Here is a 144,179-nt window from a genome sequence, read left to right on the forward strand (position 1 = left end):
TATTACTTGTTTGTGACTACGTGCACTTGCGTATATCCAATTTTAGTTCAACAATGACATGCTTGCACAATTCAAGAGCTATGTCCTCAAGAAAATTCTAAGAGAAGAAATCAAGACACATGCTCTTGGGTTCAACAAGGTAATCAAAATTTCCTTCAAGATTAGCCTTCCAGAAATCATAGAAAACCTCAAGAGCAACTGCCTCCAGGGTCTCCACCTCCTTCTCGAGCTCCTCCTCCCTAGTCTGCTTGTTCCTGACCTCCTTCTCGAGTTCTTCCTCCCTGGTCTATTTATTCTTGACATCCTCCTCCAGTTTGGAAAGAAGAGTCCAGAGACTCTCCCTCTCATCCTTGAGATTATTGACCTCCTTGGACAAAGAAACATTATCAGCCTCTAGTTGCTTGGTCGAAGGCATATCTTGCAGCTCTTTGGCCAGCTCCTCAATGTTGGTGTTAGCAGCAAGAAGCTTCTTGTTCACCTCCCCAAGCTCATTCCTCACTTCCCCGAGCTGGCTCCTCATGTCCTCAGATTTCTTTCTAGCCACATCCACCTCCCTCTGTAGTGTATTGGTGGTGGCAAGGTTCTTGGCAGCAGCTAATTTGGCTCAGGAATAGGCATAAGCCATCTTCACATTGACCTGTACGAAAAAATGTTAAAGTCTGAGCTATACATAAGAGAATGAGATAAAAAGATGAGATAATTACCCTAGTAGCTTCCTTCAAGACCCCTCCTAAGACAAGCTCCAAGGATAGCTCATTGTCCGTTCCAGACAGTTGGTCACTCACCTCAGGAAGTGATCGGTTCAGATAGTACTGGAATTTGTCTTTACCCTTCTTGGCCTCCGTGCTCAGTGCCACAGTTGTTGAAAGGGTCCTAGCTTGTTCAGACCTGTCTGAGCTCCCTCCTCCGGAACTCTTGGATTTTAAGACCTTCTGAACTGGAAGGTCCACAACAAGTTGCTCCTCGAAAAGGTCAATGACCTCATCAATTGGCTCCTTCTCCTTGGACGGAGTCTCACTACCTTTAGACTTCTTGGCCAGAGGGGATAGGCCCAAACTGTCTCCCACTCTCTTCTTTAAGGCCTGGAGCATCTTTTGAGACAATTCTGCACAGATAAAATAATGCAGTTAGAAGAAGATATAATATATGTGAAAAGCATAATACAAGAGAAGTAAATGCAAGCTAAAATACCCTGGACGCGAGCAGGGACGTTTTCTTGAACAATTACAGATGGGACATCATCATCTGAAGAGTCTTCTTGCTCCACCAGGACGAATTTTCCTTTTCCCTCTGTAGGGGTGGATGGCCGAGCAGGCCTACCAGGTTCCCTAATCCTAATAGCGTGTTCCACTGGTGTTCGCTTGGTTGGGGTGCTTTCTTCTTCTTCTTGCTCGGCTTCTCCTACTCTGAATATTCTTGAGCATACTACTCCTGCTCTGAATATTCTTAAGCATACTGCTCGGCCCCGTCACCTCCCTTCAACTTAGCCTCACGCTTGAGTTGAATGAGATCTTTCTCCTGCTTAACATCATCAGCCCAGTTCAGCTTGGCCTTCTTCTTCTTCTTCTCCTTCACAGGCTTTGGCACAAAATCCTCTGGTAAGAGCTTGTACTTCACAAAGTTGGCCTCAGTGGTCAAGAAAGTGATATTCTGAATAGCTTCTGGCAGTTGGAGAATTTTCTGTGCCCTCTCCCTGAGTCCCAATGTGAAAGGAAGACGGCAGTACAAGGGAATCTGCTGTAACCGAGTGTGGATGATATCCATGCCCTGCACGAAGTAGTACTCGTCCACATAATGCCCTATTTTGTTGACATTGGAGTCCACAGTACCCTTCAGCCATTTCTCGTCCAATTGGGAGAAGTAGAAGTACCCCAACATGCCCTGTTTGGGAGTTGACTTTAAGACGAAAAGCCAGTTGGTGTCGTGCGAAGACGGCTCACCCTATCCTTGGGAAGCATAGAGGATGAACAAGGTAGATAAGTATTTGATGCCCTTTAGTGTGAACTAGGTCGGGCAGAGATGTTAGTAGTCTGCAATCCTTTTTAAATACGGAAGCAAGGGCAGCATTGCATCCTGCTTGGTGTGAGCACCCGACCAGGCACAGTATCCCTGTCTTGGACTAGTTGCCCGGTGATTTGAAGAAGGGAAAAAGCACTCGACACCGCCCAGATATCCATCCTTCTCTAAACTCCTCAACTTGGCCTGGGTTACTATGGATGGAGGAGACACCCACCGAGCTCCTAAGGCACCTTGCCTCCTTTGAGGAACCGCCTCAGCCTAGTCTTTAGTGACGTAATCATCACCCTCCACAAGGACGTCACCGACCTTGGACACTGGTTCCCCTGCTTCATTGTATTGTAACCTCCGAAGCGTAATGGTCGAGCAACTCCCTCCTCCTCGGCTTCACCGGGACTATCAGGACGGACCTTGCCCTGATCCTCTATCTCTTGGACTTCCACGTCCCCCTCACTATCCTCTTCCTCAACAGCAGGCTGGGCCTGTTCAGCTCTCGACATCGTGGCAAGCCGAGCCACGTGAGGATCAGTTGCAGCAATTCTCTGCATAGTTTGTTTTGTGCGAGTCATCATCCTATCCCTGGACGATATTTGGTTGGTATGCGTAGCAACAGTTATGGCAGAAGTTGCAATAGGAATGCCAAAGGTATCGGTACTTGGACGGCCCACGAGGATGGGATCAACTACGTCTACCCAGAAAAAGTATGTCTAGCTGGACGGCAAGTATCGTCTCCACCCCTTTCTGAGTTCCGAAATGAAGCATCCGTAGCCTTCACCTGCAATTTGGTCGGGATAGAAATGATATTGCACCTCAGGTTCTGAGGAAGGTGTACCTTCACTGCTCACCTCCCAATAATCCTCTAAACTTGAATTAGAAAGTTCGTCGCTTGATGAGGACGGACTAGCGCAAAGACGAGGTTGGTCCTCGTACAGAAGTTGGAGAAGATCCTGGTCGATATGATGTTCTCCTCTCCAAAACTTACCAGGGTTCATCTACAAAAGATAAGACACAAGATGAGTATTTGGCTGAGATATCGAACAAAAAACAAACAAAGCATACCGACCAGGTCCAATTAAAAGATCAAAAAAGGAAAAATTTTGCGTGATTTAGGTTCATAACCTAGAATTTCAAAACCTTAGATTAAGGGTTAATCTTCACTAAACCCCGAATGGGCAAAGTAAGAACCGAATATCGTGAAATTAAAGTCAGAATATCACAACAACCAAGTTACATGGTCAATTACAATTGAAGTTTCACATTTCTAAACCTAGGTTCTCTACAGTTTTCCTAGAACAAGTTCAAGATTATTGAATTTTCTACAATGAAAACCCAGAAAATTAGAGATTCAAAAGTTAAAGAAGAAAAAGATGGGGAACTTACTCACTGTTTAAAGCTTTGAGGTTGCTTAGATGACGCTGATCGGCACTTTTTGGAAATTCCTCGAAGGATTTGAGAGAGAAAGGTGTTCTTGCTCTAAAATTACTAAACAAGAAAATGCTAAAAGTGGTTTATTAGGACTTTTTGCCCTATTTATAAGCAAATTAGTGAAGAGTTGTAATCATTTCGAATTTTAAATGCCTCAATTTTCCCCAAAAGTAAACGTTGGGAAATCAAGTAATCAAGGACCTAGACAAGGGCAACCATCAAAAGCATGAAAATTTCTGCAAAGGTTCGAGTTACGAATCAATTAGCATTTATTAGCCGGATATTGAAGAGACCTCTGGTCAAAATCACATCGGATCACCAACAGGCGCATCGAACACGTGCCACCCGTTCAGACACAAATTTAAACTAAGTGAAGTCTACGCGGGCCTTCAGAAGTCCCGTGTAGACTTGGGGGGCAAATGTTATCCCATTTTTTGCACCATGACGTGGCAATGCATACTGGTGACACGTGTCCGCTATTCTCTACACTTGGCTGGAGAAAGGTTCCAAACAAACTTTAGCCATACATCTGTACGGACAAAGTCTGCCTGACCGAGCAGAACAAGGGCAGATGATCCGAACAACAAATGAAGTCATTTCTCCGAGCTGTGCATCAGGACTTGACTATTCCAGAATTGATATCGTGAAGCTCAAGAACAATCCCTAAAATCATGGGATCGTATCAAAGGGATATGGCAAGCTTTCCGAATCCCTCATTTTATGTATTCTAAATATGTAATGTATGCTCTTACCAATTATAGATATTGTAAGCAAAAGAGAAACCTTTTCTCATGCATTTAGCCCTTTTTTATCACTGGAAAAGGGATCGAGAGAATTGCTTCAGAGAGATTTAAGAGAAAATACTCAGAGATTTCATTGTGAGAGCTTTGAGAGAAGAAACACTATATTCTTTGTTCTCAAGTCAATACAAACCAAGGAGAGTAGGCTATTACCGAACTAAAAGGGGCCGAACCTCTTTAAAATCTTGTATTCTTTATTGCTTATTGATTTTCGCTCTATCTTAATTACATTTCTTATCGTTTATTAGTTGACTCACCGTCGTTGGCTAAAAGCGAGGTCAACATCTTGATCCTCATTTATTGCGATTCTTCCTCTTTTTTCAAAACCCATATTGTCGTTACGATTTTTTTCTCTTCAAAATCAATATTGCAAAAAGAAAATTAGTTTTCTTCTTCTAACCCTATTGATAGCTGCAAAGGAAAGAATGCAGGTGAAAAACCAGAGTCGAGAGATTTCGTCATTTCTAGAAATTGGTAAGTTTTTTCACTTTCCTTTACCATTAATAATTTTCTCGAATTGAACTTAGCAATCCTTTATTTTATGGGTACCTTAGAAAAATTCTCACTTTCAGATAATAATTAAAACTTCATTTGTAGAATTCTTGAGAAATGTCAGCCAGATAACAAAGAAGAGAGCAATTACCAACTACAAATTCATTCCCTCTTCGCATAATCTTATGGTACATATATATAAGCAATTTTTCATGTTTGTGGTTTCATTTTGGTAGCTATGACAGAGAATCATTCAATCTATATCTTCTCATGCGACAATCTTCTTCTACTCTTTTTTCATTAAACTTTGATCTCTTTGGATGATGGGGTCTCCTTTTTCAAATCTGGTTTAAGTAAGAACGAAGATGGATACGATTTTGAAATCTTCTAATGGATACAATTGAGTTTTGTAAATAACTAATATGTCAATATAATATTAAGGAGGTAATGCAATGAGAGATTTTGAATATTTTGGCATTTTATATTTTCTTAGTCCAATATAGTGTGGATGTAATTTTAATTTATTTTTATGTTTGTTAAGTTGGCATTGTCAATTTGATGTGTGAGAAATGATGCATATGGGCATGTGCCAAATATGTTATGCAACCTATCTCTTCATAAATAATGGTAAAGCAAGCTCACCTTACCTCTAGAATGTGTTTACTTGTCTTACTATAAAGGGTAAATATTATTTTGGACCCTGTGTTTTGTAAAAGTTACCAATTGGACCATCTGTTTTGTTAAATGACAAAATAGACCCTGTATTTTTCAAAATAGTACAAATAGGACCCTGAACTTAATTTTTGATAATTTTTTTTTTAATATAACCAACTTGAAAATACAAACAGATATAAAAAATGTAAACAGTTTTGTCATAATACCTTTAGATCGGATAATTATTAAATTTTATTTTGACAAAAAAAAATAATTTAGGGTCCTATTTTTACCATTTTAGAAAATACAGGGTCCATTTTGTCATTTAACAAAACAGAGGGTCCAATCAATAACTTTTGCAAAACACAGGGTCCAAAATAGTATTTACCCTACTATAAATAATCGTAACCTATTTCTAATTTGATGCATATTATAATTGATTGCATTTACAGTTTTCGAATCTAATGGGTGACTCTTCTCCAACAAAAAGGTCTCCAACTTTTATAAACTTGTTCGTGAATTTTAGTTTTATTATGTTCATAAACAAGTACAAGTTTTGGCACTATCATGCTTTTCAATAGTATGATCAATGTGATTATACTTTAATTTTTTATTGTAAGGCCACTGTAATTATGATGGACAAAAAAGAATTCTTATGTATCTAGTTCAATACATTACCCTAGAAGCACTAATTAGGTACAAAGTTACAAAAAATTACATTAAATGTAATTATAGTTTTTCTTTTTCCTCTATCACCGCACTAGAGAAATGGAAGAGACATACACAACCTCTTTGTATTGATCTCAAGTCCAATTTTAATTTTATGTTTGGTACATCATTATTTAATTTATATTGTAGGTCTATATTTATAACATACACATTCTTTTTATTTCTTTAATATTTGCATGCTTCAATTTAACTTTACAAGACACGACGGTTTCAATTTCATTTACATATTTATGAGAGTAAGTCACATATTTGGCATTGCCATGACTACTCACAAGCTATAGCTTGATTTGGTTATAGTTTTTGAATCCACGTCTCACTGAGGAAGATATGAAATGGATTTTTAATGTCTTCCCAAATAAGCCATTAAATTCTTGTTTTGTTGTAGAGTATACCAATTTCTTAAGTTCAAATTTATTATTGTTACTATTTAAATTTTTTAACGTGGGATCAAATTTTTTGCATCAGTAAATTTGGTACACCTTACAATTTAAAGAATTATTTTCATGTCAAGTTTAGAATATGTTGTATTAATTTTTGTGAATCATGCTTATGCTACTATTACAAAATTAGATTTTAGAAACACTTAATTAGTAACACTTTAAAAAAGTCTTGCGATTTTGTTTATTTTAAGAATTAGAGACAGTTGTAGAAAAAACATTATTAAAGACTTGTTCCAAATAAATAAATAAATAAATATGTTACTAAATTGAACATAAGTCGACACTTTCTAATTAAGTGTTGTTGTATATTGAAAGATAGAATAATAGAAAATAACACTTTGTATCTTGTCTTAGTTTAAAAATAAATAAGTATAAAATTAAATTATATATATATTTTTGAGTATTGTTTCAACTATGTGCCTATGAAATTTTGAAACTTTAATTTAAAAGTATTAATAAGAATTTCATATTACACGTTCTCGACATAATAAACTTACTACTCATTTACTAACTTCTATCATTTAATTGTTCTATGAATATTATATTTTCCTTCTTGATAACTTAGTAAATTGTTTGCCTTGCATCTGTTTTTCTTTGAGATAATTACAACATTATTTAGTTGTTTTAATATATCTCCAAGTTTACCTAAGTAATTGTTAATATTGTAATTCTTATATATAATTTTTTAATAATCCTTCATTTAGTAAATTGTTTACCTTGCATATGTTTTTCTTTTATTTGATATTTTACTCTTTGTCTTGTGGTTGAAATGATTTTTTTGTATCCCCTTTCATATACGCACTGAATATTAATTATATACTATATATATGAACATCTTAATATTTTAAGTTTACGTTATTCTAATGCAGATTTTTTTTTTTGTAGTCAATCAGTACCACATCAACAAATATAGAGCTTTGATTAACTAAACAATTCAAGCTTTGAGGATAACATCAACTACTTCTCATTTTTCTCTAAGCTTTGTAATTATATATAGTTAGCTAAAATTGTAATTGTAAAAACTATGGTGGCGTTTGGTAACACTTTTTTAATCAGTTTTCTGTTTTTAAAAGTAGAAAAGTGAAAATATTTTTCCAAAACATGTTTTATAAAACTGTTTTTACTTTTCAATTTTATAATTAGAAATCAAAATTTTAAAAACAAAAAAAAATCACTTTCAATATTTTTTTAAACAGTTTGTTTTCTTAATCAATCTTTTGGATTACAACCAGACCCGAATCCAAATCCCCTCCTCACGACCTTGGCGTTGAACCCGGTTTCTGACCCGAATCAGAATCCAACCCCGAATCTTGACCCGACTTAAATAAAATCAAAAAATAAAAATGAAAATGAACTTTACAGAACACACTTTTGTTTTTTGTTTTTAAAATTGAAAAACAAAAGTGGTTAGAGAACGCATTTTTGTTTTTTAAAAATAAATTTTTTAAAAACAAAAATTTTACTTTCATTTTGTGATTAAAAAATTAAAAAGCAAAAGTGTTACCAAACGGCACTTATGTAATCACATTTTGTTGTACTTATTTTTGTACAATATATTTTGCAATATATATATATACTAGCAAAAAACTACGTGCGAGGCACGTATACTAAGTTTTATACTAAGTTTTTTCTATGTTATTTGAAAGTGAGATTATTATTGAATACTGAATGCAAATGCAATATATTAGTGTTTAAGAAAGCTTAATGATTTAAATATGTTCTTAAGTTAATCCAAAAATAAACTAAAAATTGATGTTCCAATACTTAAAGAAACATTACTTAAATGGGGGTAAGATAAAAAGAAAATTAAAAATCAATCTCTAAATTGTTGATAATTGAAGATAGCATTAGTCTAAAAATTGTAGATAAGAAAACTAATGATAGTCATTGGTGGATTTCAATCTTCATTTTCTTTGATAGAGACAATAGTGTAATTTTTGTATTTTGCACTTTTCATTCTAGCCAGGTCCGCATATATCTGGATTATCCATTTTTTATTTGATAAATTGAATATGGTAGTGTCGACAAATCGGCGGTGTTCATGCAAACAGTGATGTATTTTCATTTAAGATGATTAGACATGATGTGCATAATTTATTTTTTAAAAAATCAACTTATAAAAGGCATGTAAAAGTATTTTCTTTGTATTGTCATCAAGTTCAACATATGCTATAGCACTGTAAAATGCATAATAAGATTATTATTAGTATCTTTTTTTTTTTTTTAATTTTAACTTAATTTCAATAACATCATATGTTTTTTGTAATCTACCGTGGTGTAGGAAATCATTCCTGACCGCATGTTGGCTTGTCACATATAAAAAAAAAATAATAATATAGTATAGAGTAATTGCAGACATTAAATTTAAATAATAATAATAATTCAGAAAATCCATACTTACATGAGACGGTTAGATCAAAAAAGAAAAACTCTATATGATTAAATATAGTATAGAGTTTTATTTTTGACAATATTCATTATTTTTGAATATAACATTTGGACAATATTCATTATTCACAATGAATTGTTACAACTACTTTCTTTTTATATTTTCTTTTAATTTACAATCAATCAATGTTATTACTGTTTTTGAAATTTAATAGAAACAATAGAAACGAAATTGATAATAATAATATAGGATTAGAACGAAATATGAGAGAGATGCATGATGAAGATATATTCTTCTTAAAAGAAACAAATGAAGAAGCGATGAATATTAACATTAAAATTTCATATTTATCTTTATTCAAAAAAAAAAAAAATGATATTAAAGTGATGAATATTAACATTACTTGGAAGAATAAGCAGAGAGAAAAATATGGAGAAGAAAAGAAGTGGTGTAACGGCCAACAAAAAAAAATTAGAGGGCATATGATTCTGTTATATATATTGGAATGAAAAAAGAGAGAGAAGAGATGAGATATAAATAGGTTTTGGGTTGATGACATATATTATTATTCTCAGCTAGCTCTGATATAAATTAGAATAAGAATGTCCAAATTATAATAGGAAAAGGGATACATAGATATTTAATTTTTAAATTCTTGGCAAACTAAATAATAAATAAAAAAAAAGATAAAAAATAAAACAAAAGCTAAATAACAAAAAAAATAATAAATAAAAAAAAAGATAAAAAATAAAATAGCAGCTCTTGTCTGTTTTTTGAACTTAAGGTCACTACGTGCAACCATCCCTCGTGTACATGTTTGAATTAGCATTTTTGTGGCTACTCTCTGTCAATAGTGAACGACTACAGAAAGATCTCACTCAAACATAAGAATACTTGCTTTGCTAAATTTAATAAACAGAAAAATCTTATTGAAAAACAAATTGGTAAGTTGCTGACAAAGTTTTTAAAATAGGGATTTGATTCTTGGTGCAAAAATAGATAAAAAAAACATAAAACAATAACACAACACATCAAAGCCAAAATGGTGTGACTGAACGTATGACGAGGGCAATGACATTATTAAATAAAGTAAGATGCATATGATTATTAACTCTTGATTATAAAGACACCAAATTACACAAGTGTGAGAAAAAAAATAACTGCTAGTTTCTTTCTCAACTTCCATATGGAAAATAATAAAAAAAAGAGTTAATAGCTAAAACTATAATGAGATTGCGAAAGAATGTAATCATAATTCGTGAATATCATTCGATTCCTCCAAAGCAATCTCGTTCCTAAACAATATTTTTAGATATGGAAGAACTCTTGGGAGCACAGGTAAATCTCTAACCCAATCATTGAACTAAAAAGTTTCACAAAAATACAATCATAAAAGAACCCCAAAATAACAGCAGAACAATCAAAACAAGTTAAAATGAAGAACAGAGAACAAATCTCAGTTGCCCATTTAAGAAACCACCTAAGAATTTTGCCACATTAAACCAAGAATTGACTTAAGCTTTATTGATTGATTATTAATAACAGTGTTCACTGTATCAAAATTAATAAACCAGAAAAAAACAGTACAAAATATTCCCAACATTGTTAACAGAACAAAAATACAAACACAACAAACATAATAAATGCAAAGTTAAGATAAAAAAAGTTTAATAATCACAAAAACAGCTCTTAAAGAACTTTTAGTTTTTATATCTTCAATATTATCAATAAGAGTTTTTCTTTATACAATTATTAAGAACAATAAAAGAGAAAAGATTAAAATGAATTATAATTAATAGTCAAAATTAGCATTTAACTAAAATATTACACCACCAATTTGATACTCTCATCAAATTCCCACCACCACAGTGCAGAGAACAAAACCCTTTTGAAAATTCATCTCATTCACATTGCTATCTCTGCAAAAACAATAATCAATGTACCAAATTGTTAGCTTTAATGGCTAAGAGAAACTAATTATATATATATGTATGTGTATATGTATATATGATAAATATTGACTATTGAGATTGAGTTTGGGATCAAAATTTGGGGAAATACTCAAAAATCTCAAAATCCCAAGACAAATCATAGCCAAGCACTCTCTTTCTTTCTCTTTATCTGTGTGTGAGTGTGATTTTCCATCATATTGCTATCCAAAGTTTGACAAAGAATTTTCCATGCTATAAACTATGGAATATAATCAATCCAAATAAAAAACAGTACAGTAAAGTTAAGCTTCTAAGTCCTTGAACCGAACTTCTAACTTTGACTCTATTCTTACTTTCGCCTATTTATGCACCAATCTATTTGTTATCAGACACCAATCAACGCAAACCCTGTTCCCCGATGAACTAATAAACACCATATAGCCTACTTTTTTTCTTCTCCGCATCTCCCATTATAATTTAACAAAACTCAAACTTCAGATCCAAATACCAATGCAGCAGCATATGAGAAAGTATATTTCAAAAATAAACTCGATAAACGAAAAGGGTATGATCAACTTACATCTCGACTCTTCCTCATCCTCATCACACCACTTGTTCCAATCAACTTTCAGGTAAGGTGCTTGTTTTTCTTCTGTTTTCAATAATCTTTTCCACCAACCTTTTTGTTCTTTCCGGATTGAACATATTATGTTCCTTAATCCAGGTTTTGTCTTACAACCCTGCATCAGTATAATAATATGAACAATTATAACAGCAACAGAATCAAACAAATAACAGTGTCAACCATCAACAAAAATAAAGAAGCTCGGTTAATAGTCTCTAAAATTTATCTCAGAAACAGAACAAAAGGGTGTCCAAAACATAGTACAGTTCACAAATAAACTAAACACAAATCTCTGAATAAATAACTAACATAAGACATCTGCTATAAACTATTGAGACATTTTTACACAACCCAATTTGATTTGACTTTGGAAAACCTCATCCACCATGAATAGGGGTATAATCAACTCAACAACAATTAGTAAAATGGGGGACACTACTGTTGGGGGACCGGAGTTACCAGCGGAGCAGGAAACGAAGACGCCGTGTTGGGATGCCCCGAATGCCCCAACTGCGATCGAGTACAAATAGTACAGCAGCATGTCCATTGCCCCAACGGAAAGAGAAATTATATGGACACGATCGGAAATCGCTTGGTCCATGGCTGCTAAGATATCCGAATCGAAACATCCCAATTTTTCAACCATGTGGGCAGTGCTAAGATATACGTGATGAATTTTTCGAAAGATATGGGCAGTGCAAATTTTGATGGTATAAGGAAATATTTAATATCAGTTCAAATATTAATAGGATTTGTTTTATTATTATTTTATTATATATAAATAATATTTTATGATTTTATTAAATAAAAATAAAAATTCACTCATACATTTCTCATAAATGAAGAATTTTAGTTATATAGGCACACTTTATATAGAATAGATATATAGCAATCAATTGTTCATTTTATTACATTTGTTAGTTTAAATTTTGTTAATGCACTATAAAATTTAGGGAAAAAAACAGAAAAATACAAAAAAGGAAAAAAAATTACAAAAATACTATGGGCCGGCCCATTAAACATTTATACAGTCCACATACAAATATTTACAAAAATACCACATGCACTAAACCTTTAGCTGCACGGAGCGAACATTGAAGCTGACATACCTTGATCGTTTCAAAACCGCAAAACAACTAAAATGAAACCAAAACGAAGAAAATACAACCATTAATTCCGGCGAAATCAACTGGAAAAGAAGACCTGCAATGATCTAAATAGAAATTTACGAAAAAAAACCAGAAAAACTGGGAAGAAACTAAAATTACACAATTATTTTCGGTTTTATTCGATCAAAACAACTCCCCCTAATATCGAAATCCGGATTCATGAAATGTAGATCTGTAACAAATAGATCTAGAGCTCCCCCCGAATCCAAAACAAGGTATGATGTGAAATTTTTTTTAAAAAAAATCTCATGAATAATAGATCTACGTTATATATAGTTGCATTTTGGTTGATTATTGGTTTCCAATGTGGAATATATTTTAAAAAAAAACAGAATAAGAAGAGCAAATTTGAATTAAGGGACAACACGTTACGTATAAGTCTGTTTATTTTTTGTTTTGGTTGCATTATAGTTGCATTATCGTTCTAAGATAGTTTATATAATATGCAAGTAGCAAAACTATAATAAAACTACAAAATAACTGTAAACAAACTAAAATACAGAAAAAACTCTTTGAACATCAACATCCATGATAAATTAAATTGTTACCCATTGATGATATACAAATGGATAGGAAACAACTAGACAAAAACATATTTCCAAAAAAATAGATACAGAACGTGTTTACACTATTAAAAAACTGTGAAAAAACTAATACAAACTTAGAATAGATCAAATGAAAAAACTGAAATGAAAAAGAATAAAACATCTGGAAAAACATAAAACAGAAAAAAAAAAAAAAAAGACAACAAAATGAAACAGTTTTTAAGACTAAACAAACGAAAATGAAAAACCCATAAAAAGAACAAATAAATTAAACTAAAAAAATAGTAGCCCTAAAAAACCAAACGAAATGCTAAAATAAAAAACCTAGAATAGTAAAATCGAAAAACACAAGACACACAAATGGCAAATACAAACAAATTTTAAATAGGGGCGAAACCAAAAAGAAACTAAAATCAAACCTTATACTGAAGACCAACTCCATCTTGATCATTTTTTTTAGCATCATCTTGAGGAATTTTTTCATGGGCTGCCACCTTTGATTTCTTCTTTGGAAGAGCTCGCCCACGTTTCGACAATGGAGCAAAATTAGAGTCATCATCCTCAACAACATGTCGTTTACCCTTGTTTCTATTAGCTAAAGATTTCAACTCCATTTTAGAAATTTTTTTTTGAACAAGGGAAGGAGTTGATGAAGAATAAGTTACAACCATATTTATATATTAAGAGAAAAATAAAAAGAGAGAAAATGGTTGATGGGAGTTGAAAAAAAATTTGAAGAACAAAAAGAAGAGTGAAAATGGAGTTGTGATTGTGAAGAGGGAAGTGTTAGCTATGAAGGTTATTATTTTTTAAAAAAAAAAAACTGAAAAAGAAATAGAAAATAAAAGGAAAAAGAAGAGAAAAAAGAGAGAAATGATGTATAGAGTGATTGATGTAATGCATCAATCAATCAATCACGTGTCAAAAAAGGTTGAATTGTGTGTGCATGTGGTAAAATAGTAATAAAATATAAAAGATGTGTAAAAAAGTTGGTTTAGCCGTGTATAGGTATTAATGTAATAAATTTATCATTTTAGATTTTTAGTGTAAAAATTTCTAAAATTTATTTTGTTACATTTTTAGAATTAGAATATTATATATATATATATATAAAATACTGTCAAGATTTTATATATATAAAAAAATTCAAATAACATTCTTTTTTTCTCCATATTCACAGTATAAAAATATATATATAAATTATTTTATTAATGGTAACACTTATAATAAAAGTGTTACATAATATTTATTTATTTATTTTTTTTTTTATAAAAATTAAACATTACAATAGACAACATTTTGTTAGTGTTGCTTTAGCACCCTAAGTTTTGGCAAGAGTGTAGGAGGCAACACTTTTACTAGTGTTGTTTTTTAAGTTTTTTTAGTTAAAAAAAGTTACAAAATATATTTTTTCTAATAGTGTGCTGCTTATGATTATACTTCTTTATTAGCTAGTAAAAAGAATAATTCTTTTTATGTTATGGTGTATAGGTGGTTAGAGATGGTGAATAAAGTATGGAAAGAATCTACTATTTTAATTTCAAGAGAGATCCTTAGCATCAAATTGGAAGAATATGTCATCCGAGTTGATGTCTCATCATTCATGAAAATGACTCTTTAAAGATTGATTAATCTAGCCACTTTTATTGGAAAATCACTTCTCGAATCGACCAAGAATTTTAGAGATGAAATGTTCTTGGATATATTCAACTTGCAAACAAGATTATATAGAAGTAGTTATATTTCTATCATGTCTTATTGACACCAACCATTTATGAAGTAATGTTTATAATCTAACAACCTTTCAAAATTTATTAAAATTAATTTATTTTTTTAATCAAAGCGTCTTTCCTTTTGTTTTGTGGTTCCCGTTTCATTGCCATTAAAGACTACAATCAAAAATTTTATATTTAAAACTTTAGAGATAATAACTTTTTTTTATATTCATTTCAAACTTTATATTAATATTTTTTTAATATGCCATTTTATATCATATATCATATTAATTTACATATTAATATAAAAAAAATTAATACATTACTAAGCACACATTTTATCTATATATAAATAATTAAAAGTAACTAAAATAATTAAAAAAAATAAACAAACTGAGGTAATGATAATTTAATTATAAAATAAATAATAATTAAATTGTGAGGGAAACAACTAACAACACAAATAAATTAATAATGAAGTAATTGCATAAATTAAATTAAGGAAAAATAAATATTCATATTTCAAATTAAAATTTTGAAACGATGAAAATGCAACAAACATGGAGAGCAATAACAGTATCTATATCTTGTAAATGTAGTCATGCATATTCCGGTGTAGATCTAAAATGGTTCTTATAGAATTGAATATTAGTTTCAATGTCATGATGATCATGTTGTTTTGGTTCCTTGATGAAATTGGTTGTTGTCGACATCCATGATTGTACTCTTGTTTGATCTTCAACATGATGATCATCATCATGTTGTAGTGCTATTGTGTTACCCACCATCATTGATCTTGTACTTTGATCTTGATTTGGATTATAATTCCTAGTAATACCATTGATATTATTGCCTTCAAATTCAATATCTGCATACATTGATTCATATAAGATCAGCTATAAATTTATGAACTTAGTAATCAACTAGCTAATGTACATGTAATATGTAATTGTATATATATAAAATTATAAATAATATCAGATGTGATGATGTAGCAAATTAAAATGACCAACAAAGATGTGCCAAATATTTTATCTTGATTACTAATTATAAATTAATGAAATAACTCTAAATTTATATAATATACCTGGATTTGGGTGGTGTGGAAAGATGTCGGTAGGTTGGTTATTGAAATTAGGCATTATTTGATTCATTGATAAATTCCCTTCATGATGAGCCATTGATGATGCTTGGAATTGTTGTTGTTGTTCATATAATTGTTGTTGTTGCTGCTTATAGAGTACTCTTAACCTGTTCACTTCTGTTGTGTTCTTTTCAATTTCCACTGAAAAGTATAATAATATTAATATTAATAGAGTAAATACTATTATTATTAGATATATAATATTAAGAAAGTGATTATGTATTTTATAAATATGTATATATACTCTGTCCGAGTAAATCTTGATCTTTGTATACAGATATCTGGTGTGTCAACTTATTGTGCTCCAATTGCAAAAGTTGATACTCTTTGGCGTACGATTCAACTCGAGGATATAGCGATAATATTTGGCACTGCATTTATTAAAATTTTCTATTAACAATAATTAATTGTAATATAATCTCTTTATCTAATATATATATATAAAGTCAATTAGATAATATGTTGATCAGTGTATATGGATCAAGAATATCTTAGCTAGAAGAAATAAAAAATTATTAGTACAATTAAAAAAAAGTAAAAAAATTATATGTGACTATTTAATTAAGAATCATTAAGATCTAGATATATACTACTTTTAACAAAAGCTCTCAAATGCACCAACAATTGTTCTACAGACACATAAAGATTGTGTCCTCGAGCATCAACATATCCACAAATGTGTTTTCATTAAGTTTATATCCCACAAATCTTATAAAGAATTTTTAGGGACAAATTGTTTATGTTTAATGTCGGGATCACTTTTCATAAAATAAATAAAACTCACATAAAAAATCTAAAATTGTAAGATACACTGATATTCTTTTCAAAAGAAGAAAAAGACTAACCAATATTACATAACAACTATTTTTCTTTTGTAATTTTAAACTTTTATTGTTATATGTACTCAATATACTTAACTACGAGATAAGGGAATTCGATATCTGAGTTATATTATTTTGGGAATAGAGTATCTCTTGAAAATAATGATAAATATTGACAACACAGATGAGAGTTGGAACTGAATCATCTATGATTTAAGAATAATGTTTTGCTCTTTTGTCATGGAGATTTCAAGTCAATATACTTGATTCTACTAGATCTTAAGCTATTCTCAAACCTCAGGCCTTCAACCAAGTGAAGCCAATTCAGCCTTCTATTTTTGTGGGATGGAAGAAAGGGAAATACAAAGAGTTCTAGGTATCTTCGGCTACTTTAGAAGCTCTTTACCATTTAGGTATCTTGGAATTCGCATTGTAGCCTGTAGGCTTCTAAGCTCTGAAAGTGAGATACTGGTTGAGAAGATGACTAAAAGAATCAATGTATTGAGCTCCTAAAATCTCTCTTTTGCTGGACAAGTAATATTATTGATTAACTCTATCTTGATTTCTATTCACTTATACTGAGCTCAAATCATGTTGCTACCGAAAAAAAACATTGAAAAGAAATAATTCCATTTGTATTGCTTTCCTTTGGAAAGGGGTAGCAAACTATGTAGGTCCTAGTAATGTTTCTTGGGAAGAAATGTGCAAACCGAAGAAAGAAGATGGACTTGGGTTTAGAAAGACTACACTATGGAATACAATTGTCCATCAGTAAATATGTTTGGACATTTTCCACCAAACAAGAAGATCTTTGGGTTAAGTGAATTCATAATATATATTTGAAAGGGAAGTGTAGTGGGATTGCAAATTCCATCAAATAAAAGTTAGTACTAGAAGCATATTGTGGCAACCAAGAATCAATTTAAATCTAGTACTAGCTTTCAATTCCTTAAAGCAAGTACATATAATATTCAATAGGGGTACAAACTACTTACACGAGATTATGATACAATTCATTGGGCTGTTGTAGTTTGGAGCAGATTAAATATGCTTAAGCATAGTTTTATCTTATGGTTAGCCGTTCTAAAGAGGCTCTAGATAAAAGCTAGAATTTAATATCACCACAGATGCAAATGTATATGGTATGAGTGAAGATGATGATGAAACCTTTGAACACCTCTTCTTTAATTGTCAATATAGTAGCAGGTGCTTGAATGAACTAAAAGTTTGGTTGTCATATGGAGAACCAAGGCTATGGAAATATCAGGTCTTATTAGGTGGCTGGCTCAGGCGAAAATTACCAAAGCTCGAAAATGGTAATGGTTGTTTCTCTTGCAGCACTATAGTATATCGATTTTGGTAAAATAGAAATGAAGTGTTATGGAATGGAATGTGTTTGACAAGGGCAGTAATTATAAAATGAATTAAAGATGATGTAAAGAAAAGAGCAAAGTTTCTTTTGTTTTTGCCAAGAAAAGTTATAGTAAAGAGATACAAAGATGGAAAATTTGTAAATAGATTTTTCAAACTTTTTTGAGAGAGAAGTGTTGTATAGGTTGTAAACCAAAATTTTGAGGCAATATAAATCTTCTCTAAGTTATAAAATATATACCACGATAATAACTATATTTGTTATAGTTCATACAACAAATTAGAAATGTTTTTTAATTAAAATTATGAAAATAAATTTACATAAATTATTTTTGGAAAACTTTTTACAATTTCACATTTATTTATTTTTTCACATTTTTATGGTGTTTGTAAAAATAAGAGTAAAAAACCAAGAAAATCACATAAAAATAATAAGAAAACAATATCAAAACAATATAAAAAAAAACAATAAAAAATCAAAACAACAAAATAATAAGAGTACAATATAAAAATACATCAAATGATTGTATTTTATGTAAATAAAATCTTAAAAAACCATAAAAAAAATATTTAAAATTTCGTACAATTGTATTTTTTGTAATTTCTTTTTATTGTTTTTGTATTTTTTTGAAATAATTCCTAAAATTATTATATATTATTTTGTATCAAATCTATTATGTACTAATTCTTTGAAACGTATGCTTATGTACAAATAAAATGTATATAAATGTCATTTCAAATCCATTATTTTTTTTTAAAAAAAAAATCATGTCATTAAAGATATGCATTTAAATGTGTTATAATAATTAGTATATGCCAATAATGTTGCTATAGCTAGATTAAATATACAAGGATAGATAATTAAAGTAATTAATCCTATATTAAAATATTTAATAAATAAAAAAAATTACGGTTATCACACCTTCAAAGCCTTCACTGTGTTTTCCATGTCAGAGATATATTGAGCCTTCTTCATTCTAGATCTTTGTGAAGAAGCTCGGTTGGAAATTATCCTATACATATACAAATGAAATAACAAGGCCAACTTATTATTTTCTTCAAACGAAATCAGATCTAGCAAAAATAAAGAAAATTAACAAAACAACATAGCTAGAATAATGAAATTATATAATAACTGTTGTGTTTACCGTTTCATTTTCCTGGGGTCCATGTTAGGGTCTATGTTATGACCTAATCTGAACTGGATATCATTAGCCCTATTGTCCAAACTTTCCTTAGTATTACAAAAGCTTGGAATTAACTCAGCTACTTTTGGCCCTTGATTTTCATTAATTAGGTTTGAGAAAAGGGTATTATTAGTAGTACTACTAGCAGTAATATTAGTATTAAAAGCCTTAGTGGGGACTTCATTGCTACTACTACCAACACCACCATCACCAAAGTAGTCCATCAAGTGTGCTTTTTTCCACACTGGTAATGAACTAATACCCTTATTCATCATCAAAATTTTGCTTAGCTCATCATCATCATCATCATCATCATCATCATTATGATTATCTTCGAATGGTCTTTTATTTTTCCAATATGGCTCTACACCTCCAAAGGGTCCCTTTTCTTCCATTTCTCAGCCCTGCGGACAAAACAAAATAGAAGAATTAATCACAAAATATATATAATATTGTATTATTTATAAGAAGTACAAGACTATATATATATGACTACTAAGATACCCAAAAGAGAAAAGAAAAGAACTAGGAAGAAGAAATTTAGAGCTGTACTACTTTTCTATACTGAGACAATATACTTTGGAAGATCTGAGATTTGTAGTAGTGAAGATTACTAGCCTATTTGCACTCTTTATATAGGTAAAGTAGAGTTCATTTACCAAAAAAATACCCTCCACGTACTCGAACCCTAATGGTTCATTTGTTTCAAAGAAAAATAAGCCCTAAAATGCCGAAAGTACCCTCATCTTGTGCAATCCAAAAAGGAAATAGAATGTGATAGTATGGGTAATTATGTAAATTCATAAGCTGATTCTCTTAATTTCTCTTTCCATATATTTTTGTGTGTTTTTCTCTAACAATGGTAACTATAGATATAGACACATCATATTGTATGGGAAAAATGATATATAGCTGTTGCCTATTGTATAATATATATTAATTAATTACTGAGTGCACGAGGATAATACTAACCTGTATATTATAATTATATGTAACTGAAATTTCAGAGACACATATGGAACCCTAGCTTGCCAGTAATCATTATCCTTATATTACAGCTGAAATTATAATGACCTGGTACAATTAAATAATAAAACATTTAAATTAAGAAAGACACTTTTAATATATCAATAAATGTGCAAAAAAATATATATCAGCAAGTTTATAAATTGTAATTTATTAGGAATTTAATTAATGAGTACTTCTTACAATTTTAATTGGTATATAATATGGGTGGAGAATTAGAGGATTTTGAGTCCACAATAATTTTTTTTTTTTTTTATGAACTAGATTATATTTTTATTACTCTAATAACTTTTTTGTACAACCTAAAAACACCTTCATCTAGAAGTAGAAGGCCTTAAATTTACCTATACAATGATATTTACAAAAACTGAAACCATTCTCTATTTTTTTTTTTACTTTACTTTTTTTGGCATTACAAGAATTACTCTATTTTTAACCATCCATTTTAGCTGTTGCATCGACTCAGCAACCTGCATCCTATTCGAGTTCCATAACATATCATTTTTAGCAATTCAAATCACGTAAACTAAGGTTTCTATTTTAGCCGACTTTACGAACTCTTCTTAAATTTAGAATGCTTAGCTTTCCTTATCCACTTCAGCAGGCCTTGTAGGTTACCAGCAGTGGTATGCCACTTTAACCGAGCTTTAACCTGTGTCATGAAGCTATGCTTTAGTGTATTAAGCCTAGACCAGACTTCATTGCACCATTTAACTCTTTCATGCATCTAATAATCAAACAAGCAATAACCTGTTGCAATTTTATACTCATTAGGAGTGAACATATTTGTCTGCACCAAAAGCTTAACTTTGTCTTTAATTTTGACTCCAATATCAGCTGCTGTGAAGAGGAGCATTGTACTCCCAACAGTTGTGTTGTTTTATGTACATACAGTACACCCATTTAACCCACAAGCTGTTCTTCTTTTTTGCAACTGCCCACACATATGTTTGATCATTGCTGCAGCATGCCAAGTACCAATATTTAACAAGCCCAGGCCCCCAGCTTTCTTAGGTTTACACAGACTTTCCCATGCTATACATCCTACCCTTGCCATCATGTCCTTCCCTTGTCAGAGGAAGCTTCTACATATGCTTTCTATCTCCTTGATGACTTTCTTAGGCAGAAACATAATTTGACTCCAATATATGTGTATTGTGAGTAACACAGAATAAATAAGCACTAATCTACCACCAAAGGATAGATTTTTAGTGCTCCATATTAGTGGTGCCCACAATATTAGAACTAGGTATATATTAGTGGTGCCCAATACTGCTATGAGTTAGTTCCTTGCGAATCGTTAATAATTTTTTATAATGTTAAAATATATAAGAGAAACATAGACATTTTTGATAATTTTTAAAATTAAATTTATAATATTAGTAATTGTATTGGTATACCTTGCACGTACTCTAAAAAATTATTCACATGTCAGTTTCAGAATGTGGTATATTAACTTTCCTAAATCCTACTTAGTTACGCTAATCTTGATTTTATTACCTTATTAGCCACATGTGGTTTGTAATTCTCATAAACCTAACAGTTCCGACTAACAATTTGTCAGATTGGTTTGAGTTGTTAAGATTTGTTACAGACTCATTAAATGATGTCTTTCTTGGTATTTTGTGTTGCAGATCAATACCTATATCTTTTGAAGTCTAGCCTCATTTTCATTAACTCAAAGGAAAAGGGAAAAGAGGAGAGAGATAGCAGTAGAGATTCTAGAGAGAGAATTGAGAGTAGGGGTTTGGGAAATACTTTTAAGAGATTTGTATGGGATGTGAGAAGAGAGTTGTGAGGGTTGAGTGATTGTTCAAGTTCTTCAATGTAAATGGGTTCTTTGGTTTCTCATCTATATCCTATGTAATGATATGTTCTCCGATCGATCTGAGATAAATTTATAACAAATTTATTTTCTCATAGTGAAACCTCTTTGAAGAACTGGAGCCTGCCATTAATTAGGTCGAACCAATATAAACTTAGTTGTGATTTATCTATTTATTTTATCTTAATGGTTTCTAGTTTAATTTAGTTGTTTATTGCTATATGAGATAAAATCTACTAAAGTTTTGTTTTGAGTGTGTGTTTACAACATAACCACTAATATTTTTTATTTGTGTTATGGTGGTACAGGTTCTTAGAGATGGTGAATGGAGTGTGGAAGGAATCTACTATTTTAGTTCCAAGAGACATCATTAACATCAAATTAGAAGATTTAATTCAAGCTAACGTTCCATCCTTTATGAAAATGATCCTTTAAAGATTTCTTTCATTGAAGAATCACTTCTTGGACCGAGAATGTTAGAGATGAAATTTTTTGATTTCAACATGCAAACAAGATCTTATATATTGAAGTAATATTTTCACCTAGTAATAATACTTTGGAAAGACAACATATCTTGTTGATAACCTTTTAGAACTTATTAAAAATAATTTAAAAAATATATTTCCTTTTATTTTGTGGTTCCATTGCTAATAGAAATTACAATTAACAATTTTATATTTAAAACTTTAGACAATAATTTTTTAATAAAAATTTACTTTTATATATTCATTTCAAATTCGATATTAAACATTCTTAGGACGCATTTGGAAATCTAAGAGGAAAATGGATTTGAGTGTAATGGAAAGTAATTACACAGTTTTGTGTGTTTGTTTGATCATGTAATTACACTGTACTGTATAATTTGAGGTAATTGAGAAATTTCAATTACACTCTCCAATTCTCATGCCCCATGGGTGTAATTACACTATGTAATTACTAAAAAAAATCATTTTTAATATTTTGTACTAAAAATTATTATTTTTCAGTGTAGTAATTACTAACCATTTTGTCAAATAAGAAATTAAAAATTCATAAGTAATTACTATCTGAACGTATCAAAATAAATCAGGTGAGTGAAAAATAAAAGAAAAAATTTACACATTAAGTGGAGAAAAAAATAAGAAAGAGTAAAATTGAATTAATTAATTAAGAATAATGAAGAAGAGTGGCTAACAAAATAAAATTAAGTACAGAGTGGCTAACAAAATAAAAAGCGTATAAGAAAATAGCAAGTGTAAGAAAATATATCAAATAAGAAAGAAATAATTGATATATATGTATATATATACTAGGTGATTGTTACGTGCCAAGCTACGTAGTGTTAGTTTTATTTAATATTTTAGTTTTTTATTTTAATTAATAATTAAAATAGTATAATTATTTGAACGATTTGTTTTATAAAAATAAAATATGTGTCAGTATATTTAGTAAGTAAAACATAGTTGTGTTATAATAATATATGTTATTAATAGTAAAATGTACATTAATCTTCTAATTGAAAAAAGTTTTATTATCTCATTCCATATCTAATAATAGCTACACAACTATATATTTATAGACTTTCACATTCTTTGCAAATTACTAATAAACACCAATAATATTTTCATATTCTAATATTTTTCAATCTTCTCCTCTTGGTGGTAAAATTAAAAATAAAACTAAAAATAAGCACAAACATATAAGGTAAATACTAATTATAGCCCATTTCATCTTTTCTTATTATTATTTTTTTAAGTCCAAGCCCAAAAATCTTTAAGTCAACACAATCAATCTTCTTTTATATTATCTTTTCTAGATATTTTATCAATATTTTTTTTAAAAAAAAATAAATAAAAAAATTATTAATATTCTCCCAAGATAAGTTTGTTAGAGAGATATGTGGTTAAGATGATTTTTTTAATTTAAAAAGAGATTATTAATATTTAAAAGATTGTTTATTTAAAAGATTGTTTAATTTTTTGGGTTTAATTATTGGGTTTATTTTTTAACGGGAGATCAAACCTAATCGTTAAATTTAACAGAATATTCTTTTATTTTTAAAAAATAAATAAAAAAATTATTAATATTCTCCCAAGATAAGTTTGTTAGAGAGATATGTGGTTAAGATGATTTTTTTAATTTAAAAAGAGATTATTAATATTTAAAAGATTGTTTATTTAAAAGATTGTTTAATTTTTTGGGTTTAATTATTGGGTTTATTTTTTAACGGGAGATCAAACCTAATCGTTAAATTTAACAGAATATTCTTTTATTTTTAAAAAATAAATAAAAAAATTATTAATATTCTCCCAAGATAAGTTTGTTAGAGAGATATGTGGTTAAGATGATTTTTTTAATTTAAAAAGAGATTATTAATATTTAAAAGATTGTTTATTTAAAAGATTGTTTAATTTTTTGGGTTTAATTATTGGGTTTATTTTTTAACGGGAGATCAAACCTAATCGTTAAATTTAACAGAATATTCTTTTATTTTTAAGTATATTCTGTTAAACCAAGAATGTTAAACCAAGAAATGCCGTTAGATAGACACTTTTAATATATAAAGATATTACGTGCAAACATATATAAATAAATTATTTACTTATTCCTAACTTCAGTTTAATTTATGAAATTATCTTTAATGTTAGTTTATTGAAGATATCTTAAAACTATTATTTTGTTTAGGACGTTAGTTAATTGAAAATATTAAAATAATATTAAAAATAGAAAATAACAATTTACTTAAAAAAAAAAACTAACATGCAATGATTAATATACATAAAAATTTATAAAATATCATGGTACAATTATTTGATTATTAATATTAGTATAATATATAGATATATATATTTTTTAAAAAAAAATTGTTTCTTGAATATCTCTAGATGCTTCAATTTAACTTTGTTAGACATGATAATTTCAATTTAATTTGTATATTTATGAGAATAATTTACATATTTTTAATATTAATTTCCATGACTGCACTCGTTATATCTTGAGTTGGTTACGACTTTAGAATCTGTGTCTCCCATTATATGAAAGAGACAAATGATTTTTAATGTCTTCCCAAATATATAAGTCGCTAAATCTTTTTTTTTTTCTGTGTAGTGAGCGATACTATTTTTTAAATTCTAATTTATTATTATTACTATTTTACTTTATTAATGCTTATGGTTTTATTTCATCAATGAGTTTGGTATACCATACACTCTAAAGAATTATTTACATATCAGTTTCAAAATGTGGTATATTAACTTTCCTAAATCCTACTTAGCTATGCTACTCTTGATTATATTACTTTATTAGCCACATGTGGTTTGTAATTCTCATAAACCTAACAGTTCCGACTAACAATTTGTCAGATTGGTTTGAGTTGTTAAGATCTGTTACAGACTCACTAAATGATGACTTTCTTGGTATTTTGTGTTGCAGATCAATACATATATATTTTGAAGTCTAACCTCATTTTCATTAAGTCAAAGGAAAAGGGAAAATAGGAGAGAGATAGCAGTAGAGATTCTAGAGAGAGAATTGAGAGTAGGGGTTTGGGAAATATTTTTGAGGGATTTGTATGGGATGTGGGAAGAGAGTTGTGAGGGTTGAGTGATTGTTCAAGTTCTTCGATATAAATGGGTTCTTTGGTTTCTCATCTATGTCTTATGCATGCATGTCATGTTCTCCAATCGATTTGAGATAAATTTATAACAAATTTATTTTCTCATAGTGGAACCTCTTGGAAGACTTGGAGTCTGCTATTAATTAAGTCGAACCAATATAAACCTAGTTGTGATTTATCTATTTATTTTATCTTAATTATTTCTAGTTTATTTTAGTTGTTTATTGCTATTTGAGGTAGAATCTACCAAAGTTTTGTTTTGAGTGTGTTTACAACATAACCACTAATATTCTTTATATGTGTTATGGTGGTATAGGTTCTTAGAGATGGTGAATAGAGCGTGAAAGGAATCTACTATTTTAGTTCCAAGAGACATCATTAACATCAAATTAGAAGATATAATCCGAGTTAATGTTTCATCCTTTATGAAAATGATTCTTTAAAGATTTCTTTCATTGAAGAATCACTTCTTGGACCAAGGTCAGAGTTGAACTTTTTTGGTTTCAACTAATTGCAAACAAGATTTATATATTGAAGTAGTTATATTTTCACTTTAGTGCTAATACTTTCTTTGGAAATACAACATATCTTGTTGACAACCCTTTAGAACATATTAAAAATAATTTAAAAAATATCTTTCCTTTTATTTTGTGGTTTCATTGCCAATAGAAATTAAAATTAACAATTTTATATTTAAAACTGCAGACAATAATTTTTTAATGAAAAATTTACTTTTACATATTTATTTAAAATTTGATATTAAACATTCTTAGGATGCGTTTGGAAATCTAGGAGGAAATTAGAATTGAGTGTAATGGAAAGTAATTACACAGTTTTATGTTTTTATTTGATCATGTAATTACACTGTACTGTATAATTTGGGGTAATTGAGAGACTTCAATTACACTTTCCAAGATCTCATGTCCCATGAGAGTTGGGTGTAATTATATTATATAATTATTAAAAAATTTTCATTTTAAATATTATGTACTAAAAATTAATATTTTTTTGTGTAGTAATTATTAACTATTTTGTAAAATAAGAAATTAAGAATTTATAAGTAATTACTATACCGTATAATCCAAACATATATTGCTTAATATACAGTGTAAGTAATAATTACTATACTGCGTAACTACTAGTAATTACACAGTTACTTCCAAATATACTCTTACTATAATATTATTAATTATATCATCCATAATATCATTTACAACATATAATAGAAAAAACATAGTAGTATTTATATATATAAAAATTAATAAAGAGTAACTAAAATAATTAAAAAATAAACAAATAGAGGTAATAATAATTTATAAAATAAATAGTAATTAAGTTGTGAGACAAACAGCTGACAACACAAACAAATAAATAATAAAGTAATTGATAAATTAAATCAAGAAAAAATAAATATTAAACACAATTTAAAATTTTGAAACGATGGAAGGCAACAATGAGGAGAGCAGCAATATATATATCTTTTGTAGAAGTAGTCATGCATATTCTGGTATAGATCCAAAATGGTTGTTATAGAATTGAATATCGGTTTCAATGTCATGATCATGTTGTTTTGGTTCTTCGATAAAATTGGTTGTTGTTGTCGTCCATGATTGTCCTGTTTGATCTTGAACATGATCACTATCATCTACATCATATTGCAGTGTTGTATTACTCACCATCTGTGATCTTGTACTTTGATCTTGAATTAGATTATAATTCCCAGTAGCACCATTAATATTATTGCATCCGAATTCAACATCTGCACACATTGATAAGATATCAACTACAATTTTATAAACCTAAATTTTTAACCAGCTACATTGTACATGTAATTTGCAATTATATATATAGTTATGAATATAATAAGAAATGTGATGATGCAGTAAAGTAAAATGATTGTGTCAAATATTTTATTTTGATTAATAATTATAAATTAATATAATATACCTAAGTCTGGGTAGTGTGGAAAGATCTGGGTAGGTTGATTATTGAAATAATTAGGCATTATTTGGTTCATTGATAAATACTCTTCATGATGAGGCAATGATGGTGCTTGAAAATAGTGGTGGTACTGTTGTTGTATATGTAGTTGTTGTTGTTGCTGCTTAAAATAGAGTACCCTCAGCCTGTTCACTTCTGCTTTATTCTTCTCAAATTCCACTAAACATTATAATTAATATTATCAAGAGAGTAATATTATTATTATTATCATATTAAGCAAGTGAAATATTATATAAATATGTATATATAATATACCTTGTCCAAGTAATTCTTGATTCGTATATACAGATATCTGATGAGTCAACTTAGTATGCTCCAATTGTAAAAGTTGATGCTCTTTTGTGTACAATGCAACTCGAGGAGATAGCGATGATATTTGGCTCTACATTTATATTAATTTTTTTTATTAAATTATAATATATATCTTTTTATCTCATATGTACATATACATAAAATTAATTAGCTAGATAGCATATAAATTTGATTAGTGTGTATGGTTCGAAGATATCTTAAGAGCAAGAAGGAATAAAAATTATCACTGTAAAATTTTCTGTGCTTATCTTTGGAAAGGCGGTGAGATGCTAAATGGCTCTATAGTCATGTGGCTTGGTAAGAAATTTATAGTGATAAAAAAGTGGGAGGTCTTGGTGTCAAAAATATTGCATTATGGAATCTTTGTGTCACAAGCAAACATGTTTGGGCTATCACTAAGAATAAGGATAACTTTTGGATTAAGTGAATTAACTCTATTTACTTAAAAAAAAAAGATGATTGGTTGGACTATGGAGTTCCACTTGATGCTAGTTGGTATTGGAAAAAGATAGTGTAAACTAAGGAAAAAAAAAGTTAAAGCTTTCTTTCTCTAAATTTGAGTTTCAAAAGTTTAACTTCTCCATTTCAGGTTTATGTGACAAAATGCAACAAACGAATATGAAAACGTGGAATACAATCTGATTTGGGACAGGTCTATTATGCCTAAACACAGTGTGGTTATGTGGCTGTCCCTTTGAGAAAGACTCCCACAAGGGATCAGTTTTTTAATTTTGATAGAATCCAAGATTCTACTTATTTATTGTGTGGTTTAGTGAATGAAGGGCACAATGCTATAGCATTCACTAAATGAACCTTGGATGATTATGCCCTCTTTAAAATATATATATATAAATTAATTATTTATAATAAACGGTCGGGTCTGGTTTAACCGTTAAGTATTTATTACGAACCGCAATTGAACCATTATGCAGTAAACGGTCCGGATTTAACCAGATCACAAAAAACGATTCTCCGGTTACAATTTATAGTGGTTCAGATTGTCGGTCTAGATTTAAACTGTGATTTTTCGATTTTGATGAACTACCCTAGCGTATATAAATAAATAAGGTGTATATAAATGTCCATTCAAATCTATATATATAAATATATATAGATTAAGTATTAGTAACAGATATGCATATATATATATATGCATTGCTTAGAGTTGTATCAAATATGATATTATCTAATTATTGATTTAAATTATAATAATAAATTAATATAATTATAATTTTTAAATATATAAATTTAATTTAATTTTAAATTTATTTATAAAAAATATATCTAACTAATTTTATTAAACAATAAAATAAGAAAATAAATTTAAATATTTTAAATAATATAACTAATAAATTCGTTACAAGTTATAATTATTTAATTGAATTATTGTCTAATTTAAATTTATATTAAAATTTATAAATAATATTTTTTTTTATACTTTAAAATTAAATTTAAATATTTAAAATTAATATTTTCTAAAAAAAAAAGATAATTAATTGTTGATTTAACTGTGCTAGCTAGCTTTAACTATTAACTTTAGGGAAAAAAATTGTTAAACAAACAATTTGTGTTAGATAGCTACATAAGAGAAATATTAAAGAAATTCCTCAAAAATGTATTTAAATGTGTTAATTTTTTTTTTTTGAAAGGTACTTAAATGTGTTAATTAGTACGCCAATGTTGCTAGTTAGATTAAATATACAAGGATATATAAATAATGTAGAATATGAAAAAAAGAAAGAAAAAAAAATCACGGTTTGTCACACCTTCAAAGCCCTCACTGTGTTTTCCATGTCTGAGATATATTGAATCTTCTTCCATCTAGATCTTTGTGCAGAAGCTCGATTGGAAATTATCCTAAATATATATAAATGAATTAGAATCTATATACTTACACAAGGTAATAAAACATATATATATGTCAAGCTATTTTCTTCAAACGAAATCAGATCTAGGAAAAATGAAATAAAGAAAATTGACAAAATTAACAACATATAGAATAATGAAATAATATAACTTGGTGTGTTTACCGTTTGATTTTCCTTGGGTCCATGTTAGGGTCTATGTTATGACCATATCTGAACTGGATATGATCATTAGCCCTATTGTCCAAACTTTCCTTAGTATTACAAAAGCTTGGAAACTCATCAGCTCTTGGCCCTTGATTTTCATTAATTAGGGCTGAGAAAAGGGTATTAGTACTACTATTATTAATAGTGGTAGTAGTATTAAAAGCCTTGCTGGGGGCTCCATTGCTACTACTACCACCACTAAAGTAGTCCATCAAGTGTGCTTTTTTCCACAATGGTAATGAACTAATAATACCCTCATTCATTATCAAAGTGTTGCTTAGCTCATCATCATCATTTTTTTGATTACCTTCGAGTTCGAGTTCCAATGGTCTTTTATTTTTCCAATATGGCTCTACACCTCCAAAGGACCCATTTTCTTCCATTTCTGATCAGTATATATATATAAGCCCTGGGGACAAAACAAACAGAAGAATCTCAAAATATTGAATTGTTTATATATATATAACTACTATAATACCCAAAAGAGAAAAGAAAAGAATTAGGAAGAAAAAATTTAGAGCTATTTTTTTCTATACTGAGACAATATACTTTGGAAGATCTGAGATTTGTAGTAGTGAAGATAAAATTACTAGCCTATTTCCACTCTTTATATAGGTAAAGTAGAGTTCATTTACCAAAAAGAAATCCTAGTCATCACTAGAACCCTAATGGTTCATTTGTAATTTAAAGAAAAATAAGCCCTAATGTACCGAAATTACCCCCAACTGGTGCAATCCGAAACGGGAATAGAATAGAGTAATAAAGGTAATTATGTAAATTTGTAAACTTGTATTCCTTTTTTTTTTCCTTTCCATATATTTGAGTGTTTTTTCCTCTAACAATGGTAAATATACAGACATAGACAAAAACCTTGCATATTGTTTATGGGAAAATATATATAAATAGCTGTTACCTGTTATATATATATTAATTAATTAATTATAAACCGAGTGCACGAGGATAATACTATAACATATATAATAAATACATGTAACTGAAATTTCAGAGGCATATATGGAACCCTATATAGCTTGCTAGTAATCATTATCTTATATTACAGCCAAAATAATAATGGCCCGGTATATAAAATCCTACGAAGTACTGACTATAGCATTACTCGATTGCCATTTCTCTCTAAATATAAATTTTGAGCTTGCTTCATAATAATAAACTAAAAGCTTTTAAAGAACAAGAACACTCATTCTTCGTGAATTAATAATATATACATATTATATATCTAATTTTCAAACAAATGCATTATTCTGAAATGGTTAAGTTCAAACGTATATAAGTTTACGAGCTACATAGGATTCTGAAATGCATAAATACATATTATCTTTGGATGCTCCGCTCTTGTAATTAAGTTAATATTAATTTATTTTCTTTTTTATTATTCTATAATAGAATAAAAATAAACGTATATGCGTAACGATAAGAATAATGGTGTCCTATATATATATATTGGATAACTTAATTACTATTAATTAATACAATTAGTACATGCACATGTATATACACAACCTTCTTCTTTAACATTACTATACATAAATATATACATACGTATTATAACTATTTCAGAGAGAAAATGGAAAGCACCTGGGATTGTTGTTCCATTCATTCATTCTCTGTTTGGAAACTGATATTAGTGTTATTATTTCTATGATATCAAGGATTTACTAGCAAGGGATCGAGTAATTAGGACAAGATAAGAAAATTATTCCATCTGAATTTAGTTATGTGAGAAAGCAAAATAATTCATGTGGGTAATTTAGAATTTCTTTTAATATTTTTATCCTTAAATTTGCTCTAATAATGAAGAAAAATTGTTTAAGTATAAATAAAAAAGATAAACAAATAATGTATATATATATATTTTTAGCTATTTCATTTTTTCCTACCAAAATATATATATTTTGATAGCCACGTACTATACTTCTAAAAACAGTACGAAAGACATTTAATGGAAAATTTTTCTACAGTTGAATTTAACAAATGTATATTGCTTGTGAACTTTATAATCGCTTGCATGTCTTATAGATCTATCCGTCGTTGATTGAAAAATTGAAACTGATAATAGTTACATAATTACAGCATTAATTTTAAAATTTCTATATTTTGTCGTAATTGTGTTGAGTATTATCCAAAATTATTTATCAATAATTGATCAAGAATATAAATTTTATACCTATCACCGTCATCATAGTGGAATTATAATCAACTAATTATTAATTAATAAATAAGAAAATATGTTGAAATATTTTTATTTAATTCAGCTATAGGTAGTTTTTTTTTTGGCACAAATCAGTATTTTCAAGTATCAGAATGATAATAGGCTTCTACCGAATTTGGAGGCATCAAATATTCTTTGAACCTCATTTTTTGCCATGCAATAAAATATTTCAGATTTTGCCATACTTGATTATGTTTGAGAAAATAGCTTAAGACCTCGAAGCATTTGATAGACAAATTTAAAGTCACCGGCCGTGACATAACAAAAAGAACATCATCTGCAAAATAAAGATGGTTAAGCTTGAGTTGGTCAAAAATAATTCATGAAAAAGATGACAACAAAGAAAAATAATTCATGTCGGTTTAGAAATTTTTTTAGTATTTTTATGCTTAAAATTTATCTATTTATGAAAAAAAATATGTTTAAGTGAAATTTTGAAAAAAAAAAAAAAGATGAACAAATGTATATATATATATATATATATAACTAATATATTTTTAATTACCAAAATATATATTTTGATAGTTACGTATTACTACAGTACTAAAAAGAATAAAAAGACATAACATATACGTGAAAAATATATTTACAATGGAATCCATTTTAAAATTAATAAATGTATTGCATGTAAAGTATGTGTTTACGTGTGTGTCTTATAGATCTATCCGTTACTGATTGAAAATTTGAAACTGATACTCATAAGAAATGATTACTTAATTACAACATTAATTTCAGAATTTTTATATATTTTTTTTATGGTAACTGCGTTAAGTATTGTCCAACAAATTATTTGTCAATGATTGAAGAATATGAACTTTCCTCTCACGGTCGTCTCAAATTTAGTTATAATCAACCTAATTAATTAGTAAGATAATTTGTTGCAATTATGTTGAGTATTATCCAAAGTTATTTACCACTAATTGAAGAATATGAATTTTACATCTATCACCGTCATCACGAGTGGAATAATTATAATCAACTTATTAATTAATAAGTAAGAAATATGTTGTAGTACTTTTGTTTAATTCAACTATAGGTAGTAATTGTTTGGCACAAATCAGTATTTTCAAGTATCGGAGTGATAATAAGCTTCTACCGAATTCAGAGGCATCAACTATCCTTTGAACCTCATTTTCTGCCATACAACAAAATATTTCAGATTTTGCCAAACTTAATTATGTTTGAGAAAATAGCTTGAGACCTTGAAACATTTGATGGACAGATTTAAAGTCACCATGACATAACAAAAAAACATCATCTGCAAAACAAAGATGATTAAGCTTTGAGTTCGTCAAAAATAATTCATGAAAAAGATGGCGACAAAAAAAAAATAATTCATGTCGGTTTAGAAATTTTTTAATATTTTTATCCTTAAAATTTTTCTATTTATAAAAAAAAAGATGTTTAAGTGAAATTTTGAAAAAAAAAAATACATGTATATATTTAACTAATATATTTTTTACCAGAAATATAAATATATATATATATATATATATTTATAGCTACGTATTACTATAGTACTAAAAAGAATAAAAAGACATGTAACATGTACGTGAAAAATATATTTACAGTGGAATCCATTTTAAATTTAATAAATGTATTGCATGTGAAGTATGTGTTTACGTGTGTGTTTTATAGATCTATTCGTTACTGATTAAAAATTTGAAACTGATATTCATAAGAAATGATTACTTAATTATAACATTAATTTCATAATTGTTACATTTTTTTTAGTAATTGCGTTAAGTATTGTCCAACAAATTATTTGTCAATGATTGAAGAATATGAACGTTTCTCTTATGATCGTCTCAAATTTAGTTATAATCAATTTAATCAATTAGTAAGATAATTTGTTGCAATTTTGTTTAATTTATTAAAATTAAGAAAAGTGTTGTCAAATAAATAACTTCTTAAATAAAAATGATAAAAATACATTAATAACACAAAACAACACTACCACAAATATGGGATTCAGTGACCCTTTTTAAAGGACTCTAAAAAATTTAGTGACACTTCAATGTGGATCACCAATGTAGGTACGTCAAGAAAAGTAATTACTGACTCTTTGGGGCAAGTGACTAAAATATTTTGGACTCTCTCGTTGCGTGTCATTATAACCTTTTAGAATCTCATGTTGTTAGACTCTAAAGATTATAACTACACTCATAGCGTGTCACTGTACGTAATTTTTATTTTTTTTAATTATTTTCTGATAACACCCACACATAAAAAGCGTCACTATATCATGATTTATTTTTTTAAAAAAAATTAATATGCAATATACTATATATATATTTTTAATTTTTATTTTATTAGAAAAATAAACTTAAAACTACAACACAATAAATGCATATATACATTTATATTCATCAAATTTACAGAAAAAATACAGATAAGTACACTGCAATATAAGTGTATATACATGCATTTAACAAAATTACAGAAAAAAGAAATAAGTGGATACCATATGTATAGAACAAAAAATATTTCTTTAAATCAATATAAGACATGTACAGTTCAATACAAAGTCAGAAGAGAATGGTGGGTGTTGATTAGATTTTTAGCCAACTAACGCGGAGTCGGAATAAATGAGATTTAAATAAAAAACTATCAATAAATATGAAGAATGACACCAGAATTTACAATAAATGTAAAGAAAGACACTGGAATTTAAAGAGATTCGGCCCCAGATGTTATAATAGCCTACTTCTCTTGTATTTTATTGATCAGAGTTGTAAAATCAAGAACAAGCTCTTGAATGCAAAAAGTAACAATGGCAGAAACTCTTTTCTCTAAGTACTCAACTTTTCGAATCCCTTTCCCAAGTCATGGCTGACCCTTTATGTAGGGGAAAAGGTCAGTATTTCTCTATTCAAGAGACGCGACCAATGCTAAGCCATCTCAACTGCCTCCTTGGTTATCGGAGGTGGTTAAAATATGATTCTTATGGTAATATCCCACTATTTTTGTGGGTTTGTAACCCTCTTTGAGCTTCTTGCGAGATTTAAATTTTTGAGCTAGCCACTGACGATGAGGGTCTCCCCAGGGTGTGGTAAGATAGTTAACCCCCTTCGGGGATAGAAGCTAATACTTAGGGGTGACACCCCTAAGACCCAACTTAAGGAGGGTGTTAGCGGCCGTCTCGGGGTGACACCCCTGAGACCCCTTCAATGTTGTGGGTAGCCTTGGTGTCATGAGGATGTACTCATCAATCACTAAGAATGTCGCTACATTTGTGGTGGGAGAAGTGGCATCTACCCCCTAGGCTAATTTAAGTCGTAGGTGTGGTGGTGATTGTTTATTCTACCTACAAGGGTGTCAGTCCACTATTTTTTCCTTGGAGGCAACCACCTTGCTCAAGCTAGGGGTAAAGGTGATCATCAGACTTATTATCTTCCAACGATCATGACAACCGGTCATGACTTTACACATTCTTCATAAATTCAGTCTTTGTATCCTCGTGTCGCGTGTCATCATTTTTGCCACCTCACTATTGTCAAAATTTGGGTAAATATTTCCCCTAAGTTTTTAGCGATATGACTATATGGTAGAAACTTTTCAGTGTAATCTGCACTTCAGTTTAGTTGTTGATGACTTAGTGGTACGGTACCGAGAATGCCATGCTTATACTAGAATTATATTTCAAACCCAAAAAATAATTATCTCACTTTTTCATATTTTTACAACATATTCAAATGAAAATTTTTCCCTTTGTAAGCAAAAATAAATTATAAGGAAAATAAATTATTTACAAAAAAAAAAAAAATAATGGGTAAATAGTGGCATAAGTACCCAAAGTTTAAGGTTTGTAAGCGGCATAAACCCAATGATTTTTTTTAGTGGCATAAGTACCCAATGTTTATAAAACTGTAATTTTCTTCCAGTTTCATCAGTACAAACTCTGTTATTGTCTTAAACATGACACATATAAGGCCCAAATTATAGATTATTTGGTCTGGACGAAAAATATGTAGTATCGGTTACTTCCAAATCTTTTTTTAATAAATTTAAAACGGAGTCTGTACTGACAAAAATAGAGAAAAATTACAGTTTTACAAACATTGGGTACTTATGCCACTAAAAAAAATCATTGGGTTTATGCCGCTTACAAACTCAAAACTTTGGGTACTTATGCCGCTATTTACCCAAAAATAATCTAAATATTTACAAAGATAAAATAAATAAATTACTCATAGCATTATAATAATCCTTAGAAGCTTTAAGGTTTTCATCTTCATAGCAGGTAAGTTCTTTATATTTCTCTTGCAATTTCCTTGCTTGAAATTTGAAATTTGATGAAGTTTTTGGCACTTCTTCTTGGTAGTTTTTTCCACGGCCAAAAATGGCAATATTGAATCATTGGGTTTTTTGAGTTTTTGATGAAATGTGAGTGTTTGATGATTAGTTTTGTAGCATAGGCTATGAGTAATGTGTTTTTAGCTCTGATTTGATGAAATTCGGTGAAAGAATGATTGATTTTGAAACTTTTGGTTGCAAGTATTCTTGAGCTTTGGAAAAATATCAAGAACATGGAGAATTTTGATTTTCCCTCTCTTCATGCTTACATTCTCAAAAAATTGAGAAAAAAAGTGTTTGTGAAGATAGTATGCACCTTTGAAAAGATTGTTGAACGATCATTGCTTGGAGAGTGTTGTAGTTGTGACTTTGAGTCACCTTGTTTTTTTCAAGCCGCAACACCACTTCATGGGGTCGGGGTGGCTACCCCGAGATACCTCCTTGGGGGGGTCTGCCTTGACCGCTGCAAACATTTGGGTGTACCCCAAGATAGGCCATTTCATCCCAAGATGGGGTTGTCTCGGAGTAAGTTTTTCTTTTAATGTTAAGCCAAGGTCGGGGTGTACCACCCCAAGATAGGCCCCCGTAGTCCAAAAGATCCCCCTCAGAGACCTATACTCTGAGACCCACTTTTTACCCTAAGATGGGATTGTTTAAGGGTAGTCGGAGATTGCCAGTTTTTTAGAGATGGATGTGGGGGTGCACCACCCCTGAGACCACCAAGTGGAAGTCGGGGTGCACTACCCTGAGACCATCTCATGGAGGTCGGGGTGTGGTACCCTGAGACAACTGAAATGTAGCTTCATGGGTTGGTGACGATGGCCTCTTATCTACCTCTTAGGGTCTTACATATATACACTTCATGTATTATTTTTTCTTTACACAAATAGTAAAATTAAACTATTACAAATACAACGAACTTTGAGCAAAACTTGTCAAAATACCATAAGGCTTGAAAATAAATATGAAAAAAAAATTAAGTGTCAACAATACAATAATTAGTGGACTTTGAGTTGAACATTCACATATTGGACCTAAATAAATATAAAAATTGGTATTTTTATAATGTGCGGTGCGGTGCGGTGGGGTTTGAACCGCATATTAAAATTCAAAACTGCAAACTGCACTACACCGCGCGGTTTAGGAAAAATTCAAACCGTGACCGCACCGCAAAGAATTTCAAACCTTATTTTTTTTGCGGTGTGGTGCGGTACGCACAGTTTGATGAACACCCCTATCCACACCCATGCCAACAAGCTTCCTTTTCAACAAATGCGCCTCTTGCGGCTTACGATGTCACTTAAGCAAACTCAGCGTAGTGTACCAAGCATACATTATGGACTACACAATCAAACCTTATACTATGCCAATGAGTTTTAAACATTTTATTGCGCCTCTCTACAATTGCACATGGTAGTTTTCTTTCTACCATCTCTGAACTTAATTCGAAGAAACCATCACTGTCTCCTCCCTAGGATGTCCAGTATTCTCACAAAGAAAAACAATACAGTCTCAACTCCATCTTGATCTACTAATCCACTTTAGAAGACTAACTAGCTCAACAACATCTTGTTCCAGCATTCGGACCATCTCGATCCTTCCATGCGCCTACATCCCCTCTAGGATAGGCCAACTAGGTTCACCTCCCACTGAGATGAACTTAATTGGCTCTGATACCAATTGTCAGAGGTTCACCTTTTCAGGCAACAGAACACCTGTGCGGCACCTTAACTTCTCTAAACAATTGTCAGCCTTCCAACAATCCGAGTAACAATGGGCTCATTTTTTGAGTGATCGTGTGCCTCATGCACACTTCTGTCTCTTGACTAACTCCTGTCGATTCATGCTCGCAAGCATCCATGAGTGCATCCGTGCATCGAGACTCTCTAGCCAAGATACTCGCACTATCCATAGGTCCCACTTGTTGGGTTTTAGGCCCTAAATAAAACTCATTTCAATATAATCATATTTACTTATTAATATAGATCATAAATAACATTTAATGTTGCATGGTTCACATGATTTATTTCATGATTATATGTACATAATGTATAAATTCATTTGAAACCCTTTTCACATACTTGATCCTGTTAATTGTGCTGTCAACACATTGGAAAGTAAACATGACTATGTGAATGAAGTTTCCTAGATTTATCAGACATAGGGTTTTACTGATATGATAATCTACAACAAGAGTTCACTTGCATTTGGAGAAATGCTATGTTCTTTTCAGAGCATTGGTTAAAGTAAAGCTCAGGTTGGATGCATGGAGTATGCATCGGAAGGGACCAATATTGAACTTTGACTTAGATTTATTAAACTTACCGTAATATCTATTCAAGTAAATATCGCCTAGTTGATCCTAGATCAAATGATCTTAATCCTGTTATGATTAGGCTCAATCTCAAGAGGCTATTCGTGTTCTTTGATTTGTTAGTTAAGCCTACTTTTAGGTCAGGGTGATACGTACATTTTGGGAACACGGTAGTACAATTGAGTGGGAGCGCTAACATAAACATGGAATCTATAGCTTCTATCTGGCGAATAGTAAGTAAAGGATGATCTCCTTCGAGCTTGACCAAACAAAAATAAATGGTGGAGATCTCATTTTACATAAGCTGAAATATCATTTATACGGGGTTAAGTGTGTTAAGGATTAAATACATTGTAGGGTGTAACGGTAATCTAATCCCTTTACAGTGTAGATCATTCATATTAAGGATCATTGATCAAATTAGGATTATAACAATGGATAACTAATGATGTGTCTATATGGTGGAACATATAGAGCATTCTATATACTGAGAGTGCAATTCTAAGTTCTATGCGTGGATTCAACGAAGAATTAATAAGTCAGTGAATTTAGGTTATAAATTCTTGATCTGCTTATTGGAAGCTCGGTTATATAGACCCATGGTCCCCCCACTAGTTGAGATAATATTGCTTGTAAGACTCATATAATTGGTTTTGATTAATCAATTATAATTCTCAAATTAGACTATGTCTATTTGTGAATTTTTCACTAAGTAAGGGCGAAATTGTAAAGAAAGAGTTTTAGGGGCATATTTGTTAATTATGATACTTTGTATGGTTCAATTAATAAATATGATAAATGACAATATTATTTAATAATTATTTATAGTTATTAAATAGTTAGAATTGGCATTTAAATGGTTGAATTTGAAAATTGGCATTTTTGAGAAATCAGATGCAGAAAAGATAAAACTGCAAAATTGCAAAAAGTGAGGCCCGAATCCACATTGCATGGCCGGCCACTTTTGTAGGGTTTTCCCTCTGATATTTTCATTATTTTAATGCCAAATAATTCAAACCTAACCCTAATGGAATGCTATAAATAGATAGTGAAGGCTTCAGGAAAATTACACTTTTCTTCTGACTTTTCATTCAGAAAAAACTGAGCCTCTCTCTCTCCCTATCTTTGGCCGACCACTCCCTCTCTTTCTTCTTCCTAAAGATTTCGAAATTCTTAGTGTTAGAGTAGTGCCCACACACAGCAAGTGATACCTCAATCATATTGAGGAAGATCGTGAAGAAAGACTTTCAGCAAAAGGAGCTTCAGCATCAAAGAATCAGAGAAAGAGATCCAGGTTCAGATATTGATAATGCTCTGCTACAGAAAGGAATCAAGGGCTAGATATCTGAACAGAAGGAGTCATATTATTCCGCTGCACCCAATGTAAGGTTTCTCAAACTTTATATGTGTTTATTTCATCGTTTTAGAAAGTTCATATTTAGGGTGTTAATCAACATACTTGTGAGTAGATCTAAGATCCTGGTAAAATAATTTCCAACAACTGGCCTCAGAGCCATGGTAATTGATTTGCTTGCAAGAAATTTGGACTTTAAAACGATTGTTTGATGTTTTGGATGGTATCATGTTGTATTGAGTGTTATTTGATGATTGATTGACGTTTGTGAATTTTCGTGAAAAATAATTGAATATTAGTTTCTGGAATTATTTTTATTGGATATTATGGAAAAAATTAAGCAAGTTACTTTTTTACAGAACCCAATTTCGATTTAATTTGAATTAGTTATAATTTTTTGAAGTTTCGAAAAAATCAAGGTTGAGCAGCAGGGCTTAGGCACGCGCGGATTTCATGCAAATCCCCATACCGCCGAGGTTCCTCGCCCAAATCACCCACCTGCGCGCGCGGACGGGTATGCACAACATCCCGTCCGTACAGCTCGCAATTTTTTCGTTTTTCTTCGATTTTTCATGCTTTTTCATGGATTTAACTTCCGATTTTTTGTGTAGTTCTGTATTTATACATTTATTATTCCTAATTCATGTCTAATTATCATAATTAAATTAATTAATATTTTTTAAATTTAATTCATGATATTAGTGTAATTTGAATTTAAAAATAGTAAATATCTATCTTTTTTGCTTAATTATCTATCTTATTTTTAAATTTGATTATATCTTATCTTATTTTTAAATTTAAGGTCAGATATGAAATTTTTTAAATTAAATTTTTTTAAAAATAATTTGACCTTATTTAAATTTAAAATAAGATAACTATAATCATGTAATTTTAAATAGATGTAAGATATTTTGCTAACTTTTAAATTTTATTATTTTATTTATTTAAATTACATTTAAAATCTGAAAAAGATATTTATTTATCTTTCTTTTTTAATTTTTTATTTAATTTTTATTTATAAAATAACATTAAATTTTTAAAAGTAGTTAGCAAATTTTGAAATGATATTTAGGTTGGTTGAAACCTAATTTTTCAAAATTGTAGGTTTAACTTTAAATATTATTTTATTAATTTTGAAAATATTTAAATTTTAGTTTATTACATTTCGAAAATAATTTTTTTTATTTAATTAATTTTTCGAAATTATTTATTTAAAATTAAATAAATCCTACATCCAACTATCCAGCTAACCTTGTTGTAGGAGTATATGTTTTAGCTTGTTTGTAAGTTTTTAAAACCTATTATTGCTTGATTGTAAATAGTCATGGTTAACTTGTTGACAGATCCAATGATCTGAATTTTAACTCATGGCTCCCTTGGTCAAGTAAATAATTTGTAAGAGGTATATTTACAATCTTCTTTCATCTGCGTATGACCTAGCAACATGATAGGATCCATCCAAATTGTGTGCCTGTGTGAGCCTATATGTTTAATTTTATTATAGATGCATATAGGTTGTTGTTGCTAAATAAAATATCATAGTTCTTGATAGATTTTATTTAGGCCCATTTAGTTTTTGGGCCTATTCCATTAATAACAGTTGTTCATTTTAAGGTTAAATTCCTCTCTTTTGGGCCTTGTGTGAGAGTTGGGAGCCATAGAAGTGGGTACGACATACTGACCCAGCACCTCCTCACATGAACCACCCCAATTGTGAAGGCCCATTTGCCGGATTTGAATAACTGTACTAGGTTAATTAAACTAGTTTAACCTAATAAAATTGAGTAGCAACATAATTAATTTCATTTATTTTGAAATTAATTTAAGAAAATCATAGTTTAAAGAAATTTATTCTAAGCTAAACTATATGTATTTTCTTGTATTTAATTAAATATAGAATTATAACCATCTAGATTCTTTCTGAAGCTTAATTTAAATTTTTCATTAAATATTCCTATTTAAGTTGATATTTAGTTATCGCTAACTAATCAACTTAAATCTGAATATCTTTTGGATTTAAAATTTCAAAATTAAGTTGACGACTTTTAGGAATTAGTTATTAAGATTATTTATATATTTTTTTTAAGTTGATATCTTTTCGAATATTAACTTAAAATGGAATGTTTTCAAATTAAGTGGTTACAACTTAATTTTTGATATTTAATTAAATTTAAATTTGAAAATATTTAAGTTCTAGATTTTTTCTAATACAACTTAAATTAGATATTGTTTCAAATTTTGTGGAAAAGATACTTAGTCAAATAAGATATTTTCTAGATAGTTATTTCTAGACTACTTATTATTTCTAATATTAAATAGGAAAATATTATACATTGTGAAATTAATTATTTAAATAATTAATTTTGGTACAATTTATTTTAAGTATATTTTTCCTAGTATTAAACTAGAGATTAATAATTAAGCATTCTCTACACTTAATTATTTATTTCTTGAATTTAATACATTTAATTAATTTGAAAATTAAATATCTAAGTTGACTTTCATCATGATACTTATATATTTCTTTTTCATGACACTTAATTAAATAGAAAATTAATTTTAGTTTAAATTTATTTTTTCAACTAAATTTAAAAATTTTCAAAATATATTTTTTCTTTATTTTATTAATCAAATTTCAAAATTACATTTCTTAAATGCTGGAATTTCGAATTTTATTTAAAAAATAGATTGAAGTTGTAAATTATTTATTTTAATTTTGGACCAACTTAAATCAATGATTTTTTCATTTAATGATTAATTAAAATAAATGAAGTAAAATATATTTAATTAGAAAATGAATTAATTAGTCCATGAAAATCTAGATAGATATTATCTGTTTTTGCTTGAAGTATTTTTCTAGTGTATTTAATTAAATAGAAAATCAATATTTAAGTTGATTTTCATCATCATACTTAAATATTTGAAATTTTTCTTATATATTTAATTAAATAGGAAAATTATATTTTTTGTTGTAAATTAATTTTATTAATTAATTTTGGGCCAACATTAAATTTGAATTTTTTTGCAGGATTTATTTTTATTTTAACATGCATTTTTAAAAATTGTATTCTTAAATACTTTAATTTTTTGAAATGCAATATATATTTATAGAAAATTAAATTTGAGTTGTAAATTAATTTAAATTAATTTTGTAACAACTTAAATTGAATATTTTTCTAAATATTTATTGGAAATTATTACTAAGATGGAAATAATTCATATTATTTTCATATCCATCTAAGTAAAATTTATAAATATTAAATTAAAATTTATATTTAGAATTTTTCATTCTAAATTAGAAATTTTAACTAAATAAATATATATTTTAAAATAGATAGATTAAAATGAGAATCAAAGAAAATACAACTCTCTTTAAATAATGAGCTTTATTATTAAGATATTCGATCTCCATTGTTGGTTTTACATCGCGTTTGTTTTAGTGAGTAATCCTCCCTAATGGAGGAACGTTCATTAGCAATTTCGCACCGTTTAATCTCGAAAGATAAGTAGTTTGTAAGTGTTTTATATGGTATGGATCACCCTAATAGTGGCGACCATATTTGATTTGTAAATTATGAAACAATGGTGGAAGCTCATAAGATAGAATTGCCTTGACTCTCGCCTAAACGAGACAACGCTAAATTCCAATCTTGATCGAATAAAAGGTTGCTAGAATGTTTAACATTTTCGATGAGCTGATAACTCTATTCAATGAATGGTAGCTTTGACTCTCGCCTAAACGGGACACTGATATCAGTTTGAATAAAACCTTGGAAATTATTTAGGATTGTATGTTTTAGTATTTTCACTTGTCATTCCTACTTGCTATATGTTTAATAATTTCTGAATTGTGTATGAATTTATATTGAACCATGTTATTTTCTGTTATTAAGTTGTAGTTTAATTTCGAATCTTCATTGTTGGTCTAACTTGGTTTGTTTATCTAATGAGATAAATCCCTAGTGGATTTTCACCATTAGACATACATAATAGTGTTAGATCTCGAAAGATAAATATTGTATATGCAACATTTAGCTGTTCATCAATTGATGACACCTTAGACTAGTATTTTTACAATATGAAACAAAAAGATTGTATTAATAAGATTACTTTGACTCTCGTTAATCGAAGCGTCGTTGGATTCTTATTTATAAACAAAATTATCCTAATTCCTCTTAGCTTATTCATTTCGAATTAGGTTCAAAACATATCATTGGATGAATGGTCTATAAATCATTTCATATCATTCTATTTTCTCTTACGAAGTTAAATGGCATATGATTATAACCCCAAATTCTATTCCCAATTGATATAAATCCTCAATCTTAGAAATCTCCTACTTGTATGGGCAAATCAGACTTAGAGTTAAATTAGTAGTGGTGGTCCAAGAAAGAATTAATCATTATATTTGGTATAAATTTAAGTCTTTGACTTTAATTTTAGATTCCAAACAGAAATTTTCTTATATTTCTATTTCCAGGATACAATACAGTTACACTAAACAAGTGTTTAATACCATTTTCTATCAATGGAATCAAACTGTATGGAATATGAGTTTAGTATTCTGTGACCAGGATCCACTTGCAGTATTCTAAGAACTCTTTGATGTAACTAAACCTAAGTCATCAAAAGACACTACCACATTTTTTTAATCTATGGCATTTGTATCTTGTTCATAGTGGATTTGACAAGATCAATCTCTGTAAAGAGTTAATATGCCTATATCCACTGAAAGTAGTTCATCTCATTCGCAGATGGATGTACATTCAGGGGTGGATATGAGTTTTTCGTTGTATTCTTAAAACGATCACTCTAGATTATACCTTATGCAAAGAAATTTGAAATGTTTGAAAAATTTCTTAAATTTCTAGCAATGGTTAAACACCATTAAGGTAAGTGGTTAAAGATCTTGCGAACTGATAGGGGTGGAGAAATAGTTAGTAGATATGCAGTTCAAAGATCATTAATTTGATTTTTGAATTATATCCAAACTTACCTCCCCAGAAATTTCGAGTTGCATGTTGATGATTAGTTACTAGTCGTTGCCTAATTCCTTTTATGGTAATACAATTTCAGAATGATGTAATGGTTGTATACTTAATGTAAATCATTACTAGATTCATGGATGACCTAATCAAAATCTTAAGAAAAGCTAGAACTGTTAACCATGGTTTGTTAGCTATTCTAAGTGATTAGGGGTGAACCATCCCATAGTCAATAGATAAGAAAGTGTTTGTTTAAACAAATACTACTTTTCTAAGAAAATGACTAAGTCTGAAAATAAAGTAGCAAATAAAGGAGATATTTTTCTTGATTCTAAAAGTGTCCTATCATCTTATATGACATATGATGATCCCACTGCCTCTGTTGTCTTGTCACAACCAAAGAGGTTAATACCATTTAGTCTTCTTAGACAAAATTCACGGTACCTTGTCGTAGTGGGAGAGTTTCTAGGAACTCGCCTTCTTATGATTTGGGAGACACTAGTGATTAAAATCCATTGTGAGTTTAAACAAGTAATGGATTGTCAAGATAAGAAACTAAGAAGAAAGCCAAAAGAACTATAGTTTAATCCATTCACATGGAGTAACCTAAAGTTTTCTATTACAAGGACATAAAAGGAAATTTTCGCTTATAAGTCTATTAAATGGACTTAACAAAACTTCCTGTTCCTAGTATTATAGGTTTGAGTTTATCTAAACCTATGGCTTGTGGTATACCTGGTAATTACTTACTCTAATGCAAGCAACTTACTTTAGTAAGATGCTGAAGCATTTTCTTTCTAATGGAAATCTATAGAAGCTTCTCGACTTCTAGGCATAGATTTTATTTATCTACGGAAAAGTCTCTACTATTCTAGAAAAGATAAAGCCATGAAAGAATTTCTTATATCAACAGTGAGAGGTCTCAGATATGCTTTAGTATGCCTTAGACCAAACACCTGCTGTTGAGTGGGAGTAATGAGTAGGTATCAGATTAATCCAGGAGAAGAACATTGGAAGACAATCAAGTAAATCTTAAGATAAAGAAGAGGAACTATATGTTAGTCTATATGGGTGTGTTTAAAACTCATAGACTACACCACATCAGATTTCGAAATTTGACTTTGTGCTAGAAAATCTTTCTGATAAGATGGTGATTACTCTGGGGGTGGAATAGTGATTTTGGAGAAGTGTAAAAACCTATCTGAAGTCTCTAGGTCTACCAGAAAGGGACTGAATGTTAAAATTGCAGGAAAGGTACTTATTCAGTCTAAGGAAAGTTCTATAAATTTTTGGCACCATTCCAAATTGCCTTAACTACTAGTGTTACTTCCTAAATAACCAAGAAGTAGTTGCCAAAGGTATAGAATCCAGTATCCCAAGAGAGTAGACATATAGAGAGGAATTTCACATTATCAATGATTTTGTGATTAAAGGAGGAGTAATGGTGGAGAAAAGGTTGTGTTTAATTCAACCTTTCAGATCCTATTATGAGGAGTTTACTACTACTACACTTGATTTGTATATCAAGGTGTTGAGATTATTTGAAATGCACATTTTGTTTTATGTTAGTGCAAGTGGGAGTTTGTTGGGTTTTATGCCCTAAATAAAACTCATTTCAATATAATCATATTTACTTATTAATATAGATCAGAAATAACATTTAATATTGCATAATACACATGATTTATTTCATGATTATATGTACATAATGTATAAATTCATCTGAAACCCTTTTCACATACTTGATCCTGTTTATTGTGCTGTCAACACATTGGAAAGTAAACATGACTATGTGAATGAAGTTTCCTAGATTTATCAAACATAGGGTTTTACTGATATGATAATCTACAACAAGAGTTTACTTGCATTTGGAGAAATGCTATGTTCTTTCCAGAGCATTGGTTAAAGTAAAGCTCAGGTTGGATGCATGGAGTATGCATCGGAAGGGACCGATATTGAACTTTGACTTAGATTTATTAAACTTACCGTAATATCTATTCAAGTCAATATCGCCTAGTTGATCCTAGATCAATTGATCTTAATCCTGTTATGATTAGGCTCAATCTCAAGAGGCTATTCGTGTTCTTTAATTTGTTAGTTAAGCCTACTTTTAGGTCAGCGTAATACGTACATTTTGGGAACACGGTAGTGCAATTGAGTGGGAGCACTAACATAAACATGGAATCTATAGCTTCTATCTGGCGAATAGTAAGTAAAGGATGATCTCCTTCGAGCTTGACCAAACGAAAATAAATGGTGGAGATCTCATTTCACATAAGCTGAAATATCATTTATACGGGGTTAAGTGTTTTAAGGATTAAATACATTGTATGGTGTAACGGTAATCTAATCCCTTTACAGTGTAGATCATTCATATTAAGGATCATTGATCAAATTAGGATTATAACAATGGATAACTAATGATGTGTCTATATGGTGGAACATATAAAGCATTCTATATACTGAGAGTGCAATTCTAAGTTCTATGCGTGGATTCAACAAAGAATTAATAAGTCAGTGAATTTAGGTTATAAATTCTTGGTCTGCTTATTGGAAGCTCGGTTATTTAGACCCATGGTCCCCCCACTAGTTGAGATAATATTGCTTGTAAGACTCATATAATTGGTTTTGATTAATCAATTATAATTCTCAAATTAGACTATGTCTATTTGTGAATTTTTCACTAACTAAGGGTGAAATTGTAAAGAAAGAGTTTTAGGGGCATATTTGTTAATTATGATACTTTGTATGGTTCAATTAATAAATATGATAAATGACAATATTATTTAATAATTATTTATAGTTATTAAATAGTAAGAATTGGCATTTAAATGGTTGAATTTGAAAATTGGCGTTTTTGAGAAAATCAGATGCACAAAATGTTGGAAATTTATTTTACCAGGATCTTAGATCTACTCACAAGTATGTTGATTAACACCCTAAATATGAACTTTCTAAAACGATGAAATAAACACATATAAAGTTTAGGAAACCTTACATTGGGTGCAGCGGAATAATATGACTCCTTCCGTTCAGATATTTAGCCCTTGATTCCTTTCTGTAGCAGAGCATTATCAATATCTGAACCTGGATCTCTTTCTCTGAATCTTTGATGCTGAAACTCTTTCTTGCTGAAAGTCTTTCTTCACGATCTTCCTCACTATGATTGAGGTATCACTTGCTGTGTGTGGGCACTACTCTTACACTAAGAATTTCGAAATCTCAATGAGGAAGAGAGAGAGAGAGTGGGTTCGGCCAAAGATAGGGAGAGAGAAGGCTCAGTTTTTTCTGAATGAAAAAGTAGAAAATTTAAGTGTAAATTTCCTGAAGCCTTCACTATCTATTTATAGCATTCCACTAGGGTTAGGTTTGAATTATTTGGCATTAAAATAATGAAAATATCAGTTTGAATTTCCTACAAAAGTGGCCGGCCCTATACAAGTGGAGTTGGGCCTCACTTTTTGCAATTTTGCAGTTTTATCTTTTTTGCATCTGATTTTCTCAAAAACGCCAATTTTCTAATTCAACCATTTAAATGCCAATTCTAACTATTTCATAACTATAAATAATTATTAAATAATATTGTCATTTATCATATTTATTAATTGAACCATACAAAGTATCATAATTAACAAATATGCCCCTAATAACTCTTTCTTTACAATTTCGCCCTTACTTAGTGAAAAATTCACAAATAGACATAGTCTATTTTGAGAATTATAATTGATTAATCAAAACCAATTATATGAGTCTTACAAGCAATATTATCTCAACTAGTGCGGGGACTATGGGTCTATATAACCGAGCTTCCAATAAGTAGATCAAGAATTTAGCACTAAAATCCACTAACTTATTAATTCTTCGTTGAATCCACGCATAGAACTTAGAATTGCACTCTCAGTATATAGAATGCTCTATATGTTCCACCATATAGATGCATCATTAGTTATCCATTGTTATAATCCTAATGTGATCAATGATCCTCTATATGAATGATCTACACCGTAAAGGGATTAGATTCCTGTTACACCCTACAATGTATTTATTCCTTAAAACACTTGACCCCGTATAAATGATATTTCAGCTTATGTGAAATGAGTACTCCACCATTTATGTTCGTTTGGTCAAGCTCGAAGGAGATCATCCTTTGCTTACTATTCGCCAGATAGAAGCTATAGATTCCATGTTTATGCTAGCGCTCCCACTCAATTGCACTACCGTGTTCCCAAAATGTACGTATCACCCTGACCTAAAAGTAGGCTTAACTAACAAGTCAAAGAACACGAATAGCCTTTCAAGATTGAGCCTAATCATAACAGGATTAAGAACATTTGATCTAGGATCAACTAGGCGATATTGACTTGAATAGATATTACGGTAAGTTTAATAAATCTAAGTCAATATCGGTCCCTTCCGATGCATACTCCATGCATCCAACCTGAGCTTTACTTTAACCAATGCTCTGGAAAGAACATAGCACTTCTCCAAATGCAAGTAAACTCTGTTGTAGATAATCATATCAGTAAAACCCTATGTCTGATAAATCTAGGAAACTTTATTCACATAGTCATGTTTACTTTCCAATGTGTTGACGGCACAATAAACAGGATCAAGTATGTGAAAAGGGTTTCAGATGAATTTATACATTATGTACATATAATCATGAAATAAATCATGTGAACCATGCAACATTAAATGTTATTTCTGATCTATATTAATAAGTAAATCTGATTATATTGAAATGAGTTTTATTTAGGGCATAAAACCCAACAGAAAAGATAAAACTGCAAAATTGCAAAAAGTGAGGCCCAAATCCACATTGCATGGCCGGCCACTTTTGTAGGGTTTTCCCTCTGATATTTTCATTATTTTAATGCCAAATAATTCAAACCTAACCCTAGTGGAATGCTATAAATAGATAGTGAAGGCTTAGGAAAATTACACTTTTCTTCTGACTTTTCATTCAGAAAAAACTGAGCCTCTCTCTCTCCCTATCTTTGGCCGACCACTCCCTCTCTTTCTTCTTCCTAAAGATTTCAAAATTCTTAGTGTTATGTTAGAGTAGTGCCCACACACAGCAAGTGATACCTCAATCATAGTGAGGAAGATCGTGAAGAAAGACTTTCAGGAAAAGGAGCTTCAGCATCAAAGAATCAGAGAAAGAGATCCAGGTTCAGATATTGATAATGCTCTGCTACAGAAAGGAATCAAGGGCTATATATCTGAACGGGAGGAGTCATATTATTCCGCTGCACCCAATGTAAGGTTTCTCAAACTTTATATGTGTTTATTTCATCGTTTTAGAAAGTTCATATTTAGGGTGTTAATCAACATACTTGTGAGTAGATCTAAGATACTATGATAAGGCAAATCCTAACACTGTCGCTTACCTAGTCACTCGTGACCAAGGTAGCATGTGTGACAAGATGCCAACACTCAGTTGACGTATCGACGCTTCTAATCATGCCCCATTCGATATAGTCCGAACTGTCCCTCTCATCGCTCAAGGACTCCCCTACGTCCATGGTCCAATCCTCAAGGCACCATGTCTCCACGCATGTTGGCAGGCCCTCGAGACAAGCCACCAAACTAGTTGTATACATTAGACAGCTGCCTCTTTCCAACATGGTGCATCTGTCTCATGTGCGTATGCAAACCAGCCCACGAATGACTACCCGTGTCATCTCATGTTGAGACTCGTGGCCAAGGCGCACCGCAACATCTCCTGGAGGTTTAAGCCACGTCCCGTGATAGCGGCATACCGACAAGCTAATAGAAACATACCTGCTAACCTCTGACAGCATTCTTAGATGCACTACCGGATCGGCCCGATAGTGTCCATGAGTATTCTAACTCATGGAGACATATGACTCTCCTCGTGGTCCTCATATGCCCGCCCTACTACCACAGACCAGTAGTAACTCACTTAGCACCAAGGTGCAGGGGTGGTGGAGACACCAAGTACTGTCCACTTAAAGAGTATTCTAAGCTTTTTTTAGCCTTATACCAGTAACATATATGATTTTTGCTCTGTAGACATATGGTCATCACCATATACCAAATCACTGAGTTTCTCAAATCTGATTGTACCATTGTATTCATATACCAAGTCCCGTCCCAATCCGGACAATATTGAAGATATTTACAAAAATGTCATTATTATACAAATTAAGCATCAACATGCATAGCAACATGTGCCACCAATTGGCCAACTTATGGACATCACCTAGCTTGTAACGTGTCATCTTAGCACGCACGTTACACCGAGCGTGACCAAATCAGTTCCCATATAAACAAATATACGTATACAGGATGTAGTGTAATTCCTACATGGATTTTTCTGTAAACATAAAGAGGATCAGACCATGCATGTGTCGGTATAATAATGTTTAGCCCAAATGTACTTTGGAACTATATCAACTCTCTTTTTTGAAAAAAAAAAAAACATAAAAAAATAAGCCATACTTTCGAAATAGGTATGCAGTTTTTTTTTTATGCCACATTGAACATCCTTAACGGAAAAAAAAGAAATTAAATAATGAAGCTTTTTTTATTAGCATTATATGGTTTTCTGAAACCTATTCTTAAATTGGCTTTGAATAATATGAAAGGTGATTTAAAAAGAGTTCTAGCTTCTGAGACTGGGTTGCAGCCCCAGGAGCAGAGGTTGTTGTTTAGAGGAAAAATAAAATGAGTGTCATGAATGTTTAAAAGATATATCCAAGATTATACTACTGAAAGACCCAGCTAGCAAAGAGAAAAAGTTTCAAGAGTTGAAGCAAAGTTGAAGGCTTTTAAAAGCTTATGAGATAGCAGAGGTTGACAAGCTCACTCAAAAGGTTTTATTACCTCCATTAATATTTATATGCCTTTGTCTGTAACATTCAGAAGATTAATAAGGTTATGACTCTGGAGACAATGATGCACAGTGGTACAAAACTTTGACAGAATTGCTGATGATGCAGCTTCTCAAATTAGACACTATACAGGCTGATGGGGAAGCCAGAGCCCAGGACCCAGCAGCGATTTGAGATTGGTGATAACAGATTAAGTTTTGTTGAGTCGTCATTAAAAATTAAAAATGCTTAATTTTGCTCTAAAAACTTCGAAAATTAGTGTTATTTCCCATTCCTTCATGGTTAAAGCTATGAAGTCACACTATCCCAAGTCAGATGCTCCTGATTTTGGCGCATAAGCATTAAACGCAGGCCAAAAAATTCATCTGTAATCGTATACAGAGACATAAGCCACATAATCTAAACAGAACAGTTTTAGTATCGGGCTCATTTGCGTATAACATGCACTCAGACTCCGCAAGACACTGAAATTTCTTTCAATGATCTTCATAAATGCCATTTGAGTATTCTTCTCCTGCAAGACTAGACGTTCCATTGGATAACCGGGACGTGCTTGGGGTTGAATTCGAATAGGAAGAGTACGCAGAAGCAGGGCTGTTTCTTGAATGCCGGCTCTGTGCAGCTGTGCTGCTTCTTGTCACCTTTTGACGAGCTTTTCTACCCTGTTGAGGTAAATAAGAAAAGGAAACACATGTTGATGAGGAGCTTCTAAAGAAACTCAACCAATTGAAATGAAGTACCAAATGTTGGACCACATCAAAAGATATTGGCATTGTAGAACTATCTAACCATACATAAAGAAAAGATTACCTTTCCCATGCATTTCTCTAAATGAGGTGCAAATCTCCCAGCCATGATTGATCGACCGCAGTTCATGCAATCAAATATTTCACTGGCTACAGGAGGGTGGGTTTGTCCAAAAATGTCGACAATGTACTTTCCATTGGCTTCACTGCTATTACTTGGATCTGCAACCCTTACCCGTGCTTGAGCTGATAACCTTATTTCTTCCTCTTCTTCTTCTAAATTGCGATCAAGTCCCAATCTTGCTATTCGATGACACTCAGATGCAACGTCGACAATAATTGAATCAAGGAAATCTTCGAAAAAATGAGATGAAAGCTACAATAACAATCCAGCAAAACAAATTAGCAAAAAGACATAACAGAAAAGGATTGTTCTCTTTTGGATCAAGTTCATTATAACCATTCCTGAAGAACAAGAAAATCAAGGTCCTCTAACATAGTAGTCAGTTTACTCCCATGATTTTTTTTACATGATAGTCAACAAAATCAAAATGATGTTCCAAATTTCTGAGTTACTAGTTTCTTCCTCTTACAAAAGGGTTTGTTTCCTTCATCAAAACACAACATTTAATGTTATAGCCAGTTCAATCTGTAATGAACTGTAGAAGAACAATAGCAGAGACACTATGATAAGACAAACTGCCAAACTATAGTGTAATGAAATTCAATAAATTGATAGAACAACACACTCCATTATTAAAATGCCACACAACCAAAACGGCAGAGACCAAATAGAAGTAGAACTACAATGACAATTTGAGGCTTGAACTTTTTTTCTTTTTTTGAAGCTAAAGTTTTCAGTCAATATCATCTCACTGCATTGCACATAGCTCCAATTGAAAATAAATAAAATCAAAGATACCTGGTCATGGGAAGACTGATTATCTTCATTGGCCATTACACAAGAATTTATCCTCGGATAAAAAATTGAATGCGCCAAGAAGGTGCGTAGCCCTGAAACAGGAAAAAACTAAATAGAGAAAAATGAAATTCTAACTTAACTTCACATACTCGCATACAAAACTTATTGGGGGCAAAAAAAAGAAATAGAATTTATTAAAAATTACAACTTTTAACAGCCATGAAAATTGAAGAAAACTAATATAAAGCATATACTCACATCAAAATTTTAGTTTTACAGATCCATCGTAGTTAGAATTAAGCATTTTCTTGGGTCTGAAAGAAAGAAGAGATTGAGAAATCACCGATTGATGAAACGACCAAGAACAAGGTGATCTGGATCTTTATATATTTTACAAAAAAACAGAAGAAAGGAGTTAAGAGTAATAGTGAGGTTTTTCCTAAAGCTCTGGTCTATGGCAACCCGGAGAAGGAGATGATTGGAATTCGGAAGTGGGTAGAGAAAGATCCAGTGCCTTTGCGCCTATTTTCTTTTTCGAACAACACCATTTATATTTTGACATGTGTCAATTAAGAATTAGAAATGAAAAAAAAATTCCGTTGCCGGGAATCGAACCCGGGTCTCCTGGGTGAAAGCCAGATATCCTAACCGCTGGACGACAACGGAACCATGTTGAAGTGCTTCCAAATATATTACATAAAGATTTGATTTTTTTTTTTTTTTGAGAGAGGCATAACGATTTGATGTTGAACTTTAATAATAACTGTTTTTCGATTTGTTTTTTTTGGCTATGCATATAAATCATACAAGTTTTTTTTGTAAATATAAATCAGACAAGTTGACCACTAAAGACGTGTGAATCTTTTTTTTTTGAAAAATTAGCGAAATACTTTATTAGAAATAAGTCTAGATTTCTCGATTATTACAAAGCAGATTTTTCGACATAGTTACAACCTAACATCACAATCTAATATCTGGTGGGTAAACGCCCACTTAACCACATTATGGGCCGCATAGTTACAATGTCTACTAATATTCTTAAAGTTACAACTAATAAAAGGAGTGGATCTCAAACAAAAGGAGGCATAGTTCTCAAGTGCCCAATGAGACTCCTTCCCATTGAGAACATTGATAGCTAGTCTCGAGTCACTCTCAATAATAATAAACTTAAACCCTAAGTCAATAGCCAGAGAAATGGCTGAACAACAAGCTGCTACTTCTCCGCACAAAGCATCCGAAAAGTCCAACTGAGTCGTGTGGATCCAAATCACCTTACCCAGATGGTTCCTAGCAACAACAGCTGTACACATGCTTGTCAATCCCACTCTAACATCACAATTCAGTTTGATCCAATCCTCAGGTGGTGGATTCCATTTTTCCTCCAAAATCAGAGTCGGAGACGGCACCAGAGAAGCATGTAATTCTGCAAAAGAAGTGTAAACAAGGTCAATACATTTTAAAACATCCGGGGAAGTATTATTGTGAACTTTTTCATTTCGCGCCCTCCAGATGGTATCAACTGCAATCGAAGCATATAGAAAAACCACCTCCTCTCGGATACCCTTGTTTTTAAGGCTCCAAAGAAATTTCACCCAGTCCCAAATACGAATTCTATTGCCACAAACGGGATACATGCCCCAAGGAGAGGAGCGCCAAATGTGTAACGCCACATCACACGTAAGAAAAAGGTGTTCAACAGATTCCTCCCCCTTCCACATAGAGGACATCTGGTATCCTCTATTTGAAATCTTCTGCCAATGACTGCTCTGACAGGGAGTGCCTTAGAGAGGATGCTGTTGGGTTTTATGCCCTAAATAAAACTCATTTCAATATAATCAGATTTACTTATTAATATAGATCAGAAATAACATTTAATGTTGCATGGTTCACATGATTTATTTCATGATTATATGTACATAATGTATAAATTCATCTGAAACCCTTTTCACATACTTGATCATGTTTATTGTGCCGTCAACACATTGGAAAGTAAACATGACTATGTGAATAAAGTTTCCTAGATTTATCAGACACAGGGTTTTACTGATATGATAATCTACAACAAGAGCTTACTTGCATTTGGCGAAGTGCTATGTTCTTTCCAGAACATTGGTTAAAGTAAAGCTCAGGTTGGATGCATGGAGTATGCATCGGAAGGGACCGATATTGAACTTTGACTTAGATTTAATTAAACTTACCGTAATATCTATTCAAGTCAATATCGCCTAGTTGATCCTAGATCAAATGATCTTAATCCTGTTATGATTAGGCTCAATCTTGAAAGGCTATTCGTGTTCCTTGAATTGTTAGTTAAGCCTACTTTTAGGTCAGGGTGATACATACATTTTTGGAACACGGTAGTGCAATTGAGTGGGAGCGCTATCATAAACATGGAATCTATAGCTTCTATCTGGCGAATAGTAAGCAAAGGATGATCTCCTTCGAGCTTGACCAAACGAACATAAATGGTGGAGTACTCATTTCACATAAGCTGAAATATCATTTATACGGGGTCAAGTGTTTTAAGGAATAAATACATTGTAGGGTGTAACGGTAATTGAATCCCTTTACAGTGTAGATCATTCATATAGAGGATCATTGATCACATTAGGATTATAACAATGGATAACTAATGATGTGTCTATATGGTGGAACATATAGAGCATTCTATATAACTGAGAGTGCAATTCTAAGTTCTATGTGTGGATTCAACGAAGAATTAATAAGTTAGTGAATTTTAGTGCTAAATTCTTGATCTACTTATTGGAAGCTCGGTTATATAGACCCATGGTCCCCCCACTAGTTGAGATAATATTGCTTGTAAGACTCATGTAAATGGTTTTGATTAATCAATTATAATTCTCAAATTAGACTATGTCTATTTGTGAAATTTTCACTAAGTAAGGGCGAAATTGTAAAGAAAGAGTTTATAGGGGCATATTTGTTAATTATGATACTTTGTATGGTTCAATTAATAAATATGATAAATGACAATATTATTTAATAATTATTTATAGTTATTAAATAGTTAGAATTGGCATTTAAATGGTTGAATTAGAAAATTGGCGTTTTTGAGAAAATCAGATGCAGAAAAGATAAAACTGCAAAATTGCAAAAAGCAAGGCCCAAATCCACTTGTATAGGGCCAGCCACTTCTGTAGGAAATTTAAACTGATTTTTTCATTATTTTAATGTCAAATAATTCAAACCTAACCCTAGTGGAATGCTATAAATAGATAGTGAAGGCTTCAGGAAATTTACACTTAAATTTTCTATTTTTCCTTCAGAGAAAAACCTGAGCCTTTCTCTCTCCCTATCTTTAGCTGCCACTTCTTCTTTCTCTTCCCTCTTGAATTTCGAAATCCTTAGTGATTAGAGTAGTGCCCACACACATCAAGTGATACCTCAATCATAGTGAGGAAGATCGTGAAGAAAGACATTCAGCAAAAGGAGTTTCAGCATCAAAGATTCAGAGAAAGAGATTCAGGTTCAGATATTGATAATGCTCTGCTACAGAAAGGAATCAAGGGCTAGATATCTGAACGGAAGGAGTCATTATATTCCGCTGCACCCAATGTAAGGTTTCTTAAACTTTATATGTGTTTATTTTATCGTTTTAGAAAGTTCATATTTAGGATGTTAATAAACATACTTGTGAGTAGATCTAAGATCCTGGTAAAATAAATTCCAACAACTGGCCTCAGAGCCATGGTAATTGATTTACTTGCAAGAAATTTGGACTTTAAAACGATTGTTTGTATGTTCTTTGGATGGTATCATGTTGTATTGAGTGTTATTTGATGATTGATTGATGTTTGTGAAATTTTTCGTGAAAAATAATTGCGATTTCATCTCTGGAATTATTTTTATTGGATAGTATGGAAAAAATTAAGCAAGTTAGCCTTTTACAGAACTTAATTTGGATTTTATTTGAATTAGTTATGATTTTTTGAAGATTTGACAAAATCGGGGCTGTGCTTATATTTTCCTGCAATCGCAAATCTGTCCGTACAGTTTCGAATTTTTTTTTGTTTTTCTTCAATTTTTCATGCTTTTTCATGGAATTAACTTCCAATTTTTTGTATAGTTTTGTATTTATACTATTACTATTCCTAATTCAATTCTAATTATCATTTTGAATTAATTTAATATTTTTTAAATTTAATTCAAGATATTAGTGTAATTTGAATTTGAATAGAATTAGTATCTATCTTCTTGCTTAAAAATCTATCTTATTTTTAAATTTGATTATATCTTTTTTTTAAATTTAAGGTCAGATTTTATAAGATATTTATAAAATCTTTTAAGATATTTTTAAAATATCTTATCTTTTAAGATATTTTTAATTATATCTTATCTTTTAAGATTTTTTTTAAAATCTTTTTAGATATTTTGACCTTATTTAAATTTAAAATAAGATATTTATAATCATGTAATTTTAAATAGATATAAGATATTTTGCTAATTTTTTAAATTTTGTTATTTTATTTATTTAAATTACATTTAAAATTTGAAAAAGATATTTATTTATCTTTTCTAATTTTTTATTTAATTTTTATTTATAAAATAACATTTAAAATTTAAAAGTAGTTAGCAAATTTTTGAAATGATATTTAGGTTGGTTGAAACCTAATTTTTCAAAAATTGTAGGTTTAATTTTAAATTTTTATTTAAAATTTCGAATTTTTTCAAAATTTTTAAAAATTTTCGAAATTTTTTATTTTTATTTATTTAATTAATTATTTTCAAAATTAAATATTTAATTTAAAATTAAATAAATCCTACATCCAACTATCCAACTAACCTTGTTGTAGGAGTATGTGGTTTTAGCTTGTATGTAAGTTTTTAAAACCTATTATTACTTGATTGCAAATAGCCATGGTTACCTTTTGCCAGATCTAATGATCTGATGGCTCCCTTGGTCAAGATAATAATTTGTAACAGGTATAATTTACAATCTTCTTTCATCTGTGTATGACCTAGCAACATGATAGGACCCATCCAAAGTGTGCCTGTGTGAGCCTATGTGTTTAATTTTATTATAGATGCATATAGGTTAATGTTGCTAAAATAAATTATCATAGTTATTGATAGAATTTATTTAGGCCCATTTAGTTTTTGGGCCTATTCAATTAATAACAGTTGTTCTTATTAAGGTTAAATTCCTCTCTTTTGGGCCTTGTGTGAGAGTTGGGAGCCATAGAAGTGGGTACGACATACTGAACCCAGCACCCCCTCACACAAACCACCCCAATTGTGAAGGCCCATTTGCCTGATTTGAATGACTGTACTAGGTTAATTACACTAGTTTAACCTAATAAAATTGATTAGCAACATAATTAATTTCATTTATTTTGAAATTAATTTAAGAAAAATATAGTTTAAAGAATTTTTATTCTAAGCTAAACTATATGTATTTTCTTGTATTTAATTAAATATAGAATTATAACCATCTAGATCCTTTCTGGAGCTTAATTTAAATTTTTCATTAAATATTCTTATTTAAGTTGATATTTAGTTATCTACAACTAACCAACTTAAATCTGAATATCTTTTGAATTCAAAATTTCAAAATTAAGTTGAGGAATTTTAGGCATTGGTTATTAAGATTCTTTAGATATTTTTTAAGTTAATATCTTTTCGAATATTAACTTAAAATGGAATATTTTCAAATTAAGTGGTTACAACTTAATTTTTGATATTTAATTAAATTTAAATTTGAAAAATATTTAAGTTCTAGATTTTTTCTAATACAACTTAAATTAGATATTTTTTCAAATTTTGTGGAAAAGATACTTAGTCAAATAAGATATTTTCTAGATAGTTATTTCTAGACTACTTATTATTTCTAATATTAAATAGGAAAATATTATAAATTGTGAAATTAATTATTTAATTAATTTTGGTACAATTTATTTTAAGTATATTTTTCCTAGTATTAAACTAGAAATTAATAATTAAGCCTTCTCTACACTTAATTATTTATTTCTTGAATTTAATACATTTAATTAATTTGAAAAATTAAATATCTAAGTTGATTTTCATCATGATACTTAAATATTTCTTTTTCATGACATTTAATTAAATAGAAAATTATTTTTAGTTGAAATTTATTTTTTTTCAACTAAATTTAAATAATTTTCAAAATATATTTTTTCTTTATTTTATTAATCAATTTTCGAAATTGCATTTCTTAAATGCTAGAATTTCGAATTTTATCTTGAAAAAATAGATTAAGTTGTAAATTAATTATTTATTTTAATTAATTCTTGGATCAACTTAAATCAATGATTTTTTCATTTATTGATTAATTTAAAATAAATTGAATTAAAGTATATTATTAGAAATTGAATTAATTAGTCAAAGGAAAATCTAGATAGATGATATTTTTGCTTGAAGTATTTTTCGAGTGTATTTAATTAAATAGAAAATTAATATTTAAGTTGATTTTCATCATCATACTTAAATATTTGAAATTTTTCTTATATATTTAATTAAATAGGAAAATTATATTTTTTGTTGTAAATTAATTTTATTAATTAATTTTGGGCCAACATTAAATTAGAATAATTTTTCCAGGATTTATTTTTTATTTTAACATGCATTTTTGAAAATTGTATCCTTGAATACTTTAATTTTTCGAAATGCAATATATATTTATAGAAAATTAAATTTGAGTTGTAAATTAATTTAAATTAATTTTGTAACAACTTAAATATTTTTTCTAAATATTTATTGGAAATTATTACTAAGATGGAAATAATTCATGTTATTTTCATATCCATCTAAGTAAAATTTATAAATATTAAATTAAAATTTATATTGAGAATTTTTCATTCTAAATTGGAAATTTTAATTAAATAAATATATATTTAAAATAAATAGAATAAATAAAGAGAATCAAAGAAAATACAACTCTTTTTAAATAATGAGCTTTATTATCAAGAGACATTCGATCTCCATTGTGGGTTTTACACCGTCTTTGTTTTAGTGAGTAATCCTCCCTAATGGAGGAACGTTCATTAGCAATTTCGCACCGTTTAACCTCGCATGATAAGTAGTTTGTAAGTGTTTTGTATGGTATGGATCACCCTAATGGTGGCGACCATACTTGACTTGCAAATTATGAAACAATGGTGGAAGCTCGTAAGATAGAATTGCCTTGACTCTCGCCTAAACGGGACAACGCTGAATTCCAATCTTGATCGAATAAAAGGTTGCTAGAATGTTTAACATTTTAGACGAGCTGACAACTCTATTCAATGAATGGTAGCTTTGACTCTCGCCTAAATGGGACACTGATATCAGTTTGTTGAAAACCTTGGAAATTATTTAGGATTATAAGTTTTAGTATTTTCACTTGTCATTCCTACTTGCTATATGCTTATAATTTCTGAATTGTGTATGAATTTATATTGAACCATGTTATTTTCTGTTATTAAGTTGTAGTTTAATTTCGAATCTTCATTGTTGGTCTAACTTGGCTTGTTTATCTAATGAGATAAATCCCTAGTGGATTTTCACCATTAGACATACATAATAGTGTTAGATCTCGAAAGATAAATATTGTATATGCGACATCTAGCTGTTCATCAATTGATGACACCTTAGACTAGTATTTTTACGATATGAAACAAGAAGATTGTATAAATAAGATTACTTTGACTTTCGCTAATCGAAGCATCGTTGGATTCTTATTTTAAACGAAATTATCCTAATTCCTCTTAGCTTATTCATTTCGAATTAGCTTCAAAACATATCATTGGATGAATGGTCTATAAAACATTTCATGTCATTCTATATTTTCTCTTTAGAAATTAAATGACGCTTATGATTATAATCCCGAAATTCTATTCCCAATTGATATAAATCCTCAATCTTAGAAATCTCCTACTTGTATGGGCAAATCTGACTAGAGTTTAAATAGTAGTGGTGGTCCAAGAAAGAATTACTCATTATATTTGGTTGAATTTAAGTCTTTGACTTTAATTTTAGAATCCAAATTGAAATTTTCTTATATTTCTAATTCCAGATACAATACAGTTACACTTCTCAAGTGTTTAATATCCATCTTTTATTAATGGATTCAAACTGTATGGAATATGAGTTAGGTATTCTGTGACCAGGATCCACTTGCAGTATTCTATGAACTCGTTGATGTAACTATACCTAAGTCATCAAAAGACACTACCACATTTTTTTTCATCTATGGCATTTGTATCTTGTTCGTAGTGGATTTGACAAGATCAATCTCTGCAAAGAGTTAATATGCCTATATCCACTGAAAGTAAGTTCATCTCATTCGCAGATGGATGCACATTCAGGGGTGGATATGAGTTTTTCGTTGTATTCTTAAAACGATAACTCTAGATTATACCTTTTAGCAAGAAATTTGAAATGTTTGAAAAATTTCATTAATTTCTAGCAATGGTTAAAACCATTAAGGTAAGTGGTTAAAGATCTTGCGAACTGATAGGGGTGGAGAAATAGTTAGTAGATATGCAGTTCAAAGATCATTAATTTGATTTTTTGAATTATATCCAAACTTACCTCCCCAGAAATTTCGAGTTGCATGTTGATGATTAGTTACTAGTCGTTGCCTAAATCCTTCTATGGTAATACAATTTCAGAATGATGTAATGGTTGTATACTTCGTGTAAATCATTACTAGATTCATGGATGACCTAATCAAAATCTTAAGAAAGGCTAGAACTTTTAACCATGGTTTGTTAGCTATTCTAAGTGATTAGGGGTGGACCATCCCATAGTCAATAGATAAGAAAGTGTTTGTTCAAACAAATACTACTTTTCTAAGATAATGACTAAGTCTGAAAACAAGTAGCAAATAAAGGAGATATTTAATTCTTGATTCCAAAAATGTTCTATCATCTTATATAACGTATGATGATCCCACTGCCTCTGTTGTCTTGTCACAACCAAAGAGGTTAATACCATTTAGTTTTCTTCGACATAATTCACGGTACCTTGTCGTAGTGGGAGAGTTTCTAGGAACTCACCTTCTTATGACTTGGGAGACACTAGTGATTAAAATCCATTGTGAGTTTAAACCAGTAATGGATTGTCAAGATAAGAAACTAAGAAGAAAGCCAATAAAACTATGGTTTAATCCATTCACATGGAGTAACCTAAAGTTTTCTATTACAAGGACATAAAAGGAAATTTTTGTTTATAAGTCTATTCAATAGACTTAACAAAACTTCCTGTTCCTAGTATTATAGGTTTGAATTTATCTAAACCTATGGCTTATGGTATACCTGGTAATTACTTACTCTAATGCAAGCAACTTACTTTAGTAAGATGCTGAAGCATTTTCTTTCTAATGGCAATCTATAGAAGCTTCACAACTTCTTAGGTATAGATTTTATTTATCTAAAGAAAAGTCTTAACTATTACAGAAAAGATAAAGCCATGAAAGAATTTCTTACATCAACAGTGAGAGGTCTTAGATATGCTTTTGTATGCCTTAGACCAGACACCTGCTGTTGAGTGGGAGTAATGAGTAGGTATCAGATTAATCCAGGAGAAGAACATTGGAAGACAATCAAGTAAATCTTAAGATAAAGAAGAGGAATTATATGTTAGTCTATAAGGGTGTGTATAAAACTCTTAGACTACACCATATCAGATTTCGAAATTTGCCTTTGTGCTAGTAAATCTTTCTGATAAGATGGTGGTTACTCTGGGGGTGGAATAGTGATTTTGGAGAAGTGTAAAAACCTATCTGAAGTCTCTAGGTCTACCAGAGAGAGACTGAATGTTAAAGCTGCAGGAAAGGTACTTATTCAGTCTAAGGAAAGTTCTATACATTTTTGGCACTATTCCAAATTGCCTAAACTACTAGTGTTAATTTCCTGATTAACCAAAAGTAGTTGCCAAAGGTATGTATAGAATCCAGTATCCCAAGAGAGTACACATATAGAGAGGAATTTCACATTATCAATGATTTTGTGATTAAGGAAGAGTAATGGTGGAGAAAAGGTTGTGGTTAATTCAACCTTTCAGATCCTATTACGAGGAGTTTACTACTACTACACTTGATTTGTATATCAAGGTGTTGAGATTAATTGAAACGCACTTTTTGTTTTATATTAGTGCAAGTGGGAGTTTGTTGGGTTTTATGCCCTAAATAAAACTCATTTCAATATAATCAGATTTACTTATTAATATAGATCAGAAATAACATTTAATGTTGCATGGTTCACATGATTTATTTCATGATTATATGTACATAATGTATAAATTCATCTGAAACCCTTTTCACATACTTGATCATGTTTATTGTGCCGTCAACACATTGGAAAGTAAACATGACTATGTGAATAAAGTTTCCTAGATTTATCAGACACAGGGTTTTACTGATATGATAATCTACAACAAGAGCTTACTTGCATTTGGCGAAGTGCTATGTTCTTTCCAGAACATTGGTTAAAGTAAAGCTCAGGTTGGATGCATGGAGTATGCATCGGAAGGGACCGATATTGAACTTTGACTTAGATTTAATTAAACTTACCGTAATATCTATTCAAGTCAATATCGCCTAGTTGATCCTAGATCAAATGATCTTAATCCTGTTATGATTAGGCTCAATCTTGAAAGGCTATTCGTGTTCCTTGAATTGTTAGTTAAGCCTACTTTTAGGTCAGGGTGATACATACATTTTTGGAACACGGTAGTGCAATTGAGTGGGAGCGCTATCATAAACATGGAATCTATAGCTTCTATCTGGCGAATAGTAAGCAAAGGATGATCTCCTTCGAGCTTGACCAAACGAACATAAATGGTGGAGTACTCATTTCACATAAGCTGAAATATCATTTATACGGGGTCAAGTGTTTTAAGGAATAAATACATTGTAGGGTGTAACGGTAATTGAATCCCTTTACAGTGTAGATCATTCATATAGAGGATCATTGATCACATTAGGATTATAACAATGGATAACTAATGATGTGTCTATATGGTGGAACATATAGAGCATTCTATATAACTGAGAGTGCAATTCTAAGTTCTATGTGTGGATTCAACGAAGAATTAATAAGTTAGTGAATTTTAGTGCTAAATTCTTGATCTACTTATTGGAAGCTCGGTTATATAGACCCATGGTCCCCCCACTAGTTGAGATAATATTGCTTGTAAGACTCATGTAAATGGTTTTGATTAATCAATTATAATTCTCAAATTAGACTATGTCTATTTGTGAAATTTTCACTAAGTAAGGGCGAAATTGTAAAGAAAGAGTTTATAGGGGCATATTTGTTAATTATGATACTTTGTATGGTTCAATTAATAAATATGATAAATGACAATATTATTTAATAATTATTTATAGTTATTAAATAGTTAGAATTGGCATTTAAATGGTTGAATTAGAAAATTGGCGTTTTTGAGAAAATCAGATGCAGAAAAGATAAAACTGCAAAATTGCAAAAAGCAAGGCCCAAATCCACTTGTATAGGGCCAGCCACTTTTGTAGGAAATTTAAACTGATTTTTTCATTATTTTAATGTCAAATAATTCAAACCTAACCCTAGTGGAATGCTATAAATAGATAGTGAAGGCTTCAGGAAATTTACACTTAAATTTTCTATTTTTCCTTCAGAGAAAAACCTGAGCCTTTCTCTCTCCCTATCTTTAGCTGCCACTTCTTCTTTCTCTTCCCTCTTGAATTTCGAAATCCTTAGTGATTAGAGTAGTGCCCACACACATCAAGTGATACCTCAATCATAGTGAGGAAGATCGTGAAGAAAGACATTCAGCAAAAGGAGTTTCAGCATCAAAGATTCAGAGAAAGAGATTCAGGTTCAGATATTGATAATGCTCTGCTACAGAAAGGAATCAAGGGCTAGATATCTGAACGGAAGGAGTCATTATATTCCGCTGCACCCAATGTAAGGTTTCTTAAACTTTATATGTGTTTATTTTATCGTTTTAGAAAGTTCATATTTAGGATGTTAATAAACATACTTGTGAGTAGATCTAAGATCCTGGTAAAATAAATTCCAACAGATGCACCACCAAAGACGTGTGAATCTGAATCATTGGAAAATTTCCTAATGGGAAATAGATAAAAAAAAGTAGTGAGGACCCAGATGCTTATCTAATTGTTAGTTTCGGTTTGAAGCTTGGTGGACTAGAGACTTTCGGAGCTCTTTTGTGGTTGACCATGCATGAAATTTTTTGTCTTACGATTGGGCTCCTGCTAGAGTTTTTACAAAAGCTAGCAATACTAGGCTGGCACTAAGCAAGTGGAACAAGGAACAGTATGGTAACATGGACACTTGTATAGGCTTATTGGAACACCAACTTGGGGATATCCAGAAGCTGCCTACTGGCTTTGAGATGCTGGGCTAGAGAGGTGGATGTGCGGAGAGCCCTGAATGAGGCTTTATTAAGGAAGGCTCTCTACTGGCAACAGAGATCTTGGATTTCTTGGATAAAAGATGGCGATAAATGTTCTAAGTTCTTTTTCATTTTGGCCACTATTCAAAATTGTCGTAATACTGTAGAGCGTATCTTAAATAGAGATGAGATCTGGCTAACAAACAAGAAGGATACTAGAAAGGAATTTTCAATTTTCCTAGGGACATTTTAACTAATTCGACTCAGGGCCCTATGGAGAGTTTGGATCACTTGATAACGGACCACTTATCACCTTTGGAGCAGGCGGACTTGATTTCGATCCTGGTTCATGAGGAAGTTAGACAAACCCTTTTTTCAATGGGAAGCTCTAAAGCCCCATGCCCAGATGGCATGTCAGCTTGGTTCTTTAAGCATTACTGGTAGTCCGTGGGGAAAGATTTCTATGAGGGTGTGGTGGATTTTTTCCTTTATGGGTCTATGCATAAAGGAATCAATGAAACTAATATAGTCCTCATCCTCAAGGTTCCTAACCCGAAAATGTATCGCAGTTCAGACCTATTTCCCTTTTCAATGTAATCTATAAGGTTATCTCAAAAATCATTGCAAATTGAATTAGGTGTTGGGTTTTATGCCCTAAATAAAACTCATTTCAATATAATCAGATTTACTTATTAATATAGATCAGAAATAACATTTAATGTTGCATGGTTCACATGATTTATTTCATGATTATATGTATATAATGTATAAATTCATCTGAAACCCTTTTCACATACTTGATCCTGTTTATTGTGCTGTCAACACATTGGAAAGTAAACATGACTATGTGAATAAAGTTTCCTAGATTTATCAGACACAGGGTTTTACTGATATGATAATCTACAACAAGAGTTTACTTGCATTTGGAGAAATGCTATGTTCTTTCCATTGCATTGGTTAAAGTAAAGCTCAGGTTGGATGCATGGAGTATGCATCGGAAGGGACCGATATTGAACTTTGACTTAGATTTATCAAACTTACCGTAATATCTATTCAAGTCATTATCGCCTAGTTGATCCTAGATCAAATGATCTTAATCCTGTTATGATTAGGCTCAATCTCAAGAGGCTATTCGTGTTCTTTGATTTGTTAGTTAAGCCTACTTTTAGGTCAGGGTGATACGTACATTTTGGGAACACGGTAGTGCAATTGAGTGGGAGCGCTAACATAAACATGGAATCTATAGCTTCTATCTGGTGAATAGTAAGTAAAGGATGATCTCCTTCGAGCTTGACCAAACGAAAATAAATGGTGGAGATCTCATTTCACATAAGCTGAAATATCATTTATACGGGGTTAAGTGTTTTAAGGATTAAATACATTGTTGGGTGTAACGGTAATCTAATCCCTTTACAGTGTAGATCATTCATATAGAGGATCATTGATCAAATTAGGATTATAACAATGGATAACTAACGATATGTCTATATGGTGGAACATATAGAGCATTCTATATACTGAGAGTGTAATTCTAAGTTCTATGCGTGGATTCAACAATGAATTAATAAGTTAGTGAATTTTAGTAATAAATTCTTGATCTACTTATTGGAAGCTCAGTTATATAGACCCATGGTCCCCGCACTAGTTGAGATAATATTGCTTGTAAGACTCATATAATTGGTTTTGATTAATCAATTATAATTTTCAATTTAGACTATGTCTATTTGTGAATTTTTCACTAAGTAAGGGCGAAATTGTAAAGAAAGAGTTTTAGGGGCATATTTGTTAATTATGATACTTTGTATGGTTCAATTAATAAATATGATAAATGACAATATTATTTAATAATTATTTATAGTTATTAAATAGTTAGAATTGGCATTTAAATGGTTGAATTAGAAAATTGGCGTTTTTGAGAAAATCAGATGCAGAAAAGATAAAACTGCAAAATTACAAAAGTAAGGCCCAAATCAACATGTATAGGGCCGGCCACTTTGTAGGGAATTTAAACTGATATTTTCATTATTTTAATGCCAAATAATTCAAACCTAACCCTAGTGGAATGCTATAAATAGATAGTGAAGGCTTCAGGAAAAACACACTTCTGTTTCAGAAAAACCTGAGCCTTTCTCTCTCCCTATCTTTAGCTGCCACTTCTTCTCTCTCTTCCCTCTTGAATTTCGAAATTCTTAGTGTGAGAATAGTGCCCACACACAGCAAGTGATACCTCAACCATAGTGAGGAAGATCGTGAAGAAAGACTTTCAGCAAGAAGGAGTTTCAGCACTAAAGAATCAGAGAAAGAGATCCAGGTTCGGATATTGATAATGCTCTGCTACAAAAAGGAATCAAGGGCTAGATATCTTAACGGAAGGAGTCATATTATTCCGCTGCACCCAATGTAAGGTTTACTAAACTTTATATGTGTTTATTTCATCGTTTTAGAAAGTTCATATTTAGGGTGTTAATCAACATACTTGTGAGTAGATCTAAGATCCTGCTAAAATAATTTCCAACAACTGGCCTCAGAGCCATGGTAATTGATTTTCTTGCAAGAAATTTGGACTTTAAAACGATTGTTTGATGTTTTGGATGATATCATGTTGTATTGAGTGTTATATGATGATTGATTAATGTTTGTGAATTTTCGTGAAAAATAATTGAATATCTGTTTCTGGAATTATTTTTATTGGATAGTATGGAAAAAATTAAGCAAGTTACTTTTTTACAGAACTCAATTTCGATTTAATTTGAATTAGTTATGATTTTTTGAAGTTTCGAAAAAATCGGGGTTGAGCAATAGGGCACGTGCGCGCGCGGAGAGGCTGCTTGCAGCCCCCTGCGCCGAGGTTACACGCCCATGCAGCCCCTTGCGCGCCCATGGACAGTATGCTTGGAAACTGTCCGTACAGCTCGCAATTTTTTCGTTTTTCTTCGTTTTTTCATGCTTTTTCATGGAATTAACTTCTGATTTTTTGTGTAGTTCTGTATTTATACATTTATTATTCCTAATTCAATTCTAATTATCATAATTAAATTTTTTAATATTTTTTTAAATTTAATTCATGATATTAGTTTAATTTGAATTTGAAATAGTCAATATCTATCTTTTTTGCTTAATTATCTATCTTATTTTAAAATTTGATTATATCTTATCTTATTTTTAAATTTAAGGTGAGATTTTAAACTTTTAAATTAAACTTTTTTTAAATAATTTGACCTTATTTAAATTTAAAATAAGATAACTATAATCATGTAATTTTAAATAGATGTAAGATATTTTGCTAATTTTTTAAATTTTGTTATTTTATTTATTTAAATTACATTTAAAATCTGAAAAAGATATTCATTTATCTTTTTTAATTTTTTATTTAATTTTAATTTATAAAATAACATTAAATTTTTGAAAGTAGTTAGCAAATTTTGAAATGATATTTAGGTTGGTTGAAACCTAATTTTTCAAAATTGTAGGTTTAATTTTAAATATTTTTTTTAAATTTCAAAAAATTTCAAATTTTTTTTAAAATTTTCGAAAATAAATTTTTTATTTATTTAATGAATTATTCTTCGAAATTATTCATTTAAAATTAAATAAATCCTACATCCAACTATCCAGCTAACCTTGCTGCAGGAGTATGTGTTTTAGCTTGTTTGTAAGTTTTCAAAACCTATTATTGCTTGATTGCAAATAGCCATGGTTAACTTTTTGCCAGATCTAATAATCTGATGGCTCCCTTGGTCAAGTAAATAATTTGTAACAGGTATATTTACAATCTTCTTTCATCTCTGTATGACCTAACAACATGATAGGACCCATCCAAAGTGTGCCTGTGTAGCCTATGTGTTTAATTTCATTATAGATGCATATAGGTTGTTGTTGCTAAATAAAATGTCATAGTTCTTGATAGATTTTATTTAGGCCCATTTAGTTTTTGGGCCTATTCAATTAATAACAGTTGTTCATTTTAAGGTTAAATTCATCTCTTTTGGGCCTTGTGTGAGAGTTGGGAGCCATAGTATTGGGTACGACATACTGAACTCAGCACCCCCTCACATGAACCCCCAATTGTGAAGGCCCATTTGCCTGATTTGAATAACTATACTAGGTTAATTAAACTAGTTTAACCTAATAAAATTGATTAGCAACATAATTAATTTCATTTATTTTGAAATTAATTTAAGAAAACCATAGTTTAAAGAATTTTATATTCTAAGCTAAATTATGTGTATTTTCTTGTATTTAATTAAATATAGAATTATAACCATCTAGATTCTTTCTGAAGCTTAATTTAAATTTTTCATTAAATATTCCTATTTAAGTTGATATTTAGTTATCTCTAACTAATCAACTTAAATCTGAATATCTTTTGGATTTAAAATTTCAAAATTAAGTTGAGGTATTTTAGGCATTGGTTATTAAGATTCTTAAGTTAATTTCAAAATTAAGTGCTTGCAGCCCCCTGCGCCGAGGTTACACGCCCATGCAGCCCCTTGCGCGCCCATGGACAGTATGCTTGGCAACTGTCCGTACAACTCGCAATTTTTTCGTTTTTCTTCGTTTTTTCATGCTTTTTCATGGAATTAACTTCTGATTTTTTGTGTAGTTCTGTATTTATACATTTATTATTCCTAATTCAATTCTAATTATCATAATTAAATTTTTTAATATTTTTATAAATTTAATTCATGATATTAGTGTAATTTGAATTTGAAATAGTCAATATCTATCTTTTTTGCTTAATTATCTATCTTATTTTTAAATTTGATTATATCTTATCTTATTTTTAAATTTAAGGTCAGATTTTAAATTTTTAAATTAAACTTTTTTTAAATAATTTGACCTTATTTAAATTTAAAATAAGATAACTATAATCATGTAATTTTAAATAGATGTAAGATATTTTGCTAATTTTTTAAATTTTGTTATTTTATTTATTTAAATTACATTTAAAATCTGAAAAAGATATTCATTTATCTTTTTTAATTTTTTATTTAATTTTTATTTATAAAATAACATTAAATTTTTGAAAGTAGTTAGCAAATTTTGAAATGATATTTAAGTTGGTTGAAACCTAATTTTTCAAAATTGTAGGTTTAATTTTAAATATTTTTTTTTAGATTTCGAAAATTTTCAAATTTTTTTTAAAATTTTCGAAAATAAATTTTTTATTTATTTAATTAATTATTCTTCGAAATTATTCATTTAAAATTAAATAAATCCTACATCCAACTATCCAGCTAACCTTGCTGGAGGAGTATGTGTTTTAGCTTGTTTGTAAGTTTTCAAAACCTATTATTGCTTGATTGCAAATAGCCATGGTTAACTTTTTGCCAGATCTAATGATCTGAGGCTCCCTTGGTCAAGTAAATAATTTGTAACAGGTATATTTACAATCTTCTTTCATCTGTGTATGACCTAACAACATGATAGGACCCATCCAAAGTGTGCCTGTGTGAGCCTATGTGTTTAATTTCATTATAGATGCATATAGGTTGTTGTTGCTAAATAAAATGTCATAGTTCTTGATAGATTTTATTTAGGCCCATTTAGTTTTTGGGCCTATTCAATTAATAACAGTTGTTCATTTTAAGGTTAAATTCCTCTCTTTTGGGCCTTGTGTGAGAGTTGGGAGCCATAGTAGTGGGTACGACATACTGAACCCAGCACCCCCTCACATGAACCCCCAATTGTGAAGGCCCATTTGCCCGATTTGAATAACTGTACTAGGTTAATTAAACTAGTTTAACCTAATAAAATTGATTAGCAACATAATTAATTTCATTTATTTTGAAATTAATTTAAGAAAACCATAGTTTAAAGAATTTTATATTCTAAGCTAAACTATGTGTATTTTCTTGTATTTAATTAAATATAGAATTATAACCATCTAGATTCTTTCTGAAGCTTAATTTAAATTTTTCATTAAATATTCCTATTTAAGTTGATATTTAGTTATCTCTAACTAATCAACTTAAATCTGAATATCTTTTGGATTTAAAATTTCAAAATTAAGTTGAGGTATTTTAGGCATTGGTTATTAAGATTCTTTAGATATTTTTTAAGTTAATATCTTTTCGAATATTAACTTAAAATGGAATATTTTAGATATTTTTTAAGTTGATATCTTTTCCAATATTAACTTAAAATGGAATATTTTCAAATTAAGTGGTTACAACTTAATTTTGATATTTAATTAAATTTAAATTTGAAAATATTTAAGTTCTAGATTTTTTCTAATATAACTTAAATTAGTATTTTTTTCAAGTTTTGTGGAAAAGATACTTAGTCAAATAAGATATTTTCTAGATAGTTATTTCTAGACTACTTATTATTTCTAATATTAAATAGGAAAATATTATACATTGTGAAAATATTATACATTGTGAAATTTATTTTAAGTATATTTTTTCCTAGTATTAAACTCGAGATTAATAATTAAGCCTTCTCTACACTTAATTATTTATTTCTTGAATTTAATACATTTAATTAATTTGAAAATTAAATATCTAAGTTGATTTTCATCATGATACTTAAATATTTCTTTTTCATGACACTTAATTAAATAGTAAATTATTTTTTGTTGAAATTTATTTTTTCGACTAAATTTAAATAATTTTCAAAGTATATATATATTTTTTTTTATTTTATTAACCAAATTTCGAAATTGCATTTCTTAAATGCTGGAATTTCGAATTTTATTTGAAAAATAGATTAAAGTTGTAAATTATTTATTTTAATTTTGGACCAACTTAAATCAATGATTTTTTCATTAATTGATTAATTTAAAATAAATGAATTAAAATATATTATTAGAAATTGAATTAATTAGTCAAAGGAAAATCTAGATAGGTGATATTTTTGCTTGAAGTATTTTTCTAGTGTATTTAATTAAATAGAAAATTAATATTTAAGTTGATTTCCATCATCATACTTAAATATTTGAAGTTTTTCTTATATATTTAATTAAATAAGAAAATTATATTTTTTGTTGTAAATTAATTTTATTAATTAATTTTGGGCCAACATTAAATTAGAATAATTTTTCCAGGATTTATTTTTTATTTTAACATGCATTTTCGAAAATTGTATTCTTAAATACTTTAATTTTTCGAAATGCAATATATATATTTATAGAAAATTAAATTTGAGTTGTAAATTAATTTAAATTAATTTTGTAACAACTTAAATTGAATATTTTTCTAAATATTTATTGGAAATTATTACTAAGATGGAAGATATTCATGTTATTTTCATATCCATCTAAGTGAAATTTATAAATATTAAATTAAAATTGATATTTAGAATTTTTCATTCTAAATTGGATATTTTAATTAATAAATATATATTTAACATAAATAGATTAAATAAAGAGATTCAAAGAAAATACAACTCTCTTTAAATAATGAGCTTTATTATTAAGATATTCGATCTCCATTGTTGGTTTTACATCGCATTTATTTTAGTGAGTAATCCTCCCTAATGGAGGAACGTTCATTAGCAATTTCGTACCGTTTAATCTCGAAAGATAAGTAGTTCGTAAGTGTTTTATATGGTATGGATCACCCTAATGGTGGCGACCATATTTGACTTGCAAATTGCGAAACAATGGTGGAAGCTCATAAGATAGAATTTCCTTGACTCTCGCCTAAACGGGACAATGCTGAATTCCAATCTTGATCGAATAAAAGGTTGCTAGAATGTTTACCATTTTAGATGAGCTGACAACTCTATTCAATGGATGGTAGCTTTGACTCTCGCCTAAACGGAACACTGATATCAGTTTGTTGAAAACCTTGGAAATTATTTAGGATTGTATGTTTTAGTATTTTCACTTGTCATTCCTACTTGCTATATGTTTAATAATTTCTGAATTGTGTATGAATTTATATTGAACCATGTTATTTTCTGTTACTAAGTTGTAGTTTAATTTCGAATCTTCATTGTTGGTCTAACTTGGTTTGTTTATCTAATGAGATAAATCCCTAATGGATTTTCACCATTAGACATACATAATAGTGTTAGATCTCGAAAGATAAATATTGTATATGCGACATCTAGCTGTTCATCAATTGATGACACCTTAGACTAGTATTTTTACGATATGAAACAAGAAGATTGTATAAATAAGATTACTTTGACTTTCGCTAATCGAAGCATCGTTGGATTCTTATTTAATAAACGAAATTATCCTAATTCCTCTTAGCTTATTCATTTCGAATTAGCTCAATAACATATCATTAGATGAATGGTCTATATATCATTTAATGTCATTATATTTTCTCTTAAGAAATTAAATGACGCATATGATTATAATCCCAAAATTCTATTCCCAATTGATATAAATCCTCAATCTTAGTCATCTTCTACTTGTATGGGCAAATCTGACTTAGAGTTAAATTAGTAGTGGTGGTCCAAGAAAGAATTACTCATTATATTTGATTGAATTTAAGTCCTTGACTTTAATTTTAGAATCCAAACAGAAATTTTCTTATATTTCTAATTCCAGAATACAATACAATTACACTTTCTCAAGTGTTTAATATCCATCTTCTATTAATGGATTAAAACTGTATGGAATATGAGACAGGTATTCTGTGACCAGGATCCACTTGCAGTATTCTAAGAACTCTTTGATGTAACTACACCTAAGTCATCAAAAGACACTACCACATTTTTTTTAATCTATGGCATTTGTATCTTGTTCATAGTGGATTTGACAAGATCAATCTCTGCAAAGAGTTAATATGCCTATATCCACTGAAAGTAGTTCATCTCATTCGCAAATGGATGTACATTCAGGGGTGGATATGAGTTTTTCGTTGTATTCTTAAAACGATAACTCTAGATTATACCTTATGCAAAGAAATTTGAAATGTTTGAAAAATTTCATTAATTTCTAGCAATGGTTAAAACCATTAAGGTAAGTGGTTAAAGATCTTGCGAACTGATAGGGGTGGAGAAATAATTAGTAGATATGCAGTTCAAAGATCATTAAACTGATTTTGAATTATATCCAAACTTACCTCCCCAGAAATTTCGAGTTGCATATTGATGATTTGTTACTAATCGTTACCTAAATCCTTCCATGGTAATACAATTTCAGAATGATGTAATGGTTGTATACTTAATGTAAATCATTACTAGATTCATGGATGACCTAATCAAAATCTTAAGAAAAGCTAGAACTGTTAACCATGGTTTGTTAGCTATTCTAAGTGATTAGGGGTGGACCATCCCATAGTCAATAGATAGGAAAGTGTTTGTTCAAACAAATTCTACTTTTCTAAGAAAATGACTAAGTCTGAAAGTAAAGTAGCATATAAAGGAGAAATTTAATTCTTGATTCCAAAAGTGTTCTATCATCTTATTTGACATATGATGATCCCACTGCCTCTGTTGTCTTGTCACAACCGAAGAGATTAATACCATTTAGTTTTCTTAGACATAATTCACGGTACCTTGTCGTAGTGGGAGAGTTTCTAGGAACTCACCTTCTTATGACTTGGGAGACACTAGTGATTAAAATCCATTGTGAGTTTAAACAAGTAATGGATTGTCAAGATAAGAAACTAAGAAGAAAGCCAATAGAACTATGGTTTAATCCATTCACATGGAATAACCTAAAGTTTTCTAATACAAGGACATAAAAGGAAATTTTCGTTTATAAGTCTATTCAATGGACTTAACAAAACTTCCTGTTCCTAGTATTATAGGTTTGAGTTTATCTAAACCTATGGCTTGTGGTATACCTGGTAATTACTTACTCTAATGCAAGCAACTTACTTTAGTAAGATGCTGAAACATTTTCTTTCTAATTGCAATCTATAGAAGCTTCACAACTTCTTAGGCATAGATTTTATTTATCTAAGGAAAAGTCTCAACTATTCCAGAAAAGATAAAGCCATGAAAGAATTTCTTATATCAACAGTGAGAGGTCTCAGATATGCTTTAGTATGTTTTAGACCAGACACCTGCTGTTGAGTGGGAGTAATGAGTAGGTATCAGATTAATCCAGGAGAAGAACATTGGAAGACAATCAAGTAAATCTTAAGATTAAGAAGAGGAACTATATGTTAGTCTATAAGAGTGTGTTTAAAACTCTTAGACTACACCACATCAGATTTCGAAATTTGCCTTTGTGCTAGAAAATCTTTCTGATAAGATGGTGGTTACTCTGAGGGTGGAATAGTGATTTTGGAGAAGTGTAAAAACCTATCTGAAGTCTCTAGGTCTACTAGGAAGGGACTGAATGTTAGAGTTGCATGAAAGGTACTTATTCAGTCTAAGGAAAGTTCTATACATTTTTGGCACTATTCCAAATTGCCTAAACTACTAGTGTTAATTTCCTGATTAACCAAAAGTAGTTGCCAAAGGTATGTATAGAATCCAGTATCCCAAGAGAGTAGACATATAGAGAGGAATTTCACATTATCAATGATTTTGTGATTAAGGAAGAGTAATAGTGGAGGAAAGGTTGTGGTTAAATCAACCTTTCAGATCCTATTACGAGGAGTTTACTACTACTACACTTGATTTGTATATCAAGGTGTTGAGATTATTTGAAATGCACATTTTGTTTTATATTAGTGCAAGTGGGAGTTTGTTGGGTTTAATGCCCAAAATAAAACTCATTTCAATATAATCAGATTTACTTATTAATATAGATCAGAAATAACATTTAATGTTGCATGGTTCACATGATTTATTTCATGATTATATATATAATGTATAAATTCATCTGAAACCCTTTTCACATACTTGATCCTGTTTATTGTGCTGTCAACACATTGGAAAGTAAACATGACTATGTGAATAAAGTTTCCTAGATTTATCATACACAGGGTTTTACTGATATGATAATCTACAACACGAGTTTACTTGCATTTTGAGAAATGCTATGTTCTTTCCAGAGCATTGGTTAAAGTAAAGCTCAAGTTGGATGCATGGAGTATGCATCGAAAGGGACCGATATTGAACTTTGACTTAGATTTATCAAACTTACCGTAATATCTATTCAAGTCAATATCGCCTAGTTGATCCTAGATCAAATGATCTTAATCATGATATGATTAGGTTCAATCTCAAGAGTGTTATTCGTGTTCTTTGATTTGTTAGTTAAGCCTACTTTTGGGTTAGGGTGATACGTACATTTTGGGAACACGGTAGTGCAATTGAGTGGGAGCGATAACATAAACATGGAATCTATAGCTTCTATCTGGCGAATAGTAAGTAAAGGATGATCTCCTTCGAGCTTGACCAAATGAAAATAAATGGTGGAGATCTCATTTCACATAAGCTGAAATATCATTTATACGGGGTTAAGTGTTTTAAGGATTAAATACATTGTAGGGTGTAACGGTAATCTAATCCCTTTACAGTGTAGATCATTCATATAGAGGATCATTGATCAAATTAGGATTATAACAATTGATAACTAATGATGTGTCTATATGGTGGAACATATAGAGCATTCTATATACTGAGAGTGCAATTCTAAGTTCTATGCGTGGATTCAACAAAGAATTAATAAGTTAGTGAATTTTAGTAATAAATTCTTGATCTACTTATTGGAAGCTCAGTTATATAGACCCATGGTCCCCGCACTAGTTGAGATAATATTGCTTGTAAGACTCATATAATTGGTTTTGATTAATCAATTATAATTCTCAAATTAGACTATGTCTATTTGTGAATTTTTCACTAAGTAAGGACGAAATTGTAAAGAAAGAGTTTTAGGGGCATATTTGTTAATTATGATACTTTTTATGGTTCAATTAATAAATATGATAAATGACAATATTATTTAATAATTATTTATAGTTATTAAATAGTTAGAATTGGCATTTAAATGGTTGAATTAGAAAATTGGCGTTTTTGAGAAAATCAGATGCAGAAAAGATAAAACTGCAAAATTGCAAAAGTAAGGCCCAAATCCACATGTATAGGGCCGAACACTTTTGTAGGGAATTTAAACTGATATTTTCATTATTTTAATGCCAAATAATTCAAACCTAACCCTAGTGGAATGCTATAAATAGATAGTGAAGGCTTCAGGAAAAACACACTTCTGATTCAGAAAAACCTGAGCCTTTCTCTCTCCCTATCTTTAGCCGCCACTTCTTCTCTCTCTTCCCTCTTGAATTTCGAAATTCTTAGTGTGAGAATAGTGCCCACACACAGCAAGTGATACCTCAACCATAGTGAGGAAGATCGTGAAGAAAGACTTTCAGCAAGAAGGAGTTTCAGCACTAAAGAATCAGAGAAAGAGATCCAGGTTCAGATATTGATAATGCTCTGCTACAGAAAGGAATCAAGGGCTAGATATCTGAACGGAAGGAGTCATATTATTCCGCTACACCCAATGTAAGGTTTAGTAAACTTTATATGTGTTTATTTCATCGTTTTAGAAAGTTGATATTTAGGGTGTTAATCAACATACTTGTGAGTAGATCTAAGATCCTGGTAAAATAATTTCCAACATTAGGAAGGTTCTCCCAAGAATTAGCTGTCCTACTCAGGCAGCCTTTGTTCTAGGACAGTGTATCCAAGACAACAATGTGTTAGTACAAGAAATAATCCACTCGTGTAAACTCAAAAAAGGAAAAGAGGGATTCTTCGCTATAAAAATTGATTTGGTTAAAGCTTATGATAAGCTAAGTTGGCAATTTATTGACCATGTGCTTCAAAGTTTTAAGGCTCCAGTAAAGTTGTGTGGGTCTGTTGGGATTTTATGCCCTAAATAAAACTCATTCCAATCTAATCTGATTTGTTATCAATAAAAGAATAGAAGTCATTTATGTTTACATGTTGTTTTCATGTTTATGGTTTAATATATATACAAAATCTATTAAGTCCAGAACATATAGTCATTTAAAATTACAGTGATGTCAACACAGTGGAATGTGATTGTGATTATATGCTTCGAAAGACAAAGTCCCTATTTCATCAGTACATTGGATTTACACTGTGTTGATAATCAGCGATGAAGTGTACTTACACTTTGCATAAGTGTTATGTTCTTTCCAGAACATTGGCAAAGTATACTAGTTTCGAATGTATGGAGTATACATTGGACTGGACCGATATTGATCTTGGTTAAGATATGATAATCTTACCGTTGTATCTTTCTAAGTCAATATCACTAGTTGATCTTAGATCAAAAGATCTTAATCCTGATATGCTTAGGTTCAATCTCAGGAGTGTTATTCATGTTCTTTGATTTATTAGTTAAGCCTACTTTCTGGTCAGGGTGATACGTACATTTTGGGAACATGGTAGTATGATTGAGTGGGAGCGGTAAACATAGATATGGAATCTATAGCTTCTATAGGTATTTAGAAGTGAAACGATGATTTCCTTTGAGCTTGGCTAAATAGAAGTAAATGGAAGAGCTCTTGATTCAGTGATTATATTTTAGTTCACTGAAATATCATTTACAGGTAGCTAAGTATTTTAAAGATTAAAATACATTGAGGGGTGAAACGGTAAATTTAGCCCTACTCGGTGTAAATCATCTGAGGATCTTTGATTATTGAGATTATAACGATGGTTAAATGTGATATCGTATCTATATGTTGGAATATATAAAGTGTTCTATATGAGTGAGAGTGCAATTCCAAGTTCTATGAGTGGATGCAACAAGGAATTAATAAGTTAGGGAATTTACCTGGTAAATCCTAGTTCAGCTTATTGGAAGCTCAGTAATATATGCCCATGGTTCCCTATTCTAGTTGAGACCATACTGCTTGTAAGACTCAAATAATTGATTTTAATTAATCAATTATAATATCTAAAATTAGACTATGTCTAGTTTATGAATTTTCACTAAGCAAGGGCTAAATTGTGAAGAAAAGAGATTCTAGGTTTTATTTATTAATTGGAAGACTTTATTATGTTTAATTAATAATTATATTAAATTGCAATATTATTTGATAATTAATTTTAATTATTAAATAATTAGTTTTGGCATTTAAATGGTTAGAATTGGAAAATTGGCGTTTTTGAGAAAATAAAAAAATGAAAATTGTCAAAATTAGAAAAATAACAAGTGGGGCCCATTAACCTATGGTCGACCACTTAAAGTGATTTTCTACCTAATATTTTCATTATTTTAATGCCTAGTAATTCCTAACCTAAACCTAGTGGTTACCTATAAATAGATAGTGATGACTCACACTTAAATGAGATGAAAATTTTTGCCTTCAGAAAAAATTTGAGCCATCAACTATCCTTCTATAGCCGAACCTCTCTTCTCCCTCTTTTCTTCTTAAATTTTTGAACCCTTGAGTGATAGAGTGAGTGCCCACACACATCAAGTGGTATCTCAATCATAGTCTGGAAAATTGTGAAGAATCCAAACTGAAGAGAAGGACATTCGGGCTCAGATCTTGGTGATACTCTGCGACAGACAGGATACAAGGGTTAGAGATCTGAGCGGAAGGAGACATATTATTCTGCTGCACCCAATGTAAGGTTTCCTAAACTTTATATGTGTTTATTTCATTGTTTTAGAAATTCATATTAGGATGTTAATGAAACATACTTGTTAGTAAATCTAGATCCTGGTAAAACATATTCCAACAGTCAGGCAGTGCATATCCACGTCAGTTTTCAATATTTGCGGTAAGGTTGGTAGAATTAACCCAGAGTGTGGTATTAGACAAGGGGACCATCTCTCCCCGTATATTTTCATTTGGGCTGCAGAAATCCTCTCATAAATTCTTGAGAATGTCCTAGACACGGGCACCATTAGAGGGATAAAGTTGAGCCGGTATGGCCCTAGACTCTCTCACCTGCTTTTCGCGGATGACCTTATTTTGGTGGGCAGAGCATCAATGGAGGTAGCCACGGGCTTTTGGAATTGTCTGGAAAAATTTTGTAATTGGTCGGGACAACGTGTTAACAAAATAAAAACCTCTATTTTCTTCAGTAAGAATACTAGTGACGGGATGAAGAGAGGTATTAAGCAGGCTCTTGACTCAGTACGGTAGAGGGAAACATAAACTACTTAGGGCTATTGTTATTCTGAAATTAGAATAAAGATGCAGATTTCAACTTCATTCTAGATAACCTTGTCTCAAAGCTACATGGATGGAAGTTGAAATCCTTTTCTAAAGCTGGTTGTGCTACCCTGATAAAGTCGGTAGGGCTCTCTCTGCCATTGTATGCTATGCAAACTACGAAATTGTCCAAGAAACTTGCAGCTAAAATTGATCGGATGGTTAGAGATTTTTGGTGGAGTTGTGATCAAGGAAACTGTGGAATCTATTTAAAGGCTTGGGGTCAGTTGTGTCTCCCTAAGTTTAGAGGGGGACTAGGTTTCCGAAGGACATTGGAAATGAATAAGGCATTCATGGCTAAATGGGGTTGGGCACTTATTACCGAGGAACAATCTCTGTCCTGCAAAGTCTTAAATGCTAAATACCTTAATGGCAGACCCTTCTTACAAAGTTCGACCAGGAATTCAGACTCGTGGTTTTGGAAAAATATTGTGAAATCAAAAGAAATCCTTTTGAAAGGAGCCTGTAAACTCATAGCGGATGGGAAGGATACAGACATTTGGGATGACCCGTGGATAACTCATGGTCAGAATTTCTACCCCCAGCCTTTAAATGGGCAACCTGTAGGGTTGAAGAAAGTTGCTAACTTACTGACAGACAATGACAATTGGGATGTAAACAACCTCCATTCTTTATTCGATCGGGATGCAACCACCAACATCATCAAAGGGGGCAAGCCTGGGGGTCAAGGTAGGGACAAATGGATATGGACGGAAGAACCAAACATTCAGTTCTATACTAAATCTGCCTATCTTACTCAGGTATTGTCGCGTGCTCCCCATACCAATGTTGCTCCCAGCCTTTGGAATAAACTTCAATACTTAAAAATTTAATGCCGGTGCATTTGGGAGGGGTTACATGATTTGAGATGGATTTTTAAATTTTACGACCCAAAGCTTCTCCCAGTGCACAGTATAACTGATATAGAAAAGGAACAATCATTTGACGTTGCGTCACAAAGATTGGCTCGTTGGTTATCATGATGAAAATTCAACACCAAATTCCCTAGAATATCGGGTAAACACTACTTAAGAGATAATTTAAAATTATTTTCTTTATTATAACTTGAAAGTATTTTTACAGTATCTTATATACATGTATATGTATATATTTTTTAGTGCCCATTGAATGCTAAAGGTCATTGCGCCAAGAAAAATTATCCATTTAGACCTTATAGATGGCCACAAAATTCTCCAACAAATCCATGCGATATTGAAATGGTAATAATTTAATTATTCTTTATATAATATATTTTTTAATTAACTAAGTTATATATATATGTTAATTAATTAAAATGTTAATATAATTTTTAAAACACCTACATACGAGATTTTAAGGGGATTAAATGTGTTTATTAGGGCGTATCCAAGAATATCAATAGAAAATTGTCCAAAACAATCTAAAAACTAAGAATATGATTTTTATGTATTGAAATACATCAGTGACATCGTCGCACGTGCAAATCCTAATAGTTATTTAATCGATTAAATTGCTATAAGTTATAATTATTAATTATCTTATTTATTATATTAATACACAATCTAATATATATACACATATATAATTATTTAATTATTTTTACAGTTTGAGGAAAAGAAGATATACGATGCAAAAATTGATTTGTTACCGTTTCAGCGATAGTGGATAGAACATTTGTTGGCGATGATTCACGAAGGCTTGGAATGATGCTGAATTGTATATAATTTTTCTTCCCTTATTTTTTATTATAAAATAACCGACGACATAAGAGGTACTTAAGTTATAGTTTTTTTTTTTTTTACAAAGTGATTAGAATCACTTATGAATTTACGACGCCCACGTCCGCCACCGGCGCTGGAACCTCCTCGAACCAGAATATCTCATCGTCTAACCGTAGAGCATGATTTGCCAACCATGGACCGCTAAAATCTTAGAGCGAGCCCCATGAAACAAAACTGGCCCCAAAAATTTAAACAATAAAGCTATAACATCTTTAAACAACGCTCCTACCTCATTAAAATATTAAAGTTCCACCTGAAAAAACATCAAAAAACAGAATAAAACTTTAATTAGAAAACTATCAAACTGAAGAGAATGAACCAAATACCAAGACTAAGCAACTAGATCTCCCTAGAACTAAGCCAAAGGGTAATAGTAACAACTAAATTATAGCATTCTACTTCATAACCTTCTTAAGATTCTTATTCCTTACCTTTACCCTTTCAAAATCAAACATAAATAAAATTTTCCTTTTAATACCCATTATTCTTTAAATATTCAAAATATTATATAATAATTATTTTATTTTATCTCTTAAAAATATTACTTATTTTTAGACTAAAACATGTCAAAATTCTTAATAAGTCAAATTATTTATTATTTTATTTATAGCGTAAATTATGGTACCTATAATCTTTATTCAACTTAAATTTAACTATAATTGAATTAATCTCCTTAAAACTTAAGATTGCACTCTTCACATTCAAAAGTACATTTTTCCTAATACTACTTAATCATACATTTAATTAATAATATTAAATTAATATTAATTAATCCAATTCGGTATTATGACATAATACTTCCTTATTTATTATTTAAATAGATGACCTCCTAATTATTATACCATTTAATTTATTATAAAAACCATTCATATTAGTATCTTCCTATACAACTAATAAGGCAATAACCTCAATACTTTATTAACATTTACTTCCCATTTATTTCAATATCTTCCCAAAATAAAAAATAAAATAAAATAAAATATTCTCACATCACAATTAATGTCTCTACCTCCAATTAATTACAAAATCCCACATTTATAATTTATATACCAAATTAATATTATGTTATCTATAATATTATGTTATCTATAATAAACTCAAATTTATAATTTATATACCCAAAATTAATATTATGTTATCTATAATAAACTAATAAGGCAATAATCTCATATTTAAATACCATAATTATTTGCTATTAAATTTTATAATATTTTTACAATTCATGACATCTTGAAATTTTAACCAAATTACCTTAAATAATTAGGGGCCAGCCATAAATTAGGTGCGAAAAACCTTGAAAGGTACCAAAGCCATAAACAATGGCGCAACTCATTCATCAAATTTGTACTTCTATTTCTTCCATCAAGAAAGCTAATACCACTAATCCAAAAATTCTTTAAAAATACAAATAATATTAATTATATATGAATTAACATAAAAATATATTTGACATTAACTGTCATAAATAACATAATTAATTTATAATAAAGCTAAGATACAATCTCATTAATGTACCACTGTATAATAATTATGTAAATTAACTTATTTAAAAAATATTAAATAACATATTACCATAAATAACTCATAATATCCTCTAAATACTCAAATACTGTCTCCTCACAACTAGGGTTGTACATCAAACCGCTCAAACCGCCCGCACCGCACCGCACCGCAAAAAAATGCGGTTTGAAATTCTTCGCGGTGCGGTTGCGGTTTGAATTTTTCCCAAACCGCGCGGTGCGGTGCGGTTTGCGGTTTTGAATTATTAAACCGCGATTCAAACCGCACCGCACCGCATCTTTTAAAATTTCAATTTTTATATTTATTTTATTAAGCCCATACATATGAGCCCAACCCAAGCCTATAAATCTTAGAGCAAAATCCATAACGCTTCACAAACCCTCTCTTCTTAGCAACAAACTCAAGTCCATACATGTGTATTAAAATTTGGAGTTGGAAGTTTGTGTTTGTTTTATTTTTAATCTATTGATGTAAGTATGTTAGTTGTACATTTATATTGTTGTTGGAACTTAATTAGTTTCAAGTTTGTTATTTTGATTTAAGTGTGTTGTTGAAACTTTAAAAAGATTATTGACTTATTGTTGTTGTTATAACTTTTATTAGTCTCAAGTTTGTTGTATTTTCTTAAGTGTTTTGGAATAATTATATTAATGATAGTTTTGTTATAAATATCAATAATTATGTGGATGTCCAAATCTTTTATTTATTACCATGAATTGTAATGAACATTCTTCTTTTCCTTAGTTTCCCTTTTTCTTAGTTTCTTAATATCTCACTCTTGTATTTGTATAAATAGGGGTTCACCCCATTGGAATAAATAACTGAGAAATTCTCATTCACTTTCTCTTTATCTCTTCATCTTCTTCTTCTTTCTTCTCATCTACTTTATATTATTTTATATTATTTTATAACACGTTATCAGCACGAGTCTCTGCCCAAACTTCAAGCACGAGTCTCTGCCCAAGCTTCAAGCACGAGTCTCTGCCCAAGCTTCAAGCACGAGTCTCTGCCCAAGCTTCAAGCATGAGTCTCTGCCTAAGATCCAATGTAAGTATTTTATTAAAGTTCTTGAATTGTTTCAAAGTCACGATACACTAAATATATATTTATATATATACTCATCTGACTGAAACAATTTCAATAATTTTTTTTTATTTTAATTTTATCTATATATCTATATATTATATATGTATGTATATGTTTTTATATATTTATTATTGATTTCATATATATATATATATAATGTTCTTATCATTCATAATATTTACAATATATGTATGCCTATGATATGATTGAGAAAATCTATATAAATTATACATATATCCAAAAGATTATGTATTATCGATAAAATATTGCATATATCCTAAAGATTATGCATCATCGATAAAATATTGCATATATCTTGAAGATTATGCATCATCGATAAAAAATTGTATATATCCTGAAGATTATGCTTCCTCGATGAAATATTGCATATATCCTGATGATTATGCGTCCTCAATAAAATCTTGCATATATCCTGAAGATTATGCAAACGTAATATTCATTATATAGTTGATGGATATATAATGAAAGAGATGAATACATATTTATATATATGTTCTTGTATTCTTTGAGGACAATGAAAAGTAATCTAATATCGATATAGATTTTGACAAACATTTCCTAAAGTAAATGTTTTATATTTGTCAAAAAAAAAATGATTGTATTTATGTGAATACAACTAAAGAATCATTAAAAATGATTATTATTGATGCAATTTTATAGTGGGTTTTGAATATCCAAAAAAAATGTTAAGAAAATTGCATTGAAACATCAAAGTATAAGTATAACAATGAGCATGACTAATGTTATTTAAATACATGAGGCATGTATTTATTGTTCATCATTCCCTGCAGAGAATTATACAAATTGAAGTCAATTACTTTTAAAGATTCCTCGTATTAGTCATGTTATTATACATTGTTATTACTTGCAATGTTGGAAATTATTGAATCTGACATATATTAAAGATTAAATTTTGCATACATCTTGGAGACTATGCAAAAATTGCATTCATATATTCTTTGAAATATCGTAAAAGAAATTGTTGAATAATTTCTTATATTTTTTATGGATGAACAAGTAATAAATTTTTAAGAAATTTATAATAATGTTCTACTTGTTCAACGTCATTCCCCGAAGTGAATGTAATGATTTTAAATAATCAATGACATTATTTACTAATCAAATATTTCCAGAAAAAGTGGAAACAACTAAAAGATGAGATACCACACATAATTAAAGTGCATGAAATTTATATATCATGTGTGGAATTGAATAATAGTGGTCGCGTACCTGTAGTACGGGCATACTTATAATCAAGATAAAAGTATACTTGATTATTGAATAGAATGTGAATTGTACAAATTTATTGTACATTTAGAATATTTAAATATCATTCCCTAAAGAGAATGAATAGACATGAAATTCTATTTCAAAGAATATAGATTTCACATATATTGGCAATGCCAAAAGCAAATTAATATATACATATTTTATTATTTCTTGAAATCAATAGTTTCAAACTATTGTTAGTACAGGATATGTATATATATAGTTACTATATAATTCAGTTTGCATATTTCCAGAAGTGAATATATAACTTACTAACATTTGTTAGTGATCCAATATAATCAAAGTGATAAAGAATCACAAAACGATTATTTGAAAAGCTTCCTAAAGAAGTCTTACATACAATTGCTACTTGGAGTAGTAAAATATATTTGTATGTACCTAGATGTATAACTTTTATCTAGTTATAAAAGTGATAAGAAATAACTTATTATATGTACTGGTTGTACATTTAAATATATAATATATCAAGTCATGATAATTAGACTAATGAATAGTCTATTAATAAATTAGACGACTTGTTAAAAAGATACCAGGAAAAATGAATGATATATTATGGTTATATCTATTTGACCATTACAATAACATGATGAAGTTGTCATGTATCTTTTAAATTATACACATCATTGAATTGATGATAGTGATTCCTGAAGAAATATAAAGTTTGATAAACATAATAGTGACTCCTGAAGAGTGTATATGTTTTGGAGAATAATATAATTATATTATTCGTGTATATAAAAATGAAACTTTTTATGATTACTTATATGTTGTAGTGATTTTACATTACCTTGTGAAAAGTTTCATTGAAATACAAATTATAGTGAACCTGAAGTTCATGAATTGAATTATTTTGACATGATCAATCATATGCAATAAATTGTCAAAGAATTTGACTAAATTTTGTTGAAGAACCAGAAGATTCTTCTCATTGTTAATTTATAAGGCTCAAAAGAAGAATGTGCATATATTTGCACATAGAAAATATTTAAATTATATTTCCTTAACAATCTTGAGCTATTGTTAGATTTTTATTGCATAGTTTCTTATCGATGTGATAAGATTATATAATCATGCATTTACAAAATGTGTAAATTTATGTATTTCTAATTATACACGTATGACTCATTCTTAGAAATGAATTAAGTTCATAAGGATTGAACTTGAAACTAAAGTTTATTGAACCTAAAGTTCAATGTCATATAGTATATATGAGTTTAAACAAATATTGATTCATTGTGATATATTGAAATCCCTACAGGTGTATTAATATTATTAGATATCACAATTTTTAAAAAAATCTCTCGATCAGGGGGAGAGAAGCAGTTGGGATCGATGATAATTTTTGAAAAATGATCCTTGCACAAAGTATATAAGAACAATATAGTTCAAAATGATATATACCAACTGCAAATCAATATTATTCAAAGTTGAGATAGAATGAGTTGAAAACGCCTGAAGCGTAAATGAACAATGTAGAAATTATTAATAAATGTTCATTTGATTTGCCCTGAAGTTGTTAAATCTAGAGGTACTCATGGAGATACCTTAATGTTATAAAGTATTAAAATGATAACCGTGATGAAAACGGTACTCGAAAAGACTCCCAAGAGAAGTTAGACATAACACAATTCATCATAATTGAATCCCTGAAGTGATTCGTTATAGGTACCTATAAATGATAAAATTTAAAGAGATCTCTATAAGTTATGTCAATATGGGAGGAAATTATCATTTATTGAAATTTTTGTCGACAATAAATATTGAATGTTTGCATATGCAATAAACTAACATGAGATAGCAAGGATCATGGTATTAGATTTGTCGAGAATCATCGACTTACATTTTGATTTTTGGCCAAAATATTATGACGCAATCCAGACAAATTTACTCACATAAAGTGAAGTAAGACCTGTAGGGTGTGCAAATAAATATTTCTAATGAGAAATTTGCATATATGTATTTGTACATAATGAATTGTTGTACAAAGTTTGCATAGACATGAGATTGATTAAAGTAAGGCTTAAATATTGAGAAAATATAATCATTATTTGATTATAGCCTGGAATATATTTTATGAGGATTTATAAGCGTCACATAAATGTTGCAACAAAAGATTATTTATTTGGAGCTCCTAATATAGTGAGAATTTGAAATAAGCCTTATCTAAAAATTCTAGAAGAATTTAATACATGTCTTAAGTGATATAAATTCTAAGTCGCGCGCACTATATGACAAAGATCTTTGTATGAAATAAAGACATGTAAGTAAATTATTATTTAAAAAAATACGTATGGTTGTCTATGTAGTATAAATACGTAAATTATACGTTGTGATAGACTCTTGAAGAGTTTTTGATAAATTGAAGAACAAACTTTTATTTCTTTTGTATATCGAGAAATATTAAATGTATAAAGTTTGTTCATTAGTATTGAAGTCCTGAAGTACTTCATATGTATTAAGAATTATAGATATATGATCATTTGATATGAAAATTAAGATCATACAACAAGATGGAACAAATATATGGTATTGGAGTACCATCATTGTCACAAATGAAATTTATATTATCATTAATGTGTTATGTTCATATCTACTTGAAATGTTAAATTTTAGTATGAACAAGATTGTATATACACATGAATGATACAATTAGTTGGATAAATATTAATGTTCCACGAACCCCTCATCTATAATTTAGAAGTCCATACATACTCTGGAAGAGTTATAGAAAATATATGATCAAAGATTATATGGTGATATTTTAAAAGTGATAACAATAATCTTATGAGATATATTATCACCAAAAGAATTATGGATCATATGTGCATGAGGGGGAGACATATTCATGTTGCACTCTTTTTCCCTTAGTTCAGGTTTTGTCCCAATGGGTTTTCCTGGCAAGGTTTTTAACGAGGCAACTTACAAATAGTTATGAATATGAAATATATATTGTACTCTTTTTCCCTAGCTCAGATTTTGTCCCACTGGATTTTTCTGGCAAGGTTTTTAACGAGGCAACTATAAATCATATTAACATACTTGCATTTTATGAAGCAAGTAGAGAATGTGTGTGAGTGAGATCATTGACATAACATATTCGGAAAACATATGGATTGCACTCAATAAAGAAGTATCAACCCAAGCAATTCTCTATGGATAATACTGCTTGCATCGTTCAACTAAAAGGAGGTACATTGAAGGAGATAGAGTTAGAACACATTACACGAAATTCTTCTTTATACGCTTCAAGAAAATGCATATTGGTGTTCAACATATTCAATCAAGTGTCAATCTTACAAACTTATTCACAAAGTTATTACCAACATCAACATTTGAGAAGACGGCAGACAAGATCGAAATTCGTCGATTAGAAGATCTCCACAAATGCCTAAATGAGGGGGAGTTAGTTTACACTATACTCTTTTTCCTTTGATCAAGTTTTCAGCAAGATTTTTAATAAGACAGTTATTATGGACATCCAAGGGGGAGTGTTATAAATATCAATAATTATGTGGATGTCCAAATCTTTTATTTATTACCATGAATTGTAATGAACATTCTTCTTTTCCTTAGTTTCCCTTTTTCTTAGTTTCTTAATATCTCACTCTTGTATTTGTATAAATAGGGGTTCACCCCATTGGAATAAATAACTGAGAAATTCTCATTCACTTTCTCTTTATCTCTTCATCTTCTTCTTCTTTCTTCTCATCTACTTTATATTATTTTATATTATTTTATAACAAGTTTAATTATTTTATGATTATTTCAAAAAAAAAAAATTGTGGTAGTTCAAACTGCATAAACCGCAAAAACCGCACCGCACCGCATCATTTTTTGCGGTGCGGTTTTTGCGGTTTTTTAGTATCGCGGTGCGGGTGCGGTTTGGAAAATTGGAAAAACCGCATGTGCGGGTTGGTTTGAAAAAATGGTTAAAAACCGCACCACCCGCACCGCGAACACCCCTACTCACAACGCTCATAAGAATTGGCAGTTGTATATCAATTGTTATGAAAAAAACACATACAATAGATACAATAACAAAACCTATATCTCTATTATAAATTTCAAATTAAATAGGTCATTAAATAAGGTAAAAGAAAATATTAACATTACAGTATATAGTTAGATTCAAATAAATAATATTCTAAAAGTAATATATAATAATTATTCTCAAAGTAATATATAATATACATTAACTTTTATTAATAAAATAAAGATAATTAATTAATATAAAAAGATAATAATTATAATAAAAGTAATGACTTTCGATAAATATTATTCACTTGAAGACTACTTATGTTATATCATCATACATATGATTTGTTCATCACCAATGAAGATGCAATTAAGAAATTCTAATAATTTATGACTTATTTTTTTTATCATTTACATAAAAAAGAGAGAAAGTAACATAGATACATATCACATTGATAAAAAGAAAAATATTACAAAAGTATTTCTTAAAAAAAAAAAAAAAAAAAAAATTCTCGTGTAAGACATTTCCATTTTTAAGTTATACTTAATTACACCCATTAAAGTAAGACAATTTAGAGGACCAGTAATTCTCTTATATTGTCCCGTCACAATACGTCCTTATTTCCAGTTCTTTACGTTAACAGGGACGGCCTTTTTCGGAGCCTACGAAGTTCTCATATTCTTCTCCTTCTTCGTAAGCTTCATTTACTGCCAACGCTGATAATCGAAGAAGAATAAAGAAATCAAAGCAACGATTTGTTCAGCAAATTAGGGTTTCTGAAAGAGAAAAAAAAAACAATAATAACTGATCTATGAAACTAGTAGGTGTTTGTTGAAACCAGTGGGACCTTGGGACCATGCTATCATATTTAAAACACTTAAATTAATATGGGTATCCAGTAGCAGAGGACATTCGAGAGAATAGGCTAGCCCTTACCAGTAAGAGTTGACAATTTGGGGTAAAATCAGTTAAAGGAGTGTTGTTGGAATGAGATTGGGTGGAGTTGGGCTGTACTCTTCTTCTTCTTCTTTTTCTTCCTCTGTGTTTGTGTTTGACCATTATCATCACTTGGCTCCAAAACCCTTCTCTGCTTATACTTCTTCTAAGAAGCCCCTCCTCACTACCTTCTCACCTAAACGTCGCTCTACTATGACCTTACCCTCCGCCGCTTTGTTCTCCCAAAACCCTGTCGTTTCTGATGTCGTTGCCACTGCCTTGTCCGGCTCTGTCGCCTTCTCTTTGCTCCAATTGTTGAAAGAGACCGCCACACGTGGTATTTTCGACCAGGTTCGAACTTTACAAACCTTTCTCTTTTTTACGTTTCAAGTTTATATATGTGACAACTGGTTCCATCTTTCGATGGGAATTAATGGGTTTCTATTCATTTTCGGGGAAATATCTGAATTTTACTGTGTTGAAGTGAAGGGTTTAGTGTGTTTTGTTTCTGATATTGTTTTGGAATCGAAATCTTTTACCAAACTGGCTTTGGTCAATGCTCGGAAAGCTCTTGATAGTCGATGGATCCCTTTCTTTTTAAGACAACTTGTTGAGAGAATGTTGGAAATTGGTAGTATATTTCTTGGTATTTGGAGTTGGAAGAAGTGATTTGTAATTATGAATAGCTTCTTTGATGTTTGTTCATAACCATGTAGTGTGCGTGTATAAGTACATTTGTAGCTCCAAAATAAAATTTAAAGCTGTGTCTTTTTCTCTATTAAGGAAAAGAAAGATGACAAAATCATGTCTCGTTTCAGTATATGTTATTGAGCTCGATCCAAGAGGATCATATTTAGAGGTTTGCTAAATCTGCCATAAGTTTTGGGGCTTCACTATGAGACGTTCCTAGTAATGTAGAATTTCATGCATACCAAAAACTGTAGGTTGATCGAGAGGACAAGTAAAAAGGAAAGCTACCGAGAATCGTAAGTTATATGAGACTAAGTGGAGAAGAAAAAAGATTTTGTGATGGCCCATGTCTATTTTTTTTTCTTCATCTGTTCAAGAAAGTTTTGCTGGTTTAATGATAAATCTTCCTTTTGGTTTTAGCTGTGCATTGATTAGTAAGTATTGTGGTAAATTTGTTATCTGGAGATGGAAGAGAAAGCTCTACCAGGCTCGGCGGCATAGGTGTGCTAGGCACAAGGGCCCACTTATCGGGAAAAAAATTTTAATATTTGTTTTCGCGAGCTCTACCTTCAAAGTTTGAACATAATGATCTTGCCAGCAGTTTGTAGTTCTAAGTGGTTGTTTTTACTGGTTCCATTCTAGATGATTCTTATTTCTACTGTTTAATTTGTGTAGAAACTTAACAGGAAGCTTGTGCATATAAGCATTGGCATAGCTTTCATGCTCTGCTGGCCACTTTTCAGGTAACCATCTCTTCGTTTATATTATTCTCTTTAACTTCAATAAATGTTTCTCTAACATAATGGAATCATTACAGTCCTGGGTCTCGTGGAGCATGGTTAGCAGCAACTATTCCAGGATTGAACATTATACGGATGCTTATCTTAGGACTTGGATTATGGAAAGATGAGGCAACTGTGAAATCAATGAGCAGATTCGGAGACTACAGGTGAGAATTTATTATGTAGAAATTGAATGAACTGACATGTTCATAAGTAGCTTTTCCAACTTGGACTTAAACTTATCCTCATAATCTTGTTCTTGAATAAGGAACTCACTAGAATGTATTACCAGATCTGTTTACTAAAATTAGAGTAGTTCATTTCACTGACTGCTTAGTTCATGCACACATCTTAATTGGTGTATAGCTTACTCTGTGCATCAGGGAGCTTCTCAAGGGACCACTGTACTATGTCATAGCGATTGCTCTTGTTTGTATAATCTATTGGCGAACTTCCCCTATTTCGATTGTTGCAATATGCAACCTATGTGCTGGAGATGGTATTGCAATATACTAGTTCTATTGGATTTTTGTTTTGGCTTTTCTAATCACAACTTGATCTCTTGAACTAAACTCTTTTTCTATATTCTTTAAGTTTTGGTTCAGTGATTTAAAAAGTATTTCTTTTCTTGGCCCAATTCAGGTGTAGCAGACATTATAGGAAGACGGTTTGGTAGTATTAAAATTCCATACAACAGAAACAAATCTATTGCTGGAAGCATTGCAATGGTATCTGCTAGTTTCTTAGCATCTGTGGGGTAACTTTGGCTACCTGCTCCTTTTTGTTTTCACCTTCTCATTTGTTGTTTTGAAATATGAGATGCCAATTAAGCATCTTCCCAATCAAAAATCCATTTGTTATTTACATGTAACTTTTGGGCAGGTTTATGTACTATTTCTCCTTATTTGGATATATGGAAAGAAGTTGGGAAATGGTCTTGGGGTTTTGGATTGTTGCTCTTGCATCAGCACTGGTGGAATCACTCCCAATAAGCACCGACCTTGATGATAACCTCACAGTTCCCGCAACATCCATTTTGGTGGGCATTCTTGTGTTCTAATTTCATCAATCCCTCTTATTGTTCCAAGGCAAGACTGACAACAAGCAACGATGAAGTTTCATGGTCAATCTTTTTAATCTGCTGTAGAATATTCTGTAACATGTGAAAAGAAATAAAAATCCAATCTTAAACATTGTTATTGAATAAAGGTTTATTCTTCTTCCTGTGTAGATTTTAAGTCTCCTATGTGGGCCCCTATTTTTTTGCCATTTGTCAAATGAAGAGATATAAGAATATTGACTTTCCTTCTGGTTTATTTTTCTGTAGTATTTCTTTGTTTAATCAGAACTGGTTTCTTTCTTGTTGTCTTGGATCCCCAAATCTTGTAATGAACGACCCATTCGTTGGCTACGTGGGCTGCTTATCATAACAAAAGTGGTAGGATTTCCTTGTGGTGGTATACCCCCTAATTACCAAACTTTAATTTAGGTGGCCTTTGGTTGGAGGTAATGAAATAGAATGGAAAGGAAATAATTTTCATTTCATTCTTTTGTTTAGTTACATGTAAAACTATTAGAATACCATTCCTATAGGTTTAATATTATTTTGGACCCTGCATTTTATAAAATTACTAAATGGACTTTCTGTTTTGATAAATAATAAATTAGACCTTGTATTTTTTAAAAAAGTACTAAATAATATTATAAACTGATTTCCTGTTAAAATAAAACTTAATAATAACCCGATCTAGAGGTATTATGACAAAAATGATTATGTTTACTGTATTTGTTCGTATTAGGAATTATCTACAAGTTAGTTATATAAGAAAAAAAATTGATAAAAATTGAGCCGATGATCTTATTTGTACTATTTTGTCACTTAACAAAACAAATAGTTCAATCATTTTACAAAATACAGATTTCAAAATGATATTAACCCTAAATTATATTTAAAGTAATTCTGGTTTTTAATTTCGAATTGAGATTTATCAAAAATAAAAAACAATCAAATTGAGGGTGAATCTTTTTAATAATCAAGAGTGGGAGCATATTAAAACTAAAATTAAAACTCTTTTGCAATAAAATATTTAATAAAAATAACAATAATAATAATAACTAAAATTTAAATTTAAATTATTGTGATTTCTTTTTGCACATATATATTTTTGACTAGTTAGAAGTTACGTGCCTCGGCACGTAAATATTAATTTTATTTAAAGCTTTTGTATTTTTTGTTTTTTAGATGTTGATAACTAAATGTATAATTATATGAACGATGTGTTTTATAAAAGTAAATTGTATATCATTGTATTTGGTAAGTAAAATATAATTGTATATAAAATTATAATATGTACATTGTTATCTAAAGTATTATTTAACCAGTAAAATTAAAATATTAATACAGGCATAATTATAACACATTGTTACACCAAAAATTAAACAACATTTTGCATTGATTGGTTATTTTTTTCTATAGCATTAAAATAAGCATATTGCATACTATGGTGTCGTTTGCTAATATTTTTGTTTTTTAATTTTTTAATCACAAAATGAAAGAAATTTTTTTTTTTTAAAAAAAATTATTTTTGAAAAACAAAAATGCGTTCTGTAACCACTTTTGTTTTTCAATTTTAAAAACAGAAAACAAATGTGTGTTCTGTAAAATTTATTTTTATTTTTATTTTTTGATTTTATTTAAGTCGGGTCTGTCCGGGGTCAGATTCGGGTTCACGTCAAAAGTCGAGTTCAGCGCCAGGGCCGTGGGGAGGAGATTTGGGTCTGGGTCTGGTCGTAATCCAAAAGATTAATTAAGAAAAGAAACTGTTTAAAAAAATATTGAAAGTGATTTTTTTTGTTTTTAAAATTTTGATTTCTAATTATAAAATTGAAAAGTAAAAACAGTTTTATCGAACATGTTTTTGAAAAAAAAAAAGAAAATTCACTTTTCTACTTTTAAAAATAAAAAACTAATTAAAAAAGTGTTACCAAACGCCACCTATATTAATTCTCAACTACTTGTTAATACAAAGTCACCAACAACCATTCAAAGAAAAAGAAATATAATTTATTGGAGAGTCAAATTATAATTAACTCAAGTGTGAGAACAGAAACTCCATCACAAATAGTACCAAAAACAATATGATCACTTGCTAGAGCTGAAAACTTCAGTGTACATTTCGTTCAAATAACAAATGTGTACTTGGATTAATAATTACAATCCAAAACTTTAGATGCACAATAACAAATAAAAATAAAGGTGTCCACTGCCACCAATAAAATGGTCCAAATCAAGCAGAGAGTATAGCCTAACATTATAATTCAAAACAATAAAATAAAAGGGTTAATTGTCAATAAAGGTTCACATTAAAGCATAACTTCTCTGCTATACCACAATCACTGGAGGAGAACAAGTTCAGTTGAGATTTAACATCAAATTTCCAATGAGACAAAAAACAACTTTTTAACCACAGTTGTATTGGAAAAAACTCCTAGTTTGTTGTAGGCATCTCTGTTCTAGCAAACTCATCAACCCAAACAATCAAAACACTAAAAGGATGATACCTTTTTTTTACCATGCCAATATCTCCTAGTGAGATGGTTGGTGCCAAATATTTTTTTTTCACATTGGAATTACATACCTTATTCCTTTTGCTTCTCTTAGTCAATAGGCTCGTCCTTTATCTTTCCCCTGTAAATTATATCTTTTAATGAGTTTTATCACCCTTCTTTAGGCATTTGATCAGCAACAACAGGACCTTGTTGATGATGCTTCTAAAGCTCTTTCATATACATAGGATATTATTGAGTTAAGAAAGCACAACATACAAAATCTTCCTATTGTGAAGGAAAGCAATCCTAAATATGAGGTAGAAATTAAAAATTAACATCATCATAAATCTGTATAAAATTAATATCGCATACTGCTTTCATCTATATATAAATCTGTATAGTATAAAGGGAAAAGATATTGCGGGGTTTTTTTGCATGATATTTCATATTATCTTCCATATATATAACACAATAAGTACATTCTAATATTTAAATTAATATGAGTAAAAAAAATACCTAACTTCTAATCAAGTAGAACAATACATGATGGATATGCAAGTATGGATATGCATGATAGATTGTGTTTGGTATCTTTCTTTATTAGCTAGGATTTCGCCTCGCATGTGACAAGGGTCATGATCATAATTCCAAAAAACTGACAATAGGTAATCTTTATAGATAAAAAGCGTAGCCATTGACACTTTATAACATTCCAGATTCTAAACTTAACATTCCAATTTCTAATCATAAACCGTGTCTGGCTGAAATTTAAACATCTCCTGTTTTCTTCAAACACTTCACTATATAGTAGGGTAGAATGAAAAAATATTTATTTTCCTTTTCTAGACCAGTAAGGACAAAACAAGCCCAAAAGAAAATCAAGTTTATGACAGTAGAAACCGAATAAAAATTGATATCTCAGAAAATATAATCAATTAGCATCACTAACCTGCACCCCAATATGAATATCCAAGGGTCAATGTATAAGGAACTACATCAATTTCGTACAATCCTCTCAGCTCCTCAAGTTTATCATTGGGGATCTCAGATAAATCTGCCTCAAAAGCAAATAATACATACATAAATTTTGCAACCAATGATCATGTTATCTAAAACAAATAATTTACAAGCAAATTTTGTTAATGTCACCACGTGATTTATCCATTTTAAAAATTGACTCATCTGCTTTATTTGATAAATTAACTTTGACTACAATTTAAGAATTAACCACGAGCAACCAGCCAAGCTCAATGATGATTAATACCATGAACTAAAATTAGCATTTTGGCTCTTTACTACAGTAACTACGAACTAAATAAACAATTACATAGACCCAACAATACCATGAAACCTCAAGAATCTCTACAGATGGAGCTCATATTCATTTTATTTTTATGAAAGAAACAATTGTTACAGATGACCAATGAACCTTTAAAACAAGTTAAACATAATAATAAAAAAAAAAAAATCTAAACGAACTTCAGAGGCAGAGTAATACTTTACTTCTTTTTTAATTATTTGTATGTATATATATATATATATATATTGTTTTGTGTGGTTAGGAACCAATAATAATTTTATTATATTTTAATTTTTTGGTAGGGGTTGTGAGTTCTTTACTCAGATCAACCTCCATACTGTTAAGAATGTCCAGAAAATCCATACAATAACTGTTAAGAACACTAAAAAATCAAAATCAAACATTCTATCTCACGCTTGGTAGGCTTTTCCTGTAATGCATTCAACACATTTGATCACATAAAATCCATTAATTTCACAAATGAAAAAAACCAAATAAATCTCTTTTTTCAAAACACTCTATTTGATAATATTAGGCAATAAAATCAATTCTTCTTGATCACTTAACAGTTACAAAAAGAGCAATTAAGAGTAAAAGTAGGAGACCTTAACAGGAGGTTGTTGAGGTGGAGAAGCAGAGTCATCAAACAATTTATTCATGCGACTCATAAAGTCTTTGTTCCATATAAACTCGTCAGAGGTTATAGGGTCTTCTCCTTCACCTCCCCCGTACTTGCGAAGTTTAGTGCTGGTCGGTGGTCCACCATACTCGCCCGGAGCCATCCCAGTGGACCATTTCACGGCCTTCTTGTTGGGCAAATTAACTTTGGTCTGTCGTGGGTCTGGCACAGCTGGGTTTGCAGAATCCGGAGAGATGGGTGTTGCTGATAAAGTAACTGTAATGCAATACTTGAGAACTGCCATCGTCAAGGAACGCGAGTTCAAGCAACTCGTTCCATACCACGGAGCGTAGAACTTGACGAAACACTAATAAGAACCCAATCGATCAATACAAAAAAAATAAATAAATAAAAATCCATACCATGGAGAGTGAAATGGAGGAGTCGGTGGAAGGAAGCTTTGGTTCGTCGGGGTTCGCCGGGCTGTTGATTTCGACGATCTGCGATTGGGAGTGGAATGGAAGGGAGATCTGCGATTGGGAGTGAGAATGGAAGGGAAGTGAGAAGGAAACGATTGAGATGAGATAGATTTTTTTTTTAAAATTTTTTTATAAGAATAATAAGTTAACGGCGTTAAAAGAAAACATTTAAAAAAGTTAAAAATTGTTCTTTTGGCGTTAAAAAAAAAGAAGAATCGTTAAACCAAGAATTGCCGTTAGATAGACACTTTTAATATATAAAGATATTGTTGTGTGCGGAAGCCAAAACTATATCTAAGTGGTAAAATATAAACACACAAAATTATGTAGTTCGACAATTTGCGTATTTCACATAAAGTCGTTGATATTATTAAACTAAGTAGAAAATATCCAGAATATAGATACATATTTCCTAGTAATAATATCTCTAAACTGGCATTTGGTTGGAGGTAATGAAATGGAATGGAATGGAAAGAAAACAATTTTTATTCCATTCCTTTGTTCGGTTGCATTTTAAAGTATTGGAATAGCATTCCAATGGAATGCTCTTTCCACCATTTTGGTGGAATGGCTATTCCATTTTAAAAAGAAAGGAATGACCATTCCAATGTAATAAGAAAAAAAATTTAATGATTTTTTTATCAATTTCTTTTATGTATTTTAAATTTTATTCCATTCCATTCCTATTTCTATTCTCATTCCCATTCCCATTCCTATATTTTCATTCCTCTCAACCAAACGCTGTGTTTCTCAAAATGTTTCTTCAAACTCACTAAATTATTTGTCAAATTTGGATATCCAAATGCTCCCTCTCTCAGATTTTTCATTGAACCCGTTGCACTAAGTTGCACCCCAATTTGCAAATGCTCTTCAAAGAGCTCTGTATTTATATATAATAATAAGAGATAGTTCATCTTCCAACCATATGTAATTAATGAGAGGTAGCTCAACTTTCAATCACATGTAATAAATGAGAGAGCATAAGTCAATAGCTATTATATAGCTTCATTGACAAATGTGACAAATAATAAGAGCATCTTTAATGGGAGGCAACATCTATAGTTTCCAAAAGTAACACATCATCACAAAAAATTTAATTTTTTTTATTATTTTTCCTCATTCACATAAGATTTGGTACTTTTTTCTACAAAATCTGCGCCAATAGTTGACAACTCCAAAAGTTGTCCTACATATTATATCTAAAATATTAAATTAAGGGAAATTTGCAGTAAAACTCCCTAAAAAGTTCATGTTGATATAGATTAATCACAAATCTCCAAAAATAGCAGCAATAGTCCTCATGGTGATATTTTTTGTAAGTCCGCTAGTCCTAAATTTAACTAATCTGTTAACTTATTTATAACTTCTACGTGTTGCAATTGGTCCAACTAATAATTTTAAATTAAAAAAAATACATTTTAAAATCAATTTTTTTTCTTTTTTAACTTTTTTTTTTCCTCCAGTGACCTCTCCCTTTACTGAATTTTTTCTCAAATTTTATCCTCCCATGGCTATGGAAGAAGTGTGGAAACACATTAAGTCTTTAAGCCCTAACTCTTAACTCCTAAGTCCCAAATGTCTCTCTGTGCTGGGATGTTTTCTTGCTGCTAACGAAGTCTCACCGTTGAAAATGGAGGACACCATGGGACTCCTCGTCGTTCTCTGGAGTCAAGGCCACCGTGGCCTTCTTCGGGTTTCAAACCACGAGCTCTGAGTTTTTTGAAGCTCCCTTTGTCGCAATCCCCGTTAAGAGCTGTTGGCATAGAAACTTTTGGGTCCGATCTAATCGTGTTGGAGATCCATTGAGTATAATAATTTTTTAAAAAATGATGTACTTGCAAAGATCTTTCAGATCTCATCGATGGATTTTTGCAAGCTTCGTCGTTGACAGTAGATGGCCACCATGCACGGTGGAACTCCGGTGAGCTTGGGGACAAAGGTATGGAAAGGGATGTGGGTGTGGGTGTGGATGCGAGTGCGGGTCGAGGTGTGGCTGGAGAAAGAAGATGAAGTGGGGGTGATATGGCTGGAGGAAGAAAATTAAGTGGGGGTGATGCAGCTGGACGTAGAAAATGAAGTGAGGGTAGGGGTGGTGTGGCTGAACGTAGAAGTCGATGGAGAAAAAAACGAAAAAAGAAAAAGAAAAAAAAATGATTTTCAACTATATATATTTTTTAAGTTAAAATTATTATTAATAAAATTATTATTTGGACTAATAATATTTCAACACGTGGAAATTTGAATAAGTTAACAGATCACTTAAATTTAGGACTAACGGACTTACAAAAAAATCAATCTTGAGGATTATTGCCGCTATTTTTGAAGGTTAGGGACTAATCTGCATCAACATGAACTTTTTAGGAACTTTTGCTGAAAATTTCCCTTAAATTAATGAAGTTTCTACGTAAAAATAACTTTTATTTATAAAAAAATAGAAAAAAGAAAAGAAAAGATGACATGACCATTGTCTCTTTTAGGTAACACTCAACATCTATATTCTCAAAATTTGTCTTGAAAGTTGAACCGCATTGTATATGTGGTAAGACCACCCAATGGGCAACCCCCATTGGAGATGTTCTAAGTTCCAAATCTCTTTATTATTAAATTATTGTTGGGTTTTATACCTTAAATAAAATTCTATTTCAATGTAATCTCTATTATTCAATATCAATAAAGAAACAGAAGTATTTTCATCACTCATTTGTGTGTCATTTAGTTCATGTTATCATTTACTTGTTTATTTGATTTATAAATTCATCCAAACCCTTATCACATTTATGTTCTTGTTTATTATGTCGTCAGCACAGTGGAAAGTAATTTAAATTATGTGATTAAATATATTCCTAGATTTATTAGTACACAGGGTTTAACTGATATGTCAATCTACAACATAGTTTACTTGCACCTTGGATAAGTGCTATGTTCTTTTCAGGGCATTGGTTAAAGTAAAGCTTGGGTTGGGTGCATGGAGTACGCATCAGAAGGAACCGATATTGAACTTTGATTTAGATATATTAAACTTACCGTAATATCTATGCAATTCAATATCACCTAGTTGATCCTAGATCAAATGATCTTAATCCTGATATGGTTAGGTTCAATCTCAGGAGTATGACACATGTTCTTTGATTTGTTAGTTAAGCCTACTTTTGGTTCAGGGTGATACGTACATTTTTGGAACATGGTAGTACAATTGAGTGGGAGCGCTAAACATAGATATGGAATCTATAGCTTCTATCTAGCAAATAGAAGTGAAATGATAATTTTCTTCGAGCTTGGTTAAATAGAGATAAATGGTTGAGTACTCATTTTAGTTCCCTGAAATATCATTTATACGGGGCTAAGTATTTTAAGGATAAAATATATTGAAGGGTGTAACGGTAAACTAATCCCTATACTATGTAGATCATCTATAGATGATCATTGATTATTGGGATTATAACGATGGATAACTGATAGCGTATCTATATGGTGGAACATATAGAGCGTTCTATATAGCTGAGAGTGCAATTCCAAGTTTTATGCGTGGATGCAACAAGGAATTAATAAGTCAGTGAATTTACTTGGTAAGTTCTTGGTCTGCTTATTGGAAGCTTGGATATATAGGCAGATGGTCCCCATACTCGTTAAGATAATACTACTTGTAAGACTCAATTAATTGATTTTGATTAACCAATTATAATTCTAAAATTAGACTATGTCTAGTTTGTGAATTTTCACTAAGCAGGGGCTAAATTGTGAAGAAAGAGTTTCTAGGGCTTATTTGTTAATTAAGAGACTTTGGTTAGTCTAATTAATAAATATATTAAATGACAATATCTATATCTATTCTATATAAAGTGTGCCTATATAACAGAATTCTTGATTTATGAGAAATTTATGGGTGACTTTTTATTTATATTAAAAATAAAATAATTTATTAATAAAAATAAAATAATTTATGAGAAATTCATGAGTTACTTTTTTATTTATATATAATAAAATAAATCCCATTAAAAATCTAAAAAAAAATACAACACCAACACAACCAATATTCTAATAAATCTGCTTATGACTTTACGAAACTGACCTACCAAGCAAAGCAGAAGAGAACAAAAAAAGGAAATAATACTTTGGCCATGAATGGTTGTAGTAGTAGAAGAAGTAGTAAGATATTCAAAGCTCTCTTCTTTTTAATACCACTTAGTGTCTTTTACTTCTTTTATCTCTGTAAGTGTCGTGTTTTTGTGTGGCAAATTAGATATTACTGTTGTTTGGTAATTCTGAAACTGCATTTGCTTTTCTAACATCTTATCTGTAGTTAGTTGCATCTGTCTTCACTAAATTCATTTTAGTGCCATGTCAGCTTTCTGCAAGGTTGTTAGTTTGTGCCAGCTGTACCTTGCTGGTTGTTTAGTTAGTTAGGTTTATTATCTTCAGCATATAAATACTGTGAGATCTGTCATACTAACTAACTCTCTTCTGTTAGAATCTTCTATTGGATTCTTGCTCTGCTAGGGCTTCTCTTTCTGTGTTTGTTTCTTGAATGTGCAGATTGATATTTCGAAGATCTTCTTGTGGTCGAAGATGGAGATAGAATCTGCCTGATCTGAAGAGAGTTCAGATCAATCAGCTGAATGTGATTCAGCAGTCTGAATATTCAGAGTTCGTGTTTACAGAGATCTTTTGGTGATTAGATCTTGATACTTGAGTGTGTTCAAGTATTAGGTAACATTGTATAAAAGTCAATTTAGATTACATTGTTTGATTTGTAGAATCAGAACTGGTATTTGTAATTGAATTGATTTTATAGTGGATGTTACTTTACCCGGTTCAAGGGAACCCAAGCACTACTCGGTTGGAATGCGTTTCCAATGCGGAGGAAGCTTGTAAATTCTGTGTTCTTTGATTTACTCTTCGTTTAATTCACAGAAATAATCAATTTAGGTAATTTGTACTTAATCAATAGTAATTAGGACTTTCAATTGGTATCAGAGCTAACTTTTCATGTAAAGAAATTGTGATCTTGGTTGTGTCCTAATTTCTAATCTTCATTTTCCTTCTTCTGTCAATCTGTATCTTCTGTGATTTTCTGGAAAACTGACCCACTGCGAGTCTCATCTCGTTGTGCATCATAGTTTCTTGATTAAGTGTGTGCAGATCAACAGGGTATGGAAATGTTCAGAGAAGGAGGATCAACTTCCAGACCTCCCATGCTAGAGGGGTCTAACTATCCCTACTGGAAAACAAAGATGAGGGCTTTCTTGAAAGCAGTGGATGAAAGGGTCTGGATGGCTGTTGCCGAAGGTTGGTCACCCCCTACTGTTGTTGACGAGGAAGGAGATAAGGTCAAGAAATCAAGTGAATGGACTACTGATGAGATGGAACGAGCAAATTTCAACTCCAAAGCTTTGCATGCTCTATTCAATGCTGTCTCCACCAATCAATTAAAAGTGATCTCGAATTGTGAAGTTGCTAAAGATGCTTGGGAAAAGTTGAAAATCAAGAATGAGGGAACTGATGCTGTTAAAAAGGCTCGTCTTCGGTCGTTAGCTAAATCCTTTGAGAATCTGTCAATGGAGGAAGATGAATCCGTCTCAGAGTTTCATGCTAAGCTGTGCGACATCTCGAATGAATCGTATGCTCTTGGTAAGACTTACTCCAACAAGAAACTTGTGAGGAAGCTTCTTGGTGTTCTTCCAAAAAGATTCATGTCCAAAGTGACTTCGATCGAAGAAAGTAGAGATATTGAAGCTCTTGATCTAGATGAATTGATTGGGTCTCTCCAAAATTATGAGTTAACTCTTGAAAGATGGGAAAAAGGGAAGAAACTCAAGAGCTCTGAGAAAGAAAAAACCGAGATGGGTGTTGCGTTCATTCATAAGGAAGAGATCTCTAAAGATATTGATTTGTCCGAGTCCTTTACAGACTCTAATCTGGCCCTTCTTGCAAAGAATTATGCTCGTTTCCTAAAAAAGAACTTCAAGAGATCTAATCCAGGCAATAAAGAGAACTTTTCGGGGAGGAATTCCACTGGCCCTAACAGACAGTCTCAACAAAATGAAAAGAAAGGGAAGGGAATACAATGTCACGAATGTTCGGGCTTTGGCCACATTCAGGCAGAATGTGCTAATACTCTCAAGAAAAAGAAGGCCTTGGCTGTTACCTGGAGTGACAGTGAAGAAGAAGAGACTAGTGATGAATCCAAGGAGGATAAGTCAGTGATGGCTTTTATGGCTAGGGAGTCTGTCCCTGAAGATTCTGAGGGTGAGGAACTTAATTCAGATACTGAATCTACTATTGATGAAAAAAATAAGGCCTATGAGGAGATGTTTGCACAATGGACATATATGGCTAGGAGAGTGAAGGAATTACAGGATTTGAACAAAACTCTTGATGACAGCAAAAGTGAACTTGAAGATAAACTGAAGAAACTCACGTTGGAGTTGTGCTCTAAAGATAGTGAGATATACAAGTTAACTGCAGAACTTGTGAGAGCCAAGCAATCCCTTTCCCATGTGCCCTCGGGTACTGCTGCCTTGAATCAAGCTCTTCAAAATCAGAAACCTTATGGAGACAGAACCTCTATAGGATACAAACTGCTATACAATCAAGGCCATGACCTGTCTATTGATGATAACTCTGCCCCATCCTCTAGTGACAAAATAAAGTTTGTTTCTGCATCATCAACTCCCAAGGATGATCAACCTGAGAAAGAATCAGATGAATCTAAGACTCATCTCACTAAAAGAGGTCCAGTCCGTGAAAAGTTAGCTGTCAATCAAACTGATCGATTTGTCCCAGTATGTCACTTTTGTAATAAAAAGGGTCATATCAGGCCAAGATACTACAAGCTTTGAACATACTTGACCAACATCATCAACAAGAAATCGGGCCAGAATAAATTCCCATTTATCCCTCAACATGGACCTACGAAGAAGAAAAAAACCAAACGTGAAAATCTTGCTCTTGTTGCTCACACCTCCTTGTCTGCCATGAAAGATAATTGCTGGTATTTTGATAGTGGATGCTCTCGTCACATGACAGGTTCCTGCAATGGTCTACGTAACTTCCACTCCTCCAAAGAAGGATTTGTCACTTTTGGTGATGGTAATAAAGGGGAAATAATGGGACAAGGTGACCTGGATCTCTCTGAGTGTTTTCCCCTAACTGGAGTTCTATTTGTAAAAGGTCCAAAAGCTAACTTAATCAGCATCAACCAACTCTGTGATGCCAACTATGATGTGAGCTTCACCAAGACTCAATGTTTAGTCTCATCTGAAGGAAAATCAGTTCTCACAAGAAATAGAACTGCTGACCATTGCTATGTACTAACCAACCAAGTGAAATGTCACAGAGTTTTCTTGGATAAACCAGACCTATGGCACTACAGACTTGGGCATCTCAACTACAGAGATTTAAAGAAAATTGTCTCCATCAAAGCTGTTCGAGGGATACCAGAGTTCAGACTGGGAAAAGATCGGGTGTGTGGTCCATGTCAACAAGGTAAACAAATCAAGGCTTCTCATCCTCCTATTAATGCTCTCCTCACATCCAAGGTGCTTGAACTATTGCATGTCGATTTGATGGGTCCTATGCAAACAGCAAGCATTGCTGGAAAAAGATATGTCATGGTATGTGTAGATGATTTCTCCAGATTTACCTGGGTAAATTTTCTTAAAGAAAAATCTGACACCTTTGGGGCTTTCTCCTCTCTCTGTCTAAAGCTCCAGAACGAAAAGGATGCCACCATAGGTAAGGTCTATCGAGTCAGAAGTGACCATGGGAAGGAATTCGAAAATGAGATCTTTGCTCAATTTTGTGATAAAATGGGTATTAGTCATGAGTTTTCTGCACCAAAGACTCCACAGCAAAATGGGATAGTGGAAAGAAAAAATAGAACCCTTCAGGAGATGGCTAGAGTGATGTTGTGTGCAAAGGGGGTTGCAATTCGTTTTTGGGCCGAAGCTGTGAATACTGCATGCTATATTTATAATCGGGTTCATTTGAGAACTGGTGCTACTCAAACTCCATATGAACTGTGGAAAGGCAAGACTCCTAATCTGAGCCATGTACATATCTTTGGGTGTATCTGCTATATCCTAAATGATCGTGATCATCTTGGGAAATTTGATGCTCGGAGTGATGAAGGGGTCTTTCTTGGATACTCCACTAACAGTCGAGCATATCGAGTGTATAACAAACGTACTTTCACAGTCATGGAATCAATGAACGTTAAGTTTGATGACTTGGAAGTGTCAGACAATGGATCTGGTTCTGGAGAGGAAGAATCTCAGGACCCATGTAGTATGTCAATTCCCTCGACTCCATTGAAACAACACAATCCTGAGATATCTTCATCTGAAGATCAACCAGACTCATCTGAGAATGAAACTTCACCCTCTGCAGAATTAATTGAAGATGAGGTCATCTCCTTCCCTCAGTCTACTAGCAAAGACACAGTGTCCTCTCCTCACTCTCGGTTATACAAAAAAGGTCCACCATCTTGGATTCAAAAAGCTCATCCTCCTACCATTGTCATTGGAGACCCAAATGCTACTATGGTCACTCGTCGCAAAGTGTTAAATGTCATTGCTTTTGCATGTTATGTGTCTCTGGTAGAACCTCAAAATGTAACAGAAGCTCTTCTGGATGAGTTCTGGAATAATGCTATGCAGGATGAAATGGGACAGTTCAAAAGAAACAAGGTGTGGATCTTAGTTCCTAAACCTGATGGAGTAAACATCATTGGAACTAAATGGCTCTTCAAGAATAAATCAGATGAGTTTGGGACAGTGGTTCGAAACAAAGCCAGACTAGTGGCCCAAGGCTATAATCAAGTCGAAGGAGTTGATTTTGAAGAAACTTTTGCCCCCGTGGCCAGACTTGAATCAATTCGACTGCTGTTGGCAGTGGCTTGTTTTCTGAAGTTCAAGCTTCACCAAATGGATGTCAAAAGTGCCTTTCTCAATGGTCTACTGCAAGAGGAGGTATATGTGAAACAGCCAAAAGGATTTGAGGACCCAAAGTTTCCTGATCATGTCTATAAACTCAAGAAAGCCTTATATGGGCTTAAACAAGCTCCGAGAGCATGGTATGACAGGTTAACTTCTTTCCTTCTCGACAATGGCTTTGCCAGAGGTACTGCTGACAACACTCTCTTTATTAAACTCCTACAACCAGGTATCCTTGTAGCTCAAATTTATGTTGATGACATCATTTTTGGGTCAACTTGTGAAAAAGAAGTTGTCAAGTTTGTTGACCTTATGACTAGTGAATTTGAAATGAGTCTTATAGGGGATCTGAGTTTTTTTCTAGGCTTACAGATTAAGCAAACTGATCAGGGTATTTTTATCTCTCAGTCCAAATATGTTCGAAAAATGCTTGAGAAGTTTGGCTTAGATCACACTAAACATGCACCTACCCCGTTAAGTACTACCACTAAACTTAGCAAAGACGAGTCTGGTGAGTCAGTTGACCCCACCCTGTATAGAGGAATGATAGGTAGTCTTCTTTACTTAACAGCCAGTAGACCTGATATTTGCTTTAGTGTAGGGTTGTGTGCTCGATATCAAGCTAATCCCAAACAGTCTCATCTGTCAGCTGTTAAGCGTATTTTTAAATACCTATCTGGCACTTCAGAATTTGGGTTGTGGTATTCCAGAGATACCAACATGTCCATTGTTGGATACAGTGACTCTGATTGGGCTGGGAGTCTTGATGATAGGAAAAGTACCTCGGGAGGGTGTTTTTACTTGGGAAATAATCTTGTGTCATGGTTAAGCAAAAAACAAAATTCAATTTCCCTTTCTACTGCAGAAGCTGAGTATATAGTAGCTGGTAGCTGTTGTACTCAACTGATCTGGCTTAATAAGATGGTTACTGATTATGGATTTCCCCAAACCTCCTTGGTCCTTTACTGCGATAGCACAAGTGCCATTAACATTTCCAAAAATCCAGTTCAGCACTCACGTACCAAACACATAGACATACGGTATCATTTTATTCGACATTTGGTTGAATCTAAACTGCTGACTATTACTCATGTGTCTACAGGTGCTCAACTAGCTGATTTGTTCACTAAGGCTCTGGATGCTCACACCTTTGCCCATCTTCGCAACTCCATTGGAGTGTGCACTATCTGATCCTCTGAAAGTTGCATCTTACAAGAGGCAACTGCCTTTGGCTGTGGTAAGTTAGTCAATTTTATATGTACAAGGAGCTCATATCTAGTTTGGATCATTGTTATATGTGATTAGGGATGAATCCTCAGTTACCCCAGTTGAAAAAGCTACCTTTCATGGATGCAATGGGAAGAGCTATCCTTGTACCTTTGAGTGTCTAGAAAAGTTTGCTCCTTTTTGAGTCACTCTCAGAGAAAAATCCAAAGGATGACGGCTACATCTCCCTGAAAGAGTGAAAGCTTTAACTGGTTGGCAAAACCCAGAGAGTGTTGATTTATCAGAAAAAGGGAAATCTTTCCATATTTGAATTAAAAAAAACAAAAAAAAAACGAAAAGGGGAAGTCAATTATCCTCTTCAATTCATATAGTTTTTTTTGAGATGAGTGAAGTGCCTTGATTAATCTCTTGGTGCTTCACATGAGGACACATCACACACAAATGGTAGCTTATTGATTCATCCTTGATCATGTGTCAATTATAGTCCCTTCTAGCATATGACTTTGCTCCTTCATGTTCTCATATTTTAATTGACTATCTTATCTATGCCAAGAGTATGGTTGTCTTGTATAGTGCCTTTCTCAGGCTATTTTTGCACTGGTGTGTGTGTCCACTAAGCATATAATGTTTTCTTTCTTTCTTTCTTCACTGTTGAGCTCGTGTAGTCCATGTTGTATATTCACATTTTTAAAATTACCATATTTGTTCACGTATTGTTTGTGTTAAGTTTGTGCTAATGGGTTTTTAAATCTGCTAATGGGCTTGGGCTTTTACGTTGGTCACAAAGGGTAGTTTGGTCTTTTCCATTTATCAGTAATAAAAATCTTGTTTTACCATCATTTGAATTTCACCTACCCTGTCAGTGGCACTATTCATCTTCTCCCTGCTCTGTTTTCATTCGAGTGACTGTTCCTCACCGTGAGCCTTCTTCAGCCTCGCTTGGTTGTGCTAGGCCGTGTCAATATGGGCAAACGGGCTAATCGTCGTGTTAAAACCTCAGCCTTGATTGGAGATGATTCTCCGTCTCGCATGCAGTCGGCGGAACCAAGTGCGTCTCCAACCAGGATTGTCACTCCTCCATGTCCACCACAATCAGGTACACCTCCTTCCCCTTCTACTGTACCTAGGCGGTTTACTAGGTCTATGTCAATCCCATTTTCCTCGCCTAAGGTCTCTACTCCCACTGTGTCTGACTCGTCCCAACCCCCAGTGTCTACGCATTCACCTAAAAGAAAAAGGGGTTCCTCTGATGACCCTCCTTTGTCTGGGGCTAAGAAAACTAAAATCCCTCCACCTTGTCCGTCTGAGTCATCCACATCTAATGCACCATTTTACTCAAATGATAAGCTTCTTAGGTTTCAGGAAAATGTGTGTCGTCGTCCCTTGTGGCCTGGATATCGGGTTAAACTCAAGTATTTTCCCAAAATACAAGAGTTGATTGAACGTCGTGGGTGGTCATTATCAGTTACTCACCTCCAAACCCCAAATGAGAACCTGGTTAGGGAATTTTATGCCAACTTAGATGAAAGCATTCTGAACAAGAAAAGTCAGTTTCTTTATCTTGCATATATTAGAGGCAACAGGTTTAGGTTTGCTCCCTCCACCATTAGCTGTGTCCTAAAAATCAAAACCATCTCACACCCTACATTTAATGATGAGTATAAGCCTGAGTTTAAAGAAGTTGGTATTGAGATTACTGGCAATCCCACCTTTGTGTGGAATGGGAAGGAGTTACCTGTCACTGTACTTTCAGAATTTTACAGAGTCCTCCATAAAATAGCTATGTCCAACTGGTGGGCTAATTCACATATCTCCACGATCAACTACAACACAGCTCGATTTTTGTATGCCTTGGGAACTGGGGTGAGTATTGATCTCCCAACTCTTATGTATGATCGGATTATGAGCTCTGCCTCTGCCAAGAGTATCAAGCATACTCTGCCTTATCCCAGCTTGATCAACAGAATAGTTAAACGGGGTTCTCCAGTTGTTTATGAACAAGACAAAATCCTGCCTGTCCCATCCATTGGTAAATCCTTCAATCCAGTGCATAGCAAACCACTTCCCTTGTCAGTAATGGATGTCTCTGCTGTTGGGGCATCACTTATGGAAGATTTACCATCTGCATCAACTGGTCCGTCATCCTCTCGAGATGGTGCTGCTTCAACTCCTTGGCAATCTCAATTGCTCACCACAGTTACTGATCTGGCCACCTCCTATGCTCGTGATCAACTCAGGCAACGTCGGTTTGAAAAATCAGTCATTGATGTTCTCACTGCTATGGCCAATGTCCTCAAGGAATCTGACGTTTCTCCAGCTGTTAATACCCCAGGGATTGTGTCTAGCTCTTCTGCAGATGGCTCTGATCAGCATAAGGCCTCTCCTGCTGTCCCTCCATCTAATGCAGCCGTAGATCCATCTGCCGCACACAATCAGCCACAGATGTCTGCAGTTCCTCCTGCACCATTACCTACTGAGGGTCCCAGTGCTCAAGTCCCTTCTCCATCAGCTGGCATTGACACGGAGATTGATTCTTGGTTTCAGCAAGGCGACATTATTGGGGCTGCTATTCAGGGGGAGACTTCACAATCTGCTGCAGTCCAGGGGGAGCCTTCACATGTGGCAGATGTTCAGGGGGAGATTTCCACTGTAGCTCCGTCCTCTGCTCCTGATGGTGGTGACTCCAGGGTTATTGGTTCATGTGTTTCCTTGGTCTCGTATTCTAGCAGTGATTGATTATGATCATCGAGGGGGAGTGATTTTACCTTTTGATAAACTTTGTACACAGTTAATTTTTTTTTTGGATTGTGTTAATATTTTCAATACTGTCTGTGTATCTTTTTGTTTGAAGTTTGTCTAAACTTTTGGTGATTTCAATTTGGGTTGTCGTTGATCATAATTTGCCAAGGGGGAGATTGTAAGTGTCGTGTTTTTGTGTGGCAAATTAGATATTACTGTTGTTTGGTAATTCTGAAACTGCATTTGCTTTTCTAACATCTTATCTGTAGTTAGTTGCATCTGTCTTCACTAAATTCATTTTAGTGCCATGTCAGCTTTCTGCAAGGTTGTTAGTTTGTGCCAGCTGTACCTTGCTGGTTGTTTAGTTAGTTAGGTTTATTATCTTCAGCATATAAATACTGTGAGATCTGTCATACTAACTAACTCTCTTCTGTTAGAATCTTCTATTGGATTCTTGCTCTGTTAGGGCTTCTCTTTCTGTGTTTGTTTCTTGAATGTGCAGATTGATATTTCGAAGATCTTCTTGTGGTCGAAGATGGAGATAGAATCTGCCTGATCTGAAGAGAGTTCAGATCAATCAGCTGAATGTGATTCAGCAGTCTGAATGTTCAGAGTTCGTGTTTACAGAGATCTTTTGGTGATTAGATCTTGATACTTGAGTGTGTTCAAGTATTAGGTAACATTGTATTAAAGTCAATTTAGATTACATTGTTTGATTTGTAGAATCAAGACTGGTATTTGTAATTGAATTGATTTTATAGTGGATGTTACTTTACCCGGTTCAAGGGAACCCAAGCACTACTCGGTTGGAATGCGTTTCCAATGCGGAGGAAGCTTGTAAATTCTGTGTTCTTTGATTTACTCTTCGTTTAATTCACAGAAATAATCAATTTAGGTAATTTGTACTTAATCAATAGTAATTAGGACTTTCAATCTCCATAAACGTTAGTTTGGTTTTTTCTTTCACTTGGAGATAAAACAAGGAACACCCAGATTACAAAATTTGATCTTTTGAAGCTTTCCAATGTCTACGAACCCGTCAAAGCTAGACCTTGAAACCATGTCATTCTCTGAGGCTTTTAAAATGTTTAAACGTTTTAGACTGTTTGAGCCATCTTTAGGAGTTTTGGGGTTCTTTTTGGTCATAGTCTGTGTGGTTTTCTGCTTCTTTTACTTGGATTCAAGAAGTTTCTCTAAAGGGTATCGATTCTCTGGCCAATCAGAGCGATTCATGTGGTTGCAGACTAGAGGGTCCGTAGAAGAAAATCATAGAGTTGAGTTTCTTGAAGAAAAAAGTGACTCTTGTAATGTTTTCAATGGTGATTGGGTTTGGGATGAATCATATCCTTTGTATCATTCGAAAGATTGCCCTTTTTTGGATGAAGGCTTTCGTTGCTCTGAGAATGGTCGTCCTGATTGGTTTTACACCAAATGGAGATGGCAACCCAGGAATTGCAACTTGCCCAGGTTCCCCTTTTTTCTTTCCTTTCTTTCTAAGTCAAAATTATTATTGTTATTTATTTTTATGGTTTCTCATGCATGTATAAAAACTACCTAGGAAGACTAGAAAAACAAAATAAATTAGTTAATTGTGTTGAAGGTTTGATTATTAGTGAAACTTTCCATGATCAAACTTAAATTGTTGAAATTTTCAAAGAGGACTGATGATGAGTTTAATAACTCCACTACGTACATTCACACCAAACAAAATATTTGAGTTGTTGGTGAAGTTATTGGGTGATATAATTAATAGTATCCGAATAATATAAAACATAAACTTGGAAATTTTCTTTGTCTGTGATTGGATGAATTTTCCTTGCATAAAAAAAAGGGTAATTTTTAGTTATATACGTAATTACTAAAAATATCTTACATATAACGATAAAAAAATAAAACATCCTATATATGTATATGCTTACCGAAAATTCAAAAAAAACTCATAACCAACCGAAAAAAATGGCAATCCAGAATTTTCAGGCAACTATCGTTTGCCCAAAACGGTGCGCATCACACCCTTACCAATCAATATATATTCATCCCAAAACAAAAAAAAAAAAAAAAAAAAGAAAAAAAAAGAAAAGCTTCGATAAACCAAATCCAAACTCTATCGTCAAAGCTTCGAAATCATAACTTGATCGATCGTCAAAGCTCTCCAATCATGTATGTGGAACTTGGCAACTAAATCCACCATTAAAGCTACTCAAAAGCTTTAATTCTCTGAAATCAAACAAATTTAAACAATCTCAAACTAGAATTTTGCATTGTTCGAATCTCCCCCATTGAAGCTCTTCGAACAACTCAGTCGAAGCTACTGCACCGCCATTAAAATTCGTCGAAGCTCTCCACCATTAAAGCTACACAAAAACTTCAATTATCTGAAATTAAACAAACATAAAACATTTAAAAAGAAACTAACAAGTAAACTGTATTCTGAAATAATGAACTTAAAAATAAAAAGTAATACATCGGTATTACTTTCATAATATTAAAAACAATAAAACAGTTTCTTTATTTTAAATAAAGCTATATAAAAAAGAATGATGAAATTAAAATAGAAAAAATAATTAATTGCAACAAATAGGAAACCATCATTATGTTAATGAATATTCTATGAAAATAGAATTTCTTTTATTTATTTCTTTATTAAATTAAATCCAACATAGTTTCTATGGTGGTCAAGAAAAAGGGCATTAAGGCACAAAACTCAGAAAATAACATATATAAGTGTTTAATCAAATCAAAAACACTTAATCATAGATATATCTTCAAGTAAATATTCACCTATAATATCATTAAAAAGAAACTAACAAGTAAACTTTACTTTTAATAATTAAAAAAATAATTTTTTTTAGTAATTTATGGAATTGGTTAGTATATTTAATTTTGTCTAATTAAATTTAATGTTTGACTTAGTGTAACTTATATAATGTTTAAGATACTATTTGGTTTATTTACAAGTTATTTTATACATCTATGAAAATAGTTTTATAACATATGTTTATTTATAATTTAGTCTTGTAACAGATAAAAAAAAAAAAAAACTTTTTAGTAACCTATTAAGTTGTTGATACATCAAATTTTGTTTAAGTTTAAGGATTAATTATTTATTTGTTAAAAAAATATAAAAGAAACTAAAATGCTATATTTGATCTTGGAAATCTTCTTTGGTGAAGGAGAAAGATATATACTTCTCACATATTAAAACGATCATTATAAAAAAAATTACAATGATGTAACTCTTAAAACCAAACAATTATTTGTGTAGTAAAAAATAATTTTTTTTTAAACTTGCAAAAGAAAAAAAGAGAGATACATGAAGTTGGAAATTTATTATAAAGTTTTTTGAAAAAATAATAAAATGAAAGAGATATTTAGATGCCATGTATTAAGAGAAAAAGTATAAAATAAATGATTGATAGTTGAATAAAAAAAATGAGAGTTATTTTTAAATAATAATAAAAAATTATGAAAGAAAAAAAAAAGAATGGTGAATAATGCACCAGTGACGAGAGAGAATGCCGAATATATATATGTATATATAAATAATTTTCGTTACTTTTATTATTTAAATTAATATGGGTATCCTTATAAATAAAATATATTTTATGTGTTTGAGTGTAATAAAAAAAGGATAAACTTTCTAGGCTTTTTAGGTTGGTGCTGATGCACTAATTATTGATGTTTTCGTATATCAATATTGATTGGTGAAAGATTATTTATTATTTTTAGTTGTTTTTCGAGAAAGTAATAACTATTTTTTTTTTAGTTTCCATAGATGTCATAATCTGCCTCTTCGTTTAATGTTATTATTTATTTTTTTTGGAAATGTTAACATAATATTTTAATATTTGACAAAATATTCTAATTAGAAAACGTTAATTATAATTGATTAATTTTAGCTAAATAACCAAAATTTAATCTAACAAATATCTCTCTAGAGCAAAAATCCTAGCCTCCAACACAACCTTTACCAGTTTATAACTTTAGTTATAATTTCTTAAGCTATATTTTATAATTTTAATTTTTATTTTAAAATTTGAAAAATACTAATGAAGACAACATGTTATATGCTATTATACAAAAGTATTGCATTTATATATTTAATGATGTTTCAAAAATACTTTAGAAAGTTCATCTTGCATTAATTATTAATATGTAACAAACGATATTAGTTATTATATTATTACTTCAAACAAAGGAAAGTTCTAGCGTGCTTCTACTTTCTAATCATCTCTTGGTTTCGGGCGGAAAGTCATATTCATGTGTTATGTGTACGTTAAATTTTTGTTAATAGGACAGGGAAAAGAGTATAGTCTTACAGAACTTGAAATGTGACCTGAGTTGTCAGTATATACATAAATATCAATTTTGGCTTCTTTAACCAGCTGCCACACACAAATTACTTACTCTGAATTTATAACCATTTACAATTTTTTAACACTCAAAAAGTTATCGAGTTTGTTTTCTATAGCTCTACTTATTAAGGTAGAAAAATATTTTTAGATTGACTCCTCTATTCCGTTTATTAAATGAATTATTTTCAAGTTGACACATTAACTTAAAAATGACACAATAATGACCTACTACAAAGTATACACTTATATTCATTCTATTTATTGAGAATCAAAACTTCAATCTTCTTCACTAGATTAGCCAGACACACATAATATTTAGACAAACACAGGACACAATATTATAACTCAAACTCAGAAACACTTAGTCGAAACTTGAATGAATAATGCCACTCTTTTAAGTTTTAAGACTGCATATGACTAGGCAATTTTGGTTATTGTATTATCATTGCTGCTACATAGTTGATCATTTTTAGATTTTTGATGTGAAATTTTGTATTGTGAGCTTTTTAGAGTTTCTAATAGACTTCAATGAGTAATAGATTTATATAATTATACTTGGAATAAATTTTGATAATGTTGTTTGGTGGATTCCTATTTTGTTATTAGGTAACATAATATTATTATTCGTCAGGTCTGTCACAATTATTAAGTGAGAATGAATCAATTTAAAAACCTTTCACTATATTGAAAGGTGAGATTGATTTTAATATGAACTTAATTATATTTTTTATTTTGTATATCTATTGTTTTATTTGAAAACAGGTGAATAAATGACTACACTATATACAAAAATTAAGGATATCATTCCAACTACAGAAAGTTGGAAGAATAAAATGAGAGTGTTAGAAAAATTTGAAAAGCGGACAAATAAGAGTTCACCACTCAAATATCAAATACTAAGTGTTTAGCAAACAAAAAAGTATACAATCAGTTAATTTACTGTTAGAATTGTCAATACTCTACTAATAAATGTTATATTTTTTGAATTTTGCCTGTACACGCGTTGCAACAAATTATTATTTCATAAATATATATATATTTTTTTTTCCTTAAAAATAAACACAGGGTAGTGATGTTGAACCTAATAACTAATAATATATTTATTTTTAATTTTTAATTGTATCACTTTTTAATAACATAGAAAAAAAACTAGCATAAAATTTAGTATACGCGCCTCGCACGTAACTTTTTGCTAGTATATATAAAAGAGAAGTATAAGGCGGTGACGCATCATACTAAAATTTCTCTAATTAGCATTATATGTTCTCTCCTTAATTCTCCTATTCTTTTAATTTTTTATTAGAAAATAAACCTAAAATCTACTTATTTATCTTTTTTCTCATTAATTTATTCTTATTTTAATTAAACCGTACGGTACTTAATAAAAGAAATTAAGTTTACTCTAAATCATAATTATACTAACAATGATCACATTATATATATCTCTAAGTAGATTATATATGTCTCTACGTAGGTCCATCATAATTCATTTATATTTGTCACCTATAATCAACCCTTACCAATAGAATCAATGAAGATATATTTTGTGGCCTTGAAGGTAAAAAATCAAATGTCTCATCATCACTATCATATTAGTTAGTTAAGCATATTTGTATTTTTTTTTTTATCTTATGTATCGTAAACAATTTTTACTAATTTTAATTTTTTTTTACAACTTTACATATATATTTTTGGAAAATTCTACAATACACCCCCTTAAAATGGATATATTGATGCACCCTTATCTGTTTTAGCATCCGAAATAATTTTTTAGCCAATTTTTTTCTCATGGATCATGTACGTTATAGTTATTTAAGACATTTTGCAAAATTTTAAGAAATTTAGAAAAGTTTAACATGTCGAAAATTATGTTCAAACGGTGTGTTGCACGCGTGACTATTTTATTTTATACGAGTGTAAAATAGACTGTTTGAACTTTTTTTTTTAATATTGTAAATTATTCCGAATTTCTCCAAATTTTGCAGGATATATCTTAAATAGTCATAATGTACATGAATATAAAAAAAAATTAGACTAATTTTTTTTTCTGGATGCCGAAACAAGTAAAGGGTATATCAATACATCCCTTTTAAGTGGTGCATTGTAGAATTACCCTATTTTTTTTTTTTAATTTTCTGTCTCTCACTTTTTTTTTTATGGATATTCTTTTTTCAATAACTTAACCAATATACATATATAATTTGTATAGAATGTGAAAGTATTTTAATTATTAGTACTAAGAAAAATAGAAAACTGATAATTTATATAATTTATATAAGAAAATTTTGTAAACATTGTTTCTACCAGATTGATTTCTTTTTTTCTTTTTACTTGTTTTATACTTAATGTATCATATGAATTATTTATATTGTCTCCTCTTTTTTTAGTCAATTTTGTTTTATATTATGTGCCATATAATTTATTTATAATCTATTTTATGCAATAATAATAAAAAAATTATTAGTCTCTATAAATTATTATTATGCAAATTAAAATGTGAATATTGTTTCAATTCCACGAGTGAGCAATATAAATTACTTTCAAACGATTATAAATTTGAAAATAATTCTAGAAAATAGATATTAATATAGATTTTTTTATTAGATATTTTTGTTTAATTAATACAATTTAGGAGTATTCATATAGATTTTGAAAAACATATATATAATACCATCGTTGGCCTCCCAAATTTTCAAATAAATAGTTTCCAATGATATGTATATCCTCAATGATTATATTCTTTCATATGTTTTCTCTCTAATGGTTATAAGCTACATTTTTCTTTTTCTTTTCTTAAATAATCAAGAGTTAAAATAAATTAAGTAGTAAGTATATTTTTGATTAAATATTGTATACAGGGACGGACACACTAATAAGATTGTGGGGGCTATAAAAAAAAAGTTAGGGTGAAAAAAAATTAAATATCTTCTATTTAGTTAAATAATTATACAACAAAATAGTATAATTATTTTGGGAACACGGTTGTATATTGTGTATTGAATGATTATACAACACTGATTGTATATTGTGTTTTAAATTAATTTTTAATTTCAACATTGTATAGTAATTTTTTTTTAGATTTCTCCCTTCTTTTTTTTTTTAAGATTTATTACTTTCTTTTTGTAATTGAATGATCTTAAAAAAAAAAAACAGTGATACGGTGATAACAATAAGTAAGATATAATTATGTGAATAATTTTAAATGATTGGGATATTATCGTAAAAAGTGTTCATTTAAATAAGAAATTTTAATATTATTATATATTAGAATAATTTTTTTAATTTATTATTTATTATATTAATAAATAAATAATTATTTTTCATTATTATACTAAAAACATAATATAATAGCCGCCCAAAGAGCGGCTATATTACCTAGTTATTTAATAATTAATTTTAGTTATTAAATAGTTGGAATTGGCATTTAAATGGTTAAAATGGAAAATTGACGTTTCTGAGAAAATGAGATGTAGAAATGATAAAACAGCAAAATTGTAAAAGTGGGGCCCATTATCCTATACTATGGCCGACCACTTATGTAGGTATTTATTATTTATTTTTTCATTATTTTAATGACAAATAATTCTAACCTAACCCTAGAAGGTTGACTATAAATAGGTAGTGATGGCTTCAGAAAAAGATGATCCATCTTATTCCTTTAGAGAAAACTGAGTGCCTTCTTCCTTAACCTAGCCGCCACCCTCTCTTCCTCTTCTTCACCACTGAAACCGAACCCTTGAGTGATAGAGTGAGTGCCCACACACATCAAGTGGTACCTCAATCATAGTGTGTAAGATTGTGAAGAATCCAGATTCAAGAGATGGACATGTGGGCTCAGATCTTGGTGATACTCTGCGACAGAAAGGATACAAGGGTTAGAAATCTGAGTGGAAGGAGACAATAAATTCCGTTGCAACCACTGTAAGGTTTCTCATACTTTATATGTGTTTATTTAATATTGTTTTAGAAGTTCATATTTAGGATGTTAAACAACATACTTGTTAGTAAATCTAAGATCCTGGTAAAATAATTCCAACAATTATATATTTGCTACTTCAAGACAATTTGACTTTTTGAGCCAAATTCAACAATCTCCACATTGGTGAAAAAATCATAAGTGTTGCCTCCACATGCATCCTAGGCATTCTAAGCTTGAGAGATGTTGATCAAGTTCAAGCAGTGTTGAAACTTGATCCTGCTTGAGCTTGATCCCTATAACCACTTTTGTAAGCATATCTACAGGGTTATCTGTGGTCCTCACTTTTTGAAGTATAACATTCTCTTCATTAATGATTTCACAAACAAAATAAAATCAAACATTAATGTGCGTAGTGCGACCATGATGGACTTGGTTCTTTGCCAAAAAAATGACACTTTGATTGTCGCAAAAAACCTCAACGTTCTTCTGAACAATACTCAAATCCGTAGTAAACCCGAGAAGCCAGATAGCTTCTTTGAATGCCCTTGTTACAACCATATATTCTGCGTCTATAGTAGATAAAGCTATAGTTGATTGCAATGTTGATCTCTAACAAACTGGTCCTCCTGCCATTGCGAACACATAACTTGTAGTTGATCGGCACTTATCCAAATCTCCAGCATAGTTAAAATCAACATATCCGACTAGATTTTTACCATCAATATTTTCTCTCTCAAACTTTAAACCAATATCCATAGTACCATAAATATACTGTAGAATCCATTTTACTGCTTGCCAGTGACCTTTACCGAGATTGTGCATGTAGCAACTCATTATACTAACAACATGTAAAATATCAGGTCTGGTGCATACCATTTCATACATCAAGGAACCAACGACATTTGTAAATGGAATACACTCCATTATCTTCTTCTCATCGGTGGTTCTAGGTGACAACTTTGCACTTAACTTAAAATGAGGTGCAAGTGGTGTACTGACATGTTTAGTCTTCTTGTCCATGTTAAACCTTTGCAGTACTTTCTTTAGATACTGAGTTTGTGTCAAAAAGACTATGCTTGCAACTTTATTTCTTGTGATCTCCATCCCAAGAATCTTCTTAGCTTCTCTAAAATCTTTCATTTCAAATTCTAAACTTAGCTGAGTCTTTAGCCTGGTAAGCTCCACCTTGCTTTTAGATGCAATTAAGATATCATGAACTCATAAGAGTAAATAAATGGAAGTATCATCTTGGGGTTCTGGAAGTATACTGAATGATCAAATTAGCTACAAGTGTACTTCTTATCTTTAATGAAGCTGTCAAAACACTTGTACCATTGTTGTGGTGACTGCTTCAAACCATATAGTGACTTGCTCAGTTTGCCAACCCAGTTTTCACATCCTGGAACTTTGTAACCATTTTGTCGAGACATGTAAATCTCTTCATTTAAAGTACAATGGAGAAAATCTATTTAGGCATCGAGTTGAGCTAACTTGAGATCCAACTATGCTACCAAAGCCAAGGAAATTCAAATAGATGAATGCTTGACAGCAGGTGAGAATACCTCATTATAATCTATTCTTTCTTTCTGGGAATAACATTTTTCTACCAGTTTGGCTTTGCATCGACAATTGTTTTTACCGTGAATTCTTTCTTTCTTGGCACAGGCTCATTTGCAGCCAATAACCTTCTTTCTTTTAGGAGGTCGAACCAACACCCATGTTTGATTCTAGTGTAGAGATTTTATAGCTACGTCCATCACCAACTTCCATTTCTTGTCGTCAACTCTCTGCACAACTTCTCTGTAAGTGCATGGGACGTCATCATCAATTACTGGGAGTGCAGATGGTACCATATTAGTCTATCTAGCATGCTTTTTAATCTCCCTTCTTGGTCAAGTAATGGCAATAGAGTCTAATTGTTGATTTATTGGTGGTGATGTTGAGAGAACCTCCACCTCAGTTGAGATCTTTTTTTGATGATCATCACTCTCATCTTCACTGCGATAGGCCCGACTGTTGGGTTTTATGCCCTAAATAAAACTCTATTTCAATGTAATCTATTTTATTCAACATCAATAAAAAAACAGAAGTATTTTTCATTCATTTGTGTATGTTTTGGTTCACCTTATCAATTGCTTGTCTAATTGATTTATAAATTCATCTGAAACCCTTTTCACATACTTGATCCTGTTTATTGTGTTGTCAACACTTTGGAAAGTAAACATGACTATGTGAATAAAGTTTCCTAGATTTATCAGACACAGGGTTTTACTGATATGATAATCTACAACAAGAGTTTACTTGCATTTGGAGAAATGCTATGTTCTTTCCAGAACATTGGTTAAAGTAAAGCTCAGGTTGGATGCATGGAGTATGCATCGGAAGGGACCGATATTGAACTTTGACTTAGATTTATTAAACTTACCGTAATATCTATTCAAGTCAATATCGCCTAGTTGATCCTAGATCAAATGATCTTAATCCTGTTATGATTAGGCTCAATCTCAGGAGGCTATTCGTGTTCTTTGATTTGTTAGTTAAGCCTACTTTTAGGTCAGGGTGATACGTACATTTTGGGAACACGGTAGTGCAATTGAGTAGGAGCGCTAACATAAACATGGAATCTATAGCTTCTATCTGGCGAATAGTAAGCAAAGGATGATCTCCTTCGAGCTTGACCAAACGAAAATAAATGGTGGAGTACTCATTTTACATAAGCTGAAATATCATTTATACGGGGTCAAGTGTTTTAAGGATAAAATACATAGCAGGGTGTAATGGTAATCTAATCCCTTTACAGTGTAGATCATTCATATAGAGGATCATTGATCAAATTAGGATTATAACAATGGATAACTAATGATGTGTCTATATGGTGGAACATATAGAGCATTCTATATACTGAGAGTGCAATTCTAAGTTCTATGCGTGGATTCAACGAAGAATTAATAAGTTAGTGAATTTTAGTAATAAATTCTTGATCTGCTTATTGGAAGCTCGGTTATATAGACCCATGGTCCCCCCACTAGTTGAGATAATATTGCTTGTAAGACTCATGTAATTGGTTTTGATTAATCAATTATAATTCTCAATTTAGACTATATCTATTTGTGAATTTTTCACTAAGTAAGGGCGAAATTGTAAAGAAAGAGTTTTAGGGGCATATTTGTTAATTATGATACTTTGTATGGTTCAATTAATAAATAATCTAAATGACAATATTATTTAATAATGATTTATAGTTATTAAATAGTTAGAATTGGCATTTAAATGGTTGAATTAGAAAATTAGCGTTTTTGAGAAAATAAGATACAAAAGTGATAAAACTGCAAAATTGCAAAAAGTGAGGCCCAAATCCATACTGCCATGGCCGGCCACTTTTATAGGATTTATTCTCTGATATTTTCATTATTTTAATGCCAAATAATTCAAACCTAACCCTAGTGGAATGCTATAAATAGATAGTGAAGGCTTCAGGAAAATTACACTTTTCATTCAGAAAAACCTGAGCCTCTCTCTTTCTACCTTGACCGACCACTCTCTCTCTATCTTCTTCCTTAATATTTCGAAACACTTAGTGATTAGAGTAGTGCCCACACACAGCAAGTGATACCTCAATCATAGTGAGGAAGATCATGAAGAAAGACTTTCAGCAAGGAGTTTCAGCACTAAAGAATCAGAGAAAGAGATCCAGGTTCAGATCTTGATAATACTCTGCGACAGAAAGGATACAAGGGTTAGAGATCTGAACGGAAGGAGTCATATTATTCCGCTGCACCCAATGTAAGATTTACTAAACTTTATATGTGTTTATTTCATCGTTTTAGAAAGTTCATATTTAGGGTGTTAATCAACATACTTGTGAGTAGATCTAAGATCCTGGTAAAATAATTTCCAACACCGACTCGATTGAAAACGGGTGAAACATAGGCTGACTCGGTCTAAAAATCACTGTTTGATTGAGTTAATTTAGTTGCTGGCAGCAATACTCTAGCGACTACAGGCAGTGTGTCGGACCTCCGATTGAGGCGATTCCTGCGACATTGGATTCGTCTCGTTGAGAGTTTGATTTGATATAGAATATTGCTATATTTGGCTCTAATACTAATTTATTGTGCGCGGAAGCAATAAATAACAAAAAGTATGTATCAAAGTGGTAAAATATAAGGATACAAAATTACCTATTTAAGTAATTTGCCTACTCCACAGTAGGCAACTAATATTATTAATCTGAGTAGGAAATATACAGAATATAAATATAGATTTCCCACTAATAATATCTCTCAAGTGTTCGTCAAAGTGTTTCTCCAAACTCTCTAAAGTGTTTCCCAAAGTTTGGATATATAAATACTCTTTCTCAGACTTCCCATTAATCTGATTGCACCAAGTAGCACCCTAATTTGCAAATGCATATCAAAAGCTCCATATTTATAGAAGGAAAATCTCACCTCTCAACCATATGTAATAGTGAGAGGTAAGTAGTTCATCTCCCATGTTAGTTATATGGTCGGTTGTTCTGTTAAGACTTACCCTTGACAGTTAACTCGGTTAGCTGTTAGTTTTGACACCTAGGACAAAGCTATAAATAGCTTGTCTAACACATTTTGTAACAAGTTTTTTAGTTAAGACACTCATTGTAGATACAATACAATTCATTCAATAAAGGAGCATTACTGCTCAAGTTTTTCTTTCTGTTCGAAACTGGTTTGATAATGTTCTTGGATCAGTGTGATTGATTGCATAGGAATCGACACATTCCTTACAAACTGGTATCAGAACTGGATGGGTTCTTGAGCTTCAAAGAGACAAGCTCAGTGTGGTGGTGCGTGAAGAACATCCAGGGCAACAATGGGGAATGCAAAGTTTGATTTGGAGAAGTTTACAGGCAAGAACGATTTCGGATTGTGGAGGGTGAAGATGAGAGCTCTGTTAGTGCAGCAAGGAATTTAGGAGGCTTTACTTAGTGAAGAAAATATCAAGGAAAGAATAGAGAAGGAGAAGATTGAGATTCTTGAGAAGGCACACAGTGCCATTATACTCTGTTTGGGTGATAAAGTCCTGAGAGAAGTGTCAAAGGAGACAACTGCTGCTGGCCTATGGAAAAGGTTGGAAAGTCTGTATATGACAAAGTCCCTTGCCAATCGACTGTTCTTGAAACATAAGATGTACGCGTTTAAGATGCAATCTGGAAAATCAGTTGAAGATCATATGGATGATTTCAACAAGATAATCCTTGATCTTGAAAACATAGGCATCAAGATTGAAAATAAGGATCAAGCCATAATTGTCTTGAATTCTTTACCTTCAGATAATTATGAACATTTTGTTGATACGATGATGTTTGGGAGAGACTCTCTAACATTGGAAGAAGTGCAGAGTGCTTTGATGTCCAAAGAGTTGAAAAAGAAACAAGAACTAAAGGAAGAGAATTCTGCAGATGGCTTACTGGTATCTCGAGGAAGATTTGATCGAAGAGAGAACAAGAACCATGGAAATGTGAACAAGGGAAAGACTCAGTCAAAATACAAGAAAATGTGTTACATTTGTCACAAAACTTCTCGTTTAAAGAAAGATTGTCCAAAATTGAAAAAGGGAGATCACAGAAGGGATGGAAATGCAGATGTGGCTTCAGATGAAGGGTATGAAAATGCTGATGTAATGGTAGTAACTAATGGATCTGTGAAGTCAAATTGGGTGATCGATTCTGGATGCTCTTTTCATATATGTCCAGATAAAGAACACTTCCTCAACTACAAGGAAATTGATGGAGGAACTGTAAGGGTTGGTGATAATAGGTCATGCTCAATAGTTGGGATTGGATCTGTACAATTGCAGTTATCAGGAGGAGCCACTATGAAAATTCATCAAGTTAGACATGTGCCAGACATTAAGAGAAACCTAATTTCTGTGGCAATGTTAGACAAATAAGGGTGTTCTATAAGGGTTGAAGGTGGAGTTCTCAAAGTACTAAAAGGATCAATGGTAATGATGAAAGGTTCCATGATCAATGGAGTTTATGTACTACAAGGAGTCACCTCAAGCAACCTGGTTTCAGTTGTTTCAAAAGAAATAACCAATTCAATTTCTCTATGGCATAGAAGACTGGGACATGTCATCTTGAAGGGATTGGAAGTGTTGAACAAGAAAGGACTGTTGGGAAAAGATGCTTTACAAGATCTGGACTTCTGTGAGCAACGCATTTTGGGTAAGTCTACAAAGGTCAAGTTTGGAACAGGAAGACATACAACAAAAGGCACTCTGGACTATGTTCATTCAGACCTCTGGGGAGCTTCCAGGATTGTATCTCGAGGAGGAGCAAGGTATTTCCTAACCATAATTGATGATTATTCTAGATATGTCTGGGTATCAATTTTGAAACATAAACATGAAGCCTTGAGTAAATTTAAGGAATGGAAGACACTGGTAGAGACTCAAACAGGGAAGAAAGTCAAGAGGCTCAGGACTGATAATGGGCTTGAATACTGTTTTGAGTTGTTTAGTTCTTTCTGCAAGAAAAGTGAGATTGCTAGACACAAAACGGTGCCAAGAAACCCACAACAGAATGGCCTAGCTGAAAGACTAAATAGAACCATCTTAGAAAGAGTAAGATGCATGATAATCTACTCTGGTGTGCCTAAAAACTTTTGGGCTGAAGCTGTTGTGACTGCCTATTACTTGATTAACAGGTGTCCTTTAGCTGCAATCCAAGCCAACACACCAATAGAATTATGGTCTGGACACCCTGCAAACTATGGGAATCTAAAGACATTTGGTTGCATAGCCTATGCACATGTCAAACAAGGAAAACTTGATCCCAGGGCAAAGAAGTGTATCTTTTTGGGTTATCCTGAGGGTGTAAAAGGATACAAATTGTGGTGTATTGAAGCTGGAAATCTAGATAGGTATATCATAAGCAGGGATGTGGTGTTTGAGGAGGACAAGGTGTATAAAGATGTCATGAAAACTCAACCAAAATCTACCAGTGATAAGCTTGAGGATGAATTGGAGTTTGAGGTGGAGCCTGCTGGAGAAATTGAGAGAGAGAATTAGGCACCAGTGATACAAGAGGGTATTTTTGATGAAGAAGGTGAAGAAGAACAACAAGAAGTGACTGAAGAAAGAACTGCAAAACCTCAGGGATATCAACTGACCAGAGATAGGCAGAAAAGGTAAACTAAACCTCCTGTGAGATTTGGTTTTGCAGATATTATACACTATGCTCTTAACATTGAGCAGTGTAATAATGAACCTAGAACCTATGCTGAAGCAATGAAGTCAGTTGATAGAGAGAAGTGGAATGCTGCAATGGATGATGAAATTTTATCTCTTAAAAGGAACAAGACCTGGATTTTGATTAAGAAACTGCTAGGACAAAGAGTAATTGGGTGCAAATGGGTATACAAACACAAAGATGGCATGTACAAGGCTAGGCTAGTGACAAAGGGGTATACACAGAGAGAAGGGGTTGATTACACTGAAATATTCTCTCCTGTGGTGAAGCATACCTCAATAAGATTGATCTTGGCCATGACAGAAATGTTTGACTTAGAACTTGAACAGATGGATGTTAAGACTGCCTTTTTACATGGAGAATTGGAGGAACAAATTCTGATGCAACAACCAGAGGGATATGTCGAAAAGGGAATGGAAGATTGAGTGTGTTTGCTTAAGAGGTCCCTATATGTCCTCAAGCAATCACCTAGACAATGGTACAAGCATTTTGATGATTTCATACACAAAACAGGGTTCAAAAGGAGTGTGTATGATAGCTGTGTTTATGTAAGGTCATCAAAAACCAAGGCTACAGTCTATCTACTTTTGTATGTAGATGACATGCTAATTGCTAGCAAAGATATCCAGGAGATTAGTCAGGTTAAGAGAATGCTTAGTGGGGAGTTTGAAATGAAGGGTCTAGGACCAGCTCGAAAGATCCTTGGCATGGAAATTCTCAGAGACAGGAAATCAGAGACATTGAAGCTATCTCAAACTGAATACATCTACAAGGTACTGAGCAATTTTGGTTTTTCTGATGCCAAACCAGTAAGCACACCTATTGCTCAACACTTTAAATTGTCTAGAAAACAATCTCCATCTAATGAACAAGAAGCCAAAGAAATGGAGAACATTCCCTACACAAACCTGGTTGGAAGTATTATGTACATTATGGTTTGCACCAGGCCCGATTTGAGTCATGCAGTTAGCATTGTTAGCAGGTACATGGGGAACCCAGGCATGGAGCATTGGAAGGTTGTTAAATGGTTAATGAGGTATCTAAGAGGCACTACTGATGTTGGGTTGATGTATAGCCCTGATGGAAATGAACCTACTGTGAATGGCTTTGTAGACTCTGATTATGCAGGTGACATCGATACAAGAAGATCTCAGTCAGGCTGAGTTTTCAGAGTAAACAACTGCACTCTCAACTACAAAAGCAGAGTATATCTCTTGCACAGAAGTTGTAAAAGAAGCCATTTGGCTTAAGGGAATCACTAGAGAACTAGGGATAAATCAAGGAGCCATTACCATACTGTGTGACAGTCAAAGTGCACTGCACTTGAGCAAAAATCAGATGTACCACGAGAGAACTAAACACATTGATGTAAGACTACATTTCATCAGGGATGTTCTAGCTGAAGGAAAGGTGAAATTGGCAAAAGTGCCAACTGAAGAGAATGCCTCAGATATGTTAACCAAGGCTCTTCCAACTACAAAATTCAGACATTGTCTGAATCTTCTCAGAATTACAAACTAAAACAGTAGTCCTTGTTAGGTGTCTGTAATCTAGTTTAAAGCTCTATTTTTTGTGTCTATTGTTTGTAATTAGAGTTAGTCTTACCAGAATTCCAACCAAGGTGGAGATTGTTAGTTATATGGTCGGTTATTCTGTTAAGACTTACCCTTGACAGTTAAGTCGGTTCGCTGTTAGTTTTGACACCTAGGATAAAGCTATAAATAGCTTTGTCTAACTCATTTTTTAACAAGTTGTTTAGTTAAGACACTCATTGTAGATACAATACAATTCATTCAATAAAGGAGCATTACTGCTCAAGTGTTTTTCTTTCTGTTCGAAACTGGTTTGATAATGTTCTTGGATCAGTGTGATTGATTACATAGGAATCGACTCATTCCTTACATCCCAACTATATGTAGTTAATGAGAGGTAGCTCATCTTCCAACCATATGTAATAAATGAGAGAGCATAAATCAATAGCTATTGTATAGCTTCATTGATAAAATGTGGCAAATAACACTACAAAAAATCTTACTTTTAGTCACAACAAAATTTGTCACTAAAAGTAAAAAAGTTGTGACTAATTATTAATTATCATTCTTATGTTGTGACTAAAAGCTCCGTGACTAAAGGTATTAGTCACAAAAATTACAATTTGTTGTGACTAAATGTGGTTTTAGTCACAATACTTGTTGTGACTAAAAGTAAATTAGTGACAACTTATGTCTAAATGCTATGTTTTAGTCACAAGTAGTTGTTTGTTGTGACTAAAAGTCACATTTAGTCACAAAATATTTATGTTGTGACTAAAAAGTTGTCACTAAAAGTAACTGTTTTTTTTTTTGTAGTGTAATAAGTTCCAAATATCTTGATTATTGAATCATATATAATTGTAACTTCAAAACAATTTACCTTTTGAGCCAAATTTAACAAATATATAAATATATATGTATATATACTAGCAAAAAGCTACGTGCGAGGCACGTATACTAAATTTTATGTTAGGTTTTTTCTATGTTATTTGAAAGTGATGCGATTAAAAATTAAAGAAGAAATATTATGAGTTATTAGGTGAAATTATTATTGTGTGTATCTAAATATTATAGTTTATAATGTTGTCAATTAAAAGTGAACACCGAATGCAATATATTAGTGTTTAAGAAAGCTTAATGATTTGAATATGTTCTTAAGTTAATCCAAAAATAAATAAAAATTGATGTTCCAATACTTAAAGAAACATTACTTAAATGGGTGTAAGATAAAAAGAAAATTAAAAATGAATCTCTAAATTGTTGATAATTGAAGATAGCATTAGTCTAAAAATTGTAGATAAGAAAACTAATGATAGTCATTGGTGGATTTCAATTTTTATTTTCTTCGATAGAGACAATAGTGTAATTTTTGTATTTTACACTTTTCATTCTAGCCAGGTCCGCATATATCTGGATTATCCATTTTTTCTTTGATAAATTGAATATGGCAGTGTCGACAAAGCGGCAGTGTTCCTACGAACAGTGATATATTTTCATTTAAGATGATTAGACATGGTGTGCATAATTTATTTAATTAAAAAATCAACTTATGAAAGGCATGTAAAACTATTTTATTTTTTAAAAACTACACCTCTGCAATATATATATTTCATTAGTTTGGCAGCAGTACACGAAAATATTTTTTCCATAATATTAGCGAACATGACAGCAAATAGGCTCTTTGTATTGTCATCAAGTTCAACATATGCTATAGCACTCTAAAATGCATATTAAGATTGTTAGTATATTTTTTTAATTTTAACTTAATTTCAATAACATCATAAATTTTTTGTAATATACCGTGGTGTATGAAATCCTTCTTGGCCGCATGTTGGCTTGTACATATGATTTTTTCATCGCGATTGTATAAATCTATTTTTTTATGACATGCGTCACATGACATGTAATAAAAATTCTGGAGAGTATCAGTTATTTTTATTGTCGCCTCAATCCAAAAATATGTTTTCTACATCCAAATCAAATGGTGTTAATAATAGTAAGATATTGAAACAAAAGTTTTATAAAGTAAATATTGTAGTAGTTTTTACCTCATTCAGTTGCAGATTTTTCGTCAACTCTGAAATTTGGATGTTAGTGACTATTTCGTGTAATCCAACAAAAGATTTTGGAGAAGATTCATATGTCAAGCAGTTTGCTATTGCGTTTTTAATTTCTGTTTCGTTACTCTCCGCCCTTAAAATAGAGTAAGTATGACAATTATTATAAATATAGTATACAAAAATTTAATTTTTTTGTAAAATGTGTAGCTATAATAGTATGTGTATTTGATTTTATGAGTATTACCATTCCTTCAGTGCTTCTGCCTCGGGGAGTTGAGGATTAATTTTGAAGGTACTCGTGTCGCGTGACGATAGAGATAGCCCTAAATCAAAATGTATGTGATAATTGAATTTTTGAATTTTCGCTTTTAAATATCAGTAGTTTAATTAATGCAATAACCTCTCTTGGTTTGAACAATTAGTTTTGATCCCAATATTATAGGTCTGTCTTCGATTACTTCTACTATTTGTAAGCATTCATCATGGACTTTATGCTCCCACATCATCAAACATATTGGTTTGAAGCTATAACTTTGTAAAGAAATAAAAAAATGTATTAGCATAAATTTTGTTAAATAGTATTTAATATATCGCAATAAAAATGAACACAATGATGTATTTATAGTGGTAGATTAAATGTATAGTTTACCTTTCATCAATTAAATATATCTCTTTATGTGGTCCATAGGGAGTGTTGATTCTTTTGGTGGATTCATTTTGAGAGAAATAGCCAAAATATCTAATAAATTGAAATATTAAATAGTTAGTCAATGAGGAATATATATTTATGAAAATCAAATTGTAAATACCTAGGTTTGATGAATTCTTTAGGTGTATGCAGGTCGCTAAACGGAATGAAATCATAGTTTGGTGCTGATATCTGGTTGTCTTCTGTTTGGATTTCTTCGATTTCTGTTCTTGAGTTCACTGTCCAAGAATATTTCTGTTTGGAGGTGACGGTGGAGGCTGAGGAACGGCTTCGTGTGGTGGTGTAGAATAGAGAAAGCTCGAGCTTCGGTGGTCCAATTGATTTAGGCGATTAATTTGTGTACTTTGTATGTTTACTGCTCAAAACATCTGACATTTATTTGAATGTGTTTCCTCCTATTATGAGGGATCATTACAGGCTTTCCATATCTTGCCTTTTTTTATTGCACAGCAGAGGAATTTTCGTACATGAATTCAGCGCGCCTTTCATTTTTCTATTATTCTTATGTTCTCAAAAGATTTTGAGTTTTCATTTATTGCAAATTAAGTTTATATGAGGTCCTTTTGGTTGATACATGTGGTGCATCTTCATGGGTATCGTGTCTAGTGGATGTTCCAGAGGAGGTGAAATCATGTTGTAAACCTTTTTTTAAACTTGAATCTCTAAAATTGTACAACTTGTTGAAATTAAAGAATATCTACCCAAAATCCCTTCCCTTTCCATGTCTCAAATCAATTGATGTAATTGGTTGTGAAGAGCTAAAGAAACTTCCAATAAATTCTACTGTGACTAAAATCCGACTTGATTTGAGGATAAGGGGAAGTGAATCTTGGCGGAAATATTCCTGCCCTATTTTTTATGCAATTGATGAATAAACTACATATTCCTTCCATCTAATATATTATAATTATAAAGAAGGTTATAATAATAATGATGGTCCTGGACCTGTTTTCTTTTGATTATTATGATTAATTAACCGTTAATTAATTATGTACGTAACGAACCAGCTATATTAATGATAAACTTAATTTCTTTATATTTCTAATTGGTGCACTACGTATTAATATGTATACCATGAGAGATCAGAGAGAGAGGGCTAGAGAATGCTTCGACAAAGACTGTAACAGTATCATGAAGAAAGCCACGTCTGTAATATTAATAATGCATATAAACCAAAGCGATTCTTCGCCTTGACTGCAGAAGCTTTACTCTCCGTATCAAATCGGTTGTTTTCTTTTTAACTTTATTTTTGCTCTCGTGTTTTATAAAAAGAAAATATCAGTTTAAATATTAATGAGATTTGTTTTATTATTATTTTATTATATATAAATAATATTTTATTATTTTATTAAATAAAAATAAAAAGTCATGAATTTCTCATAAACCAAGAATTCAGTTATTAAATAAATATACTTTACATTAAGACTAATTAAACTTTTAAAAAGTAAATTAATAAAGTTGGTTATAGGTATATTCTAGTGGTTTTATATTTCTCAAGTCCCCGAGTTCCCTTTTCTTCTAATAATAAAATAATAATTACGAGTCATATTAGTTTGTTTAATGGGTGTCTATGTTCCATTTAAATGATTAAGGTACTATACAGTTATTATTGTTATCATTTTATTAGTGTTATAAATAGAAAATATTCAGTATCGTTCTTTCTCATGGAGGGATGTTCTCATTGTGATCTGTCATTGTTCAGTTCAATAAAGTTTGCTTAATTTTTCAAAAAAAAGTACAATAATTAGTTGCTCAAATTGCTTTTGATACAATTTTATTTTATAAAAAAATATTTTAGAGAATCACCATTAATTTTTTATTTAATGAACATTATAAAATAATGATTCAAAATTGAGAAAATGATTCTTTTAATATTAGTTTTAATTAAATAGTTCTTCTTAAATATTTATTTATTTAATTTATATTTAACATTAAATATTGTTATTATCAGTATTATGTAAGCTTATAATTAATTTTTCTGTTAGGTTAAATATCATTATCATTATCATTGATGTTAGGCTAATATTATAACAGTCTGATAGTACGAAATTAGGCTTCAAATTGTGAGAGATTAGCTGAGGTTGTGAGTTGTGAGAACAAATGACTTGGTTTCACAATTACTGGGGGCTCTCGAGTCATGAATAATTAAAGTATTATGAAATTTTGGTACTACTAGTAACAAGATATAATCAAATATTCTAAATACCACATTTAATGACCTAATTATTGGATTGATAGAAATCAGTTCTCAACCAGCAAAAAATTAGCTTGGAACTTCTCTCACTTATGAATAGGAGTGCGCATAAATTGATCTAATTTAATAAAAATTAATCGATCCAATTACAATCAACCGTCAAACATTAAATATTCAATTATGATTAGATCCGATTGGATCTTATTTTTAAACATCAAATTAGATCAGGTTGGATGTTTGATGAGATGTCTAAAAAATCTGATACATCTACCATCCAATTAACTAATTAGTATTTTCATTTAGTTTGGATGAATAATTAGATTTTATATTATAATACGTATAAAATGTATATGTATATATGAAAATTAATATTAAAATTTTCATATATACATATATATTTAGTTAGGTCGTCCAATACATACTTGACCAAAAAATATTTGATGGATCCCATCCAATCCAAAATATACTAAATTTAAAATATTATATTAAACCAATATATATATATATATATTTTTATATATATATATATGAATTATATCCAATAGATAAAACTGATCCAGTTGGATTGATGGATTACTAAAATTAATTATATCAGATCAGATGCTAAAATTTAACATCTAATATATATTTGGATAAGATCTGAATAGGTCTATAACTATTGAATGTGTTCCAATGAACACCAACATTGTAAGTATAAATGACGTGCTTTGCATTGCTCGTTAATTGGGTTCTAAAGCGAATGAGATATTAGGGAGTACATTGTTCCAAATGAAAAGAAAAAGAATTTCAACTGTAAAAGTGATATTTACTATAAAATTATGAACTATCATACAAAATATTTGAATTAAACTTTTTCTGTTTTGTCAGGACCACTTTACATAATCAGAAAAAGAAAGCACCGAAACAAAACAAGAGGATGCGTCTCTTTCATCTAATAAAACTTATTATGTATCTTAAAAGCATGCTTAACCAATTTATGAGCCACAACAATAAAATTATAACTAACATGAGAGAGATGCCCTAAAAAAATTAAATAATAAAGTTTTAATATCTAAAAATGAAACACCTTGAGTCCATCTTAATCCTACCAATAAATTAAGTAATTTAGCTTGAAAAGAAACCTAGACCAAAAAACCACCAAAGAGATAAATTTGGTAATTTCTTTTTTCTTTGAGAGAAAATAGAAATATTCATTAATAGGAAAATAATACAAACTCAATTACATCAAAATATAATTCAAAGTGTAAAAATATAGCTTCAATACACTTTTTGTTTGGCATACGTTATAATTTTAGGATCGATTGTAACTTGGTATTGAATTATGATTTAACTATATTTTATACAAATCTTATGATCATTTTAGAATATTTCAACTTTATTTTTTCTAAATTATCTCTACTCATAGCTTTTCATATATTAGTTGTGGATACATTGATTAGATAAAAAAATTTCCTTACTATAAAAGGTACTATGTTTATTATTCAAAATAATAAAGGCAAGTAATTGATAGAAAAATGCTAGGCAGAAGTAGTATGTGACACCATTTAAATGTGTTATATTATGATTTGTATAATTAAATATTACATCTCACATAATTATTTAATTTGTTGAAGTATATGATGTGCTATAATTTGGTGTGATTTTTACCATACAAAATATTTGGAAAGGCAAACCAACTTTGGAAAAATTATTCATGTTTACCTCCACTAGTCTTTCTTAACTTTTTCATTCAACCATCATCTTCCTAAATCACATTATTAATCAATTTTCCAAAACACAAAAGAAAAAAAAAATTCAGAAAGCATAATTAGCAGTATAAATCGTCGAGAATAGCTTATTACTTAGCCAAATTTATTTTTTATTCTATGTCCGATTTGGAAATTTTCTGATGATTCACAGGTGTTTTAGTGGTTAACTTGATTTATATGCATGACCAAAAAATTAAAAATACATTTATTATTTGTTCTATTATAAATAATATGTATAATATTTTGAAACACTTAGACATGTCTCCGTTGTCGTCCAGCGGTTAGGATATCTGGCTTTCACCCAGGAGACCCGGGTTCGATTCCCGGCAACGGAATTTTTATCCTTTACCAATTTAATCTTTTCTCCATTCATCTCCTTCTCCAGGTTACTCTTAACTCTGTTCTACTTTAGAAAATTCAAAGGTCCAGATCACGTTGTTCTCAGTCGTTTTATCAATCAGTGGCGGTGGGTTCTCAATCTCTTCTCTCTTTCACACCTAACAAAATTATTAATTATAACCACCGTTGATCTCTTAAATCAAAATTTTGATGTTAGTAGATACATATACTAATTTTCTTCCATTTTCATGTCTGTTAAAAGTTATAATTCTCATAAATTTGATTTTTATTTTTTTTTGCTTTTGCCCCAATAGGATTAGTATGCGAGTATGTGAAGTGATGTTACTAAATTTTTTATCCGAGGATAAATTCTTGTATAGTGGCCGATGAAGATAATCAGTCTCCCCATGTCCAGGTATGCTTGATTTATTTATTTTCAATTAGAGCTATATACAATTTATCGAAGACATCTTTATGCAAGAAAAAGACTAATTATGGAATAAACTATAACACAAATCAGTTGTTTTCTAAGAAAACATATAAAGCCATAGAAAACAAACAAAATATACAAGTTTCATCACAATTACAACCACTCAAGCTATAATAAATTCTAGCAAGCCAACTCAGAAAGAAAAAAAAAAAATCTTTCTAGCTAGGATGGGAATTCTCTTCATGGTTGGTTTGTTTGGCCAAGGGCGGGAAGAAACAACAGCCCGGCCTCTCGCCGAGCTCGCGACGTTCTATCTCAGCTTTCCTGAGGCGATGAAGACAAGGAACTATTGCAACAAAGCAAATGAAAATAAAGAAAATGGCAAAGACAATAAGCATCATTATCTGGCCATGGAAAGCGTATCGCTTATCCCGCAAGAAGGGAAGCTGCAACTCCCCCTGTTGCGGTAGCTGGGGTGGCATGGCAGCAGCATCAGGTGCCAACCACATCGGCTGTGCCTCAAAATTCATATCTACCTTACCTTTGCCACACACAGACACAGTTCATGTAAATGAAAAAACAGCACAAGTGTTTTGACTTTAATTTTTATTTTCTATGTGGTGGTTTAATTCTCACACTCATGACAGCCTGGCCTAAAAGCTTCTGTTTTAGCTTTTATTTTTACGAGCATTGCTATTAATAGGTACTAGTGGTGCCTATCACCTTCTTAATATGTCGCGTTGCGATTGGCTAGCAATACTCTCTAAAAGCTACTATATTAAACTCTACGAGAACTAATACTTAGTTGGACCAATAGCGATATTGAAACTTAGGAAAGTGCTACAAAGTACTGGTACACTTTATTTCTTTATTTTTAGGCATATAGTCCTCGTTTTGTATTGTTTCTCTTGGTATTAGAATTTTTGAAACAGAGTAAAGTACCATTTATGATGATTGATTGATTGGTATAACAGAGCTTTAAAATTAAAAGACAAACTCATATTATTTATGCATGGTTAGTTTTAACACCAATACAAAATCGACAACGGAAAATAATTTAGAGCTTTAATAAGGTTCACATATATATTGTTGTGTGTTTCTAGTTTTGAAATTATTATATTTGTAATGTATATGACTAGTGATTGACGTTACATGTTTGTATAATTGTACAAAAATAAAATGTTGACATGTATGGAGCATAAGTAATCAATACTCTGCTTGGTCTTTCTACACTCTTGGCTTTATCTATTATTTATTTATTATTATTATTTGGCCAAGAGGATGTAGATGATTTTCCAATTTTTATTTTCACATCTAAAAATAATTGACCTTATTAAATGTAAACATAAATATAAATCAATTTTTTTGTTGACAAAGTTATGTAAATCACGATATCCTTCACTAGACATAATTAATGGGGGCAAAAAAAAAATGCCCCAAAAAATTAGGTTGAAATGTAGAAAAAAAAAAGATGATTAGTAAGTTTTTTCCTTGAATTTTGACATGTACCAAATCATGTCCCCTGAACTTTTTTGGTCGTTAAAAATTTCCCCTGAACTATTGAGATTGTTAAATTTAAGGACTTTTGTCTAATTTTAGTAAAAAAAAATCTAACATGGATAAAAGTTCAAGGGACATGATTTAGGTTATATCAAAGTTTTAGGGGCATGATTTGGTAGATATCAAAGTCTAGAGCATGGTTTAGTACATAAACAATTACTGAAACAGTAAAATTGAATGAAATTAGACAAAAGTCCTTAAATCTAACAATCTCAATAGTTTGGGAGGAATTTTTAACGGTTAAAAAAATTCAAACATGTCAAAGTTTAAGGGAAAAAATTACTAATTAGCCAAAAAAACAAAAAAAAAAATTATATATTTAGGCTAATTCTCAAGTCTTCTCCTTTAAAATAAGATTTTACTTTACCACCATCCCTTACTTATTCTCTCCCTCCATCCAAACAAAGCATTAGGCTTGTGATTGAAATATGAGTTTTTAATAAAAATAAGTATTTATTTTTCACATACTATAATATAGTAAATATTTACATTTTTGTAGCAATATTTATAGATAGTTTAAAATAGCATTATTTTTTATTTTATATAAAGAAAGTAGCGTACTAGAAGGAAGGAAAAACGGGCGTCCACTCTTATTTCGCCCGAAAATGAATGAAAACATTAAAGTTAAAGATTTGTATGACAATAATATATATACAGTAGTTTGGTTGTGACTTGTGAGCTCTAGCGTTTTCTGACATAGTTTGGGACAAAATATATGACAACAATATACACATGCTAGATTTACTTATCTAGGAGGCTAGGCTTACCCCCTTCTAGTTTTGGCACCACTAATCATTTCACAGCATTTACATGTGTATATAATGTCGTTTCCTAATTCGAATAATACAAAACACAATATTCTATCCAACAAAATTATTAGAAAACTACTCCAAAAGTAAAATTGGATAAAATTATCATTGTCATCCATGTTTATTTTTTTTTTTCTTCTCTTCTCTCAACTCACAATACTTGGCCTATGACAGTTTGTAATCGTTGAGAGATGAAATTCCTACTTTCCTTTTCATTCCAAGTGTCTCTTTCCGAAATCTCACTTTCTCATTTTAACTGAAATTTGTTTGATTAATTTTTTCTAAAATAACACAAAGAATCAACCAAGATTTTTTGCAATTATTATTTTTATTTTTTATATAAAAAAACTTATAAAAATTAAAGCTAATTTGATGGTATAAAAATAACATGATCTAAATAGATGGTTCCATCAGTATAATTGGTAATTTATAATACTTTGATTTACATCCAACCACTATTGATTCACCATAGAATTCATACTGTCAAGCACATAAACATAAACATGAACACATCATTGAATCAGCAATGAGCCTATATTGAATTTTATAGACCAAAAAAATGCTAGATTCAAATTTTTCTAACCCTACAGACCAACATGAGTGTCTCCAGCGTGTTTTGTCCTCACTCACACACTTCCTAGGAAAACTTCCCAGGGGGTCCCCCATCACAAAAGAACTCCACAGTTAAGAGTGCTTGACCTGAGGCAATTTCAAGATGGTTGACCTCCTGGAAATTTTTCCTAGGAAGCATGCGAGTGAGGACAAAGAACGCTGGAGACACTCGTGTTGGTCTGTAGGGTTAGTCATCAGTCCATGAAGCAGCCAGAGTGACGTACTCGTGTATAAGAGTCGTTATTCCGTGGGTGTAAGGGCCCAATGGAGGCTTGAAGCGGGAACGATACAAAATAGCATCAGAACCTTGACCCAGCCGAAAGTGTGGTCGACAAGGACGTCGGACCCCGTAAGGGGGTGATTGTGGAAGTCAGTAGTCCTGTGATCTATAAGGGAAAACACCTAGTAAGTTGTGCAATCCCACATCGCCTAGGGAAGGTTATGTGTGATGATTCTGAGACTGTGTAGGTATGGGACTACACAATTAAAGAGAGCTTAAATGGATTGATTGGTACTACTTATCAACAAGGTGCATCTTGTTTTTCGGAAGCCCATCTCGAAAGAACTCCACAATTAAGCGTGCTTGGCCTGGGGCAATTTTAGGATGGGTGACCTCCTGACAAGTTTTTCCAGGAAGCGTGCGAGTGAGGACAAAGCACGCTGGAAACAATCGTGTTGGTCTGTAGGGTCAGCCATCAGTCCATGAAGCAGCCAGAGTGACGTACTCGTGTATAAGAGCCATCATTCCGTGGGTGTAAGGGTCCAATGGAGGCTTGAAGCAGGGACATTACAAAATAGTATCAGAGCCTTGACCCAGCCAAAAGTGTGGTCGACAAGGACGTCGGACCCCGTAAGGGGGGTGATTGTGACAGTCAGTAGTCCCGTGATCCATAAGGGAAAACACCGGGTAAGCTGTGCAATCCCACATCGCCTGGGGAAGGTCATGTGTGATGATTCTGAGACTGTGTAGGTATGAGACTACACAGTTAAAGAGAGCTTAAATGGATTGATTGGTACTACCTATGTCAACAAGGTGTATCTTGTTTTTCGGCAGCCCATCTCAAAAGAACTCCACAGTTAAGCGTGCTTGGCCTGGGGCAATTTTAGGATGGGTGACCTCTTGAGAAGTTTTTCCAGTAAGCGTGCGAGTGAGGACAAAACACGCTGGAAATAATCGTGTTGGTCTGTAGGGTCAGCCATCAGTCCATGAAGTAGCCATAGTGACGTATAAGAGCCATCATTCCGTGGGTGTAAGGGCCCAATGGAGGCTTGAAGCAGGGACGTTACAGACTCGGTAAACCAGGACAGTGAGGTAGAGGGAGAGTACTCCAATGACTGTTGGCCCATTGTTGATCTCAGAAGATGTTTAGATGCCAAGTACAAAAAGTGAGAAGGCGATGCTACATGGTAATGACCTCTAAAATCACTTGAATGACAAGGTCTGTGGAAGGGATCTCTTGGATAGTGATACAAAGAGGTTGGAAGAACAGATAGCTGCACTAACAATGTTGGTCTGAAAGCAAAGTTGCATCAATTGCTATGGATCAATCATGTATGTATACCTAATTTTTTTTTAATTATTATTGTGTTCTAGATTATATACAAATTGTATTTTGGGTTATTTAACTTTCTAACATGTGGTATTAGATTATCAATTGTATATACTTTAGGACTTATAATTTGTATAATAATTAATATGTATATGTTAATTTTCTTCAATTACATATTAATTTTATTATTTTTTATGTTAAATTTTTTATGTATTGATCTTAAAATTTTAGGAGTTTTGTTCCTTATTAAATTCTCTTTTTAATGATATATTATAAGCATAAAATTACTTAATAATTAAGAGAATTTTAAAATTGAAGTTTTAAAGTTTTTATGATTATATTATGATAATGATTTTGAGTTTTTTATGATTATATTATAATGTCTCTACATTTTTAATTTTTAAATTGGCTGAGATATATATCATAATCACGTTGTTTGTTCTTAAATTTTTGGATTATAGTCAATCAGATATACTTAATTTTTTGTGTTTATGCACGAAATTAATACCATAGATCTCTTAGAAATTGAATCTTGATAAAAAAAACCCCTCATTTTCTGTCCGTTTTGTCAAGTTTTTGGCTGGATTTTTCTCTCTAACTCGACTGCCTACAAAGTGGTCGTGCTTGACCAGTTTCAGACCTTCCTAAGGTAGAAGACAACATCCTTCAGCTAAGCCCACTCTCGGCCTCAGCACATGGGGCTGCGTGCGGTGGTTCCAGAAGTCGTTTTTTGACGAATTTTTTTCAATGTGCTTAGAATTTAATTTCTGAATTTTCTATGGTTTTTAATTAATTTTTTTGACTTTGTTTAATAATTATTATTAATTTAATGATAATTGTACAGTTAAAAATTATTAAAAATAATTTTTGATAATTTTTTAAATTTGTAAATCATAGAAATTTTTTCGAGTTTCTTCTCATTCTGTTTGACATAGTCACTCTCTTATTTAATTTATCATGACTATGTAATCTCCACTAATATTCTTTCTTTCACATTTTTCTATTATTTGTTGTTATAAAATTGTAAACCTTAATTATTTGATGCAAAAATAATGTGTTATGATGGACACTTTATTTTAATTATCAATATATTATAAGCAATTAATATATCTCTTTTGGAAAATTTAGCTAAAAATTATTAAATTTTTGATGATTGTTTTATCACCAAATTACATATGTCGTAGAAAATATTATTTCTTTTGGTTGACTATATTTGTAATTACTTGTCCAAAGGTAGTAATTACATATATTAGTTCACATTCCATGAAGTGAGTTTATATTAAATGTGTATATTTTAATTATTTACCCAAAGGTAATAATTAAATATACATATATGTTTATTATTATTTTTTGGTCTGAATTAATATATATATATATATATTAAGAAATTTATTTGCCCAAAGGTAATAAATTCTAAATTGATATGTATTTTTTCTTTATTATTAACTTTAGGAAGGTAGATCATGTGTGTGTTATATTCTCACCCCAAAGGAGAGTTTATAATGACTAGTTGACTCTACAATATTTTCTAATTGTATTGCTCATATAGCTTGATCAAGTTTTAATTTTTGGGTTTTTTGGTCTCCTTTCTATGAACAACAATAAATGTTTATATCGAAATACCGAATGCTCCAACTTTAAGGTATGGCAAAAAGATGTTGTTAGAACTATTATTTTCTGTAGTGACAAATTATGTCCAGTAGCATTCCAGTTGCGTCTGGGACTCGTAGTGTTTTGTCTGGAGTTCGTACTGTTAGTGTTAGTCCACGTCAGCAAAGATATTTTAGGTTTTAATTGTTCAGACGGTAACAGCTGTCTATTTCAGGTTTCTTGGTTTAGCTGGGTATAAATACGATTTATGGGTATTTTGTTGACTAACTTTTGATCGGAGATTTGGGATTACGTTTCTTTCGTCTTGTTTCTTCTGTATGTTTCATGGCAGGTCAGATCTTGGAGCTTGAGGATGTTCATCAATGGCGGAATGATCTGAATCTGGAATTGCTGAGTTCAAACTGAAGGGAGTTCAGTATCATCTTCATCATCAGATCTGAAGGGATTTCAGGTTGAAGACATGTTGAAGAAGAGCTCAGTTGCAGCACAAGGGATTGTGCATTAACAATCAGCGTTCTTGATTGTTTTTGGTAAATCATTACTAATTGCTGTTAAGGTTGTATTTGATTCCTTTAGAGAGAATTAGTGGATGAATTTACCCTGGTTCGGGGAACCCAAGCACTAGTCGGCTGAGATGTGTTCTCAGTGTAGATGAAGCTTGTAAAATTCTGGTGTTGAATCTTTGATTTTGTTCTTTTTATATTCAAGCTTAAATCAAGATAAAATCAATCTAAATATGAAAAAGATAGGTTAGACAAGAACTTGGGCTTACATTTGGTATCAGAGCCAGCTATTTCTGTTAGAAATATTGATCCTTAGGGTTCTTGCAAGATTCGTTATTCTGAAATTTATTGTTGCTGCAATTCTTGATTTTTCTGCATTTTTTCTTTCTGCAACACTCAGTTGGAACTAACCCCCTCTCCAGACACAACTCTGGGAGTATACTGCTCTCTATCTTTGTTTTGTTTTTCCTTGTTAGTACAGGAATGGAGATGTTCAGAGAAGGAGGGTCCACATCACGACCCCCAATGTTGGAAGGTGCTAATTACCCATACTGGAAAACCAAAATGCGAGCATTCTTGAGGGCGGTGAATGAAAGAGTTTGGATGGCCATAGAAGATGGTTGGACATGCCCAACGATGATGGATAACGGTGTCACCAAACCAAAACCTACGAGCTTGTGGACTCCAGATGAGATGGAGAGG

The 144,179-nt window shown here is 31.2% G+C and overlaps 6 protein-coding genes, 1 long non-coding RNA gene and 2 other non-coding genes across 18 annotated transcripts; 4 read left to right on the forward strand and 5 right to left on the reverse strand.

Annotated features, from left to right (window-relative positions):
- Nucleotides 1–12,466: 12,466 nt before the first annotated feature.
- LOC133035017 (protein CONSERVED ONLY IN THE GREEN LINEAGE 160, chloroplastic-like) lies at nt 12,467–99,571 on the reverse strand. Of its 5 annotated transcripts, none has more exons than XR_009686302.1 (4): nt 99,360–99,556; nt 98,924–99,292; nt 97,968–98,072; nt 12,467–12,637 (listed from the first exon to the last, which is right to left on the reverse strand). XR_009686302.1 is itself a non-coding variant. In XM_061110648.1 (3 exons), exons 1-3 carry the CDS (start codon nt 99,360–99,362, stop codon nt 98,034–98,036), a joined length of 411 nt encoding a protein of 136 aa, XP_060966631.1. In that variant the 5' UTR covers nt 99,363–99,556; the 3' UTR covers nt 96,592–98,033. The 5 variants fall into 5 exon arrangements, 2 of the variants coding, with proteins under 2 accessions (XP_060966631.1, XP_060966632.1); XR_009686304.1 differs by lacking the exon at nt 12,467–12,637 and adding exons at nt 95,905–95,968; nt 96,465–97,324 and having other exon boundaries at nt 98,924–99,571; XR_009686303.1 differs by lacking the exon at nt 12,467–12,637 and adding an exon at nt 96,592–97,157 and having other exon boundaries at nt 98,924–99,556.
- Nucleotides 15,334–20,126, reverse strand: LOC133033998 (basic leucine zipper 34-like). Of its 2 annotated transcripts, XM_061109030.1 has the most exons (6): nt 20,006–20,126; nt 19,415–19,857; nt 19,189–19,279; nt 16,319–16,445; nt 16,018–16,215; nt 15,334–15,798 (listed from the first exon to the last, which is right to left on the reverse strand). In XM_061109030.1, exons 2-6 carry the CDS (start codon nt 19,846–19,848, stop codon nt 15,530–15,532), a joined length of 1,119 nt encoding a protein of 372 aa, XP_060965013.1. In that variant the 5' UTR covers nt 19,849–19,857; nt 20,006–20,126; the 3' UTR covers nt 15,334–15,529. The 2 variants fall into 2 exon arrangements, with proteins under 2 accessions (XP_060965013.1, XP_060965014.1); XM_061109031.1 differs by lacking the exon at nt 20,006–20,126 and having other exon boundaries at nt 19,415–19,976.
- Nucleotides 26,902–30,956, reverse strand: LOC133033999 (uncharacterized). The gene is made up of 6 exons (XM_061109033.1): nt 30,834–30,956; nt 30,243–30,693; nt 29,979–30,069; nt 28,156–28,282; nt 27,847–28,059; nt 26,902–27,658 (listed from the first exon to the last, which is right to left on the reverse strand). The coding sequence occupies exons 2-6, from the start codon at nt 30,665–30,667 to the stop codon at nt 27,393–27,395; spliced, it is 1,122 nt and encodes a 373-aa protein (XP_060965016.1). The 5' UTR covers nt 30,668–30,693; nt 30,834–30,956; the 3' UTR covers nt 26,902–27,392.
- On the reverse strand, nt 52,529–54,672 carry LOC115718406 (SAGA-associated factor 11). Of its 4 annotated transcripts, none has more exons than XM_030647178.2 (4): nt 54,247–54,672; nt 53,989–54,096; nt 53,131–53,442; nt 52,529–52,982 (listed from the first exon to the last, which is right to left on the reverse strand). In XM_030647178.2, exons 2-4 carry the CDS (start codon nt 54,022–54,024, stop codon nt 52,797–52,799), a joined length of 534 nt encoding a protein of 177 aa, XP_030503038.1. In that variant the 5' UTR covers nt 54,025–54,096; nt 54,247–54,672; the 3' UTR covers nt 52,529–52,796. The 4 variants fall into 4 exon arrangements, with proteins under 4 accessions (XP_030503038.1, XP_030503040.1, XP_060966630.1 ...); XM_030647180.2 differs by having other exon boundaries at nt 53,989–54,080; nt 54,332–54,516; XM_061110647.1 differs by having other exon boundaries at nt 54,332–54,516.
- On the reverse strand, nt 54,583–54,654 carry TRNAE-UUC (transfer RNA glutamic acid (anticodon UUC)). The gene has a single exon. It is a non-coding gene; the product is annotated as a tRNA-Glu (tRNA).
- On the forward strand, nt 91,640–94,833 carry LOC115719607 (probable phytol kinase 3, chloroplastic). Its single transcript, XM_030648705.2, has 6 exons — nt 91,640–92,348; nt 93,363–93,430; nt 93,505–93,636; nt 93,853–93,968; nt 94,112–94,226; nt 94,352–94,833. Exons 1-6 carry the CDS (start codon nt 92,049–92,051, stop codon nt 94,527–94,529), a joined length of 909 nt encoding a protein of 302 aa, XP_030504565.2. The 5' UTR covers nt 91,640–92,048; the 3' UTR covers nt 94,530–94,833.
- A 13,804-nt stretch (nt 99,572–113,375) lies between the features above and the next one.
- Nucleotides 113,376–117,436, forward strand: LOC133034382 (protein trichome birefringence-like 11). Its single transcript, XM_061109461.1, has 2 exons — nt 113,376–113,782; nt 117,433–117,436. Exons 1-2 carry the CDS (start codon nt 113,376–113,378, stop codon nt 117,434–117,436), a joined length of 411 nt encoding a protein of 136 aa, XP_060965444.1.
- Nucleotides 117,437–135,927: 18,491 nt separating this feature from the next.
- On the forward strand, nt 135,928–137,402 carry LOC115718604 (uncharacterized). Of its 2 annotated transcripts, XR_004011980.2 has the most exons (3): nt 135,928–136,214; nt 136,449–136,529; nt 136,717–137,402. It is a non-coding gene; the product is annotated as an uncharacterized LOC115718604 (long non-coding RNA). The 2 variants fall into 2 exon arrangements; XR_004011979.2 differs by lacking the exon at nt 135,928–136,214 and having other exon boundaries at nt 136,223–136,529.
- Nucleotides 136,327–136,398, forward strand: TRNAE-UUC (transfer RNA glutamic acid (anticodon UUC)). The gene has a single exon. It is a non-coding gene; the product is annotated as a tRNA-Glu (tRNA).
- Nucleotides 137,403–144,179: the final 6,777 nt, after the last annotated feature.

The sequence above is a fragment of the Cannabis sativa genome, chromosome 2, assembly GCF_029168945.1.
Source record: "Cannabis sativa cultivar Pink pepper isolate KNU-18-1 chromosome 2, ASM2916894v1, whole genome shotgun sequence".
In the NCBI taxonomy this organism is placed as follows: domain Eukaryota; kingdom Viridiplantae; phylum Streptophyta; class Magnoliopsida; order Rosales; family Cannabaceae; genus Cannabis; species Cannabis sativa.

Coding starts and splice junctions, on each gene's coding strand:
- LOC133034382 (XM_061109461.1), top strand. CDS start 113,376: ATGTCATTCTCTGAGGCTTTTAAAATGTTTAAACGTTTTAGACTGTTT.
- LOC115718406 (XM_030647178.2), bottom strand. CDS start 54,024: ATGGCCAATGAAGATAATCAGTCTTCCCATGACCAG. Junction 53,443..53,988: donor ATCAGTCTTCCCATGACCAG/GTATCTTTGATT, acceptor TTGTTATTGTAG/CTTTCATCTCATTTTTTCGA. Junction 52,983..53,130: donor TAGAGAAATGCATGGGAAAG/GTAATCTTTTCT, acceptor TTACCTCAACAG/GGTAGAAAAGCTCGTCAAAA.
- LOC115719607 (XM_030648705.2), top strand. CDS start 92,049: ATGAGATTGGGTGGAGTTGGGCTGTACTCTTCTTCTTCTTCTTTTTCT. Junction 93,637..93,852: donor AGCAGATTCGGAGACTACAG/GTGAGAATTTAT, acceptor TCTGTGCATCAG/GGAGCTTCTCAAGGGACCAC. Junction 93,969..94,111: donor CAACCTATGTGCTGGAGATG/GTATTGCAATAT, acceptor GGCCCAATTCAG/GTGTAGCAGACATTATAGGA.
- LOC133033999 (XM_061109033.1), bottom strand. CDS start 30,667: ATGGAAGAAAATGGGTCCTTTGGAGGTGTAGAGCCATATTGGAAAAAT. Junction 30,070..30,242: donor GACCCAAGGAAAATCAAACG/GTAAACACACCA, acceptor ATATATATTTAG/GATAATTTCCAATCGAGCTT. Junction 28,060..28,155: donor TCAAGAATTACTTGGACAAG/GTATATTATATA, acceptor TATAATGTTTAG/TGGAATTTGAGAAGAATAAA.
- LOC133035017 (XM_061110648.1), bottom strand. Junction 98,073..98,923: donor CTCAACAACCTCCTGTTAAG/GTCTCCTACTTT, acceptor CTTTTGAGGCAG/ATTTATCTGAGATCCCCAAT.
- LOC133033998 (XM_061109030.1), bottom strand. CDS start 19,848: ATGGAAGAAAAGGGACCCTTTGGAGGTGTAGAGCCATATTGGAAAAAT. Junction 16,446..19,188: donor ACACAGTGAAGGCTTTGAAG/GTGTGATAACCG, acceptor TAATAAATGCAG/TGCCAAATATTATCGCTATA. Junction 15,799..16,017: donor TCCACACCACCCAAATCCAG/GTATATTATATA, acceptor CAATGTATGCAG/ATATTGAATTTGAAGGCAAT.